Genomic DNA, 136,071 nt, shown 5'->3' on the forward strand with positions numbered 1-136,071 from the left:
TTTAACGTATTGAGCTTCACCTATTAAAAATGTGGTTTGAGTCCAAACGTGAAGGAAAGTGTTAAAATATTGATTAAATGATTAAATTTACATCTTCCTATCAACTAAAGCTTTTGGGACAAGTGGTAATTTAACAACTCCGACGGAGAGTTTCACAGAGAGAGAGAGAGAGAGAGAGAGAGAGAGAGAGAGTAGACATTTGCCTTTTGGAGAGTGTTCCTTTTATAATGAGGCTTTGATGCTTGATACGTGTCCTTTAGACTATTGCCATGTAGTGGGTTGCTTAATGGGTCTTTTATATTAAATGGGCTTTAAGCTTGTGCCCTATGCTGAGTGGGCCGGATATTCAGGTTGCTACAACGGGCCAGTCAGGTTGGACAAAAGGGATTTGAAGTCTTCGGCTTAGGAACCACCTTGGAAATGAGCTGGGTTATTATCCCAACAGAAATGGTCCTGAAAAGCTAGACATGAGCGAGAAATTTGGTGTAACCTTGCAGAAAGAGCAACCAGTCTTCTGCTAATAAAAACCTACAGTCTATGTCACAAAGTTATCATTTGATTGCATCTTTATAAAGCTGGTTTATTTTCTTTCCTGTGCTCAAAACTTAGTTTCTGGTTTCAATGAAATTGCCTATGGCTATTTGCATCATCACCTCATGAGCTGCTTGATATTCGTAATCTGAAACACAAACCCAGTCATGCAATGCAATGATCCGCTGAACTTATAACAAGATTGTGTTGATAATTCCAGAAGCACCCATAATGGTTATAATAACTTGCAAAGACTGCCATTGGTTACTCTTTTTTTGCCTAGTTTAGTTCTAACTTCTGAGGCAATTTAATTAGGGGTGACAATTTGTGTCCGCGTGTCAGGTTTGGATCGTATAGAGTTAGATCAATCATAATCCGACTCATTGAATTAGTTAACTTCATTAGTTGGTCTCTGCCTTTGGAAACTGTTAGAGCAGTTTTTGGATGGCCGGACTACTAATGGAGTTCCTGCAAAACAAAGAAATAAGTCATTAGAGTCAGTCGGTTACTAAGAGAACTGAGAAAACTCTTGTTAAAGTATTGATTAAGTGATTAAATTTATTTCTTCCTATTAACTTAAGATTTTGAGATAAGTGGTGATTTAACATGATATCAGAGCTAAAGATTTTAAGTTCAAACTTTGACTTTGTCATTTACCTCCCATTTTAATTAAATATTTAACGTATTGAGCTTCACCTATTAAAAATGTGGTTTGAGTCCAAACGTGAAGGAAAGTGTTAAAATATTGATTAAATGATTAAATTTACATCTTCCTATCAACTAAAGCTTTTGGGACAAGTGGTAATTTAACAACTCCGACGGAGAGTTTCACAGAGAGAGAGAGAGAGAGAGAGAGAGAGAGAGAGAGAGTAGACATTTGCCTTTTGGAGAGTGTTCCTTTTATAATGAGGCTTTGATGCTTGATACGTGTCCTTTAGACTATTGCCATGTAGTGGGTTGCTTAATGGGTCTTTTATATTAAATGGGCTTTAAGCTTGTGCCCTATGCTGAGTGGGCCGGATATTCAGGTTGCTACAACGGGCCAGTCAGGTTGGACAAAAGGGATTTGAAGTCTTCGGCTTAGGAACCACCTTGGAAATGAGCTGGGTTATTATCCCAACAGAAATGGTCCTGAAAAGCTAGACATGAGCGAGAAATTTGGTGTAACCTTGCAGAAAGAGCAACCAGTCTTCTGCTAATAAAAACCTACAGTCTATGTCACAAAGTTATCATTTGATTGCATCTTTATAAAGCTGGTTTATTTTCTTTCCTGTGCTCAAAACTTAGTTTCTGGTTTCAATGAAATTGCCTATGGCTATTTGCATCATCACCTCATGAGCTGCTTGATATTCGTAATCTGAAACACAAACCCAGTCATGCAATGCAATGATCCGCTGAACTTATAACAAGATTGTGTTGATAATTCCAGAAGCACCCATAATGGTTATAATAACTTGCAAAGACTGCCATTGGTTACTCTTTTTTTGCCTAGTTTAGTTCTAACTTCTGAGGCAATTTAATTAGGGGTGACAATTTGTGTCCGCGTGTCAGGTTTGGATCGTATAGAGTTAGATCAATCATAATCCGACTCATTGAATTAAACGGGTTAAACCCTTTAACCATAACTCACTAATTTCGTGTCGGATTCACAGGTCGTGTAAAAATTGTTAACCCTAATGTAATGACTCTAAGCTTGAGAACCATTCATATGTAAAAGTTAAACTGACTCAAGCACAGATCAAACTGACTCGATCACAAATCAATGAAATCATTTCATATATAACAATCGAGTTTCCAACTACATGGTTTAACGAGGAACCCTCCCCAACAAAGACAATATAGGATGAAAACTGACTAACAAAGAATTTCAGCATACATATAAAGAATTAAAGAATAAACACAAAATGACTCCAAATACTAGTGTCTGAAATCTAGGAAATCTGGCCTGTAACCGCTGAAACCAGTATCGACCCTACTGCTGTATCCATACAAATAATTCTGACACTATTTGACTGACAATCTTATCTGCAATAAAAGAATGAAAGAATGACCATAGCTTTCCTACCTACAAAGAATTGTGTATCCCTTTCTGAGTTTCTGTATGCGAGAATAGAAAATGCATGAAGAAAACAAAACCCGAAGACTTCAACTTGGGTGAGAATAAGAGGATGAACTGCCTGCAACATCAACCGGCGCCCATGCTGAGACTGTGTAAAGAGGCTGATCTAGCCAACTTAAAGAAAGAGCAGCTCCATCTTGCCCTTGCTTCTTAACACTAAAGTTCTCACAAGAGTACATCTTCAACAGTAATTGGCTCTGAACCATTTCCCTCTCCTCAATTCCTATGCATCGGAACCCGCCTTGCTCTATCAACTTCCTCCACTTCTCAAAACTCTCATGCCTCTCCAACCTGTCCCTTCCTTCACAAGCAACAATGTTCCTAATTTCGCGTGCAAACATCTCCTCCACCGTTAGCCTCACCGAGCTGTCCAAGGGAAGGGAAGAATCAATGGAGTCAAATATGGCAGAGTAGTGTTTCAGTGAATTGGAAACTCTTGTTTCCAATCTGGGGTCATTGTGTTCAGCCTCCTGCTCTGCCATAAGAACAATTGTCGGGTTTGTGCTTCGGATGAGTCCCAGAAAGTCCCTTAAAGCTCCTCCACTCCCATCATAAAGAGTCTTGTGCATTTGGAAAATACAATTCACAGCCACACTCTCTTGGTCCTTCACATGAAGCATCCACAGCCTCACATCTTCCAACCTGTCCACAACAGGATGAAACTCGAAAGGAAGGTTCAATGCGTCAGCAAATCCAGCAAGCCTATCTCCAGTTTCATTGAGTTCTTGCTTAGATTCACCAATGCCTGTGATTCTAACATGGCTTGGAGGATTAATCCTAGAAGCTAGACTCTGGAAAAAGCTAGGCCATTGAAGCCCTTGCTTAATGTCAAAATCTATAATGTGAACCCTGTCCTTCCCTTCAAAAGCTCTCAGCAATATCTCATTTGATGTAAAATGAAGAAACTTTGGAATTGGGCTCACCTGGTTCAAAAGCCTCAATGCAGTGCCAGAGTCATCATCTACCCGATCAAGCTCCCGCGGGGTGTTAATATGAAAAATATGAGGCCAAAGCCTTGTGACTCGTATAGCCAAAGCTTCTGCATAATAAGCTGATAAACGGCTAATAGGGCTTCCTTTTGGCGAAGCAAGCTCACCCAACTTAGCTATAAAATGGTTGATTGCTGCGATATTCCTCAATCCAACTGCTTCAACACAGGCTGAAAGTAAGCTGACAAGCTCAAACCCCTGATTCTCCCCTTGGTTGTTGTCTTCCTCCCCAGCCTCCTCTTCAGTACCTTCATGTGAATAAGGATTCCCAGAACCATTTCCAACTTCTTGCTCAGAGACATTCTCAGTTAGCCCAAGTTCCAAGCTTTGGCTCTCTGATGAAGCACTCGACCCTGAGGCTTCCTTCACCAGCTTGTGGCTTGTCTCACCGTCCTTCTCGCCAAGGTCTGTGATCTCAGTCACAACGGAATCCAACCACGGATTGTTTGACAAAGGCAAAGGCGGAGAAATCACTTCACCAGGCACATAACAAATCCTCTCTTCATCCCCTGAACATGTCAGAGAGAATGGAACTTGAGGAGGGTTAAGGCCTGTGAAACTTGGCTGAAACCAAAAGTTCCCAGTACCCAACTGGCCTAAACTCAAACCATCACCGCCACCGCGTAGGAGAATGTCATCGGAATTCCCATTGTCACTGCCGCCCTTTTTCCTCTTGGCTCTTCTAAAGCATGACTCATCGACCGAGCCCTGTTCCGCTAACCTCTTCAAGCTCTTTCCTTTCTCCCAAAATTCACCTTTGATCTCTCTCTTCGCTTCGATAAATGCAGTCTGAGCACTCGTCGTTTGAGCGGTTGTCGCCAAAGGCGGAAGCCGGATGTTCTGCTTGAGAGAACAACTGTTGGTCTTCGATTCAATCGCCTTCTCCACCGAAAGGCCCACCGGCCTAATGGGCTGCGAGCGCGAGGTGTCTTTGCGTGAGAAGCTACATGGCATGTCCAATCTCTGTGTGCTCATTGGAGGCAGCTGGAAATGGCAGGCTTGCAACTGTGCAGGTGCTTCACTCCTCAATCTATGTCTCGGTGACAGCAATGTAGAACTAGAACACCCAGCCAACATCCTCTATGACCTTCCGATTTTCTTTCTTGGTTTGATTAACTATCAATTCACTCACCCTATGTTTGTTCTCTCTCCCCCTAATCTCTCTTTGTTTTTATAAATGTTTTTGAAGTATGAAATGTATGGTTTTTTTTTTCCCGTATGAATTATATGGATCTATATGAAACACTGAATGTAATATTTGAACTGAGAAATCCGGAGAGGACAGACTATATGTGAGTGTGTGAGTTTTTCAGAAACCACAAGAATAAAAACAAAATATAGGAATCCGATGAAAAACAAACAAAAGCTTTCACAAATTTTGAGTGTTCCTATATGATGTATTTGGTATGAAATAAATAACAGAATATACCAAGCCCACCCCAAAAGAATGAAAGAATCGAAAACTAATTTAAAGACCTACCAGAAAACGATCATCGGATTCCGTAATGTTCAGAGAGAACTCATTGGAAAAAGCTGTGGTTTTTCTGATCACTGGAACTTACACCATGAACGGAAATGTAGAAACACACTAGGTGATCCTGAGAAATTTTCAAACCCAGATCAGCATTTGGAAAATCCATGAAGTCCACCATAGCTGAAGCTGAATCAGAAGCAAAACCCAGAAATCCCAGCTCCGAGAACCCCTCAAACATGCATGAACATTTTTATGAACAAAGAAAAAAATACTTGTCAAAATCTCCTACCCAAAAAAACCATAAACCATAAGAGACTCGTGCTTTTATATACTGGGAGTGTTTTCTTCTACTTACGCTTACTCTACAGCTATACTATATTACTTGTACCACTACAGCAGCCGTCCCTATCATTGCTTTCTTTCTTTTTTTTTCTGGGTTCTACGAATGATTTGATTTACCGGTCGCATTGAGGAAAAAATGTATGGCTGCGTGAAAAAAGGCTGATGGAGGAAACTTCGTTATCTGGCCGTTGGATGGACAATCGGGCGGTGGAAGAGTAATAGTCTATATGACCGTTGGAGGTTGTCGGTGAAATATGACCGTTGGGGAGGGAGAGGGGGTTGGTGTACGGAGGGTGTAATTGAGGAATTTATATTCTCGCTTTTGGGGTAAATGTTGGTGTTCGGGGTGTCCGGTGTCAGTCACGCAGGCCTCACGTGCTTGTCCCCCCTGGGTGTCCGTTCATTTGACCGTTGGGTTTACATCATCATATTATTGCTTTCTTTTTTTGTATCATTTTTTTACTCCGCAGACGAGGCAAGAGAATTTACACGTGTTGGTCCTGTTGGACAACAAACCGCTATTAAAGTGATCTTCCACCAAATTAGGTGACAGGTGTTGTGGTTTTTTCTTTTTTCTTTTTCTTTTTTCTTTAATTGAGCTTTTTTGTACTTTGCTGCAGGCAACGATAAAAGGAGTAGAACCCATTTACTTAATTAATTATGTGTGATCGTACTTTTCTTTTTCTTTTTTTCCACTAATATGATTGAGATTAATGTTAAATATTATATTTTTATAAGACAATTGGCTAAATATTGTTGACGTGGAACTCAAAAATAATCATTAGTTTTTTTTTAATATAAAAAAAGAGTGTTACATATGATTCAAAGTGTTCTCTCACTTCTTGACGTGACAGTAAAAAAACATAATTTTTATTGTCACGATAAAGAGTGAACACTTAAGAATGAGCACTTGGTACGTGTACCATTTTTTTTTTAATTATTTTAACAATGATTAATTCAAGTATTAATTTACAGTGCCACGTCAATCTTATTAGATAAAATTATAGTATCTAGCATTTTTTAGTGAGTAATACTACTCTTTACACCCATTATAACAATCATTTCATACCGATTCACGTGACGTGTTTTAAGTGACTATCATTTATTGCATTTATCATTAATACTTATATTAAAACGGCTATGCTTGTTTAATACAAGGGACATAAGAATTAACTCATTCCATGTCAGCTATATATATATATATTAGGCACTTAAAAACATTTCATGTGAAATGAGTGTTATAATGGGTGTGAAAGATAGCATTACTCTTAGTCTTTTTAGAGATATATTTGATCAAAACTGATCGAGATACAAAGTCTTTAACAAATTAGATTAGAAGAAATTATTCTAATTTAGTCTACGGCTTTACTAAATTGACATTTGTTCTAAGAACATATTTTAAGAAAAAATGTAAATTTAATAAATTAAAATAATTTCTTTTAACGCAATTTAAAGGGGAGAGTTTATGCTTGCCCGAGAGGTGTGTGGGCTCATATAATACATTGCCAAAATTACATGAATATATTTATATATATATATATATATATATAAAAAGAAGACATATCTCAATACTCTTTTAACCTTTATAGTGGGATGGGATCTTCCAAGATAAGCCTAGGTCATTAGACTAGCTATAACGTTATTTGACGAGGCAACTTTTAGAATCCAATTTAGACGAGCATGAGCATGCAAGGATAGAATGAGTGGTCATCCATTGAGATCGGGCCCACATGGGCTTGAAGAATTGCCACACGATGCGCTGTTGGCTGAGAAAGTCTACCACGAACGGCTAAACAAGGACTAAGCCTTTTTGCCCATCTCAATTGGAAGCCATTGCACCAAAGCTTCCGGAAGATTCTAGAAGTTTAGAGACAAAACCATATGCAACCAGAATATAATAAATCTCTCTAATTTAGTTCACATCTTCCGCATATACATTACATATTAAAATCACTTGATCTATTAATTACTTAATTCTATTAAAAATGCACATAAAAATATCATATATATATTTAATAAACTGAAATGAAAGAATTCATTCCAATACAGTATTAAAAAATAAAAAAAAAATTTGTCCATGCAACAATCATAAGAACATTTTCATGCAACTAGCCAAATGCTATTTTGGCTAGCTAAAATGTTAAAATGGAAGCAAAATGAGCCATATCTAACTTAGCAATTTGAAAATATATTTGGTAAAAAACTGCTACAGCACTTCACTTACCAAACATAGAAACAACCCATTTTTTTTAATTTTTTACATTATCTCTCGTCTCGATAAAGAATAAATAAATTATTAAAAAATAATGTTTAAATAAAATAATAAAAATATATAGCATAGAGAGCCACAAATAAGAACTTTGAAAAAATAAATAACTAAAATAATAATAATAATAATAAATACTTACTTTTTTGCCTAGAATAAAGGGCATTTTAACTGAGCCCTTTATTACTCTGGGAGAAAGCCCATAGTGTTACATGCGGCGTAGTTTTAATATTTTTCTATTTAAAAGTATTTTTCTTTTCCAATTAGTTTTTATTTTCCCCCGATTTTAGCTAAGGGATAATTGCATTGTTGGTCCTTGTGATATGCCATAATTATTTTTCACTCCCTATGGTTTAAAAAGTTTATGGGAAGTCCCTGTGGTATGCAATAATTACGTTTTACTCCCTGGGTCGATTTTTCGTCCACTATTTTGACAGAATCTGTTAACCCTACACGTCAGCGCCTAAGATGGCGACACATGTCCATCTTAATAAAAAAAATATAAATTTATTAAAAAATAAATAAATAAACTTATTTTTTTTTAAAACAAAAAAAGAAAAGAAAAAGAAAAAGGCATGCCAAAGGGTGGCCGCGCGTCACCCCCCCGCGGCCACTCTCATTGGGCCACCCCTTAGCCTGCCTTTTTTCTTTTTCTTTTTTTGTTTTTTTTTGTTTCTTTGTTTTTAAAAAAATAAGTTTATTTATTTATTTTTTAATAAATTTATATTTTTTTTATTAAGATGGACACGTATCGCTATCTTATTGGTGACACGATGCACTTTTTAAAACATAAGGAGTAAAAAATAATTATGACATACCACAAGGACCAACGGTGCAATTATCCCTTTAACTAATGCAGGTGGTTTCTTCGTTACAATCCAACGATGAGCTCTGGCCCATGAACCCATTCGATCCTCCTTTATTTCTGACATCTAAAGCTCACTAAGGATCCGTTTGGGTTTGCGAATTCAAAAAGTGCAATTTAAAATCATGATTTTAAAATGTGCAATTTGAAAAAAAGTAATTTTTAAAAATGCAATTAAACGTTTGGCAAAATCTCAGTTTAGCATTTAAAATATTAAATTAGCCTTCTGCATTTTTAAAAAAACATCATCTTACGTGCGATTTGAAAAAGCGAATTTTCTGCGTTTTCAAATCACAATTCTTAAAAACGCAGTTCCCAAACGATTTATATTCTACGATTTGGTTTAAAATCGCACTTATTGTCTACAAAATCGCAATCCCAAACGCACCCTAAAAACAAGTTAACATTACCGACAAACAATTAAATAGGAAACAAATACTGATAATGATTGTTCTAATCTGCCCAGCAAGGTCAGGAATAATTTGTGTTCATCTCCTCAAATATTCACGTATCTCCCCAAACACGACAAACCGTATCACTTCATATTTTTAATAAGGTAGAACATTCAAGTGACTAATTTTCTACAGTGTCGGAGTATGTTTACTTAATCGACTCCAAAAACAAGGCTTCTTGTTTGCTGGTCAGCCCAAGTTCGTTCAGCGTCAAACCACTCTCTCCGTCACTGAAAGCACGCCTTGGGTATGGCCTTACCTGTACCTCTCAGTCAGTCACATTAGAACAGGTGATATTTCTAGCACATAAATAAATAGTTCCCATTTTTTTTTTTTTTTTTAATTTTTGGCTCTACCAACTATTTTCCTATAATTTTTTTCAGCCTTTTGATTCGGGTCAACAGGTGATTGGAAGGTATTAAATTTTTTTTAATGACTAACATGGCTTCAATCACATGCTGACATGTGTCAACAAGCCTTATACCCAAGTGACATTAGAATAGGGGATATTTCTAGGCATGCATAAATAAGTAGCACAGATAACAAATTAAGAAACTATACGTTTACAACTTCTGTACATCCTTATACAACTTTAACTTTTTTTTTTTTTTTTGTTCAAACTAATCATTAGTTCTATTTTCTATAACTTTTTTTTTTTTTTTTTGTTCAAACTAATCATTAGTTCTATTTTCTACATGTAAGTATCTACATATCCAATGGTTGATTTTTTTTAAAAAAAAATAAAAAAAAAATTGTTGAGAATTGTATAAGAGTTGTACGTAAGTTGTAAAAGTATCATATCTCTAACAAATTAGAGAAATGCTAGGGTGTACACTCCTATACCCCCCTTGTCCCACCCTTACATGTGTTTTATTTTTTAAACAAATAAAAAAGATTCTAACATGTAAGGGTGTGCAACCCAGCATTTCTCAACATATTAACCTTACATTCGGCTATACCTACATTCTTTTATAATTTGCTAACATGTGTCAACAAATGATTGAGGCCACGTCAGCCACTGAAAATTTTGGAATCTGTTATTCCTACATTATATTACCTTACATCAATCTTATACCAAGACACATTGGGTGTGGAAACCATGTATATGAAACCCACATACATGGATCTCACACCCTATATGTATTGGTGTAAGATTGATGTAGGGTAATGTGATGTAAAAAACATCATTTCCCGAAAAAATTTTATCACCTTTCAATTCACATGCTGAGGTGTAGTAGCCCAACTGTAAAAGAATGGCATGTCTAACTTTTTCCTAAATCGCAATTACTAGAAGCATGGGGTTATATTATAACTTACAGAACCAGAGGAATATATTACAGGGTGTACTTACCAATCTGTAAGTTCCAGGTTTGACCCCTCTACCAATATCTATGAAATCAAAAAGAAGCTGCAAAGCAAATAACAGCGCACGTTTAGGATAACAGCTACGTAATGGAGCAAAACAATCATTCCTTCATAGAATTTACCTGCAGCTTGTCCGACTTGAGAAATCGGCGCCCGCGGCGGCTACCATCTGGCATCCGAACTAGAAGGGTTACAGCATTTTCATCATCAGAAGCTGGTTCCTGAGGCAGAGAAGCTTCTTTTGCAGCTAATTGTCTCTCCAATTCCTGCCAATAAGAGAGGCATACAGACTGCAGCAGTAAACAACTTGGAACACAATATTCACTCCAAGTCCTTGTTGTTCAGGAAGCAGCATAAACCAAGTCGGGTGCAACTCGTGTCAAAAAAATATTGAGGGAAATTTGCTGATATGCAAAACAAGCAGGGTATGCACATACTCCATTTTAAAGAGATTATTGCAAGCAAAATTTTACGAAGCAAAACCTTAAACCATCTGGAACCAAAAAAGAATATATGGGTATTAAAGATCATTTCAGGTCACGTATTAAATACAATCCTCATACCTAACATACTCGCGATCAAATTCATAAAATTTTAGAAACAAGAATTAACTCTCAAAGTTCAAACCAAACTTAAACAGAGAACTTCCTAACTCATCAAAAGTTTTTGCTTCCAGGTGCTCACTTATACAAAAAGTATTAATTTCACTGTAATACAATACCCAAGTAAAATTATTTAAGTCCCAGATTACCCATTAAATAATAAAAGAATAGTTCGTCAGTTATCATGAAAAACATTTTTCATTTGCAAAACATGAAAGAAAGTATTTAAAATTTGTGAAAAGATGTAAATGGCCATGTTTCCAGGTTAGTTCTCCAAATATACAGGATACTGCTCATTCCAGTATTCAGAAGAAATGAAGTGCATGTACTCTGTCTCTACCTAAGAGCACTCACAATGGTTTATGCATCTTCTCCCAATCACCACCACCAAAACCTGCTCTCTACCTCTCCACCCACCACCGCTCCACCACGACTTGCCCGCTCAGCTCCCTCCAATCTGCAGCCGAGGACCAAGCAGGAGGACGAGGGAAAGAGTGGTTGGGAGAGGAGGGTGAAAGGTTTTTGGAGAGCGATGGTGAAGAAGAGGAGAGGCCCAACGGAGGAGGAGCTCTAGAGCAGCGAGGTTGGGGAGCCAGGGGAGGATGATTAGATACATGGATGTCGGGGCCAGCGTTGGCAATGCAGTGTAAAGCCTTGAGCCCCCACTGGTAGCCAGGGATACCAAGCCGGGGGATCAGAGGCGTTGAGTTAACGAGCTGAGACATCTTCTCGTCCAATGTGAGGCGAGATACAAGGTCCCAAACTCGTTTCTTGATGGGTAGTAGGTTTTCCATAAAGGAAAGGATTTTGTTGATGCCTAGATGGGTTGGAGAAGACAGTGCCTTGGCCATTTCGACGGAAGAGCCGACAACAACAGGGAAGAAAGATAAAAGGAGCTGCATGATGGGGCCATATTTTTGGGATAGTGCGTGGATGGATAGGTGGGGGAGTGAGCCTATGAGGTTTAGGTTTCCGACAATGGGCCATGTTTGGACGATTCAAGAAGATGTTGCTGAGTACAAGAAGATGTTGGATGAGCTGTTCTTCTGAACAAAAAAATTTAAAAAATGATTATTTCAATTAAATAGAAAAGGAAGATAGATAAGCCGTTGGATAGATGTTTTGAAAATGGTTAGTTAAACTAGCAAAAGGCAATTTTGATTAGCCATTTTGCATTGAAAAATGGCTAAGCCATTGGGAATGCTCTAACTTAGATTGCTAGATAGATCTATGCTACCAATAAATGGGGAAGTAGGGGAAATTATGGGGGAGGGAGCTAACATAACCATGTCATATGGCACGAGTCTAACCAAACATATATCAATTAACAGCACCTGCTTTTCCTCCAATTTTCTACGAGATTCTTCCTCTCTTCGTCTCTCTTCTTCATGAGCAGCTTCTCTAGCTGCTTCCTCTTGTAAACGCTGAGCTTCGGCCTCCTCCACGGCCTTCAATTCTTTTTCTCTGTCAGCTTGCAAAGATGCAAGATATTCATCATCCTGCAAGCATCAGACAAAACATAAAGTTAAATAGCGCCAATTTTAGCGGCCCAAAAGTTCAAACCTTTATTTCTGAAGCCCAAAAGTAAAACCTGTTGTTCCCGTATCATGCGTTGAGCAGCCAGGGTGGGTGATGGCGGGCGAGGCATTCGCTGGGGATAATGGTCCTCAGCTTGCATGAACTGATGAGGTGCATATGCAAAACGATATCCAGTCCCTTCAGGAATTCCACCGAACATGGCAGCCTCCAGCATGACCGCTTCATCATGCTCCTCAGAAGAAATCCCTCCCCACTTGAATTTGGATAAAAGAAAAGGTGAAAAAATAGTTGATGAAGAACATTTTAGTAACTAAAATTGATCAACTGCAACCAAAATTCTAATGAGAACTAGTGTTACATAAGTAAGATACCTCATCAGAAGGGAAGGCATTTCCACTGTGCTGTGGAGGATTACCAATATCATGCTGTCCAGGACTTGATGGTGAGCCAGCCTCAACAACTTCAACACCTTTGGCAGAGTCCAAAGATCCAGAAGACATGCGTCGGGACCTATGCCTGACAAGAGGCTGCTCCTCCACATCTTCAACTTCCTCTTGGATGGATGAGCTTCCGGGCTCCAACCTAGATTTATCAGAATGCCCTTATCATATCTCCTCCTCCCAACAGTAGAAATCACATATTACCAAATAAAGAAACACAGGTACACCACCCTTGGGGTTGGTAGAAAAACAATAGCGACACTGAGTCATAGCAAGAAACCATAAAATATGTGAAAAACTACTACGCGGGAAAGGACATATACCTCCCATTTGATGCAGCTAATTCTTGTAGCTCCACCTCAGCTGGCTTAAGTCCTACTTTTGATGCCCCAGCACCTTCCCCTTGCGCACGCAATGCTTTCTCTTTCTCTGCTGTCTGAATTTATTCTATGTTAAACAGGACCAAGATTTCGTTTTAAATTCAAACACACACAACGTCATAGAACAGACCTTCAGGGACAATGAAACTGCATGTGCAAGTTCAGGATCTTCCAAGTGAGATTTCCTTGGCAGAGGCTCTGGGTCAGCTAAATCCTGCGTCAAGATATGCATGCATTCAGTACCGACAGAGAACACAGAGGTCATGCTCACAGGCACTGAAGGTTAGTGTCACATACATTTTGTGCAGCCTCAAGCTCCCATTTTGAAGCCTCAATGGCAGCTCGAACCATTTCTTCTTCTATGTCATTGCTATAGTCTGGCAAACTCTCAAATTCAGGAGCATTGGGTCTAACATTTCCGCCATGAGAACCATCACCCAAAATATGATCTTTTCCTCCATCCCACAGTCTAGCCTGCGCAGTTGAGGCAGCTGAAATATCCTCATCTTCATCATCATCAATTAAAACAGTCCCATGAATATCTGGACCACCTGCATGGACAGTTCCAGTGACATCCTCAATAGCAGGAGCCTGTCCAGAATGACTGGATGGCTGATTGCCATCCTTTACCTCTATGGGAATCTCCCTAACTTCTCTTGGATGTGTAACAAAGGGACCACGGTTTGTAAGATCAGAACTACCATCGAGAAATCTTCTACGGAAGTTTGGATCAAGAATAGATAATGGATTCATAATCCCAGCTGCAGAGAGAAGCGATGAAGGAGGTACTTGTGGTTCAACTGGATCAATATCCATTAAATCATCTTGTGGAACAGCCACAGAGGTCTCATGCATGCTGAACATGAAATAATGAATTAAAGACATCAACACTAAAGCAGGAAGCATGATACGTCGCAGAATGCAGTGTAATTATTGAAGAATCGGAGTAAGATACTTTAAAAGGATAAATATGACAACATAAAATAGCATACTTTGCTGATGTGTTTCTATCTCCTTCACTAAAATGTACATTCACAGCTTCATTGAGATCGCCGCCATGCGCCTGATTGCAAGCAAGATGACAGATGAAGTGGAGGTATAAAAATGAACTCAATTTCAGAGCTAAATACATAAAGTAGGTCAAGCAATCGGTTCAATGAAAACAGCAAAGAAACCTGCGTAGAGGATCCAGAAATCAAGCAGATATAAAGTACTCTTGTTACAAGCTCATTACTGGATACATATTAAATATCTCATTACTGGAAGTAAGTTTTCTTTCTTACTTTGATACTTATTCAAGCACGGTATAAACTAATTAAGTTGCTGTATAAAGGATAGCTAGAGGAGATGCCCACTTATGCCCCGTCATCTATCGAGTATCGTACACTCACTACTTCTAAATGCAGTCCCTTGATTGCTATTCCCTGTAAATTTAATCCTTGAGGTATTTGTTGGCAAATTCAAAAGTCATACAAAAAATCCAATAATTCATTCATCTTTGACAATGCGATATGTTCGGTCCCCATTATCTTAATAGCACTAAATGCATAAATCACTATTCGAAGGAAATTCATCAAGGACAACTAGGTCAGTCCAAGACCAAAAATTTATCCAAAAAAATATTTCTGGACCTTCCACACGCTAAATTGACCGCATTACCTCAAGTCAATTATCATCATAAGAGTATAATAACAACCCAACCATCTGAAACTTTAATCCAATAAACCATACAGACTCACAAAATAAAACATCTAAATAATCAACTCAAACATCATCGAGCAACAAACAGCACCGAATTACCCGACTCTGAACCCTAATCCAATACCAGAACTCAACATTACCGATTTTTCCACATTCAGAACCGCAAAATTTAGCATTAATTTTCAAAAAAAATACTCAATCTGACAAATAAATCCCAAAATTTTGATCGGCAATTACTGTTCAGAAAAGAAAAAACTACCTCGAGTTTTTCAACGGCGACTGCCTCCGTCGCGCCGGTGATGTTCATGAAGGTCTCGATAGCTTCCTGATTAGGCCTCGCCATTAAAGAAATTTTTAGGGACCCAGATTTTCACAGTTTCGTGTGTCTCCGCTCTCTTTTTCTTTTGGTTTCTGGGAGAAGAAATAGATATTTGTGTGGAATGATATAAAAAGAGGGGATTTATATATATAGTTTGGGAGTAAAAGATATGCTCTTAAGAACTCTACCTGATGATACGGTGAGGTGGAAGCGCGAGCGCGAGCGTGAGCGTGGCTTGTTGTACGTTCTCCAATCTTCTACGCCTCTAGGAGGTTACTTAAAAATGGGCTCTCTTGCTATATTTTGTGTGTTTCATTGGATGGGCATAAATAAATGTTATTCTTTTTCCCCTTTTCCAAGTAAAGTTTTTTAGTATGCTTTTTTTCTTGTTTAATTTTCTTGAGAGAAAGGGATGAAGTAAAATGGTAAAACATTTCTTTGGAAGGAAGAAAAACTTTACGAGATGGGCTAGACATCCTCCGCATGTCATTCTCTCATTTTTTTTATTTTTTTTTAATAGGTAATCAAATAAATTTATAAAAAGCATAAAGAGGCTCTCTTTTTTTTTAGTGAAAGATCCATTTCAATAAATCGAAACGAGACCAAATCGGTCTAATGTCCAGGGTTACAAAGAATTCCTAATAAACTAAGTCAGAGGCACAGGGTTAGAGTATCCTCCACCCAAGCAAGGTCAGACTTAGACCACCATAGCAGACCACAGCTGCTACAAGATAACTTAGACAACAGAAGATGCCTCTACGTATACATAAGCCTCTACAAGATCGAGGAGAGGACACGCAAACTGTGTTATACACTAGCTTTTACAGACCAGGTTTGATCTAAAAATACAAAGCAACTGCCTTACAAAACAACAAACACAACAGGGAACAAACGACAAATCCGGAACAAAACTCGGCCACGCCATCAGACCGACCAGAAGAAACCGGAACCAACACCTGGCAAACATGCCCCCATGAGCACGCCCGAAAAGACCCTTGTACACAAAGAAAAGCCCCTCTTGCAGGGGAACGGTTCCCCCTAGAAGATAACCGTCACCCGAGCCAACGGTCCAAACCTATAAGACCATCGAAAAAACAAACATGGGCATCAACAGACAAAACCGCCGAAGTGGAAAATACGCCAGATCCGGCACCGGTGTCCACCAATCAAACTGAAAATCCAAGGTGTAAAGCCCTTCCCGTTAACAAAGCCCCCAAAGCACGCCCGAAAAAATGCCATGTACACACAAAAAACCCATTTAACAAGAAAACGATAAATCAGATAAGGAAAACCATCACCTGAACCACCAATCCGTCGCCGACGAGTCCAATTAGACCAATAGGGCAAACTTCAGATAGTGCCGCCGATGTGGAAAAACTCCATAACTCATACCCAAAATCAGCATCGGTGGCCACGAAACAAGTCCCCAACGACCGTCGTTAACCCCAACAAACCAACACTACAACAAACTTCTCAAACCAAAAAAGGCCGAGAAAAACAAACCATTTCTCCTCTAGGGTGCCGACGACTCCCAAAGAGATAAAACTTTTATTGAGAAAACAAAACCTAAACAAGCAAATGGGGGAGGAGGGAAGCGTAGCACTTCCCTCCTCCAAAACACACTCCACATAAAGACGATTCCCTCAGAGGCCGAAAAATTGCGAAATCGCCATAGTAGTTTTTTTTTAGCGTAAAGAGGCTCTTAAGCCTACTAGAAGTATACAGAAATAACACCAAAATAAGAAAAAATAGATAAGAGAGGAAAAACACTCGTAAAACCCGAATACAAGAGGAAATCCAAACACCCCAACATAACCAGCCCACAAAACCCATAGATCATTACATCACAGCAAGAGCCCTCTTGTCTTGTTTTGGCTAGAACTAAAACCCTTGGCATCATAATTAATCGAGCATTTTAAGTTATTCACTTCACGATTCCCTTTAAACTTAGAAGAGGAGACTGCAGCCTCTTGTCGCTGCTCTACATCAACTTAAGTCATTAAGTCTAAAAAGTCATTCACATTCCCCTCGTGGGAGACCCCTAGAGTTTGAAAACATATGCTAAGATCAATCATTGCCCCAGAAGAACCACCAACCCCTTAAAAAACGCCTCCCCTTGAAGATTCACCCACCTTTGAGAAAGACAAAAGAGCAGAGCACTCGAACACAAACTGTACCAAGTGAGAGGAGACCCACGCACTTTTGACAAAGGAAAGACCGCATCGATTGGAATAAGAAAGCCACGCTGAAGAAGAGGTTGATTGACCTCGTCTCGAAATGGTCCAAGCATAGACACTACCCCATCCCTCGCGAGTGCTGACATGGGCTTGGCAACAACCCCAATCAACGACATAGAAGGAGCTAGAGGAGTACTAATTGCCGCCAAAGCCTCGGAAAGCAAATGCTCATCCAATTTGCCAACCTTAGGCTTCCGAGAGCATCTAAAAACCGACTTGAATTATGGCGAATAAATAGATGCTCCGAACTTTGACATCATAAGGAGAGAACAACGTATCCTTTCACCTAACACATTCGCACCTGAAGATAAGTCGCCAAAAACATCCAAGAAACTGGACCACACCGAAGGAAAGTCGGAGACGGAGCTAGCTCCTGTGAGGCAGGTTGACCAGCTCTGGCATACTTCCAGACAACACCCAAATCTAGCAACGCGAAGCTGGCCTCAGATGCAGACGGCAAAGGAGGCTCACCCCCACCAACAGGCCTCACTGAGGAAGAGGCTACTATCACTACTGAAATTGGCACTTGCCCACCAACGTCGATATCTAAGCATGCCGACGAATCAAAGACTGTGAGATCTAGACCCACTGCCAGAACCGGAGCAGAAAAAACAATTGTTGAACCCAAAGCATAACCACCGTCGGCAAGAGACGGAGAGGTCAAAGCCACGGGCAAGACAACAAACTGACCTGAGGAACCTGAATGTCCTTCTTCAAACCCCAGATCTCCATCTGACTCGGAAGCTAGGTCAAAATGCTTAGAAGAGGCCTTGGAGCCCAAACGCTTGAACCCACCCCGACACTGGGCCCTTCTTAAGACTGACACGGCTCGCAGCTAAGCAACTCGCCTTGCGTTTAAGCCCAAAACGCTTGAGGCCCAAACTTGGCAAAAAGCAATCCACTCCCCAAAGAGCTTGAGAAGCTTCTTGAAAACACTTGCTTGCTCCTTTTCTAGATGGTCACCATCACCCTCTATAACCCTGCAACATGCTGAAGCACGTATTGAACCATTAGAAGCACAAAGGGTATTACCTAAAGGATAAAGAAAATTATTCTCCATGGCATAACAATCCACTAGTTGCCGTTCCACCACAAAGTATTCCAAACCCACCGAAAGATACTTCTCCAAACCACCGCCTGTCACGCTTCTGCCAACTCTGACACAACGAATGCAACATTACGCTGCTTCCCAGCACCCTTGACATAGACTGTAACTGCAAGCACACACCACCTTTGCGAACGACAGAGACCCAGCAGCCTTACCCAACGTGTTCAAAAAATGTTAAGACTTTTGACAACTCGCCTGAAGCACGGCTCCAACCTTGCCCATCACGGCCTTCGGGAAACAAAACTAAACCTTTCCGGCCAACCACAATTTAGACCGCCACCTCAAAGAAATGGTTGGAACTAATCTCACCTCTCCGCACGATGGTCACCTTTGACTCCTCCTTATATGACTTGCCGAAATCTTCAAGCCCAGGAATATGCAAAGCTTCTTCCAGCATTGAAAACAACCACGCAATGTATCGTAATCCCAAAAGGACCACCCCAACGAAAGCTTTCCTCTTCTCCACTACCCTGAGCTCATCCTTTCACTTTTGAAAATCATCATTAGATCTGTGAGGCCCATATGAGAGACTCACACAGACACCACTGATCCAATTGTGATTTTTAAAAGTGGGAGGATGGGAGAAGGACATGAGGAGGAAATGAATAATTTCTCAAAGTTTAAGTAATGCTAGAGACCACACTTTTATTCCGCCACGATCCTTGATATAGCAATAAATATTACCATTGAATCTAAACTCTAATAGTGATTCATTCAAAATTTAATTATGATTTTCATTGTCATGTCAGAAAAGCTTGCACTTTGAATTGTGGGAGTGGGAATGTATATAGCATTTCTCCTCAAAATTTATGAACCCTCAATTGGGAGTTCAAGTATTTTATTTTATTTAATTTTTCACTTTTTATTAGGGGGAAAAATTCAGGCGAATAACAACTACTCCGTATCCGCCATCAGCATCTGCCCACTATACACTATCCATTATCTGCATATACGTATGTGGATAGCTGTTTAGGCTATGCGAGTGCAGTTATTAACCGTAGTGGCATTCCCTTTATATATAATATATATTTAATTAAATTCACTAAAACAACATCGTTCTGAATTTGGTAAGTTTAGGACATTTAGCTTATGTTATGTTTTTATTACTATCATCTCAAAGTCATACTTCACTACATTTACTTTTTATATTTTATTTTCATAATCCAAATCTCGATTTCTTTGTGAGACAAGGATTCTCTATAGTTGATAATCGTGAATTGTGTAACAAGTGAAATCTTAATTTATTTAAGCTTGCATATATAGTAATAACTACATTATTTAATCTTGCATATAGATTTAGAAAATAATCCAAAATGTCAATTACTTCATATGCAGATAATTACTGTATTTAATAACCGTACATATGCGGATATTAATCACATGATGTGAATGCGGATGGATATACATAAAAGCGATAATTGCATAATGAAGATGCAGATATTGCTAATAGCTGCATTTGCATTTTCACCCGCATCTTAGTTTTCGTTCCCAATTAAGTTAAGACACACATATAACTTCTTAACAAAAAAAATTAGATATGTTTTCAAGCGGGTTTTGCCCACTCCCCATGTGAATTATATTTGATATTTTGCACATAACAGATTCATAAAAACAATGGTATCTTTTTCTTACTGCATTTATCTATGAGGACTTTATATTTAAAATGAAATTTGTTTTATGGGCTTTTTAAATTATCAATATATCACCTACTATTCACACAAGAGTTTTCTAAGCGTTTAAAATAAGGAAAACCGTTAAATTTGTCCTCATAATTTAACGGTCTAAGGGGATAACTTACCACCTTCAGAATCGACCGATGGGGTGGCCGACCAACCCTAAAATCGACTGTTGCAATTGGCCAAACCATCAATAAGGACGATAGGGGTGGTTCCTAGAACCAACTGCTAAAGGTGGTCGAACTACGTCCAAAGGTGATTGGGGTGATTTGGTTACCCCTCATAACCGAGCTCTGAGGGTGGTTGAATTATTATTATTATTTTTTTATATATATAAAATTCCCAGGATAAAATTATAATTTTATAAAAGGCTCCATTGCAAAAATGGTCATACAGATTAATCATTTGAAATGTATTATTTGTGCGTACATTGTGTGTAAAAATATTATTTGCCTAATCATTTTGTTACAAAGGCATACCGCGTTAGATTTATAAGTTTATTTTGAAATCATGGAGATTTATTTGTTATAAGGTCAAATTATAGAGACCAATTTAACAATTGTTTTTTTTTAAATAATTTCAAATTATCTAGTAAAAATTATGCTCCTTCCATTCGTTATCTGCATTCTAATTATCATCCAGTAGTAGAAACAACTTTTCAAGTTAAACCATAGAAATCAAATTAACAAAATTTCTTTAAAATAATTTCAAATGTGTTTCATGTAAATTTATGTCACTTTTTAGTTAATGGAGACTCCTTAAAGGTTGAATTTAATTAGGGCCGTAAACGAGCGAAACTTGAGCGAATAGTGCTTATACAAGTTCGGCTCATTTAAATTTATCATGAGCCCGAGCCGAGCTCAAGCTCATCTATCACGAGCCCTTGCCGAGCTTGAGCTTATTTATCACGAGCCTGAGCCGAGTTCGAACTCATAACGAGTTTTAAAAATTAAACTCAAGTCGGCTAAATGAGCTCGAGCTCATGACAAATTTTAAAAATTAAACTCGACTCAATCGATTTTGTTGTAAGTTATATAGTTTATTTAACATAAAAAAAAGAGGGGTGAACTCATTTTGACAATCTTATCAGAGTCTACTAAATTTCATTATTCATTTTGAAATTATATTATAAATATTAATATGGTTGATATTTAAAAGTTTAATTAATATGGACATTATTCTCTATAGAGTATTAGATAATTAGTTATAAAATTTATATATAATAGAATAATTTATCATTTATTCACAATTACCGTAAGGTTGGTTGATTCTTAAGTTCTGTAGTCCTTGACCGGATCATTCCTTCTATTTGATAGAATTCAGTGTTTGACTGACCCAACTTAATATTCGCATCTTTTACTTACGTGGGGATTGGGGAAGTGGGTGACCACATGGTCACCAACCCACCATTGAATTTGGCTTTATTGTTGGATTTTTTTATTTTTTATTTTTTATTTTTTTTTTAACATATCCTCACAAGAGCTTAGAGAAATTCGAACTAATGACCTTCGTTTTATGAGACATGATCTCCAACCGATTGAGTTACCCATTGAAAACGTTAAAAAATATTTAAGGTATACATATTCGCTTATAACTCTCTTACATAAATTTACTTAAAAAATAAATAAAAAAAATCTCTTACATAAATTTATATGACAATTTAAATTCTATAGAAATAAATGCTATGAGATAATCTATATTTAGTGACATGTAGATTGTCATTGTCACGATAATTTATAAACATAATAAGTATCATGTAAACTGTTACTTGATAATACATATTTTTTGACCGACAAAAAAAGTTTTATATGAATTGTCACTCAAATTTATAAAAAATTTATATTGAAAGCTATATTAAAGAGTCAAAGACTATAGTACTTCTATCAACATTCTTTATTGTTCTCGTTCTTATCCAGAAAGTTCATCATTTTTTTTTTTTTTTTTTTATATTGTCTCTTTTGAGTGTTTTGCTTAATATATCTTTATAAGTTCGCTCAATTCCCTTTTCTTTTATTTATTATTATTATTTTTTAATTTTTTAATTTAAAAAAAAAAACGCTTTATTGTTCTACCTCTATGAAAATAATGCGAGATGGGTTTGTCCTATGTAATGCATTCTATCAATAATGTTTGGCACAGCAAATTTATGAAAAGACTTTCCGGATCTCATTCATTGTCCAAAACTCCAAATTGCACAAATTCTTTCTTTCTTTTTTCTGTTTTTTTTTTTTTAAAAAAATGTAAAATCGGTTATTATGATTGGCCTAATTTATAAATCGCTGATTGTCGTTCCAAAGTGAATTTAGAGGTCCCTGGGTATGCAAAATATAATAATAATAATAATAATTTAGTTTCTAGAATCAAATTCTATTAATACATTTAACTGATTCCGTTAGGTATCACACTAGCACTAATAAAATAACGACATGTGTCAATTTTTTAATGGTTTTTTTAAGTTTTTTATATATATATATATATATATATATATTTTATTAAGAATGACATGTGTCGTTATTTTATTAGTATTGATGTGGCACCTAACGGAATTCGTAAAATATTTTAACAGAATTTGATTCTAGGACTAAATTGTTTTTTTGGCATATCCCAGAGATCTCTCGACTTCGAATCGACAGGGAGGGATTTGTAATTTTGGTCAACCACATTAACTGATTTTACATTTTTTTTTTTCTTCACAAAAATGACTTTACAAGGTGAAAGACTAGAATTGCTAAAGACCATTTTTTTATTATTTCAAATTGATTTGGCTCTTAAAATCATCATTAGATTTGACATAAATTATTATTGAATTTTGATCCAATGGTAATTTTAAAAAGCACGTTACCTTTAATAAGATAATCTCTAGCATTATTTGTGAAAGATTGAGACTGAATATGTAATATTCTTTTGTAAGCCTGAATTTATAATAATTACCAAGTATATATATATATATATATATATATATATATATATATATATATATATATATATATATATATATATATATATATATATATATATATATATATATATATATATATATATATATATATTTAAAGGAATTACCAAGTATACTTATTCAAATAGGTTAGATAAATTTTAGCGCATTAATATTTATTATTTTTAAAATATAATGTAATAAGATACTAAAAACTAAGTTCATAAAAGCGATAAATGTTGACATAGCAAAGTTTTACTATCTAATTTAAAAATACTAATATAATATGTAGAATAATAAATAACATTTCCCCCTCAAATTATTAATGTGTTTTGGGGTATTTTTTGCTTTTAATTTCAAAAAATTTTCATAGGTGACATAAATGTTAATTTTTTTTTTTCTTGTGTTTTTATGAATATTTTGTGCTTTGGATTGTTTGTTAATATTTGTGTTCCGATAACAGAAAACAAAAGGCCAAAAATAAAAAGTTTAACAAATTTTTTCTTATATTGCTCCCACAATTTTTAACTCAATGCAATTCAAACCTTATTTTGAAGTTTTAATGTTAATTTGTCCCTTTATCAAAATCATGAAATAGTTTTAAGTTTACAAATCAAATAGGAAATATACTGCCACGTCATTTAACATTTTTAAAATTATGTGGCATCGTATTTAATGCAACAAAATAAAAGATGTACAAGTGATGTGTATATAACATGACTCGTTGTGAAACGATTCATTTCCATTTCAAATTCTTTTCCCTAATAAGCTATTAAGAATATATGAAATAACTAATTTGTCCTTAATGTCATAATGAACTTTGGTTTTTACATAGGACAGTTTAGTTATTTTTTCATCAAACTTAACGGTTAAATTTTGACAAAGGGAAATTTTTTTTAAAGTAGAGTCCAAATTATTTGAGGACAATTTAGGGTCCGTTTGGGTTTGCGATTTTAAAAAGTGCAATTTAAAATCACGATTTTAAAATGTGCGATATGAAAAAATTGGTTTTTAAAAATGCAGTTAAGAGTTTGGCAAAATCGCAATTTAGCATTTAAAATTGTAAATTAGCCTTTAAAATTATGCGGTTTAAAAAAAGCACAATTTCACCTGTGATTTAAAAAAACAGATTTTTCTGCGTTTTCAAATCGCAATTTTTAAAAACACAGTTTTCAAACAATTTATGTTATGCGATTTGGTTTAAAATCGTACTTATTATTTACGAAATCGCAATCCCAAACGCACCCTTACTTATTTTTCATCAAATTTAATGCTTAATCTCTAAACGGCGACGTTTTGTAGCTAAGCTAGATCCCCTGAAACTTCAAATTCAGCTCTCTGGTCCGACAAAGAAACACAGGGAAAAAATGGAGGCTAAAGAGCAGAGCAGGAAGAAGAAGAAGCAGCCATGGTTTTGGCATTGGGTAATAGCCTCAGCCATTTTCAGACTCATCCTTATATACTTTCCCAAAAACTTCAACATCGCTTCTCGCCCCGAAGTCTCCACGCCTCTCACCAGCCTTCGCCGCCGTACTCTCTCGCTTGCTCTCTTCACACACAGTTAATTCCATTCATAGATCTTTACCTTAATGCAATTCGTTTTTCTGTTTGCTAATTTTGCAGTGGCCGAGGGTTACTGGTTGAAACAGTCATCGATGTCTCCCTACGCAGGTCCATTGCTTTTCCTCTTTTTGTTTGTTTGAAATTGTGCGAAATTTTGAGTCTGATTTTGTGTATTTTTGTTGTTAAGGATCTATGTACCATGGCTCTCCATTGCTACTGTCACTTCTCGGGCCACTCACAGTCCAAAGGTACCACAAATTAGCCTAAACTACAGTCCAATCATAGCAAAATGAATGTATGCGGTTCTTTATGCTTCCATGCGATTTAAATAGGCCTTCATTTCAAATCCGGTTCAACTTCGAATTAGAGTTCTGAATTTAAGGTGAAATTGTATAAAGCTAGATTCTATGAATTTGACAGAGCGTAATATGATCTAGGTAAACGGGTATCGAGTATCGACGCTGCCAAACAGAGCCATAGATAATTTTGAAATCTGGTGCTTTAGTTGAATAGAATGTGTTGAAGAAATCGGTTTTTATTTGTGTGGTAATTTTATTGAACTATTTATCGGATGGTGCAGAATCGAAGGGCAACCTGATCATCTTCTGTGCAGGTAACATGTATCTCTTACCTCTTTTTCCTATAACTATGTATATATTTTTTCAGCTGGATGTTTATCTCGTATGCTAAATCGTAATTGTCCAATCTTTAGTGATAATTGTCGCACGATTGGAACAAATATATTATGTGTTCCATTTTTGTGCACTTGTGTATTAGATTGATACTTCGGATATGCTTTGATAGCGTCATATCATAATGTGAAACAACTTTTTATACATGATCTCTGTGGTAACACCACTTCGCCAACATTATTTCATTTTTGTTAGTTAGTAAGCTCTATAAGAATGAAAAAAATTGATAAACGCGTTTTCGTTTTATTGATAAGATCTTTGGGTTTGGTGCTCTTGTTTTGCTGGGTGGCGTTTTGTTTTGTGTTTGTGTCATTTTTGAATAAGAGCCATTTGAACATGTTCAGTTGCAAGAATACAACGTCTATTGGGTGGCTTGCCTATCAAGTTGCCAGGCTACAACATCTCTGACATTGCTCTCGGTGTTTTTGTATTTTTAACCATGTTAGTGACAGTATGGTAATTCTATTATGATTGTTAATTGCGAACTTGTGCCTTCATATTCGTACTCGAAATTGGCGAAACAAAAATTCACTTCTATCTTGTGTGTTTGACAGCTCAAAATCTTGTGTGTTTGTTCCATCTCCTTTTTCCAAGTGACTTGGATGTTACTCATTTTTCTTTGTTCCTTATTTAACTTATATTGCATATTTGGTGAGGCAGTAAATATCAACACACTCTTGGATACAGTTTGGTTTTTGTGATTGCAGATATTATCAATGCCATGCTCATTCGTGCTAGTGGCCAGAAACTTCAGATGGCATATGGTCAGAGTTTGAAACTTCTAGGCCTTTTTAAATTACCGGAAAAGTCAGGTAATTGTAATAGTTAATGAGGATACTTCTTTTAGGCTCTGATGTGATTAGAATTTTCCAGTAAAGTTTTTAATTTATTTTTAGATAATGAGAATGTTGGTACAAGAAAGATGCTAGAGAATAATGAACAATTGAATCAAGCTTTTCAACTTGCAGAGTCGCAGATTGTTGGACAGCCAAAAAAAAAAAGGTGTTCTTAGATTTAGTGTGTAGCTGATTTGTTGATGGAGATGGAAGATTAAAAAGATTTATGCTTTTGATAGATATAATAGTTGCCCTATTAAGCCATAAATAAGTTTGAACAGTGTTGGTGGTTTAGACGTGTACGCGAGGAAAATTACCTCTGGGGCTGTTGCATTATATGACTCTTGGATCAGCTGAGATGGTACTGGAATATTCAAGCTAGCGAAGTATTTTGAGTAGGGTATTGTGAATTTTCATCATGGCACAGTGTTTATGCCACTAAATTCCCCTCCCATTGAGATCTCTTTTAAATGGTTTGAGGGCAGAGGAAAATAAAGAAAATTTGGAATCTTTACAGGCAGATGGATTGACTGTTGGAAGTGACTGTTATAAGAGTCCGAGTCCGTGTTCCCCACCCCTTCCCTTCCAAATAAACCTATTCGCATATGGTACTTCTACTAGAAACTTGTGTTTTGATTGATCTACATAAATTACTTGTGTTTTGATTCATCTTTCAAAAGCTGATGAACTGCAGTGTTTGTGTTGTTTGTAGAGATCATTCCTTCTGGAGATATTGCTGCTCTTGTGTACTTATGGAATCCTTTCACGATAGTCGCATGTGTGGGTTTGTCCACATCCCCAGTTGAAAATCTGGCCATCATTTTGTCCCTTTATGGAGCATGTACAGGTAAGATGCTAACAATTGTTGCATTGCACTTAAGTCTTCATTGTCTGCTTGGGTTTCTGAGATTAACTTAGTAATTTTTGCTTTCAAGTACGGGTGTACATGCGGGCGGATATTAATTGCCCGCATCCGTTATCTACAACTATCCGCTATCCGCACATGCGAATGTTGTTATTAAAAACCAATATCCGCATATGCGGATGCATATAGCAGTTTTAGGGGTATGCAGACGCGAATAATAACCGCATCCACATACCTTTTATATAATAATATGTATATTATATTTAATAAATTTATCAAAACGACGTCGTTTTGGATTAGGTATAGGTTATGCTTACATTGTTTGAAGTTTTTTTCTTCATAGTTCACTCATTCACTTGACCAGTTCACTGTGACGCCACCAAAGCCCAAAGCCACCATCTTTTACTTGGAAAAGGTTTCCTAATGGCCTTTTCTCAAAAAACTTGAAACTTTTCATTGGGAGTGAGAAGTGTAGACATATGACCAAAGTGTGTAACTGTGTATGTGCATGTTTGATAAGAGATTTATCATCTTTTGGAGTATCTCTGATTTTGTTCTTTTAGATAAATAGCTATGTTTTGTGTTATTTGCTGCCAATATATTTTCAACAGATTAGTTCTTTAAAAAATAAAATAAAATAAAAACAAGTCCAAAACACTAAAAATCGGCCCAAATTATTTTTAAAATCGTTTAAAATAAGCCATAATAGAGACCCAAATAGGCTCAAAAGACTAAAATACGCGGTTAGTAGAAACATGATGTGGTTGCTGATGCGGATATCTAAAAGTGATATCCGCATTTTGCGTATGCGGTTACGGATATTGCAAATAACTGTACCCGCATGTACATCCCTACTTTCAAGTTTGTTTATGAGAACCATATTTTCCTCAAATGATCATACTAGTGACCTCTGTCCTCCAAACCACAAACCAAAAAACAGGGAAAGGTATTAGAAAAGAGAAACCTAATATTCTATTTTTCTCTCATGTTTGTATTCTCTTCATAGTAGCTGATATATTTTGATTTCAGGCTTGTGTTAAACTCGAAACATTTTGAGTTTGGTCTTTGCATAACTTTTTCCAAAACTTCTTTCGATGTTTGTCTGGCATATTTGTTCATAATTGCTAATTGGACACTGGCTTGCTGAAGTTAGGTTGCGTAGCAATCAACATTAAACTGGTTGAAATTTCATTCACTTAAATCACATAGACACTCAAATGGTAGACATTTCCTACGCATGAGGCCAGGGCGTAGGTACTGTTTCTGCGACATAGTTATGAAAAGATTTTAATCTTATTATAAAAAATGTGTCTCTACTGCCTAGTAGTGTATAAAATATGAGGATCTTGTGTTTATGCTTTGTGCTGCCTTACCAAATGTTGGTAGAGGCTGTTTGTATATATAGAGAAACTAGAACATAGTTACATGAGTTTAGGAGACTACAGTTCTGATAGGAATGAAACACTACAATCTAATCTGAGTATTTGAATTCAAAATATTATCTTATCACTAGTTCCTATAATCTAGGTTTTATCTTCATCTTGAGATCGCATAGAATTAGGAACTTTATCTCGAGAAGACATATCTAGCTGAGGGGTAGATATGTCTTTAACATGCCCTTGCAATCTCAACGGTATAGGGAGAACGTTGAGATTGGTACGAAGGAAAGCAAAACGGGCGGAGGAGAGAGGCTTGGTGAGAACATCCGCTAGTTGATCCTTGCTGGAGATGAATTGAATGCGGATGGTCTTCTTAGCAACCATGTCTCGAACAAAATGAAAGTCAATTTCGACATGTTTTGTTCGTGCATGGAAAACTGGATTTGAAGATAGGTAAGTAGCTCCGATGTTGTCACACCATAGTGTAGGAGGACGTGTAAAGCTGAGCCCAAGTTTAGAACAGAGAGACATAATCCAGGAGAGTTCAGCTGCAGTGTTTGCTAGGGATTTGTATTCGGCCTCGGTGCTGGAGCGTGCAAAAGTGTGTTGCTTTCGACAGCTCCATGAAATAAGATTTTTTCCAAGGAAAATACAATATCCACCCGTAGAGCGACGATCATCTTGGTCTCCAGCCCAATCTGCGTCGGAGTAGGCCTCAATGGAGGCTGTTGGTGCACGGTAGAAGTGAAGACCATACTGAACTGTTTCCTTGAGATACCTTAAGAGTCTCTTTACAGCCTGCCAGTGTAGATCCGTGGGATTATGCATGAATTGAGCAAGTTTGTTCACACAGAATGAGATGTCCGGTCTTGTGATGCAGAGGTACTGCAATGCACCTACTGTGCTGCGGAATAAAGTTGGATCAGAGAATAAATCACCTTCAAAAGCCGAGAGGTGAGTGGAAGATGCCATTGGACAGTTGATCGGTTTGGCCTCAATCATTTTGGTCCTTTTGAGAATGTCCAAAATGTACTGATGCTGAGACAGGATAAAACCAGTGGAGCTTGGAAGAACTTCAATTCCTAGGAAAAAATGGAGTTTCCCGAGGTCTTTGACAGCAAATTCCTGTTTCAATGTCTGTAAAAGTGTAGAAACTGCAGATGGTTTGGATGATGTGATTAGAATGTCATATACATAAATGAGTACTAGAGTAGTGTAAGCAGCCGACTTATAGATGAAGAGAGATGTGTCTGATTTGGATCCATGAAAACCAAGCTCCAATAGTTTACCACTAAGTCTGGAGAACCAAGCTCTTGGGGCTTGTTTGAGGCCAGATAAAGCCTTTTTGAGTTTACAAATATGATATGGAAACTGAGGATGAGGAAAACTGGGAGGCTAAGACATGTATACCACTTCAGAAATATTTCCATGAAGGAAGGCATTTTGTATGTCAATTTGATGAATCGGCCAGCCATTGGATAGAGCAATTGATAGAACAATGCGTACCGTAGTAGGTTTGATCACAGGGCTGTAGGTTTCACCATAGTCAATGCCTGGTTGTTGATGAAATCCCTTAGCAACTAGCCTTGCTTTGTACCTTTCAATCGAGCCATCAGCCTTCCGTTTGATCCGAAAAACCCATTTGCAGCCAATTATATTAGAAGCTGATTCAGGAGGAACCAGGGTCCAAGTCTGGTTCTGTAGTAAAGCATCAAATTCGGTGTTCATGGTAGCTCTCCAATGTTTATCCTTCACGGCTGTAGAGTGACAAGTAGGCTCTATCTCAACAGGAGAGGACTCGGCAAGCAGGGCTCTCGGGAGGGGGTACCGAACTCGACCATCTGTAAACTCTCTAGGCTTGGAGATGTTATTTCTAGCACGAGTAACCATGGGATGTGAAGAAGCAGGTGGAACTAAAGGAGGAGTTGAAGAAGCTGAAAAATCAGCTGGAAGTGGGGAATCGGCAGAGCTAGAAGATGCTGAAGAGAGGGACTGCAGTGATGGAGAGTGCAGAGAGTGAGAGGAATTTGGAGAGGAGGGCTCTAGGACAGGTTGGGGGAGTTGTGCTGCTGACTGTGGTAGGAGAATGGGCAGGGAGAGCTGTTGCCGAGTATTGCAAGAGTTAGACTCAAGGGAGGATGAGGGAGAGAGTATATGGAAAAGTAGATTCATTGAAAATAACATCTCTTGAGATGTAGAGGCGATTTGTGGGCAAGTGGAGGCATTTGTAGCCTTTGTGAAGAGGACTATAGCCGAGGAATAAACAAGGGACAGAACGTGGCTGAAACTTGTTTGAATTATATGGACGTAAGTTGGGCCAACATAGACAACCAAAGGTGCGTAAGAAGGGATAATCCGGAGAACATTTGAAAAGTGTTTCAAATGGAGAATGATTTTGTAGAACTGTGGTAGGCATGCGATTGATTAGATAGCATGCAGTGGAAAAAGCATCATCCCAAAATTTTAAGGGTAAATGAGCATGAGAGAGTAGTGCTAGACCGGTTTCGACGATGTGTCGATGTTTCCGTTCGATAGCACCATTTTGTTGGTGAGTATGTGGGCAAGACACACGATGCTGAATGCCAAGATGCTTGAGGAGGTTGTTGACATGGCGGTATTCACCACCCCAATCGGATTGAAGTGCTTTCATTTTGGTATTGAAAAACCGTTCAACATAAGATTTAAAGGTGCAGAAAACTGAAAGAACATCACTCTTTAAGGAAATTGGATAAAGCCAAGTATATTTGCTGTAAGCATCAAGAAAAGAAACATAATACTTGGCACCAGATCTAGAGCTAACAGGGGCTGGTCCCCATACATCAGTATAGATTAAATCAAGAGGACAATTGGCAGATCCGGAAGCTGAAGAAAAAGGGAGTTGCTTGCTCTTTGCACTAAGGCAGGCAGTGCAAACAATGTAGTCTTTTGGAGAAGCAACTGGAAGCTGAAAACGAGAAAGCACACGGCGGACAATCTTCAAGGTGGGATGGCCCAACCGTGAGTGCCATTGAAAAGCAGAAACACGTTCACCCACCATGGCACGACGGGGATGTTTATTTGCGGAAGGAAAAAATTGATAGAGTCCATGTTTTTTCAGCCCGTGGAGGAGGAGTTTCCCCGTGCGTCGGTCCTTTAAGAAAAAATGGGATGGATGGAATTCAAAAAACGTATTAGTATCTTTGGTTAATTTCTGAACAGAGATGAGATTCTTGGATATTTGAGGAACATGCAGAATATCAAGGAGATCAAAATGAGAATTAGGAGTAGAGAGTCGAGTTGTACCAATGTGTTTGATTGAGAGCCCCTTACCGTTGCCAATACGGATTTGATCTGAGCCCAAGTAGTCTTCAGCCTTGATATTTAAATTGGCCAGATCAGATGTCAGATGGTGTGTAGCTCCAGAATCCGGGTACCAGTTCTGATCAGTGCTGCTGGATGGAGTAGAGAGATAGGCCTGAGCCTGAGAAGGCTGTTCTCGAGTGTAGGCCTCATTGAACCTATTGTAACAATCCAGGGCAACGTGACCATAACGGTTGCATACCTGACATAATGGGCGGTTGGAGGAGGAACTACGACCAGAGGAGTGTCCACGGCCTCTGCCACGAAATGGCCTGGAAGTGCCAGAGAAGCCACGGCCAGAAGAGTGATTACCGCGGGAACCACGCATGCCACAATTTGAGTGTGGAGAAGAGTTGCCTCGGGAAGCAAAGTTTGCACCAGCAACAGAGAGATCAAGAGAGGCTTGATGCTGCTCTAAGCGCGTCTCGTGAGAGAGGAGATGACCGTAGATTTCGTCCACAGAGAGTGGTTCGGCTCTGGTTGTAACAGAAGTTACAAAGGGATCAAATTCAGAGCCTAGGCCAGCTAGAGGGAAGGACACCTTCTCAAAGCCATTGAGAGGTTGGCCTACGACAGCAAGGGCATCACACAACGTCTGAAATGTGTGGTAGTAGTCGGCGATGGAGGAAGATCCTTTCTTAAGAGTCGCCAATTGATAATGCACTTGCATGGTGCGCGCCTTCGTCTGAGACGTGAAAAGAGTCTCCAAGGTTGTCCATGCATCTCGGGAGGTGGCACAGCGAGTGACATGGGTCAGCATCTTTTCGGAAAGAGCTGAGTTAATAGCTCCGAGCAGCAGTTGATCTTGCATGCTCCAATGGAGGAAGGCCGGATTGGGAGACGTGGTGGAAACACCATCTTTGGTGGATGTCACAGTGGGAGGAGGGCAGGGCGTGGAACCATCAACATAACCAAATATGTTGCCGCCTTTGAGGTGAGGAACGATCTGAGGCAGCCAAACCGGGTAGTTAACGTTGGTGAGTTTGGTAGGATTAAAATTGGTGAAGGTCACCAACAGAGGTGTTTGGTAGTGGGTGGAGACAACAACAGGAGGAGGGTTGGTGTCAGGTGGTGGTTGTGAGGCTGGGTTTGAGGAAAACATGACTGAAACGTGGGAAGGAAAAAAAAAGAAAAAAGAAGGAGGAGGACGTGAGTCACTGTTGTGGCTCTGATACCATATAAAATATGAGGATCTTGTGTTTATGCTTTGTGCTGCCTTACCAAATGTTGGTAGAGGCTGTTTGTATATATAGAGAAACTAGAACATAGTTACATGAGTTTAGGAGACTACAGTTCTGATAGGAATGAAACACTACAATCTAATCTGAGTATTTGAATTCAAAATATTATCTTATCACTAGTTCCTATAATCTAGGTTTTATCTTCATCTTGAGATCGCATAGAATTAGGAACTTTATCTCGAGAAGACATATCTAGCTGAGGGGTAGATATGTCTTTAACATAGTGCAACAGTGAATGCCTATAAAGATGGAAACATGCACACACATATGCATTGGATCACAGTCATCTTATGACTACATGGAGTTCTCAACTGTCTCTAGTGTTGTAATCCTAACTTAGGCAATGATCAATTGATTCCTTGAGACAAAGTTGACGTCTCATATCATGTGGTGATTGTACCATGCAAGAACATCCAAATCCCATGAACCAAGTGCAGTTTTTTGTGATAGTATTAATTTCTGATTGCCCTTTCATCAAACTTCTTCTCCATGATATATATTTTTCTTGGTGGGATTATTGGCAATTGACATAGAGATGGATGAAGATGTATTTGAGGCTTGTTTATTTGTAGCTTTTTGCTAGCTTTTAAATTTTTATTTATTTATTTATTTATTTTTTTCTGGTGGAATTCAGGACTAGCTCCCTTGGCTGCTTTTGGATGGGTCATGGCAACACATCTTTCCCTGTATCCTGTAATTCTGATTATTCCGGTATGCCTTTATTTTCCTTATTGTGTTTGATTAAAATAGTAATCCTTTATAAAAACACGCACAAGTTCTTTAAATTTACAATTTATGTATATTTGGGTCTTTATCATCATTTTTGTTCCAGGCGATTCTTTTATTAGGATATGGTCCAGATACTCCTCCTAGGAAATTGTTCATGCCACGAAGATACATTGAAGTTGGAGATAATCCTTCTGAAGATAGAGAGGAATGGATGGATCGACCAGAAATACCACATGTTTTCTCCTGGAGACCAATCATACATTTCTTATTCTGGACTTCTTTGTGGTCAGTCTATGTGTTAGTTCTATGTGGAGTATCTGTTAAACAGTATGGTGGTCTCTGGGAGTTGTTTAAAAGGTATATGTTGATATAATAAAAATCTGCACTGGTGCTCTGCATTGAGATATTGCAGTAGTTCAGAACAGTATCTCTATGATTTGTTTGCCTGTGTTTATAAAAGAAGTGCAAAATAGGATATATCGATGTCTACTTATCAAAAAAAAAAAAGGATATATCGATGTCACTTGAGGAGTTGGACTTGTTTGCTGGGTCAAGGAACAAATAGTAGGCTGATTGCTAGAGTGGCTGGCTAATCTGAGTATAATAACAAGTCAAGCACTTAACTTGGCTGATAAAGATATCTCAAAAAAATTTCTGGTGTATAAGAATACGAGTAGTTTGAATAAACTTAGTAAAGATCATACAATGTTGAGGCTATAGCTACTGCATGTAAAAATAAACTCATGCACAAGGGTCCTTATATTTTATGTTGCTCTAAAATTGAAGCCCAAAGTTTGGTGGATAGCTCACCGAATAACAGGAGGATTTTGCTACTGCAAAGTTTAGTTCTTTTGTATAGATTGGGGTTTTATTTACTACATTGATACCCCAAGCAATCTCTATGGTCTTATTTCCTAAACAAATCTTGTGCTTGAGATTTGAGATTCAGTGTCCCACCAATACAAGTTCTTCTCTAATGGACCTTTTTTCATGCATATAGACATTATATATACCATAATTGTTTTTCTTGAATTGGATTTCTTGCTTTAAAAAATGTTACCATATGGTCTAATAAGCTATCTTAATTTTTCCTATATGCATGGGTGGTTTTGCAGAACATACGGCTTCATGCTTACTGTGCAAGATCTGTCTCCTAATATCGGTGTCCTATGGTGAGTCCTAAAAATAACACTGCTGTAATGTAGCAAAATCCTGCGTTTTTAAGTTGTTGGACTTATATAGTCATCTGTCTGATGTTCTACTGCAGGTATTTCTTTGCGGAAGTTTTTGATTTCTTCAGAAATTTCTTTCTGATAGTTTTCCATGGGAATATTCTGTTTATGATACTGCCATTAGCCATACGGCTGAAACACCGCCCCTACTTTCTGGCTTTTGTGTACATTGCAATCTCTTCAATGCTTAAGTCTTATCCTTCCGTAAGTTCTCTTTTACTTGATTTAAGTTTGATTTTTACCAGGCTTAGAGGTTTTCTTGTGCAGTTTGATCCATAGATATTGCAAAAGTTGTCCTTTTATTTTTATTGCTCACTTAACAAAAAATGAGGTCAGCTTACGATCTTAGGTATGGTAAATAATTATTACTTATATATAGTACTAGCTAAATACTAAAACACTAGAAAAGAACATTAAGGTCTGTTGGCCAGCAGAGCTCCTTCACAATTTGGAAAGCTAAGTTTTACCGTAGTTTGGAATCTGGTGCATTTATGAGTTCCTTTAAATTAGGTCAAGAATTTGAAATTAGGAGAGAAGATTCTGGCCTAGAAATTTGAAAAGAGAAGTTTTACTGTCAGTTGATATTGATTCAGTCAATGAGATAGCAACTTTTTCGGTATGTTATGCGAGTTCTCCTGAAATATCATTTTTTTTTGTTCGAAAAATTTCATACATGCAATATAGGTTCATAAAATCTCTCTTAGTAAAGACTCATCACTAATAGGAGTCGGTAATTCCTCCCTTGTTATCTACTTCTACTCATATGACATATCTTCACGGTATCTTAATACAAATACAGGAAAAAAACAGCTACTTATAAATTATAAGATAAAACTGCAAGCTTCCAAAAGGGTTCACAGAGAGATTTCAATTTTTCTTATCTCAAGTCTGGTCTTGTCGTTTTGACAACCCCCCTTAGCCTCCAGAACTGATACTTAATTGGGTTTCTTTTTTTTAAACATTTTTATTGTTCATGTTTCTGAATTTATGTTATGTTAAGAAGCTAACTGGTTCTTCCCTGGCTTCTCATGTTTGAATTTCAATTAGGTTGGAGATTCAGCTCTATACTTGGGTTTGCTGGGGTTGTTTGTTAACGAACTCGCAGGCAAGTTAGCAGGTTCTCTTTTGTTACCTACTTATTTAGACTCGGTTTGATATCTAAACTTTGTCTTCCATGACGTGCAGATATGCAATTCTCTTTCTTCCTGTTCTGTGGTTACATTGGGGTTTCTCTCCTTAGCCCTGTGATGCACAACCTATGGATATGGAGGGTATGGCTCTTTGAAGCTGATCTCAATGGTCAGATGTGTAAAGATGTTCCTTTTCTAGATGGTGACTTATTTAATTAAACTTGCAGGGTACTGGCAATGCAAACTTCTATTTTGCAACTGCAATGGCTTATGCTTGCTTGCAGGTTTGTTATTTGTAGTCAATTATACACTTTCCTTGATGTGAATTTGATAGTATCAGATGATTCAGAACTGCAGTTGCTAAGGAGGGAAAAACATGAATTCTAGTCTTTGTCATAACAATCATTTACGGTGGAGTCAAGCATTAACAGGAAGTTAATCATCACCATCATGATTCCATATAACGTAACAAGCTTTAAGAAATTAGTCTTGTCAGTATGATAATGTCCTAGAATTTTTTTTTTTTTAGATACGTGAAAAAGAAATTACATCAACTAGGGCTGGGCGACCCAAAATTAAACGCTAAGATGCAGGCCTATTGATTCATGGCACGGATGCCAAGAATTCAAGCCACCAGTAAAGGTAGTTAAAGGTGTATATAGAGTCCAGAGGACCCAAGCCATCAAGTTTTGTTATTGCTACTTTCTGGCTGATTTTTGACCATTTAATTTTTCATCTATGTTATAGTGAGTTTTAGCTAAAATTTTGAATTATAATTTATTTAAGGTTTAACAGAATTAATTTTAAATAAATTGAAATTGTTGCTTTTTATTTTCAAAAGTGGGAGTTCATTATGCTTGTCAGTCCAAAATTTTAAAAGTTGAGGATTGTCGATCAAAAGATAGAGCTCTAGTAAAATGCACTACTCCTGTTGAAAACCGGAATATCTGCTCAAAATATGAAATTTCAGTAAAATATCAAATGATTCCCAAGAAGTTATCAGCTGTTATATCCTTCGAAAACATTGGATTGACCTTCTCTAATAATGAGTGTTCTGGAGTTCTCTGCAGATTATTTTGGTGGTTGAGAGTGTAAGTGCCATGCTCAATCATGACAGAAAGCTGAGAAAGCTATCTCTACCAGAGCTTCAAGCTGGCAAAACTTAAGTACTTCTTTGCAAGTGTATGCATATTTCTGATCACTCAGGCTTGGAGCATTAGAGTCACACCAGCATCAGAAATTGCAGTGGTATAGCAGCAATTGCCTTCCATTTTTTCAACCTTGCATAGGCGCAATTTCAAAGCACCCTTCCGGATCGGCTGCTGGTATAAACATTCTCTTGAAATTCTTTTTAATCAGTTTCTGGATATAGAACTACTGCAATGAAGTAACAGTGCTTAATTCATGGTATTTTTCCACTGTAAATCAGTACTGCTTTGTTTTGTTTATAAGAGAGAAGCAGATAGTTGATGCGCCTTCAATCCTCCTCCTGGCCTTTACTTGTGGATGGTTATGTTGTTCAATTCTCGTTCAAATAAGGCCGATGTGGATCAATGATAAGTCGAGAGTCTGTGAATGTGTAGATGACAATGACCAGAAAGAATGCTATTTCTTCTATTTTAGTTTAGGGAAAAGTATATTTATCCTCCCGTCTAACGATGAAGCAATTTGCAATGGGACAATGGCCACTCGAACTTTCAGTTTGTGGCATGTTCTCTCTAAATTACCATTAGACAACGTTGCAATGTTGTTTTTTGTGCAAAAAAATAACAAAAATATCTATAATAAAAAATGAAAAAAAAAAAAAAAAACATTTTCCCGAACTCTTTTTTTTTAGTCGTATGTACTTCTGTCATTTTCTGTGCAACAGAGGGACATTGCAACCAGGGGATGGAGGTTGGTGTATTGCCCAAATTGAAAGTTCGGGATGGGGAGGGGGTGTTGGCCGGCCCTAGTAATGGTGGTGGTGGGAGACTCGTAGTCACATGGCAGTAGTAATTGCTGTGGTCATGGTGAAGGTAGTAGGAGTGTAAATTCGGACCGATATCCAGGCACTAACGGGGCCCGAAAAATCGGAAAACTGGGTAGGTACCCTGGCCCAGGTATTGGTTTTGAAAAACCCGGTTATACCCGGGACCGAGTTTGTTAATTTATTAAAAAAAAAAAAAAAAAAAAAACCCTACCCTTATACCCTAAGGATACATGGCTAATCCAAGGATATTTCCGCCATTTTCGATCTTTTGCCCTAATTTCTTTCTTCCTTCTTTCACTTTTGCTTTGCCCAGCCGATTTGTGCCGCTGCCCTTGACTTCTTCGCGCTTGCCATCGTCATTGATAGCTCATGACAACAAACCCCCCCCCCCCCCCCCCCCCCCCCTAATCATCTCTGCGTGATTCTTCAATATGATCATCTTGAACTGATTTGCAACCTTTAATTTAGCATCAGAAAGAGGCAATGAAATGAGGCCCTTCAAATAGATGATAACTTCTAGCACACAGTAAATAATGGAGCTCCAAATCTGGATGGGCAAACTAATGAAGCACCTGGTACTACTGGAAGTTGAAATGCTTAAGTCAGGATGCTCAAAAGTCATTATCTTGGCCATTGTCATCTTCCCGCAAATCGGCCTCCTTGCAATTAAGACTGTGCCTTGGCTTTGATTCACCATTGAACCAATCGCCACTTCCCAAGACAACAAGATCAAGAAGTTTTTTTCTAGCATCATAGACAGGATTTGGTTCAATCAAACATCCCTTCTCATAAGCTTATCAGATGATTGGTTTTTTTTTTTTTTTTAACCCGGTCTGGATAACCAGGTAAAAACCGGTTAACTGGGGTACCTAGTTCCGGTTACTGAAATCCAATAACCGGTGACCCCGGTTCCATTTCTCGTTTTTGGCCAATAACCGAAAACCGGGACCAAATTTACACTCCCAAAAGGTAGAGATTAGCGTCTTTTAACTTGCAGTATGATAGATAGAATTTGAGTTGTTCCTTTAGAATGAACAACCTAGATTAGAGTTATTGTACAACTTGCAATATTGCAGGTATTGCATGCGATCTCAATCCCCGGTTCACTTGTTGAGTGTTGAAATCATGGTTGGTTATCTTTCCATTACTTTAGTTAAGTATTCTTGAAGAGGTCAATACATTACTCAACCCTCCAAAAAACTAAATAGAAGAAGAAGATAAAAATGACGCAATGACCATAAAAGAAAAGGACGCAATGAAAATGCTACCACTTTGATTAGTACTAGTACCATACAATTGTATAGTCAAACAAGTATGCCTAATCACGTGTGTCGAGCAATGTAAATTTGGTATATTTGATAGAATATACTTGGTCAAACAAATGTAGCATCTGTGATGAATTGAACCTCGTACTTTCTCTTCCAGAAAGGAAAGTTAAAATGGTTGTCCCATTTAGTTTTGGACCCTTAAAAGTTACGAAATGGCTATTCTTAGATTAGGTTATTTGTATCATGTGCCCTTTAGTGCGACCAAGAGAACAATACTTGGGAATTATAATTGAATTTGGTTGTTTAACAAGGCAGGCTTTTGTATATAATAATATATGAATAGGGTATCCAGGGGGGGGTCATGTTTCCGAGGCCCAAGAATTTATGATGGTCCTATGTCATGGATGACCACATCTACAGCTTGCTTAGCTCATTACCTTTTATTTATTTATTCATTTGTTCACAACATGATATAATTAAATTAAAGTTATCATAGCTATTGACTATTGTGGGAAATCAAGGGGAAATAAGGTAATTAAATCTTCCACTTCATGATGGCTAGGACCTAGAAAGTAAACAAAAGAAAAATGAAAAAACAAGGCAAAGAAAAGGAGAGGAGAGGGATTAATGTCACTAATATGCACCACAACGGCAAGTTGGGGACAAAATGGGAATGCTCCCATTAGAATAAGTAGAGGCGGCTTATTTGGCTAGGCTATGCGCAAACCAATTGACATTACAGTGAGGGTTTGTTTGAGTTTGCGATTTCAAAAAGTGCGATTTAAAATAACGATTTTAAAATGTGCGATTTGAAAAAAGTGATTTTTAAAAACGCAGTTAAGTGTTTGGTAAAATCGCATTTTAACCTTTAAAATCGCGAATTTATCTTTAAAATTATGCGTTTTCAAAAAAGCATCATCTTTTCTGCGATTTGAAAAAATAGATTTTCTGTGTTTTCAAATCGCAATTTTTAATAACTCAGTTCCCAAATGATTTATGTTCTGCGATTTGGTTTAAAATCGCACTTATTGTCTACGAAATCGCAATCCCAAACGCACCCTAAGCTTTACAAAAAGACCAAACTGAAATGAGATTTAGCAGTACTGATTTTTCAGAGATAAAAGGTTCTACTTGCCACTCGAAAGGTAGATACTGGTTGAGAAAAGCAGACACAACAACTTGCAAATCACCGTTTGGGATGGTGTTGTTGAGGCCTTCCGCCACAGCCAATTTGATGGCTAGTAACGTAGCTCTAGCCTCTCCCACTGAAGAATCACTTTGGGGGCTTCTCTATCTAAGCAAAAAGGAGTTTTTCATATGAATCCAACAGGTAGCAGTTGCCATAGAGAACTGCAAAACCTCTAAAATTGGTATTAAGTAAACTCTTTAAGTAAATTTGTAGGGGGAAAAAATGGCTCTTATCCAATTCGCCATATCAATGTGGATTGACTCTCTAGCTAGCATTTTTCTTTATGCTAGACAAAATGGTGAAAACAAAAATCAACTAAATATCAAGGAGAAAGAAGAAAGGAAAAGTTTAAAGCAAGAATTTGTCTTAATAATATGTTTTAAAATGCCAACTAAATGATTCCTTAAGATGAACCTGTTTAATAGGCTAATCAATTGAGTCATCAGTTTGCATGAACAAACGTGGCCTTCAGTAACATTGATCTAGTCCAAGTCTCCCAACCGGTTTAGAAGTCGAAATTGAGGTTGGAAGAAAGCGTGTGCTGATAAGTGATAAATTGAACCTTTTTGTTTTGTTTTGTTTTGTTTTGTTTTATTTTTGGAGGGGGGGGGGGGGGAGGGGGAGGAAATGACTGGATTTTATTGATTCAGCTACTGTACTCTAGGCATCGAAAGATGGCTGAAAAGAGAACGAATAGTTAGAGAGATCCATCGGATATTTGGTAAAACCAACTCCGATACTTAAGTTAGAACGGGTAGAAAGAAAGACAACTTGATAAAATAAGGATGCATATGAATGTGTACATGATGGAGGCTCTTACTCTCCTTATATAGGCTTGTCATTCCCATAGGGTTTGGGGGCCTCCCGCTCAAATACCGTTAAGGGAATAAAATGTTGTTGGGGTTATACAATTGAGGTGTCAATGATTCACTTTTGCGAATATCGGAGGAGGTTTCTAATGTAAGAAAGCTGTTATCTGACCTAGCGAAAGTACATATACATCTTAGTTATGGAATATGATTGATCGTGGGCTTGACCGACAAGCCTCTTCTTGGCTCGTTGATCCTAGTTTATTTTGATAGATCGACAGATCTTTTGGCAGACAAGCCCTTCAGCAAGAAAGCATTATGGGCTCGTCGGTGTAGAGGATTTTGGTAGTGTTTGGGCCGATGTGTCCTGGGGTAGAGGGACCTTATTGGCCAGCGTGATTGGGTACACTAATAACTGATAGGCCACAATTTCTTGGGCCAACTTAGATATGGGTCAGCCCATAATTTTTTTTTTTTTTTTGCTAGTGGGTGATTTCTTGATATATGGGCCTTAAGGGCCTTTCGGATTAGGGTACACCAGATTTGAACATTGTTAATTAAACACTACCTATTTTTTTGTCAAAGATAATTTGAAAATGGGAGAAAGAAAATATGAGACCTTTAAACGTAATCATAAAATAATAATCAAATCAAACGTCGACGTGGAGGCTCGGTCGCCTAGCCTCTAACACGAACATTACGACCCTTTTCTTTTCAAATTGTCTTTTTGTTGAATATATATATATATAGAGAGAGAGAGAGAGAGAGAGAGAGAGAGAGAGAGAGAAATTTTCCATAAACTTTTGAGGGACTTGCTTGTATTGCAAGTAAAGGTCAACCATTATACTGAAGATAACATGACGGAAGCTATCTCAATGTTGTAATATACAAATCAGGAAAAGAAAAAAAGAAAAAGAAAAAAGAAGAAGAAGAAGAAGAAGAAGCTCGCTTTGACTACCTGAAGGTCCCGCGAGAGACTTAAGAAACTTTAACTTGTAATTAGGAACAAAACATCGTAATTATCTACTATAATATATGGTGGTTTATTATAGGATTCTTTTATTTAAACGTTATTTCTCCACTCATGTGGGAGAGAGTCTTAAGAATCACCGCCCTATACGGCCAGTTGAGAAAATATTTTCTCTCACTAAAATTACCTCAAGTGGAGCTGGAGGGCAATTTTGAGTGAGTAATGCTACACATTATCCCCTTGTCCTTTTTTTGTCCTCCCAAATTTGATGTGGCTCTTAAAATCACCATTGAATTTATGATAGATCATTATTGAATTTTGATCCAATGGTAATTTTAAGAGCCACATCAATTTTGGAAGGATAAAAGTTGGACAAGAGGATGATGTGTAGCATTATTCATTTTGAGTAATTGTCTGCTCGTAACCGCTTATACATGCCTTTTTTTTTTTTTTTTTTTTAAACCATGGACTTATTTTATATGGGCCTAATTAAGATGTATGCAAGTTTTCTTCACTTTTATGATGTACAATAATCACCGGTTAAACGTCACTTATTCTAAAAACTGAAGCTGATAAAAAATTGTGAATTTAATATTTTAATTAATATTCTAGTACTCAGTCTCACGTGTGGGCTCAAACTCCTCGTCAATAAATGGGATCTAACACGTAAACTATTTTAATTGACAATGGAGAATAAAAACTCAATATCTCTACTCTAATACCATGTTAAATCACCAATTATTTCAAAAGCTTAAGCTGATATGAAATATTAAATTTAATCTTTAATTAATATTCTAACATCACCTAATTATCAAGTTTGTAGTTGTGACGCTAACAAACCATCTATAAACACTATAAGGAGCATTTCATGATTTAAGTTTTGTTTTTATATATAAAGCCTATATATTAATTATGGAAGTTTCTTGCCTACCAAAAGAATACTGAGTGGGTGGATTATCCACATTGAGTGAACAGATAATAAAAGGTGTTCAGAGGTACGCAGTACTGCATTGGTTCCTATCAGGCGAAACCGGACTTTATATATAAGTGATTCTAAGAACTTCAATTGTAACTTACAAGTCATTTTGAAGTGATAGTTTATACGTTGTTAGTGTTTTCCCTCGTTTAATTTCCTCCAAAAAATTTGCCACTTAATTAATTTAAATGGTTTGATTCCCTATACAAACAAGCATCTTCATTAATTAGGGTAATTATATTCACATAACATATTTTATTGCCATTTGCACCATATATAGCATATAGTTGGGTTCACCACATAAGGAATCATGCTGACACGTGTCACAAAATGCACCACAAGATAATGAGTTATTCTTAATCAAGTATGTAGTAGATGGTCCCCCCCCCCAGCTGGCAGACATTCATAATAAAAATTAGGAGGGTTGGCAATATTTATGTCAACTAAATATTAAATTAGTAAATTAATATATTTATATGAATGAATTCTTTAAAAATAGGTGCATGAATCTGTTGAAGTTCTACTTAATACTAGATTTACACAATCAATGTATGCCACGTGCTTAAGTAGTGACTTTATTGCACTTGGTTTCCATTTCTGTAATTTAATTTCAGGATTCTTAAATTTTAAGAGAAATAGGGAAAAATTATTTCTACTTTAATTTTTTCAGATATAATGACGTGACATCACGTACACCCTTCTTTTTTTTTTTCTTTTTTTTTTTTTAATTTTTTTTATTTCTTTCCTAATTGAATAAAGGAAATGGTTACGAGAGAGGATTCTTCTTACTTCTGATTCAAAATAAAGAATGGACAATCCTAAGAATGAAAAAGGGGTGGACACCACGTACACTATTAGATGCAACAAAGTTTAATATGACCCGTGAAATGGAGAGTTCAAATTCAACTTTGTTGGGGTTGTGAAGATGCAATATGCATTACCCTTTTGAAGTGAAACCAAAATACTAAATTTAGAAGTTATTTATATAGTTAGTATTTGTAATGGTAAAATGAATTTTACATACTCGTGTGGCAGTTCATATTTTTAAAATTGAGTGCTATGTGAATTGTCATATAGCAAAATCCTTATTTTTATAACTAATATAGTAAGTATCACGTGAACTGCCGTAAAAGATAACTCAAAACAAGAACATACACTACAAAATAGCCAGGGTTTAGTGTCGCTTGAATAATGTCGTTTTTGGACAAAAAAACAACAGCAAACAACGCTAAACATAAGGACGAGACTCAAAATAAGCATCGTTTACTGTTCAAACAGCGCTAATTAAAAGTGTTTGACCTTAAATGTCTCTAACAGGTTAGAAGCGTTTGAACAGCTACATAGCTCAATAAGAACTTTAGAACATGGAGTGACAAAAGGCATCTTATGAAAAGTCAAAGTGACAATTATTAACATTGCAAAATAATCTGGCCATTTGTCTAGTACAATTATTGTTTTGGCAAGTCAATGCAACCAAAGGAATAAGAATTTTCTCTTCAAATCTCTCGTTCTTGGGCTTGGGCAGCTAAACCCCCCCCCCCCCCCTCTCCAGTATCATAGATATGAGAATTACTATTACTAACAATACCTGTCTAATAGGACCAACTATTTCTAACCATCAAGCAAGAATTTTTTTTTTTGCTTCCCACTTTAAGATTGTTTGCCCCTGAATTCGCAAACCGAAAGCATTGTTTTAAACAAAATCACTGAAAGTGTCCTTTTTTGAGTGTTCTTAAAAAGAAAAACGAAGGTTTGAAACGCAACGGATGAGAGAATACATAATCTTAGAGACTTAATTGATTGAAACAACACTTTTTTTTTAGCTTTTACTAAACACTTAATTACATTTTTTAAAATCGTCATTTTCATTAATTACATTTTAGAATTACTATTTTTTCAAACTACGTATTTTGAAGCTGTTAAACCAAATGGCCAATAGTTCGATATCAATAATATTGTTACTCTTCACACCGACACTGACGTAAACACCTACATGTAATACACGCAGGCAATGCCACCTTCTAATTATGATTAATACAGTCGCTTAAGAGTGCAGTTTGATGGGGAACACGTGTAATTATTTCCAAAGCTATTCCAAGTCAACTGTATCATCGATCAACCTTAAGCCGTCCGATCAGATGACAAAGACGAGAGGGATGAAGTCATCCCATCCAATGGAAACTATATCTGAGATCTCCTGATGTAGGCCATAAGATTTGCAGCACTATATAACTAAGACACCAGGGAGTCAGGGACCCCCATTTTCCAGCAAACCCCCACCAGACATGAAAATTTTAAATGTTATTGTAGAAACCTTAAATTATTTTTTAAAAAAAGGAGAAAAAATTAATAAAAAAAGGGTAAAACCTTAACTTAAGGGTTTAGAGAACTGAAAACTTTATATTTTAGCAACAACTTTTGTAATATATATATATATTTTTTATAGATACTTTTGTAATATATTGGTTGTATATAAAATGGGATAATATTTATAATTCCAATGCAGGAACTAATTGAGCTGTCACTAGTGTGTACCCACTAAAGGAGACCTTTCCAAGCCCATGCCAAGCAGATAAGCAATCTTTGTCATCCTCTCAAACAACCCATTCAAACCCTTGAACTTTCTACATTTAAAGAAACCTGGCATGTATAAATAATCATCCAATCAATACTTTAAGCTAATACTTTAATTAAAAATGAGAGGTAAATAACGAAAGTAAAATTTGAATTCATGACATTTGTTCTAAGAGTGATGCATGGGAAACGACAGATTCAATTATTTGATTGAAACGAGAGGTAAGTTGTAGAGTTAGGGTTTAAATTTAAAATTCAGAACTCAAAACTGTTTATTCTAACAAGAAACACGTCTGAATGAAATTTAGCTAAATGGGTCGGATCCAGATCTTCAGCACTATGTTGTCGAGATTACTAACAATTGGGATAACAAATATGAGAGAACTTTTATAAGACCCCAAAAATAAATTGTTAGAAACCCAACAAAATTATTGGTATCTATATCCAATATTATCCATATAAGGTAGAAAATATCTAATCTTAAACAGTAGATGTCCAAAGAATTCACGGAACTCATAGTGAGACAAACTTTTAGGATTCCAATGTGTTCATAATAGGCAGCCTTAAAAAGGAAAAAAGAAAGAAAAAAAAAGGTCTCATCCTCTTAGGCCTTCACGTGAAACTTCCTCCACTATGTGGCAAAAATTGTACCGAGTATATAATCTAATTGGTAGGTGCACATAATGGAGGGTCATTATTCACATTGATGGAGTGATGACCTACCTGGCTACATTTTAGTACTTCTCACCCGGGAATTGAGTCCGTGGCCGGTGGCTCAATGGGGGCGGTGCTCTATGTGTTGAAATGGACAAAAGCATATACAATGTTTGCATGTCTAATCATCCATAGAGAAAATAGAGAAAGTATTTCAAAAGGAATGGTTTATAGGGATAAGAGTTACAAAAACTAAAGAGATAAGAGTTATAAGATGATAAATTAGATTTATTGTTGTTCATATAAAAATAGAAGAAGATTGTAATGTTCAGACTCTTTCTCTATAAATAAAATCTTGTATACAATCAAATGAAAGATGTAACCAAAGAAAATGTTTTGATATGTGGATGTAAGCAATAGACCGAACCACCTAAAATCTATGTTCTCTCTAATTTCCTTTATCTCTCTTTAAATTATTACTAGTTCTTACATGGAATCAGAGCTATAGGCTAAGGATGCGTTTGAGATTACGATTTCGTAGACAATAAGTGCGATTTTAAACAAAATCGCAGAATATAAATCGTTTGGGAACTGCGTTTTTAAAAAATTGCGATTTGAAAACACAAAAAATTTGCTTTTTCAAATCGCAGGTAATATGGTACTTTTTTGAAAACGCCGAATTTTAAAGGCTAATTTGCGATTTTAAAGACAAAACTGTGATTTTGCTAAACGCATAACTGCGTTTTTAAAAATCATTTTTTTTTCAAATCGCATATTTTAAAATCGTTATTTTAAATCGCAAACTCAAACGAATCCTAACCCAGTCAGTATTCTACCCTGTGCCAATATTTTTTTTTTGTTCACTTATCCTTTTGCATCTTATATCATAACCAAAATCAAAATGCCAACAAATATACATCTTGTGCCATTTTTTTTTTCATGGGTTTTCTTATCCTTCCACATTTTCTCATCCTGTGCCGAAGCTATTTCTCTTCCCACACCCATGTGAATCTCTCTTTGTTAAGATTACATGTCGCACTGCCATTGTTTCCTCTACCAACAAATACCACCCACCCAATTCTCTCTTGTTAAAAAAAAAACCCAAAATGGTTTTGTGCCCATAGTTGGCCTAATTCCGGCCATAGTAGCCGCTTCCGGACAAAGTTGTCGATGTCCAAATTTCGGTCATAGTAGTTGATGCTAGCCAAAGTCATCGATGTTCAAGTCTCGACTATAGTAGCCAATATCGACAAAAGTCGCCACAGTCCAAGTTTCGGTCATAGAAATCGATGTTCTAATTCAGGCTATAGTAGCCATTTGTTTTTCTAGCCCTTTGACGTTCAAGATCAAACCTCAACGTCTATGATCTACCATTGAGTTTGCAGGGGCGAATTGGGACAAGAGTTACAAAAACTAAAGAGACAAAAGTTATAAGCATTCAAGAAACAAGAGTTATAAGATGATAAATTAGATTTATTGTCATTAATATAGAAGTAAAAGAGATTTGTAACGTTCATATTTTTTTTTTCTATAAATAGAGTCTTGTATAAAATCAAATGAATAAAGGAAAGATGTAACAAAAAAAAAATGCTTTGATGTGTGAATGTAGCCAATAGGCCCAACCACCTAAAAAATCTATGTTTTTTTCTCTTTCCTTTGTCTCTCTTTAAATTATTATTAGTTCTTACATGGTTAAGTTATAATTGAAGCTCTTTAGGGTGTCACAATCTTCTACTCAAATTATTGACATCCTCGTCGGGTTCTATATCATGTGGTGCTTAAACGCCACATAGTGTAAAGCTCAATTGAAACTTCTTAAAATAACTTGTAAAGGAAACAACGTGAGACTTATGCACTTCTGGAACACCCTTGAAATCAGTTGTGATGTGTGCATTTAGATTTATGGTCTGGCATTTGAGAATATCAGATAATGCTTACAGCTAAAAGAAGATCTAGGAAGAGATACGATTCTGAAGAACAAAGAAATAGAAGAATGAAACACAAGAAAGAATAAGTGTGGCATCTTTAATGGAATCATCTTCATCACATAGATACTATAGTATTCAGCATGGATATTGGGAAGATTTCCTAAGTTGGTGAAACCCATTAGATTTTAGACTTTCTAGTATTTTATGGTCCATTGACGATTGATTTTCATACTTCATTTTGGTCAGTAAGCTCTTCCCAAAATCACCTTAAAAAAATGCCATTTGGCTGCCTCGTGCTCCTTTGGTTTAGTGTTAGATGTACGTTAAACCATAACCAAACAAATCATCCACGCGCACAGAGAGAGAGAGAGAGAGAGAGGAAGCATCCTGTAACTTTCATCATAGTCATGCAAGGCTCTTAACACAAACTTTCATAGCTTTCCGTTGACAAAGGATAGTGGGTGTTCTAGACAGAGTCTACCATAATCTATTCTATATATAGATCCCCAACAACTAGGAAAACTTTATATTATTTTTCTAAATAGTTGTAAAAGTTCTGGCCTGACTATTTAAGAAGATCTCCTGGTTTCTAAGATACATGCCAGCACTTTCTGCTCCTCCCTGTCTATACTTCTTCTTCTTCCCACGTTTCCAACCTCAAAATCCTTCTCATTTCTGGCAATCTTAGCCTCTCCCATTTCTTTTTCTGTAAAAACCCTTCACACCATTGTGCTTATTTCTTCCATTCAAGATCGTTTATTTTTTCTTCTGAGCTTCATTCAGTAACTCATTAACTAAGCAAGATGTGGGCTTTCTGCATTGGAGCTCTGCTAATCATAAGCATCACAAATTGGGTTTACAGCTGGAGAAATCCCCGATGCAAAGGAAAACTCCCACCAGGCTCAATGGGCCTGCCACTCCTTGGAGAGACCCTCCAGTTCTTCTCTCCCAACACTTCTTCTGGCGTTCCTCCGTTTATCAAAGAAAGGATGGATAGGTAAACTTTCTGATAACTCACCATTTTTTCCTATCAAAGGATATTGCATTTAGGGGCAACAATTCGTGATGGCATGTCAGGTTTGGGTCTCGTCCAGTTACAGTATAAAACTATATATGTTAATATTGACCCGACTCATTTAATCAAACGTGTAAGACCCCACAACTCTACCCCACTAATTTTGTGTTGAGTTCGTGGTGTCAAAAAAATTGTCAGCTCTAACTGCATTTTCGCATTTTCTTGTTGCTGTTATCCTTCTGATAACGCATTTTACATTCCAGGTATGGGCCGATATTCAGGACAAATTTGGTCGGACGACCGGTGGTGATATCAACGGACCCGGATCTCAATCACTTCGTCTTCCAACAAGAGGGGAACTTGTTCCAAAGCTGGTACCCGGAAACATTCACAGAGATTTTTGGACGACAGAATGTGGGTTCCTTACATGGGTTCATGTACAAGTACCTGAAGAACATGGTGCTGAATCTCTTTGGTCCTGAAAGCCTGAAAAAGATGCTCCCTGAAGTTGAACAGGCGGCTACCAGAAGATTACACCGGTGGTCATGTCAGGACGCCGTTGAATTAAAAGACGCAACTGCAAGTGTAATTTCAGGCTAACCATTATTTCTTTTCCATTAAAGAATCAGCAGATAATTTGTTGTTAATCCAGGCCTAATAATAATAATACTTTGATCTTTTCAGATGATTTTTGATCTGACTGCAAAGAAACTAATCAGTTATGAAGCAGATAAATCCTCAGAGAATCTAAGGGAGAACTTCGTTGCATTCATACGGGGATTAATTTCCTTCCCTTTGGACATTCCTGGCACGGCTTATCACAAATGTTTACAGGTAAAATCATGAACAAATCAGGCTAACCAAGGTCCAAGTTTTTTTTCCTAACTGTTAAAAGCTTTTGGGATTTAACATGGTATCATCGTAGTTGAAGTTCCGAGTTCTAATCTTGACTTTATAGTTTATCCTACATTTTAATTAAAATAGTCCATGTGTACGTGAGGGAGAATATTAGAATATTAATGAGTAATGTTATTTAGTAGACTCTTATATAACTACTGCCATAAAACTTGATAATGTGGCAGTAAAAATCAGTCTTTGAATCAGGCTCCTTTAAAAAAATAAAAATAAAAATTAAGGGCTGATGTTCCCTGCTACGTCATTCCAGTTGTATGACAGTCGTATAACAATCTAGTAAATAGAATTACTCAATATGAATAAAGTAACTAAATTCCCCATTTCCTATCGGCTTAATGTTTTTTGATGAGTGGTGCTGTATGCCCAATAGACCTTTAATTATAGATTGATTTTCCTAAACAACCTTTTGTTATGTTTCTTGGTCTTGACTATTGAATTTTTTCTCAGGGTAGGAAAAGGGCAATGGGAATGCTGAAGAGCATGCTACAGAAAAGACGGGCAATGCCCAGGAAGCAGCAAAGTGATTTTTTTGACTATGTTGTTGAAGAGGTTAAAAAAGAGGGAACAATTCTCACAGAAGAAATCGCTCTGGATTTGATGTTTGTGCTACTGTTTGCCAGCTTTGAAACAACCTCCCTGGCTCTAACTTTAGCAATCAAGTTTCTTTCAGACCATCCTCTAGTGCTGAAGCAATTAACAGTCAGTGAAGTAGTCTGAATTATTGCTTTCACAACCTTCATTGTCACCCCACCAACTAACAATGCTCTCTACATGTTTCTACCTTCTGATAGGAAGAGCATGAGACAATTCTTAACAAACGGGAAAATGCTGATTCTGGGCTTACATGGAAAGAATACAAATCAATGACATTTACATTCCAGGTAGGTCAAGCACTTTCAGTTTTTGTCTTAGAAAATACTAAAAGATCATTCCAAACCCGTCAGGGTGCAGCCTAGTGGTCAAAAGATGGGCTTGGGATGAGCCGTAGAGTTAGACATCCTAAGTTCGATTCCGCACTAGAGTTTTTTTGGATTACTTGATACACGGTTCTTGTGAGTGGGGTTGTGTATCCGGAGTTTACTCCTCAGGGGTGAGTCCGAAGGGCCCTGCCTTAGTGAGGTTCCATGTCATAAAAAAATACTAAAAATCATTCCTATATGTATGTAGCTCTGTTCTATGAATTGACAAAGTTCAACTTGCAGTTCATAAATGAAACAGTGAGATTAGCAAATATAGTTCCAGGGATCTTCCGCAAAGTACTGAGAGATATTCAGTTTAAAGGTATGAGTTCACAGAATACAAGTCATATCAGTTGAAAAGTACACCCAATATGACATATTTATGCAAATATTGATGCAGGATATACCATTCCAGCAGGTTGGGCCATTATGGTCTGTCCCCCAGCTGTACACTTGAACCCTGCAAAATATGAAGATCCCCTAACTTTCAATCCATGGAGATGGGAGGTGGGTCATCAATTTTTCGAGAACATTCAATTGCTGCAATTAGACATGTTAGATCACCAATTGTCCCAAAAGCTTAAACTGATAAGAAATTGTGGCAAATAGGGAGTGGAATTAAATGGTGCATCCAAGCATTTCATGGCTTTCGGTGGTGGCATTAGGTTCTGTGTTGGAACCGAGTTCACTAAGGTGCAAATGGCAGTGTTTCTCCATTGTCTGGTAACAAAGTACAGGTAACTGTCCTAAAATCTGTGTGTGTGTGTTTGAGAGACGGAGTTATTAACCTATTTACATATGAACTTCCAGGTGGCAAACAATCAAAGGAGGAAATATTGTTCGAACTCCTGGTTTACAATTTCCAAATGGTTTTCACATTCAGCTCCGGAAGAAGGATACAAGGAAACAGGACACAACTCTACATAATCGAAGCTGAGCAATGCACAGGCAAGTCATTTGTGTGGCTAAAGACAATACTAAAGCTTCCAGCTTGGCGCCATACCCACCAGGATCACTGGGCTCAAGCTGCAGAGGACATTAATCAACAATACATTCAGAGGAGAACCATTATAATGGTCTCTCCACTGACAATGATCATGCTATGCTTTTGCACTAGATCTCATACATAGTTTGTATTTAACGTATCTCGACATATAATTGTGGAAGAGAGAAAAAAAAAAAAGGTTAATCCAATATACAAAAACTCGTTAGACTTAATTTCCTTGTAAGAATTAGTGTAAATGTTTCGTTGTCATCTTCTTTTTTCTTCCCCCCCACCCTGTGAAAAAAAAAAAGGGAAGAATGAAAATTTGTATTATACGGCTTTAACATTACCGAAATATCAATTTGAAATTCGACTATTCTCCCCGCTTAGCATGAAGATTAAACTGGGTGTCATTCAGCAGCCCCCGTTTGCGCTTGTGAAATTCATCTTGTCTTCCCTTTTTCCATCGCTGAGTGGTACTTAAATTCTTACTGTGGCCATGCTTGTGTTTGTCCTTATGAACATGATGGAGATAGTGATAATAATCAGTGTCTCTGTTGGAATGGTTGTGCCTTCTTTCATGGTAAATGCTTCTTCGCTTATATTGAGGACCATGCTTGTGGTGCCTTGGCTGCTGCTCATGATGTTTATTAACATGAATGTGAGGGTGGTCAAAATCAACTCTGTGCCTCCGGATTCCCCTGCTACTCTGGTAATCAGCCCCAAAATGATCTTCCCACCAGTCATAAAGAGGATCAAAGAGTCCCTTTTGATGCAAAAGCCATAGTAGCACAAGCACTGCAACTCGAGCAGAGTCTATAATGTATAATTTGCTTTTTCTATGGAACATTTACTTCTCTGGTTAAAAAATTGAAAAACAAAACAAAAAAACAAAAGAGAAGAAGAAGGTTTACCAGTTGGGAAAATTGCCAAAAGTAGACCAAACATTACTATCCAACTCATACATATATACTGTATGTGACACCTGAAGTCAAAAAATCCATAGCATTTCCTTCTGCGCTCCAAAAAATCATGGAATATCAGTAACTGAACTTCCAGAACATAATGCATACATACAAATATGCATTAGTACAAGCGCGCGCGTGGACACAGGTGAAATTAATATAACAGCTGCAGTATGTAACAAACAAAATAAACCCCCCCCCCCCCCCCCCCCTTCTTCTTTTTTCTTTTTAAAGTTTTTCTGGAATGAACCTCAAAACTTCAAAAAATTTGGGAGGGAAATTGGTCCCACCATGCATAATAGAAAATTATTCTATACCTCTGAAACAATACTCCTACCTCTCGCATGAATGAGGGATCCAACTATGAAATTTATCGATAGAATCCACTAAGATGTAAGAGGAGGGAATATTGTTCTCAGAATACTAAATAATTAGTAAGTATAATATGGATCTCCAATTTTTGTCTTCAAGGAAGCCTTTCTTGGTGCGTTTAAAATAGCTTCCAAATAAGAAAAGAAAGTAAACTTCCAAACTTATTAAAAGAAAAAGGTGAACCTATATATGGTGCCAGGGCCGGCTCGTCCATAAGGCGAGTTAGGCAGTCGCCTAAGGCCCCTCGAAAATAGGTTTGTTCAAGAAAAGAAAAAAAAAAAAAAAACCTAATCTTAATCTGAAACAATTTTTTCTAGTGGAATAGGCCCCAAAGATAAGTTTGTTTGAAAAAAAAAAAAGAAGCCCAATCATAATCTGAATGGTTTTGAAAAAAATAAAAGAAGCATGATCTCTTATTTAGAAACCCTTTAACTTCAATAGAAAAATAAATAGTTAGAGGCTCAAGAACACAACAATTAATACCAACAAAAAAAAAAAAAACTTTTTCTCTCCTATTTAGAAGACTCAACTAAAAACATGTGGACTACAAGGAAGCCAATGAAGAGAGTGGGCCCACTAAAAGAGACTTATTGAAATAAAATCATAACTCTACAAAAATAACCATCATTGAGAGGGCCCATGTAAAAAGGCCTTGTTTAAAATTATCACCTTAGGCCCCAAATTATATCGAGCCGGCCCTGTATGGTGCATCTAATTGTGTCAAAAACTCTACATTCTCATTCTAAATTCAATTTTTAGGTTTATCATTTTTACACCTCGCATTAATATTACCATGTACAAATTTCCATACCATCAATATCATGCTCTAAAAATAAGATCATGAATAAAACAGTCACCCATAAAATTCTGTTGGTAAGATTTCCATACCATCAATACCATGAATAGATTGATCATATACATATTAATTATCACGATGTCATAGCATATAGAATTTCAAAAATTATGTAACTCAACAAAGCCTGGAAAGTAAAATTACATGGATTTCAAACTCTGTGGTTTTCAACTGTTCAGGATTTTCTGCGCACATTTTTTTCTTGTTGCCATTTAGCTATATCTAGGCTTTTTATCCTCTACTCATAATCAGCACTAAGAGAGCTCAACAAAGCCTGGAAATTCAAACTACTTGGGACTTTCTACACATGACATTTAGCCATATCTAGGCCCTTATCTCCTACTTAAAAATAGACTTTTGACCAAGCATACCCCAAAATAAGTAGAAAATTTCTATCCCTCAAATATCCAGATATATTGAAAGATCTGATTCCAAATCCTTAAATCTGAATGACTTAAACTCATTAGTACATAGGTATAAGAAAAGATAAACTCACGAATCCGACACTGTTAACAGTCTATATAGGCTTCTTTCAACTCACTAAATTTGACAAGTACGAGTTTGTTATTTCACAAAAGGATATAAGAAGTAACCTCATTCTTACCAAATGAAGCTTTCTTTTGCCTAAAAACTATGCGACTTATTACATATATCAGCAGAGACTGAAATTCACAAGTAATAAAAATCCCACAGAACAATCCTTCATTGCCATTAATGCAAATACATATATGGAAAAGAAGCTCGAAGACGAGGAGCAATATTCAGGAAACGGAGAAGAATTCTAAGATATTTTTATTTCTGTTTTCCTTCTAGAACAAGTGCCTGCAAGACATATATATATCTATATATATATATATATAGAAAAATAAAATAAAAGGTACCTGCAAGTTTTTCCTGTGATAAAGTCTACCAAACTTTTCCATAGTTTATTCCAAATGCTTTCAATAGACTCAAAGAAACCATTTATACTACTCTTTGGTGGTTGAAAAGGAGTACTCTGCAACAAAATAATGATTAACGTCACTCTTGATATCACATAATCTGCCACAAAAGTACGTGGGGACTCCTAAGCATCACTTGATTTTTTTTATTGTCTGATTTTCCACCTAAACAAATTCCAAATTTACTAAATTTAGTGTCTTAATAGAAACTTTAGGCACATAACAATTTGTAACACAAGTGTTCTACTTAAAAAAAAAAAAAAAAAACTACTTGCAATTCTACGCACAATCGAAAAATATACAATCTTCGGTCTACATGTATTTTCACAATAAAAAAATACATATAGCCCTCTCCTAAGCAAGAATTGGATGGTTTGTGTGTAGCATTGGATGGTTTCCCCAACGTTGTCATTAACAACAGTACCTTATTTATCACTACTTACAAAAACACTCTATGATGTGTTTCCCCCAAATCTGAAAAGGTGTGGAAAAACTGGTAAAATTTCTCCTGGCACATTTGCATATGACATGGAATTCAGGGGCCCTCCTGTTTTCCTTTTTCTTCCCCCTTTTTCTCTGCTAGGGAAGATGGAACATGATAGTCCTCTCTAAATTTTATTTTATTATTATTATTTTTTTTTTTTACTTTTCTTGAGGCCAAGACAACAGTCCTGAATAGATTTTGAAAGCAGAGAAGAGAATGAGTTGCTTCTTGTTTATCTGCCATAAATTTAGTGGAAAGCATCTTTTCTTTGGCGTGTCTCTTCCAAGTCCATAAAGCTTATATCCATCACATCCATAGACAAATAGATTAAGCGGTAAATAGGGGGTAAAGGAGTCAGTGGTATTGCAATCAACTAAATCTTCTGACCTAGCATAAAAAAACCATATTTGGTCTGACTATATTACCAATGTAGTCAAGAACATAAATTGAAACCGGTGCTTTTGTCAGTCTCTTCCTTGTTGCGTTAACAATTTAGAGTTGCCTTAACACTTCCTCACTTTTTTTTTTCAATCAAAGATTACTTTGAGGAATTCACAAACAATTCTGTAGTTTTGAACCAAATGCAGCGTATTCTATAACGTTCGTGAACTCTGTAATTTTTTTTTTTTGTTTGTATATTAGTTTTTTAGTGAACAAAACTCCATTCTCAAAGATGAATATCCAGCCAAACTTTTCCAGGTTAACAACATCCTAGAATATCCTTTCTATACTGAACAACTACTAGAGCCACATAATCTTTTTTAATTCTCAAGCTTTATTTACAGTATAAATCAAATAAGTTGGACAAAAGGCTTCGTTAAAAAAAGAAAAAAATCTACTATCATGTTACAGCAACATGCAACAATAATCCAAAGACACCTATATTAATTCTTACATCCTCAAGCTGTAAATAGATATTTCTTTCCTCTCATACTTTGATCAATTTTAAGGTCCCTTCTTCATGATACTTTTTTTAATTTTTTTGCATAGTTTTCCTATCTCAAGGAAAGGAAGATGTACTAAACAAATCATATTCTCGAGACTACCACCAAACCTGTGATCCGTTGTCAAGAACAGTAGATGTAGTAGTAAATTGGCACTCAGCTCTATCAACTTCGTTAAAATTAGAATCCTTTAGTATAGCTGCATTAAAGCATGATAATTGACCAATATTTAGTTTATGCCGCCACCTTACTGATCATTACCAAAAAGAGCAGCCCATGATTCCACCAAAATTCTAGCATTTATCATACCTGCACATACATATTTTGCAGCTTGATCGGTAGTTGGGTAGAGTTTAAATGATCGATTTGTAATTTCTTTCGGCTTCATAATAAAGAATTGTTCCTGAAACCGTCTAAACTTTCAAAAACAGTATCCTTCATGACTGATAATAATAATAATGCTGAGAAACTTGGATTGAAAAAAGAAAAAGAAAAAGGTACCTCCATGATTGTGACGTCTCTTGTGCAATCAAACTGAAAAAAGGAAAACTTCATCACAAATGAAATAACAGGTTGCATTCTCCAAGGCCATAGTTACAATACAGCTCCACAAAATTTATAATTATTTTCATAGAAATTTTCCATCCATTGTTGTAGTTCATTTTTATATAATTTCTTCAAGCTACCTTACTGTATTGCTACTCAACAAGAAATGTATATAGTTGATACATAGTGTAAATTGCTAATCACATTCAAGCAAATGTCCATGAGGTTTCTTTATTTTTCTTCTTGAGATCATGAACATTCTAGTTCAGAAAACTTCAATTTCTTCTTCTTACAGTAGTCAAAACCACAAGCAAGCAGTGAAGGAACTGCATAGCAGATAAAACCAATTCAGTCTATTTGAAATTTCATCAATGAACCAAGATGTCAAAACAATTTTAGAGAATGTAATGTGACCATTTCCATTTATGGAAGGGACACAAAGAATTCAACATAAAATCTTTCATGATAACATCAATCTCGTGCTCCACAAAACTATAAGCACATATTACATAATACTAAACTTCTAGTAGCTGATAATCCCAACATTGTCAATTGGATTGAATGACCCTCTTCTATGCTAATCAATAAAATAACTATCACCAGTCAAGGCTAAATCTAAGGCACCAATCAAGGCTCAATCTATGCTAACATCCCCCCTCAAATTGATGTTGGTTGATCAAGAAGCATCAATTTGCCCACAAGAAACTGATGGCGCTGGCGTGTCAAGGCCTTGGTGAAGACGTCAGCGATCTGGAGATTAGTAGAAACATGAGGGAGAGATATAACACAAGTGTCCACGGCTTCTCGAATAGAATGACAGTCTACTTCAATATGCTTGGTACGCTCATGATAAACAGGATTAGCAGCGATTCGAATGGCACTAGTATTATCAGCATGAAGAGGAGTAGAATCAGCTTGAGGAAAACCAAGTTCAGCCAGAAGCCCACGAAGCCAAACAATCTCAGAACAAGCAGCAGACATTGCTCGGTATTCGGATTCAGTAGAGGATTTAGAGATGCGAGCTTGTTTCTTACTCTTCCAAGAGATCAAAGAGTCACCAAGAAACATACACCAACCTGTGACAGACCTCCTAGTATCAGGACATCCGGCCCAATCAGCATCACTATATGCAACCAGGCGAAGCGGAGAGTCAGTCGGAAAGAACAACCCACGACCAAGTGATCCCCGAAGATATCTGATAATGCGGCGAACAGCAGCTAAATGAAGATGGCGTGGAGTTTGCAGAAACTGGCTAACCTGCTGAACAGCAAAGGAAATATCAGGCCTAGTAATAGTCAAATAGTTCAAGCTTCCTACCAATTGTCGGAACATAGTGGGATCAGCAAGGAGATCACCCTCCTCACTTCGATATTTCACATTGACCTCCATAGGTGTATCTACCGAAGGTGAATCCTGAAGACCCGCTAGCTCAATCAAATCCTGGGTATATTTGTGCTAATTCAAGAATATACCTGAAGAATCCCTGTGTACTTCCAAACCCAAAAAATACTTAAGAGAACCAAGATCTTTCATATGAAAAGAAGTCTGAAGATTTTGCTTGAGATGTCCAATCAAGGTGGAGTCAGTGCCAGTAATGACAATATCATCTACATATACAAGTAAGTTAACAAGACCAGTCGGAGTCTTGCACAGAAACAAAGAAGAGTCATATTGGCTTTGAACAAAAGATAGGCGAAGCAAAGTAGACTTGAATTTTTCAAACCATGCCCGAGGAGCTTGTTTCAAGCCATAGAGGGACCGCTTTAGCTTACACACAGCGGAAGATGGGGAAGAAAATAAGCCCGGAGGAGGATGCATGTAAATGTCCTCCTTGAGATCACCATGAAGAAAAGCATTTTTGACATCCATCTGGTGAAGGAGCCAGCCTTGAGAGGAGGCAATAGACAGAATAGTGCGCACTGTAGTCATCTTTGCCACCGGAGCAAATGTCTCCTCACAGTCCACCCCATATTCTTGCCGATTCCCAAGAGCAACTAAGCGTGCCTTATACCTGTTCAGAGTCCCATCAGAGCGTAGCTTAACTGAGAAAACCCATTTACAATCAATGGCTTTAACAGTAGCGGGGCAAGGTACCACTTCCCATGTATGATTGTCCTGGAGAGCCTGGAGTTCTTCATCCATCGCTTTCCGCCAACACTCATGTTTAACAGCCTCCGAAAAGGATGTAGGTATGGAAATAGACGACAAAGTAGTGTTAAAGGAAGTGTCATAATCACCATACCTCTCAGGAGGACGTACGAAACGGGTAGATCGTCGAAGACCAGGGTCAGGAGGCATGGAAGAACTGATCGGATCTGTCTCGGATGTCATTTCCATCTCAGGAGAAGTTGTCAGAGGAGTGTCAGATGAAGGATCAGCCTCAGGAAGGGGCAAAGTTGGTCGACGTCGAGTATACACAAGTCCGGGTTTAAACCGGTCAGGAACTGGAGGCAAATCATCAAAACAAGGTAGACTACTAATCTTAGGCAACGACTCAACAGGTGTAGGAAAGAAAAATTGATTCTCAAAGAAAACAACATTACGGGATATACGAAATTTGTTAGCGCATGAATCATAGCAAACATAACCTTTGTGAGAAATACTATAACCCATAAAGGCACATTTAACAGACTGAGCCGAGAGTTTGTGACGTTCATGAGAAGGTAAATGAACAAAACAAACACATCCAAAAGTATGCATATTAAGATAGCTAGGATGCTGATGATATAAACGGTAATATGGAGAATCAAAGTTCAATACCTGAGAAGGCAGTCTATTAATTAAGTAAACTGCAGTAGATAATGCCTCAACCCAGAATTTAGAAGGGACAGATGATTCAAGCAATAAAGTGCGAACAACATCTAAGAGGTGTCGGTTCTTTCGTTCCGCCATCCCATTTTGTTGAGGAGTGTAAGGACAAGAACGCTGAGAGACAATGCCCTTGTGATGTAAGAAATCATGAAATGCGCGGGACATGTATTCTCCACCAGAATCAGACCTCAATATTTTAATACATGTAGAGAATTGATTCTCAATATATGCAACAAAGTTCTGAAAAACAGATAGGACCTCAGATTTGGCCCGAAGAAAATAGACCCAAGTATACCGACTGAAATCATCTATAAATGTCACAAAATATTTATATCGAGCATGAGAAATTACGGGAGAAATGCCCCACACATCACTATGCACAATGTCAAAGCATTTAGAAGCACGACTACCATGGGAAGGAAACAAAAGAGCCTTACTCTTACCAAGTTTGCATACAGAACAATCTAAAGACAACAATTTAGAAACATGATCTTTATTGTCAATCAAACCAGAGTTGAACAGATGAGACAAAATAACAGAGTTAGGATGGCCCAAACGTTTGTGCCATACTGCACTCGGATTATTAATGGTCATACAAGCCAAAGATAAATTACGAGGAATAGAAAATTGCAGTGGAAAGAGTCTGCCAACTTTAGGCCCCTTCGCGAGTATTTTCCCCGACACCTGATCCTGCACAAGACAACCATCACGAGAGAAATGGACATCACAGTTTTTTTCAACTAACTGGCCAACTGAAATAAGATTATTAGACAATCCAGGAGAGACATAAACATCTTGAAATGAAGGATTGATATCCCCTATTTCATCTATAGCTAAGTGACTCCCATTAGCTATCTGTATTTGAGATGAACCAAGATATGGACGAACATTGCACAATGCATCAGAAGATTTGGTCATATGATTGGATGCAGCGGAATCAATAAGCCAAGACTTATGCGAAGTATTACCTTGAAGCCCTAAGGCGGAAAAGGCTGACATAATCATCTGCTGGACCTTCTCAGGTGTAAGACTAGAAGATCCGGCTACAGAAGAAGCCGAGGTCATCCCTGAATCAGAAGTAGTGTGCACTGTAGCCTGATAGGCAGTAGCATGACGAGGTGGAGGTCGAATGGGACATTCTCTGATAAAGTGGCCTGGTTTCTTACAATAGTTGCAAACTTTCTTTACACAATTGGCAGCAATATGACCATACGCCTTGCAGCCATAGCACTGGACATTACGCATATCCTTACCCTTCCCTCTCCCGTAGGCTGCATAGGCAACTGGATTCGGATTGGCATCTTGTTGAAACACAGTCTGCGTGTGAAGACGCTGCTCCTCTCGAAGTAATTCTCCAAAGCAAACATCCAAAGATGGTGATGGATCCCGGTTCATTAAACTGGAGCGAGTAGCCTCAAATTCAGGGCGCAATTTCATCAGAAATTGATCTCTTTTGCTTTGTTCGTGAACATCCTGAACCGCAGGAATAGATGCCGCAGGCACCTTTGCATAAACCACATCAGAGAAATACTCTTGAATTGAGAGATTGCCTTGAGTGAAATTAGCAATCTCATATTCCAATTGAAATCGGCGTGCGGAATTATCCTGGTGATAAACCTTCAGCAGGTATTCCCACATAGTCTTCGCAGTCTTATATGCCCTTAAATTAAGCACAATAAGAGGATCGAGAGACCCTAAAATCCAAGACATTACACGGGCATCCTTAACCTTCCACTTGGCCAACTCCTTGGGCTCTGTAGGTTCGGGCTCACTTCCATCAATTTGGCCCCACAATTCTTTTCCCATAACAAATAGACGAAACTGAAATTCCCAAGTAGAGTAATTTTTTCCAGTAAAACGGACCCCAAAGGAATCACTAGACGACATGATGAAATCCAATCAAAGTGAATAAAAATAAATTCTGATTTACCCACGTGTCAATGGCCTGCTCTCCAACCTCCAAGAAATATTAGTCAAATACTCTCCTGATCAGAACCAGGACCACACGTAGCCAGAGCAAAACCCACTGCCCTTCTCCTTTTACTCTCCTTGTCTTTCCTCTTCTCTGGCCGAAACACAGAGAGACCGAGAGAGTGAGATCAGAGATGAGAAAGAGTGATCGGTTGAGGGATCGGAACCGGTTTTTCGATGGGTCGCCGGTGGTTGATGATGTCGACGCCCGCAGAGACCGTGACTTGTAACACGTCAAACCCGGAGAAGTCCAGATGACCCGAGAGCAGACGGTGGAACCCGAAGCAGATCCGACCAAACCGAAGGTGCGATTTCCGGTTGGACTTGAGTGGGCCGAAACAGGGAGGGAGAGCCGGAGACGACCCGATGAACCCCGTGACCGTCGACGCCGAGGGAACCAGATCGCCGGATCCACGCTCACCACACCAATCGAACACCACTGATATGATCGCACCCCACGAGATTTCTCAATGAACGGTACAACACGCCGAACAGGTCCGGAATCACGGCGAACAGGACCGGAAGCTCAGTCACAACTTCGCAAAAAACTGCCGAAGAACAGTTTTAGAACCCACCGGAAATCACCCTAGAACAGAACCTCCTAGAAACACCCAGAATCACCCGGAAATTGCCGATAATCACCAGAAATTCCAGACCCGCACCAGAAAACACAACTCAGAATATTTTCAGGGCAACAGACAAGATCTGTTCACCGAAACCACCAGGAAAAGAGCACAGCTGAAACACCTAACCCCAGAAACGTAATCAAACAGAACACCAACGAAATATTTTGATACCCACAAACCCAGAGAATTGAAAAACTAAGAAAATCTAATTTAGATGATTTGTGGCTCTGATACCATGTCAATTGGATTGAATGACCCTCTTCTATGCTAATCAATAAAGTAACTATCACCAATCAAGGCTAAATCTAAGGCACCAATCAAGGCTCAATCTATGCTAACAAACATCAGTAGACCATCCTTGTACCAAAATAATGCACTCTATATTTAAATAACATCAATCTTGTGCTCCACAAAACTATAAGCACATATTACATAATACTAAACTTCTAGTAGCTGATAATCCCAACATCAGTAGACCATCCTTGTACCAAAATAATGCACTCTATATTTAAAAAAACCAAGAAGATTCAAAACCAGTATAGAACAACATTGTAGTTATCAAAATATGAAAAGAGGCATTTGAAATTTCATGGTTACATCCTATGTGATTTAATCAACCTAGTGACTATCCAAAAGTAGAAGAACACATCAAAACCTTCCTTAATCCAACTTGGGGAAACCCCCTAGCTAACAAGAAGCTCCATTCTCTCAGCATAAATGAGATAATTGACATTATTACAGGACATGATGAGGAAAACTTCAATAGCAATACCGTTAAACTATATGATGCTTCCACTTCACCAGTATTCTTAGTTGTGATTGTAGCCACTCCGAATTGAGTAAGTGCTTCAAATGTTGGTATGCTGACGCTTAATATTTTTCCAGGACTCCTAAAAAAATATGGAAATATAAAAGGCAGCATAAATGAAGCTTCTTAACATGTCAAAGAATGAAGATCTGCTGAGCTATCAAAAAAAAAAAAAAGGAAAAGACCATTTGGCTTGATTTCTAAACAAATATGGTAATGTTTACAACTACCGGAACAAAAAGTCACACATGTACGCACAAACCCAGGCAAATAAATATGTTAGAATCATGAAGTCTTTGAAGTCATAATAGATAATTAAAACTTGCTCAGTGCTAAATCCAAGTTCTCTCCCATAATCTTCTTCAAAATTGACTCAATGTAACATCTTCAGAGGTATTGACAACTAGTTTGCATGTTCTAAATCTATTATTGTTTCACTCATACAATATATTTAGATTTTAGTCTTAGTGCTGCTAGATTCAAGTCTCTCCCCAATGTTCTTCAGAATACTCAATCTATCATCTCTAGAGATATTGAAAACGAGTTTGGATGTTCTAAATCTTGTACTATATCAGCCATACTTGAAAGGTAAAACTTTCTCAAAGATAAATTCAAGTTCTCTTCCATAATTGTTAAAGTATTGATTAAATAATTAAATTTTCCTCTTCTTATAAGCTTAAGCTTTTAGGATAAGTGGTGATTTAACATAGTATCAAAGCTAAGGTCCTGAGTTTAAAATGGAGTTCTAGCCCATACGTGAGGGGGAGTATTAAAGTATTTATTAAATGATTAAATTTACCTCTTTCTATAAGCTTAACCTTTTGAGATAAGTGGTGAATTAACAATAATCTTCTTCAAAATTTACTCAATGTAACATCTCCAGAAATATTGTAAATGATTTTGGATGTTCTAAATCTCACATTATATCTCTGTTTAAAATCCATAAACCTAAGAAGCTCAAAGGTATTAGAAATAACATTTTCAGGTTCCAATTTAATTCAAAACTTACAAACTAATTTTTGGAAATCAAATAAGCTAAATTGTACTTATATATTATAGTTGACTACTTAGGTTTCATACCAGTTAATAGGATCAAGTGCTTAATAAACTAACAATCCATGAAAAACAGTTTATCTCTGAATCGATACTTCAACTTATAGTAGGCAATGATGTTAGAAAGTAATATTCACCTTTGGTAAACATATTCTATGTCATCTGCACTTAGCTCTATTAGAAGATTTGTATTGAGTACTTCGGTTACTCCTATGGAGAACGAATGAGTCCCTGCATTCTGCACCCAAATCAAAATGATAAATAAAAAGAAATAGCAGACATTCAAAGGTATATGATGTTAGAATATGAATTAAATGATTAAAGTTACCATTTCCTTCAACTAAGTTTTTTGGACAAATGGTGATTAACATGGTATCATAGCAGATGTGTTAAATTTAAACCCTGACTCTACAGTTTACCCTTTATTTTTAATTAAATATTCCATATTTTGTCTAATCCCATATGTGAGGGGAAGTGTTAGAGGATTAATTAAATGATTAAATTTACCCTTTCCAATAAGCTTTAACTTTTAAGACAACTAGTAATTTAATATATAATTCAGAAATTGCTGAAACATAACTGGATGTTGGTTTATCCTTTCAAACCTTCCTTCAACACCATATAGTGGCAACTGATTCCTCTTAATTCGGTTCTGGTCAGCCTGTCAAAAAAAAGGTCTATTCTTAATTTAACTTAATTGTAAGAAAACAACATGTTGACTCAAAAGGAATCACAATCCTCTAAAGTACTTCATTCTAAAAAAATAAAGAGAAAATGACACAATTACAAAACATAAGAAGAATGTCAATGTAGTCTAATAACCTAAATCAGTGTACAGAACAAAATCATATTACCAATACCAGTATCAATGTTTTTAGGATTTGAGTTTGTTCCATTCACAAACATGATAACGCATTCATAATTTGCATAGAAGAAAGATGGAACCCCAACAAATGACTATCATGCTAGACAAGAAAAGGCAAAAAGAAATTGTTTGTGATGCATAGAGAAAGACATTGGCAATAAATTATTAATAGATAATTCATCTTACAAGAATTCTACAATTGTAAAAAAAAAAGTGGCTAATATGAGGAACATAAATTAGAGAAGGTGCTACTTCAATTTGACTAACCTCACGGAAATTCCACAACTGATTATGCAAGCAACTCCAAAATGGTGAAGCGCAAAAGCTTGGCTGCCCATTGAATGCTTCATAACTGACACCAATTTTGTTACATTCAAGGCCATCTAAGGTAAACCTTACTCTCTCAAGCAGCATCCACATAGAAAAATTCCTCCCCAAATCCTGTGGTTGATCACCATCACCCTTCAACAAAAGAAAGAAGCAGCTCTCAGCAATATATAAAACTTTAAACAACTATTCAAGTCCTCACTCAATTAACGTTCAAAAACAATAAACAAATGATAAACTAGTATCATATCTGCCAGCAATTCAACTCAAATGTTCTAGGAGGCATAACCACAGAGAAGTGCCATAGACAGTAAAATTTGTCAACCATGTTATATATGCCACAACTGGTACCTGGGGTAGGTAGTTAAGCTCAATGTTCAAAGAGATATGACAAAAATTTGTATCCTAGAGACTAAAATTTTTCAACCATGTAATGTATGCCACACTTAGGATTTTGGATAAGTAACGACTTTCTAAGAAACTAAAGAAGAAAGGCTCAAAATTAGACCTAGAGGTGAATCTTGCGATCTTGTAACTCAATTTTCAATTTTGTAAAAACTTCCGAAGCATATGTACATTTGGCACTATTTTCTTCCGATCCAGTCATGTCCCATCATGCAGATTCCAACATAAAATTCGGTTGTCTTCCTACAAATAGCATATAAGGTCTTAACCTTATTCCACAATCCAACCAATACCGCAGCTAACTCAGGGACCAGCAAAATAGGTCCTGCTTCTTCAATGCATTCTACCTAGGGCCTTTTCTTTTTTGGGGGGTGGAGTTTAGTAAAGCACTGTAAAATTCCAAGTAAAGCTTACTTCACGCCATATTCCATTCTTTAATCCTATAAGAATATCAGACAATACAACTTGAAAGACACCCTAAATTATACCCCTCACCCTTGAAACATAATGCACATTCTATGCACTATGTCAATATTTACGTAATACATACATTAGTCAGGAGATAATAAAATCAGTTGTAATGTCTAATAATCAGTATAAGAGTTTAACTGGAATAATGCAATATCTGTTCATGGCATCGAATTCTAATTCAAGCTCTAAACCTAATCTGCCAATTTACCAGTTTAACTGGAACGGCACTTTTTTTTTTTTTTTGACTAACTACATTTTATACATTCTTCAGGCGTGTGCTGACTTTCCAACATCTACTTCACTGGAGCTGTAACTTCAAAAGAATGTGCAAAAGCCAACAATACAAATAACAACAATAGCTACAAACAAAGCAAATCGGATATCCCATTTCATAAGATCCTTGTTCAAACTCAGTCCATCTTGGCCCACTTAAAGAGCTAACTACTATTTTTTTTTTATTTTTTTTTATAGTAATTAGCTGAATACAACAATTTTGTTTTATGAAGATGCCAAAAATAAGAAAGAACAACTAGGAAGAACAATAAGGATGTTTTGATCAATATTTTTTTTTCTATCACTTGAAGTCAATGGATATTAATCATATATATATCCATAAGTATACCTGCCTCGGCATTACAAGGTAAAAGTCCTCAAATGTCGGTATATTTGTATATCCAACAAAATCACCAATAAGATTAACCCTTAGGAAATCATCGGTGGATGTTGCTGTTCTGTTTTCAGGACCCACAATCACTTCCTGCTAGCCAAAAAAGGTCAACAAAGTCTCAGTCAATAAAAAAAGTTATAACGTGGACTTTTTGCTCTGATAAAATGAAACACGAAGCAGTAAACTGAAGCTTGAAAATTACATGACTTAACAGTCATTCATCGTTCGTGCATTTACTTCTTAAATTCATTTAAAGGGCGTCAATGTATGTGAAATATTTCCATTTTCAGTCCAGCAAGAATATAAATACAGAAGAAAGATAAAAACATAACAAATAAGGTGAACTGGTGTGATGGGGCGCCAGTTAGTACCACACAGCATTCTCTCTCTGGAAGCCAAAACTAATAGATAGAATGAATGAAATCGTGAGCTGGCCACTCCAATTCAGCTGCCTTTTTTTTTTGGAAGGGTTTATCCAGAAATGTCAGACTTGGAATTTTTCCTAATTTCTATACTAGCTAAGCAACAAATATTTCGTAGTTAATGCCTCCTAGTTTGTTATAAGGCTTTGAATAATTTTCCTTGCCTTACCTCTAATCCTTAATCCATATAAAAATTGAGTTCTTCTCCTCTTCCTATTCACTGCTACTTCACTATACTGGCACTTCTCCAATTAATTTGGGTCTAGGATCAGATATACTGCCCAGCCAGAAAATAGTTGTTTTTCAGCATCATGTTTCCCAATTTAGTCAATATTTGAACCAGATCATGTGGTGTGAAGTCTATTGCAGAAGATGAGCACAAAAAGCTAATTGATATATCTTCTTTGTTAATGGGAGATGAGGAGTGGCTTCAACATTCACCAAGCAATCATTAATTATTATTTTTTTATAAGTATATTTCAAAAAGCACAAAGGGGTGCAAACCCATAGTACACAGGATGTATACATGAAATCCCCAATTCAAAGAGAAAAGAGAGCACATATCTAAAAAATCATATTAAGAATACTCAAGCATAGACTGTATCTTCACTCTAAACATAAACAAGGTTTGTATCACCAACTTTTTCAAGGTAATCTCGTGCATTCCGTTCCCTCAACTTTTTCAAGTCAATCTCGTACATACCAGTCTCACAATCTTCAAAATTGCATGCATTCTGTTCCCTCCATATACACCACATCAAACACAACGGAGCCATTCGCCAGATCGACATCAACGTCCAGTTGCCCTTTTGCCCCCTCCAACTCCCCAACATCTCTTTCACCGATCTCGGCATTACCCACACAACACCAAATAACTACAAGATTGTACTCCACAATTCTGTAGCAACCATACAATGCAGGAACAAATAATCAATGAACTCTCCAGAAATCTTACACATATAGCACCACTCCATCACAATAATATTCTTATTTCGTAAATTGTTCAAAGTTAGAATTTTTCCTAAAGTCGCCGTCCACACAAATGAAGCCACTCTCAAGGGAACCTTGACTACCCAAATACTTTCCGCGGAAAAGAAGATTGTATAGGATTAAATAAAACCTTATAGTAAGACTTTACTTCAGAGGATTTTCTTCACGCTGGAATCCAACAAATTTTATCCTCTCCTTCACACCTTACTTTAAGAGAATACAACATCTCAAAAAATCTAGTAACCACTTCCACCTCCCAATCATGTACAGGTCTAGTAAACAAAATATTCTGCAGAATTGTGCCGTTTTGCCTCTGCATATTCTCCTCCACCCATGCATCCTTGCCACATGCAATAAGAAACAGCTCTGGAAAAAGAGTCTTCAAAGGTAATTCCCCACACAAAACATCATGCCAAAACAAGACTTTAGAACCATCCCAGACCGCATATCTCACATGAGCTGCAAAAGCATCACATCCCCTCCTAATACATTTCCATACTCCTACTCCAAAAGAACCCCCAACCTCCTTAGAGCACCAACCACCCCTCATACTCATATTTAATAGCCACCAACTTTCTCCAAGAGCATCCCTTTCCATAGCAAACCTCCATAGCCATTTACCCATCAAAGCTCTATTACACCAAATCAAATTTTTCACTCCTAACCCCCCCGAGACCTTCGATGAATAAATCATAGACCAATTAACCAAATGAAATTTAAACTCATCTTCAATACCACCCCAAAGGAAATCCCTCTAAAGTTTTTCCAAACAATTAGCCACTCCCACTCTGGAATAGGGAAGAGAGACAAAAAAAAAATATGTAGGTAAACTCAAAAGAGTACTAAGAATCAATGTTAACCTCCCACCCTTAGATAAATACAATCTCTTCCACCCCGCTAATCTATTTTCCATCTTCTCAATAATGCTTTTCCAAATAATAGAATCCTTATACTTAGCACCCAACGGAAGACCCAAATATTTTATAGGAAGTGAAGCTACACCGCACCCAAGGATGCTAGCCAACTCCCCCACATCCCCTACCTCACCTATAGGAACAGTCTCAAATTTAGACATATTGATTTTCAGCCCTGAAACCGCTTCAAAACATAGCAGCAAATATCTCAGATCTCGGAATTGGTCAACATTAGGGTCACAAAAAATCAATGTATCATCTACAAATAATAAATGAGACACCATCATAGCCTCTTGAGATCTCCATCCCATTGAGAGCCCAAAAAGTCACCCACTTTCCACCGTTGCAGATATCATCCAACTTAACGCCTCCATCACGAACACAAACAGTAGCGGAGACAAAGGATCCCCTTGTCATAGACCTCGTGAACTACTAAAAAAACCCTGTAGCGGAGACAAAGGATCCCCTTGTCATAGACCTCGTGAACTACTAAAAAAACCCTGAAGGCGACCCATTGATAATGATAGAGAAACAAACAGTAGAAATACAATGAGCAATCCAACCTCACCATTTCTCCCCAAAACCACATCTCTCCAATAAATAAAGCAGAAACTCCCAATTCCCTCTACATTTGAATTATCCTTATCGAAAAATAAATGTTGCTTTGCCATTCACTGAAGAATCATTGAATTTTCATGTATCTACCATTGTAGATCTCCCTATATGAATTATCTACTTATATCAATGCTTTAGTTTTATCTGCATTGCACGCGATTGTTACTAGCTTAGATAAAGTACAAGGATATTAAGAAACAGCATACCGAAATTTTAGATCCAGTCTTGACCTGAATACGAACACTGAATCCCAATGATCGCTGTCCAATACCAAACACATGGAACCTAAGTACATAAAAAAAATATATATATCTATTAATTCTGCCATAATGCAAAATGGTTTGTGAAATTTAGAATATGACTTAACAAAAAAAATAAAAGAACAAATAATATAAAAACATACGCAGTAGCATGATAATGCAAAATTTTCTATAAGCTGAACCTTCAATCAATAATCCAGGTGTAAGAACTGATAATTATGAGGAGAATAGATAATACCAGACTCACTATGATCTCAATTAGGAGCTTCATCACAAACCATTTTAATTTGGTAAGTCATACACCGACTAAATGTATCATGTTTGATTCTTTATCAAGAGTGTAGCATTATGGGAAAAAAAAAACTGTAACTCAGAAACTATTCTAAGAAACTTCAATTTTTTTTTTTTATAATGGACAATTTATTAAAAAAACACAAGGCTCCCCAAAATACACAGACAGTATACAAAAGAAACTCCTAACTAAAACGAGCAAAAGAAAAACCCAAACAAAACAGCAAAAAAACCCATCCTTCAAACCCAAACACTCAAAACACCAAAAGCCCTCAAACCCGAACCCACACTAGACAGCGTAAGCCTTGCCTTTCCAGTGCCCTAGAGGACGTGCCATAAGCATCATAGTTGATGGAGCATTCTAAATTCAAAAGCTTCCTTCTACCTCTAGACTTAAGGCAAACACCCCTCACCTTCTAAGGGTGATCCTCTTCAATGTCCTCTATCCTCTCACACAAATCCACCACCAAAGCCCAATCCAAGAAAGTTGCAGGGGGTAAAACACCCAACTGAGAGGGAAAATCTCCCAAAAGTTCTCTTCAGTGTCCTCCCCAACCCAAATATCGCCTCCCCAATCCCTCACCACCAACTCCAAAGAAGAGCAACACCAAAACCAACCAGCCACTTCTGGGATTGGACCAATCATGCCTCCTTTTCAGCAGCAAGAGGAGGCTGAACAGACGGCGAGGCCTGGGGGCAATCCAAGCCCAGCACTACCGGGGACAACTGAAAATGGACCACAACAGAAGAGCTTGGCTTGACAACTAAGAAACTTTAAAAATAAGTTGTTAATACAAAATGAAACTTTAAACAATCATATAACCACTAAAAAAAATTATTATTTGACTAAATGCTGATAGATAGACATGTGTTGCCAAAAACAATCAAATATGGCATCCATTTGCTGCTGTAAACATCCAATCCATCATGTCATCAAGAAATTTTCATAGACTGACGAAAAAGGCAACAAAATGGCCATACCAATCACCTGGAAATCGGAGACAATGTGCAGTGTTTGGCTTTCCTTTCATCAACTTGTCAACTAATGAAAACAAAATTTATAATCAATTACCACATAACCATAAGAAGCATCCTGCATAGAAAATTGGAGAATGATGAACAAAAAGAAGCACTTACAAAAGTTTCCACATGATGAAGGCACCCGCCTCTGGGGCCCACAAGGACAACATATTGGCTACGCAGAAAGGGAAAAGAATAAAACACAAACTGGTTAAATACAAATGTGAAAGAAAAATGTAAAAGATGCATAATCAAGAATCAATATCGTAAATAAATGTCTCAATGTAATCCACAGTATTCCTCAAGTGTGGGATATGCAAGTACGATAAAGAGACTTAGAGACAAAAGCTGTAGAGCAAGCAACAGAAATATCACTAACGGAACAATAAAATCAGATATAACTATTATAAATATAATTTAAACCTATCAAGATCACTGTTGCAAAGGTAACTTAAACAGTTCTATTACCTATCAAAATCTTGATCATCAAGGTTAGGAAGATTCTTCAAATCCTCAAGTTTCTAAACATAACATACATGACTATTTTCTACAAAAATACTTCTAGTTCCAAGCATCAACATGATACATACAGCTATTGTCAACAACTGAAGTTTATTAAGAGAATATTTGATTCAAAATTAAGTGAGTATGTGAGGCTATGACTCTAAGGTTCAAACTGCAAAGGATATTGTAAAATGTAAAAAATTATTTTTTCATAACTCCATAGAAATCTCAAGTAAACTTTACTAAGTAGGATAATCATAAAAATTGCTATCAGAAGTATTGTAGATACTAGAAAAGAAAAATGACAACTCCAAAAGCAAATTTAATCCAATATGGTAGAAATGCACCTGGGTATGCTCAATAATGTGACCTTTTTCATCTCGTAACCTAAAAAAAGGCACAGAAACCAGTTAGCTGGCCTTCTGTGAATTTGTAAAGAAACTCATAAATTTGCATGTAGCTTTCTTCACCAAATATATGAACTGAAATTTGGCAAGCACGATCTCAACGGTTAAAAGAAAACAAGCAAGTTAAAATGAAATAGGCTATATAGTTATTCCAAAATCTAACCTTGATAGGAAGATGGCATATTCAATAATTTGTGCATAAAATACCATTGGTACATTGTTAGAGTATAAGGGCAACCGTTTAATATTTCTTATTTAGCAACATATGAAAGATATATAGAAGTCAACCACTTTGGGGTTAATCTCTCTCAAAACACCACATGACAATAGAGACAAGGTAGTGGAGGTCCTTGGTTCAAGTCATGGTGACCCCCATTTTGTTAGTTACCTTTGTTGTGCATGTGTGAGGCCCACAGTTGGGTGGACTTACAAGTGAATGGGAGAGTTAGTTTTTAATTTATTTTTTTTTCAAGTAAAGCATATCATTAAAAGCGCAAATGGGTGCAACCTTAGTACGCATGACTAATCTTCTATGTATGACATTTCAATTTTATCTGATCTCTCGAACGCGTTCGTCTTAATGTATTTATGAGCCTGGCATAAATTGTTGGCCTCCCTCTAGCCAGCAACACCACATACAAATTATTCACCACAATAAGCTAGGACTTAATTGAAATTGATCTGCAATTAAATAAAGATTAAAACATATATTATGGATATTGAATTGTCAAAGCATTTATCAAATACATAGATTCTGGTGATAAAACTTTACACCTGAGTTTAAATATCCTTCACGCTTGCTAAGCAGTATATTGTAACAGATTCTCAATATAACAAACTGATTGCTGAAGCAGACGTCTCAGGCAGAAATTCATGAGCATAAATGCGTGATAATGAAGGAATTATAGCGAAAACTGAAGATGAAAGTTAAGAGTCCATGTCCGAGGTTTGCATATCTAATGACCTTCCAGGCATATGATCTCCAAGCAGACCAGGATAATGTCACTAAACTGCTGAGAGAGATGTACTAATCTAGTCAGAAGCAACGTTTCTACCTTAAGGAAATTTAACATTTGGCCCAAGATAGTGTAAGGTAGTGTATAAGCAGAGTTTGTATACAAGATTGTAAAATCAATTAATATGACTATCAAGCAATAAAAAAAAAAAAAAAAAAAAAAAAGTAGTTAGTTATTTAAAGAAAACTAAATATGACCAAAACTGTCTTTCTTTTTATTTTTTAATTGCGATTAGTAACTTACACACACAAAACTTACGACCTAACCCTTCACCTTTTCTTACAAAGGGAGGACTCGTCAATCGTGCTTGCACTCATTGGCTTTTCTTTTCTTTTCTTTTTTACAACCGAATATATTTTTATATGTTCGCCCAATTATCTATCAAAGCTCTTCCACGTCATGGTTGTGTTTTATCGGTATATGCGAATGAGAATTGATCCCTACACTCATTTCTCACAACAGTCCCACAACAAGCTGATGTGGCTGGTAATATTTTATTATTTTTTTTGTTTTGTTTTCTTTTATTTTTGTAAAAAAATAATAAAATATTATCAGCCACGTCAGCTTGTTGTGGAGCTGTTGTAAGAAATGAGTGTAGGGATCATTTTTCTATGCGAATAAACTGCTAAAATCAAAAGTCCAAAATAGAAGTGCAAACATCAGAATAGCACAATTATTATTTAAACCAACAAATTTTGCACAATAGTTAAAAGATAGACATGGAAAAATCATATTGAGAATGAAAATTAGAATGAAATATCAGGAATAATTTGAAGATTCCTTACCTCTCACATATCTTCACAACTTTTGCATCAGCATTTGCCTCACATTTGCGTGTCTTAACATAAAACTCTTGGGGTTTATAAGAAACATCCTGGAAAAATGCAAATGTTATAACAATTAGAAATCAGGGTATGTAACAAGTAGAAGGTTTACTTAATCAAACCATCTAGCGTGGGCAAAGGTTTAAATTACGGACAACCATATCTCCTAATAACTTTCTCTACTTATCAGATTCACGTAGCAAAACTTTTTGCAGAAGATTTTTATTGTTTTGGACTGCCACAGTTAAAATTAAAATTTCTTGCTCTATATAAAATAAAAAAATCTTTTTGGGATAGAAGAAAATAGATTTAACACTTGGAATATAACAAGTAGTTCTTATAAAATATAGAAAAATGTTCTCAAGCACCACAAACATATATTCACACAGCAACACAACATAAATTAACAAAATCTTTCCCATACTCGTATATATGTTAGCTGATATATGGCGTATGCAGCAGATTTGTTGACCGTTAGCACTGGTGGTATTCGCAGAGTTTGCATCTTGTTAGAAGTTGAGTTCTCCTCCACCTCCACTACTTCCGCCACAATTGAGGCCTCTCCACCACTCTGTACAATCAAAAGACAATTTACATGGAATTTATATATTATTTTTAAGCAATAATACACAGAATAATCTATATTAAATTTCAAGTCTATACAGGCTGACATTTCCGAACGCTACCTCCCTACACTTCACAAATCACTATTCTCAAATTAATTTCAAAAGTATGCTTTATACAGTTTCTATAAAGTGTACAACAACGTTATTAAGAGCTACGAATCAACATCCTCTAGATTTTCTAGGAAAATCCATAATAGAGATCTTAAAATCCTAACCATTATCTTTAAGAACACTGTCAGATTTACCACTAATCTTGAATTAATCTTAAAAGTACCCTTACAACAATTTCAATAAAGTGTAATGCTTAAGACAATGATAGAGATCGCAAATCTTCCGCTTCATTAGATATCCAAAAGACCGTCATTTGTTTCCTTTGATTTCACCCATATATTCGTGATTTACTCTCACCTAGGAATTTACTGGAACTTTGGAATTTTCCTAAATAAATGTAATTTCTCAGTTCTTCTTAGTTGTGAAAATCGCAACGTAGATTTTACCAATCACAACACCAAATGAGCAAAAAAAAAAAATCCACTATTAAATTGGAGTAAAACAATTATAAAAAACTCATAATTAAATTAAACACGAAGTACACAAAATATTACGTTAGGAAAAAAGAAAATAGAAGATTTACAGAGCCACTGGGAACCGCCATGTTCAAGACGATCTTCTTGGTGCAGTTGAGATTATCGGAGTCGGAATTCTTCTCGCACTTCTCGAGCTTCGACTTGGAGAGAATCTGGACTCCGTCAACACCTTCAGGGCCAAGAAAACCGAGAACGAAGATGAGAAACAAAATCCTATGCCCCATTCTCTTAGGGTTTGGGTTCTCGATTACTGGATAGGGTTCGGTTTTCAGTGACTCCTTTTGGTTTGGGATTTCGGAAACTGAATGTGTGAGAGTGAGTGTGAGAGTGAGAGGGAAACGAAAAGAGGGAAACGGTTTTTTGAAACTGCAAATAACGGATTGTTTGGATTATTTGGATTCAAAATTGTTCTTTTCTTGAATTAAAAAAAAAATAAAAAAAATTGTTCTTCTTTTTTTTTTCTTTTTTTTTTAAAAAAAAATATTTTTTCCTCCTTTTTATCCTTTTGGTTGAGGTGGAGTCCGTTCTGGTGATCGTTCTTATATATGAATTTTTGTATTTTATAACCGTCAACCGGAAAAATTAAATTTTTATCTTACAATTATATTGCAATGCTAACCCATCAATTTCATTAATTTTTATCCAATGTACTTCCTTTTGCCTTTTCACTCGCCCCTTGCTTGGACTTGATCCTACTAAATCGAGGCATGACACGTGTTTAGGAATTTAACATTTGTTTTCTGTTTTTTAAACGATGATCGATTTAAAAATTAATTGGAACTGTTATATCAATATTGTAAAATAATTATATGATCAAAATATGATTTCTAGTATTATTTTTTTCTATTTTGCAACAATTAGTATGTTTGGCCGCATCATTTTACAGGCTAAAAATATGTTTTTAAACAAAATTAAAAAATATTCATTTTAAAAGTGCGTTTAAAAAAAAATGTCAATTACACATTTTCAAACAATAGGTAATGAGGTTAAAAAAAAAAAGGACCATAAAAGTTAAAACAGACTTTTATTCATGATTTAATTCCAACTTGATGTGTCACAATCCTATGAGATTATAATACATTTTCCAAAATGATAGATCTCATGGGATTGTGACACATCAGGTTGAAATCAAATTCTGAAAAAAAAAATGTTTTGATGTCTAGCATTCCTCATATTATAATTTTATTAAACGTTTAACTACTTATTTTAAAATTATATTTTTATTAGCTATGTTTTAAATTTTTTATTTTTTTAAAAAAAATTGCATAATTAGAAAGTTGAAACCGTTAAATCAAACGAATACAAAATAAAACAAAAACAAAATGGAATTTACGGTAAAAACTAAAAACTCACAAAAGTATTGCAAGCCAAGGGAAACCAACTTCTTGGTGTTAAATCCCAAAAGGAAAGCTCAGATGCATTTTTTTCGTCCGAAGAATCAGACGTTTGTGATGGACCCTACCATCACATCAAACGCAAAGTTTCTTCACTGCTAACCGATAGTGCACCAGCCGGGAATCGAACCCGGGTCTGTACCGTGGCAGGGTACTATTCTACCACTAGACCACTGGTGCTTGTTGTAACGGTGTGAGTCTTTAGAATTAAATAGTGATTGTTTGTGCCATACAGCAACTGCTTTTTCAATGCAGCCAGCAATGAGTTATGCTATTTATCTTTCGTTTATCTCCTACAAAAAAATATTGCTTTTAAAATTTTATTGGATTTAAGATAAATCATTATTAAATTTTGATCTAATAAAAATTTTAAAAATCACGTCAACTTTAAATAATGATAATAATAATAATAAAATGGTATATAACATTACCGGCCAACAACTCACTAGTAGCACCCTTTCACATTTTTTTATAATTTCACCCAAATATTCGCAAGGCGAGGAGAAAAATACAAGAACTTCTGAGTTATTATCCATGTTAAAAAATTGTTATAAGGATTTAACATAGAAGGATTTAAACCCGTTAGAATAGACATTCGATGGAGGACCTAAGAAAAAGAAAAACAGAATGATAGATTATGTTGGCATAATCTATCATTTTATTTTTCATTCTCTTTAGCCCTTTATCAAAAATTAAATTTTTATTCCATAGTTATATTACAATGCTAACCTATCAATTCCATTAATTTTTAAATTATCCCATATACTTCCCTTTGCCTTTCCACCCACACCTTGCTTGGACTTGATCCCACCAAATCGAGGCATGACCCATGCTTAGGAATGTAACCTTCGTTTTCTTTTTCTTTTTTTAAAATGATCAATTTAAGAATTAGTTGAAACTATTATATCAGCATTAAAAATAATTGTAGGATTAAAATATAATTTTTAGCATTACTCTTTTCTATTTTATAATAATTAGTGTGTTTCGCCACAGCATTTTGCAGACTAAAAATGTAATTTTAATGAAAATACAAAAGTGTCACTTTTAAGAGTGCGCTTAAAAAAAGAAAATCTCAGTTCACGTTTTCAAACAATAGTCATTGGGGTGTTTATATATATATATATATAAATAAAGGTTAAACCACAATTTTAACTTGTAAATATTATATTTTTATTAGCTATGTTTTAAATTTTGTATTTTTTTTATTAAATTGCATATGATTTGAAATAGTTAAACCAACTTACGGTAAAAGGACAAAAAGTATTGCAAGCCATAGGGAAACCAACTTCATGGTGTTAAAACCCAAAAGGAAAGCTCAGATGCATTTTTTTCGTCCGAAGAATCAGACGTTTGTGATGGACCCTACCATCACATCAAACGCATAGTTTCTTCACTGCTAACCGACAGTGCACCAGCCGGGAATCGAACCCGGGTCTGTACCGTGGCAGGGTACTATTCTACCACTAGACCACTGGTGCTTGTTGTTCTGATGTGAGTCTTTAGAGTTAAATAATTATTTTTTGTGTCATACAGCAAAAGCTTTCTCAATGCAGCCAGCAACATTATCTATTTATTTTATTTTATCTTCTAAAAATGATATCACTTTTAAAATTTTATTAGATTTATGATAAATCATTATTAAATTTTGATCCAATGGTAATTTTAAAAATCACATCAACTTTAAATAATAATAATAATAACAATAATAAAGATGGATGACCAAATATTCGCTAGGCAAGGAGAAAAATACAAGAACTTTTGAGTTATTATTCATGTTGAAAATTTGTCTTAAGGATCTAACGTAGAAGGATTTTGTCCCGTTATGATAGAAATTCAATGGACGACCAAAGAGAAAGAAAAACAGAATGATAGCATTATGTTTTTCTTTCTCTTTGGCCCTCTATAGGATTTCTATCCTAACTAGACAAAATAAATGTGGATGTAGAGGTGATCGCATCATAATTAGTGTGGTCATCCCCACACCCAATCATCCCCAAGAAAGGTTGTAACTTCCATGAAAATTATAGAAAAGCAATACAAATCTTCATGAATAGTTGTATTGCACTCCCATATATGTGTGAACAAACAGAACAGAACATAATTCCAACATAATATATCATTATATTTTTCTTTCTCTTTGGTCCTCCATCATATTTATACTCTAACGGGACAAAATCCTTCTACATAAGATCCTTGTAACAATCTTCCAACAATTCATAAGTTATATATTGCTCAATTTATTTATATATTTAATGATTTAATAGTAAGATTTTCAATATGAATGTGAGTCGTGACATTGTTTAATCCGTTTATTTTTTAATTTACATAAAATACTTTTTTAATTTTTAATATATTTTAACAAATTTTGAAGTTATCAACGAAATATAACTTTCACGAGACGTTTAATAGTTTATGTTTCTCATCTACATAACCTATTTTATGCCGCTCTCCTACACCCTAGACATGCAATTATGAGGTGGCTCTTTATGAGGCCTATCTACTTGACTACTTGATCATGTTTTGGGTTATCCGAGTAAATGGGTCTCGCAAGGGACTTCTCACAATTGATTGCTCAAATTGCATGCAATTGTGCTACATCTCAATTTTACATTCAAAGACCTTTTATTCTCACTCACTTTCTTCTCCCACAATTCCTTTTCGTTGTCTCTTTTTCTCTTCCTTGCAATTTCTTAGATTATATGAAAATATAAGAAATATTTGGTGATTTTTCATACAAGCCAAATGCCAAAAAATGTTTCTAGAACCATTTTTAAGGTTGCAAAAAACCAGCGAAAAATAGCCACTTTTTCCCAAAATATGTTTTACGCGAAAACAAACTAGGTCTAAAATTTGATCCACATTACAATTTTGTTCATTAGTTGAAAAGGTCTTAACTTCATCTTTTAATAATTAAAAATGGAGAAAATGAAAATAGGAAACAAGATGAAAATTGTACCCAAGTAAAGGTCTTAACTTCATCTGGTTTGTAACCAAGTAAATAGGAAACAAGATGAAAATTGTACCAATGCATCTTTTAGATACTTAGGAAGTATAATTGTTAAGGTGATTATCAAAATTACATGTGCCCTTGGATTAGTAAAAAATTGAACTAAAACAACCAAGTGAGAGGCATACATATTTAAATACAGGAAAAATTTTACTTATCCCCTAAATTGTCACTCTTTTTGCAATGTTCCCCAAAGTTCAATTTCTTTCAATTTAGTATATTGAACTTTTACATTTTTGCAACGTCTCCCCTCCATTAAGGTTTGAGAATAAATCAGACGGTAGAAGTGGTAAAATAACCTTTATACCCCTCAAAATTTTTGAAAATTCCAAATTTACCCTTGCTTACAAATAATTTTTTATTTTTTTTATTTTTTATTTTTTTAAAAAAAAAAAAGAAAAAGAAAAAGAAAAAGAAAAAACGTGACCCGCTGTGGGTCTAGTGACAGATGGTGGGTCACTTGGGACCCATCCAATTTATTACTATATTATTATTATTTTTAATAAAAATCAGGACATTTTGAAAATTTCTATGCTAAGCTGGTAGCAAGTATGAACAAATGATCTTCAAATAAATCCAATGGTTCTTTGAATAGTACTTACAGTTTGGAGTTTTAGGAAGACAAAACATGTGAAAAACAAAAAAAAAGTCTCTAAATTAATATAAAATATTAAGACACACCTCAATAGAGCTTATATATATATATATATATATATATATATATATATATATATATATATATGAGCTAAATTATTAGTTCAATAAAAGAGTGAAAAAAACATTCTTCCTCTAATTATACTTTATGTAAGACTTAACTATTCATATTTCCCCTTGTATACAGAGGTGTGCAAAAAAATACACAATTGACTTTCGACCCGAGCGGGTCAGCTTCCAATTAAAGTATAGCAGAAAGTCGAAAGTTCAAATTCATTTATGACAACAATCAGGTTGGAAGTCAAAAATAAGTAAAAAAATTCAATTGATTATAACTCGATTCGACTCGATTAAAATAAGTTACTAAAACAATGCCGTTTTGTACATGAGTTACGAAATCAATTAAGATAAAAATAACATCGTTTTGGTGGGCATATATATTCATTTCATCCAGCCAAAAGGCCCAAAATCCTACCCCATGTCCCCGTGACCCCACTTAACTACTCTCTTAAATCTTTTGTTCTTATCATCTCCGTCAAAAGAAGGGTCGGAGGTTTTCTAACTCCACTTACTCAAACGGAGTTAGAAAGTGAAAAATAATCCGAATTCTCAGTAATTTATTGTTCAAATTTAATATATATATTAACAAAGCTCTTTGTCGAAAGAAAACAGTGTTTCTCACTCCAATGAAATCGATGCAAACCCTACGTGTAAACCATATCATGATCAGCTACTTGACTTCAAATAAATAAATAAATAAAAGGATAAAAAAAAAAATAAAGAAAAAAAGAAGAAGAGGAAAATACACGTACCATATTTATTTTTGTAAAATAAGAAAAAGGAGATACCATAAAAGTACCTAGTGGAAGCACAGTTTGCGTGATTATGAACCTTTATGAAATGGAAAGCATCAAAAGTTCTAAACTTGCTTCATAATCCTGAGGGTCCAGCGTGCAACTCTGCCGCCATGTTCTCCCTGGCCATCCGATACCTAGCATCGTGATCATCCTGATGCATCGACGGTCCAGCCCTAATCATTAACGTAAATCCTACGGCCTAAAATAGAGTAACCGCATGTCTATTACTGCTATCACTTGCAACGAATAATTTCCCCTGACTTTTGAGCAAGCGCCACGTATGCAAGTTGTAAAATAATTGAATACCGTTGAGTGTAAAGCAACCTAAAAGTTTGCTCAAAGTTTCAAACCAATCGCAGCAAGGGCATCCCGGAAATTCACAATCAAACCAGGGGCAAATCCGAAACAAAACCGGACAAAAGCAATCCCAGTTTCGACAACCAATCAGACCGCCGCAAAATCTTGTGTCCCCATTCGCTCTTGTCTCCGCGCACGCAACAACTGTCCGCACGCGATTGCTTCCCGTGGACGGCCACTTACACGTGGCGAGTACGCTTTAGTCGTACACAAAATATTACATATTTACAATACAAGGCCATCGAGACCACCTAGACAATAATAGTAATAAACTAATATATTGTAGAACACAACCAGTATGCGCATTGCGCACTACTATTCCGGCGAGGCTCCGGGAACATCGATGGCCGGCGAAAAGTATCAGAAGGGCCTGTACCAAGCTCTGTTGGATCGGTGTCAGAGTTTGGAGGCGAGTCACGCGAGGCTGAGAGAGCAGTTGGACGAGTTGGTGAAACAGAAGAAGATAAAGAAGGAAGAAATGGAGGCGGTGGCTTCGGATTACGACTGGGGTCGCCTGCCGGGACTGTTCACGACGGGGAGTCCTTACAGGAAAGTTTTGGAGTGCATGGGCCCCTCTGTTTACGTGTGCAGAGCTTCTTCTGGGGAGATCATATACTGGTATGCGTGTGTGGCAAAGAGAAATTTCATGAAAAGTTAGACACTCCTTAATTTGTTTGCCTGTTTGTGAGCTTTTTTGGTTACCCATGTTGCTTTCTCGGAGTTACTGTGAGTGTGAGTCGTGTTACTGTAGCTGTTTTGATGGAACAGTTGTGTGGAATGCAGAATCAAGATTTGAGATGAGGGGACGAAACTTAAAAAATGAACATCTTTAAAGGTAAAAAATTAATTTTGGGAGTCGAACTCATTAAAAAAAAAAGGGTTACGAGAATTTTAAAAAAATTTAGGCAACTTATATCCCAAGCCCAAGGATAGTTCCGCCCATGTGGAATTAAGGTCGAGCATGTTTGATGTAGTGGCGACGGTTGAGATGTTAAATCACCACTAATTATAAAAGTGGATTAAATGGAAGATAAATTGACGGATATAAAGTTCGAACTAAAATTTTTGTATATTATGATAAATCGTCACTTATCTAAAAAATTTAAATTAATTGAAATAAATAAATTTAATCATTTAATTTATATTTTAACAAGAAATATCTTCACTTTTCAAGTAAGTTTTATGTTAATTTGAATGGAATTGAACTTGAAGAATTTGGTGAATGAATTAATAAAAGTGAGTCTTTGAATAGAGAGGTAGTACAATTTGGTAGGAGATATAATATATTGATCTTTCAGTCAAAGTTCGAAGATGCTTAATCAACAGAAGTTCACATTCAAAGTTAATAATCTGGAAGATGTGAAGTTCGATAACTTTAACTCGTTAATTTCGTAAAAAATTACAAGCCCTACTGAGAATATAGTTCAAGGTCTAACCAGGCTCAAGTCTCAAGGCAAGGATTAAATAACTTAGGCATAATGCCTAGGGGCAGAGCTCTCTGTTTTTGGGGCGCCACCAATGTTAGGTCAATTTTATTCCCATCAAGACTTTTTTTTTGAATTGGTTAAGTCACACACGCATGGATCCATTGGGTATCCAAGTTAAAATTCTGGCTCCACCCTGCTAATGCTTAATGCTTAATGCTTAAGACCTTATTGTATGGCTTATATGCTTAATGCTCAAATTTCAGCAAAAGGTATAGGTCTTTATCTCATTAATGAGATTTAACTTGGCTCTCCTCCTGCCTAATGTGCTGAGGCTTGTTGTATGTCATCTTCATATGCTTATCTCATATGTCAGCAAAGGCAAAGATTCTTAATCACAATACAGAGTAAATACTAATCTTTACATATTTTAACATTTTCAAGCTTACTTTATTCAAACTTTCACTGACCAATCTCACTTAGGACTGTATGGTAACTGATCAGTTAAAAACATTTACCTTTTTTTTTTAAAAAAAAAAAAAACAAATTTGATATGATAATCGAAGATGCTTGAAGTGTATGGTGCGTTTGGTTCGTAACATTATTCAATATTCGAACCGGGTTTTTATTCAAAAACCCATACCCGGATCCAAGTTGAATAAAACCCATGGGTCACTTGAATAAAGTTTGAATAGTTTGAATAAACCCATCATATATTTATTATTATTATTCTTTACCATATCAATCATTATACACAACTTTTCATACAATCCAATCATTTTCAATCATTTTATACTATTATAAAAAACTTTTTTAAAACCCATCATTTATTTTTTATTATTATTTTTTACCATACCAATCATTATACACAACTTTTCATACAATCCAATCATTTCCAATTACTTTATACTATTATAAAACACTTTTTTCCAATCTTTCAAATTCAACACCCAAACACATATTCAAAAGAATCTAAAATTATATTCAACATCCAAACACATTTTTATTGCCTTGAAATTCGTGATCAGATTCAGAATATTATTCATATTCAAAATATTCGATACCCAAACGCACCATACAATTTTTACTATAACCCCTTACAAATTCACGTGACAGTCCACATTTTATAAAAATGAGTGTCACGTGACAATTAACATGTTAGTATATGACATAATAAGTGTCACGTGGACTGTTATTTTGTTCCCATTTTCTTAACATATTTGAAGATATGCTTAGATAACTACGTATATTTACTTTTTAGACTGGTTTTAAAGCTATACTTTTTGAAATAAGAGCAGAGGCCTCGAAACTCTCTAATTTGTTGAGATCTTTTCTGCATGCTCTGGATCAGAAAAAAATGCATGTTACATCTCATCATTAGCTATGTGATTCTTGTAAAACTATCTTAGTGTCAACAGGTTCCACTTAAGACTAAGAAAGAAAGAGGAACGCTATTCTTCACACTCATTTATCACACTAATTTTATACTAGTTCACGTAACGTGTTTTAAATGTTTTTTCATGTTAGCCGCTAAAACAACAAAGTGAAATGCAATTCAACATTCTGGTATGACCATCTCTTAGCATTCTCTTTGTTCTCTTGTTTTCTATTTATTTTATTTATTATTAATTTTTTAAATAGACTAGAATGCTGAATAGCATTTCTCAAAAGTAAAAGGAAAGCCACTTAAAATATATATGTTCGGCCGATGTAAAATAAGCGTGATAAATGGGTGTGAATAATAAGAAAGAAATAATTATTTTCTTTGTGCATGTTAGCAATATCACATCTCGCTTTTATCTCAAAAAAAAAATCTATTTTCAGGAATCGTTCTGCTGAAAATCTCTTTGGATGGAAGGAATATGAAGTCCTTGGACAACAAGTTGCTAAAATCCTAATAGCTGAAGAAAATTATGCACCTCTAAAGAACATCATGGGTGGGTTGAGCATTGGGCAATCATGGTCAGGTCGATTTCCTTTCAAGAAGAGGTCCGGTGAAATATTCGTGGCGATTGTGACAAAAACCCCATTATACGAGGATGGTGAGCTTGCTGGTTTTATCACTGTTTCAAGTGATGCAACATTATATAACAGCAAAGGCTCAGACAACCTGAGAACATGTCAGGATCATGCAGGGGGGTCAAACTTGAAAAGGATTCAGTGGCACCCACGTCCACCAATTGTGCCAGTGCCACAGATTGCATCCTCTGTTTCCAATCTGGTGCACTACTACAATTCCTTCAATTCTCTTTCCTCCTATTTTTGTAGTAACTACAGTGTAATTATAATTATCAAATTAAATTATTGTTTCTAAGAGTGTGTGATCTTTTAGGCCTCAAAACTTTTATTGAGGAGACGTGGAGATGATACATGCAGTGCATGTTATGCATCGATGGACAGGGAGGATACTGCAATAGACTCTGAAGATGTTAAATTAGAGAAACCCAGTACACTAGTAAGTCTCTTTTCAAATGGGTTACAGATCAAATTTGTGTATGTACTTTTGATGAGGAGATTCTGAAGATTGTAGCATTCACACAAATTGGCTAGCCGGGATGCAAATTTAGGTGAAAATGTAACTGCATGTGGCTAGCTACTTTTGCCTGATAATTGGTTTTTTACTCTTGATAAGACACGCATATGACTTTAGAATGTAGGTGTTTTGAAAAAGAAATAATATTTAAATGAGATAGTGAAAGTTTATAGCTAAAATAGAGAGCTGGACGTATGTGCTTTGAAAAAATAAGTAGTTAAAATAGAAAAAAAAAAAAAAAAAAAAAAAAAAAAAAAAAAAAGAAGAAGAAGAAGAAGAAGAAGAAGAAGAAAGAAAGAAGATTTTTTTAGCTAAAATGGAGAATAAATTTGTTGAGCCGGATGAATGCTCATTTGTTATTGTTGACTCTTTAAAGGTACTTTCACTGCCTATCACAATCACAAATATTTATTATTGGGACTCTAGATTTTTATTTGTCCAATAGGATCATGTGTTCATTATTGGGATGAGAATAATGAGTTCTTAATATTTTTTCCAAGCTATTTGTTGGAGTGAGCCTTTCCACTTTCCTTGCTTCTTTCAAAATTAATTGTGTTGGAGTGAGCCTTTTGATACTTTGATCTTATTATGTAGCCTGTCTATCTCTATCCATCATCTGTATGTGAACTTCTGCTAAATGGTATGCTGCCATTGGTGTATGCTTCATTACATTTGAATTTGTTTCAGTAGTTATTAAAATTATTGGGAAACTCTTTCATTGTTCAACCTACTACAAATAATATTAATCTGAAAAATTCTCCCATCTCAATAGGAATAGCCTCTCCTTTTGATTAACATTTGTGCTATATTAATTGGTTGGGATGGATGACTGTAGGCAGCAAAGGTCTTGGCAAAGCTCCACATTAAGGGAACTCACAACTCTGGAAAAGAAGATGATGGAAGTATTCAAGAAAATAGTGCTAATGATTCTTCAGCAAGAAAAGTGATAAGCAATCCTTATTCTTCTAGAGAGGCATCAACTTCAGACCTATGCACAACTGATACAAAGGATAAGGGAGAGATCCCCCTCAATAATGTATATGAGCATAGAGCTCCAAATGACTTTGAGGAGACTTCTTTTGTAGCCTCTTCAAGGGAGTGTACCGAGTGTTGTGGATTACCCAGAACTGGAAATCCGTTGCCAAGATTAGGCTGCAAAGTCGAAGCGCATGAGTTGGAACCAGAAGTATCAAACTTGAAAGCTTTAGATATAGAAGATGAAAGGCAAAGACAAGAAGACAGTAAACAGTTCACAAGTTCAGGGGAGAGCCTCGGCAGCAATGAGAGTCCATCAAGCAAAGGGGAAAATGAATTGGACTATATAGTAGATTGTGAGATTCACTGGGAAGACCTAGATTTTGGGGATGAGATTGGGCAAGGTAAACTTGAGTTTGATAACTTTTTTAGCTGCAGTAGTTCGTTTGTCAAGTGCACTTTTTTTTAATAATACTATTATTTAACCACTCACTATTATGACTATTAGTCAATATAGGACTTAACATTATCACATGAAATTGAAATAAATCTTCCCCTCATGTGTGAGTTTGTATCACATTGACATAAGTTCTTATTGTAAGTGAGTCTTCTATAAATCCAAAAGTGTCCCACATATAAGAGTAAGAGTTGTACACTTATCTAAAAGAAATTTGAATCATCAACTTTAATATCACTTGTTAAGAAAAATAATGCATGTCAGATCTCCAAGTGAGGCTTTGATATAAGATGTTGGGCATCACTAAACTCAAAATCAATACTCTAACAATATCTTAAATATATGTAGAACTGTCAATTAATCTCACAATCTTATGTTAAAGGCATACGGATAATATTATATAACAACAATAGTAGGTCTATTAACTATTTGAAACATTTTCAATTTCCTTTTATGAGAAGATTTAGGCTCAAAGTAAGGAAATAGGAATTTAAAATATGCTATAAATATATTCAGAGCCAGCAACTGGCTGCCTGATTTCTTATATCATGAATTGGTTCTTGCCTTACAGGTTCCTATGCTATTGTTTATCGTGGACTTTGGAATGGATCAGTAAATTTTCATACTTGCAAGTTCCTCTATTTCCTGTTCCAAGTAAGAGTATTAATTCAATGACTTGACCTTAAGAATTGTTGTTCCTAATCAGGATGTTGCCATTAAGGTTTACTTCGGGAATGAATATAGTGAAGGAACTTTATGTGACTACAAAAAAGAGGTACAGGAAGCTCAGCTAATTTATAACTGCTTATCTATGTTGTTTGGGGAAAGGAAGCACCTGATCCTGGGACCCTATGATTTGCATGTGTACGTTTCAGATTGATATAATGAAGAGATTAAGACATCCAAATGTATTGCTGTTTATGGGAGCAGTATATACACAGCAGCGACTTGCAATTGTCACAGAGTACCTACCCAGGCAAGAAGTGTTTTTCTTTTTAAGAGTGGTTAATGTTAAAATGTTAATCAAATGATTAAATTTACATCTTCCTATCAGTTCAAGTTTTTGGGAAAAGTGGTGATTGAACATGGTATTTGAGTTGATGTCTTGAGTTCGAACATTTCTTGTTTTTTTCTTTTGTAGAAGTCACTGATTGGCCCTGCTAGTGTGAGAATCTCTTATTAATTGGGATACTTCATGCTATTAAAGTATTGATTAAATGATTAAATTTACCATTTCCTATTATTTTAAATTTTTGGAATGAGTAGTGATTTTAACATGGTTTTAGAGCAAATATCATAAGTTCGAACCTAAAGCTTAAACTTTTGAAATAAGTAGTGATTTAACAACTTTTTTTTTTTTTTTTCATAATTAAAAGGGCAGGAGGGGGCAACCAACTGTGACTATCCTATCTAGGCGCTAACATGGTAGCACCTACCCGCTGTGAATTGCTCATGGGGGGCTTAGACGGCAAATAACTGCAGGCATTCTTTCAAAACCGATTGAGCCATAGCTTGACTCAACCCCACTAGGGAATCAGTGGCACCCAAGGTGGCTAACACTAATCAAGAGTGAGTGATTCCCATTGCAGGATTCAAACTCGCTCCCTAGTGCATGCCTAACCACATGGGGATTGCTTTGAGACCACTGAACCACCACCACCGGTGATTTAACAACTTGACTCAACCCCACTAGGGAATCAATGGCACCCAAGGTGGCTAACACTAATCAAGAGTGAGTGATTCCCATTGCAGGATTCGAACTCGCTCCCTAGTGCATGCCTAACCACATGGGGATTGCCTTGAGACCATTGAACCACCACCACTGGTGATTTAACAACTTGATGTGTGCATATACTAGCTAGGGCTCAATCTAATGAGCTCAACTCTGTGCATATTCATATTCTGCTCTGTTTTTTTCTCTTTTTGAGAAGTAAATGCCAGTATATTAATTGTTTTGCATGGTCAGAGGAAGCCTTTTCAAAACACTTCACAGGAACAATCAGGCATTAGACATTAGACGGCGTCTGAGGATGGCCCTTGACGTTGTATGTTCTTTCTCCCTCTCTCTATCCCTCTGTGTGTGTCTACTTTTAGAACATGAGGGAAAGCACAACAAAATCCATTTTTTTACTGCAGGCTAGAGGTATGAATTATTTGCATCACAGAAATCCGCCAATAGTACATAGAGACCTGAAGTCTTCAAACCTGCTTGTTGCTAAAAACTGGACTGTCAAGGTAATATGTGGTGGTTAATTGCTTTAAATGATTCAAGGAGATTGAGCAATGAGCATATAGCAGCTGCTTAGAAGTCATTCAATTGTTTTTCAGGTTGGAGACTTCGGTCTGTCAAGATTAAAGAACTCAACCTTTATAACAGCAAAATCAGGGAGAGGAACAGTAATGATCTGTATTAATCCCTCTTTTCATTGTTTTTTCTTGTAAAATCTCTTTTTAACTCTTATATTCATATGCAATGGCTACTTTTTGTCGGTGAACATCCTTGAATTGTTTGTCTTCTACATGCAGCCTCAGTGGATGGCCCCTGAAGTCCTTCGAAATGAACCTTCAAATGAAAAGTAAGTTACATTGATTAAGCTTTAAAAGTTTCATTTCCCTTAAATCATCATTTATCTCAAAAGCTTAAGCTGAAAGGAATGGTGGATTGAATTTAATCATTTCATTAATATTCTAATATTCTTTAGGGGCCGGCGGTTGAGTGATATTCATGTGAAACATTTTACTGTAATAATAAAATTCCTTCTTTTTAATCAGATCTGATGTGTTCAGTTTTGGTGTCATCCTGTGGGAATTGATGACAGAATCCATTCCTTGGAAGAACCTAAACTCCTTACAGGTCTCTCTCTCTCTCTCTCTTGCACACACAAACACACACATGACACATTCAAGCTCTCTAGTCTTTGAAGCTCCTGTGTGACCATTGTCTTCCATTTCAAAAGGTTGTTGGAGTGGTAGGGTTCATGGACAGAAGATTAGACCTACCAGAAGGCCTTGATCCCCAAGTAACATCCATTATCCAAGACTGTTGGCAAAGGTACTTCCATTTTCACTACTTCCTTTTCTGTGTTTTACATTAAACTTGTAAGTTGAACTAAACCTTTGTTTGCTTGAAAACAAGCAGTGATCCAGAACAGCGCCCATCATTTGAAGGCATAATCCAGATAATGATGGCCCTACTCCAAAAAGCTCCAGCAGTGCCAACCCCGAGGAGCTCAGAACCATAAAATTGCAATCAAATATACAGTTGCCTACAGTTTAGAAAAGCTCAAACAGACTAACTGAATAACATATACAGTTGTTTTTTAGAAAAGGAAACTGTTATTTCCTTTTGAAGAGGATAGTTTTAAGGTGTGTGAAGGATGGGACAGGATGAGCATTAGATTTTAGAAGAACTTGCTGGAATGAGTCGTGAGTTTTGGTGGGCTAAAGTGATAAGGGTCTTCGTCTATGTGGTAGTCCAAAAGTTTACCTAAATAAGTGTAGATACACGAAGTGACCCTGCTTTGATTCAACTTCAGATAAAAATAATAATAAATAATAAAAAAATTAGCTTGACACTTATATGAACCGACACTATAAGGATAATGGGGTTGGTGGCCAAGCATGGACCCCAAGGTGTTGATTTTTTATTTTTTGTTTTTTGTTTTACTCAAAAAATTCTTATAATTGAATCCTCCATTACCCCATGCAATCGTTCCTTTGCATATTCCAGTTTTATTTCAGTTTATTGAAAGACCTTGATGCTGGGCAAAAATAAAGTAGCTTTGAGTTCTTATGCAGTCATGGGATTCATTCTAGTGGTGTATATTCTATTATTCTGTGAGGAAATAATGGAGCTTTGGTTTGCATATGGGTGAAACATCAAAGACAAATAAATAGTGTGGACTTCTGTCAAACACTTTTACTAAATAAAAAAAATAAAAATTGCTAAATGCTACAGTGCTAGCCAATTTTGACTAGCACTATAGCTAATCAATGAATAAATAAACTAATTAAAAAATTAAGTTTGATTCTCTCTCCTATTAGGGATAAAGAAATAATATAGCTCAACAATGAACAATAGCTCACTATAGAAGTCAAGTTGATGAATGGGACATTGCTATTTATTATTTAAATTCATGGCTCAATTTAAGAGCATCTCTAATATTCGTAAATGGCTCATAATAGTCAATTTATGAGCCATTTTTTGTCTCCGGTGAATAAGCATAATAAAATTTTTCCTTCTAATGTGAATAGTAAATAGACAAAAAGGCATATTCACTATTCACAATACAAATATATTTTTATTATTTTCTCTCTATACCTTTCCTTCTTTTACACTCTCTCTCCCTATTTCTTTCACAATACTCTCTTCCACTTAAAATAATATTTAAAAAAAAATAAAAAGTAGAATAGATAATATGTTGGAGACAGTATAAAAAAAAGTAGCTAAAGTTGAGAGTTGTATTTTTTCAATAATTACTTTGATTATTATTGTTAGAGATGCTCTAAGATGATGAATTTATACCTTCAAATCCTTTGTCACACATAACTTAATTGCATTCTAACCTTAGATCTAACCTATAATAGATGCACCCCAAGAGGTAATTCAATCGGCTGGGAATCACGCCTTTTGAAGCGAAGGCCATTAGTTCAAATCCCCCCTCCCCCTCTTGTGTGGACATGTCAAAAAAAAAAAAAAAAAAAAAAAAAAAAAACCTATAATAGATGCACAAAATATAATTTCGTGGAATTGTAAGTTTGTAATACCATCACATGTAAAATCAATGCAAATCAATTGGAATTTATTTCATTATTACTTACATACCCATCTTTATAACCATAAGACTGATTTTTTTTATTTTTTTTTTTAATGTCTTTATTTTCCTTTTTTCACAGGGGTCTTGCCCATAATTTTCCATATGGAAGCCATTTTTCTTATGTGTTCTTAAGGCTGAGCACTGCCTTGTACAAATAGATTTCAATCTTTTTCTGGCCCATCTCCGCCCAGCAAGGGCTGGTTTTATGAATTGTTTGCCTATCCATAGGGCGGAGACTAGTCGTATCTACCCTTAATATATATATATATATATATATATATATATATATATATATATATATATATATATATATATTTTGAGGTTTCCATTTAACCCGTGGACTTAAGGGGTATTCATGAAGAAATTAAATTCTAGTGTTCCTTTCAAGAGCTCCTAAAAATTTGTTTTTAAAAAATTTTTGCAATCAAACCTAAATTTTTAGGGGAAAGTTTACTTAATCTTCTGAATTTTTATCCTTTTTGTAATCTCCCCCAAGTTAAAACCAAAAAACTCTTAATTTAGTGTATTTAGCTTGCAATTTTTTTTCAATCTCACCCTTCAGTTAGGATTTTCTATTAAATCCTAACAGTAGATGTGGAAGTCACCAAATACCCCTTTTATTTTAAAAATAATAATACTTGTAATTTAAGGGTAATTTTGTAATTTCATAAAATTTACATGAGTATAATAGTCATTTCACCATTTGACCCATTCAATTTAACCTCAAATTATAATAGGGAAAATTAATATTGCAAAAAATTATAAACTAGATACACTAAATTGAGAATTTTTAAACTTTAAGAGAAAATTTTCAAAAATGATAAAAGTTGAGGAGTTAAGTAAAGTCTTTTCAATTTTTTTAATTCCGCCACATGCTACATTTAATTAAATAAATATACTTTGTCAGTTTTGAAATAAAAATCTTCAAATAAGGATATTTTGTCAGTTTTGAATGTTATATGCCAAAATTCTTAAAATAGCACTGTATTTATTTTTTAAAAAAAAAAAATTATAAATTTTTTCAAAAATTTAGGTATAGGTATTTTTGCAAATTCCGTTAAATTCTGACCAACACCTAAATCTTAGCATTTTTTTTTTCTAGAAAAATAAGAGAGCTATTTTGAGTATTCCATCAGGATTTAACGCCAAAAGCTGACAGAATACCCTTATTTGAGGGTTTTTGATAGTTTAATACATCGGTTCAAGATAAATGATAATTCGGTACCCTTCCGTCAAAACATTGGATAGTTCGGTACCATTCTGTGAAGTTAACCCATAAAATTATCCATAAAAATATAAAAATACAATTTTACCCATTACATTATACCTACTGAATAGTCCCCCGTTCATTTAAACGGGAGAGGATCTTGTCCTTGTCAAACAACCGGGAGAGGATTTCGGCTACTATTGCCGAAATTCAGGATAAAGGTCATAATTCAGACAATTTCATCGGAATCTGAGTTGATCGAATTTTGGCCTGTAGGCATCCCGATGGTGGTCCACTACTTAAACGTGAAGGTCAACTACATTGTTTAAAATAGCGTCGAATGCGTTTGACGTCTGGAAAAAATGATTTGCATTTTTAAAAAGTATAAATAATTTTTTGAGATTTATTAAACATTTTTTGTCAAACGAAAATCATTTTAAGTTGACTATTATTTTCGCTCTCACCAAACACCTAAAAATATCAAAATTATTTTTCAAAAACTATTTTGCACCGAAACAAAAGAAACATAACCGAATAGTCTCCCTTGCATTTAAGTTGAAGTCGATCTTGTCCTTGTCAAACAGCCGCACCATGGAAACAGGTTTAACAGTAGCAGTAGCTCATTGATCATGGCTTCCGTTGACCCGGGGGCCGGGACACTTACCAAACCCGTATGCGGCCAACCATATGCGTGGACCCAAACAACCAATCCTCTACCTAATGGAGAGGATTTGTCTTGTCAAACAGCCACACCATGGAAACAGGTCTAAACAGTAGCAGTAGCTCATTGATTATATGGCTTCCGTTGACCCCGGACTCTTACCAAACCCGTATCCGCCCAACCATACGCGTGGACCCAAACAACCCAATCCGCCACCTAATCATAAACCCCACTATCTTGATATCTTCCTGCTCCTCTTGTCATATTAACAATCGGGGGGGGGGGGGGGGGGGCGGCTGGCAGGGGCCATGGCCCCCCTCCCCACAATTTTCTAAAAAAAAAAAAAATTTTTAGATAGAAAAAAAAAAAAACACTCTAAAAAATTAAAAAAATATAAGGTAAAAATTAAAATTTAGCTTATTTGGCCCCTACCAAAATTTTTTTTTTTGCCATCGGCCCCTGCCCATAAAAACTTCTGGCTCCGTCCCTGTTAACAATAGTTTTGTATTTGTATCAACAAAATTTTTTACATCGTTAATGTTAGAATAATAAAATTCATCAATTTCTCTTCTCTTTTTTTTTTTTTTTTTTTTTTTTTTTTTTTAATAATATCAGAGAATATGATTATGGAATTATGTCATAGCTGCCCGTTAGATTTTGAAGCCTAAAACGACAAATTTAAATAAAATGTTTATATATATATATATATATATATATATTTGAATATTAATTGTATAACATTCATTTTAATTTTTAGTTTATATTTTTATTTAAAAATCATTTTTGTTGCTTATTGCTCTTAATTTTTTCAAAACAACATGTATAATTCATCTATGCTCCTCCAAGACATTTCAATGAATGACATATTTGTGTTGAGCTACATAATTTTATTTTTATGTAAAATTTAATTTGCACAAAATGAAGTTTAATTTATTCTAAATATTATTTATTATTTTAATGACCGAACTTAATTAATTTGTTAGTTTTGCCTTCAGGCAAAATTTCTTATTGTTTTAGGGTACCAACAATGTAACCACATTATCATAAGTTAGGCCTTCAAACATTTTTTTGCCTAATTATGCTATTCGTAACTGGGGCTTATTTCATTGGGGTCTTAATCGGTCGCCTAATTAATCTAGCCAATGAACTAGCCATGACTTACGTTAGAATCTGATCATTATCATAGAATTTATATTCTTTATATTGTACATCTATATAGTTTATAAATAATGGGATAAATTGGCGGCATATAGTTTTTTTTTTTTTTTTTAACAAATTTAAACTATCTTTATTGAGAAACTCAATCAAATCGGGAGTCATTGCTCCTGGGTTACAATACCATAAATACATGTTAGAATTTCTTCAATCTAAACCCTATCTATGATACAAGAAATTGCCTCTCAGGTAAGAAAATTAACTGCATAATTTGCACCTCGCTTCATATGTTTAACACTCCAAGATCTGAGCTTACCCAGACCTTCTTTAATTCCATCTATGATATAACCCATTTTGCTCCAATTTTGTCCCTTCGCATTTATTGAATTGACAACCTGTAAGGCATCTCCTTCTAAGATGATGTCAAAAAAACACATCATCCTACAAAAACCCTTTTAACATAGGCTCTTGTAGTTGAAGCTTTAACAGCTTTACATGCATATAATATTACTCTATGCATTATTATTATTATTATTATTATAATAAGTAACCTTTTTATTGCATTGTTAAACAAATCGACACAATCAAACCGTAGATATATTAAACATTAAAATTAAACCATGCATGCAAATATGTGGAACCACCTTAAATCTTTTATCTACTTTTTTTTTTTTTTTTAATAGTTAATATTATAATGAAAAGTTTATAATAATTATTTTCTTGTGTCAGGGTTTTCCTTGTGTACGTATTTTGGTAGATTCTGTAGAATAGCTTTTCAGAAAAAGCCATGATGTTACGTTTTTGTTCTTTCTCTAACCTCTGATTTTCTTTTTGGCCCCGTTTACTAACTCCCTCCCCTTCCCCTTCCCTTCCCTCTCCTTACTTTTACCTTTTCTAAAAAATATCAAATTCAAAACATTCTTTTCTTTTTTACTTTTTATATCACATCAATAATTTTTTATTATTATTTAAATAAAAAAAATCTACTACAATACAAATTTTTTCCACTTTTTCATATAAATTTTTTCTACTTTATATCACATCAATCACTTTCTATTTTCACACAACAAAAAAATTCTCACAAAGAGAAGGGGAGGGGATTACTAAACAGGGCCTTTGTCAAATTTTGACCATATTTTTCACATTTCCCCAGTCTCACCTGCCTCTCTGCCTCACTGGTTTGGATCCCCTGCAATCCACTATTTGCTGGGAACTATTCATTTAAAAAATTAATGGTTCATATAATGACAACAATATTTAAAAGAAAAATTAAAATATAATTTGGATGTTTGGTAGAGTGGCCGGATCACGGAGAAATAATTTTTCTACATTATATTGGTGTATATTAACTTTACACTAAGACACATAGGATGTGAAATTTATGCATATGGGTCTCATATACATGGATCTCACACTCAATGTGTCTTGGTGTAGAATTAATGTAAGTAAATGTAATGTACAAATAATACATTCCCGAATCACCTCCAAACAAGTGGCTACGGCCATCATTGATAGTGCATCAAGGGTAGTTGCAGCTACCCCTAAACATATCGGAGCCTTTAGAGGGCATGGGTTTACTTCCTCTCAATATTTTTTTTAAAAAAAATATTCTAAATCTTTTTTCTTTTTATTTTGCCCCCACTTAAAATTCTATTTTTTCCATTGGTCGAGTAGTCTCGAACCATTGTTTGGAGGTGACCGTTGGTGGCCGAACCATACCCAAAAAACACCCAAATCACCTTTCAAAACTTTTTTTTTTTTTTTCGTTGTTGTCATCATCTGGACCATTTATTTTAGGGAAAATTCAACATGCCCTCATCAAACTACCATCTATTTGATAATGCCCCTCCAATTAATAAAAATTGTCAATGTCCTATCCAATGACAAAAATAATTTTAATAAAAATACAAATACAATTTTCTAAAAAAAAAACTGAAAAATTAAAAAAACTAAACAAAAAAACTAATTTCTAAAACAAGAGGGTCTTTTTTTTCTTTTTTTTTTTTAAATATATATAGTATTTAGTTTTTTCTTTAAAAAAAAAATAGGGCTATTTTTGACTTATTGAAAAAAATTAAGATTATTTTTGTCTTTTTGTTGGCCTTGAAAAAACATTAAAATTTTTTAATAGTTTGTGAGACATTGTCACAATCTAAAGTTTAGAACATACATTATCAATTGAGTGACCTCTATTTTAAAGAGAAATTAATGGTTAAAAAAGAAAATATAAGAGTCGTTGCATATTCATCTTTTGTCTATTTCTTTAAAAAATTTACTGTTGAGTCAGTAAAACTTACATATAGATTTTACGTACTCACGATAGATTTCCACATTTTTTATATATTTATAAATAATAATAAAAAAGCAAAAAATAAAATAAAATCAAACACCCCATTTTTTTAACAAATTCAGCATTTATACGAAAGCGAAGGCAAAAGATGAAAGATTTGTGATAGCTAATATCGGATCCAAGGACAAAGATATGTACAGAATAGAGTAGTAGGTTGTTAATTTTGAAATTAATAAAAAGTGATGATGCGATATAAAGTAAAAAAAAATTGTATTGTAGTGAATTTTTTTTATTTAAATAGTAATAAAAAATTATTGATATGATATTAAAAAAAAAAAAAAACATAAACAGCATCGGACACAGCTGTGTTCCGTTCCTGTGCTTGGGAAACAAGGCCCAAATCCGTGGGACAGCACCAGAGATTGGCTGGAGAGAGGTACTGAGTTGACACAACATTAGAGGGCAGATAGGGGCACAGGGGTTTAGGTTGGGATCAGAAAATTTAGGCTACGAATCTTAAGGATGCGTGATGAAGATCTCTCGGAGATCCCACGGTGTACGTTGCTTCCAATCTTTTTCAGTGCTCCGTTTTCTGTTTTCCCAACAAACTTTGACGCCCGTGAAAATCTCAACCAATGCCTCCAACAACGCACGTGACTTTCCCCGGCAAAGAAAATACTATACATGCTTTTATTTCTACAATTTTTTTTTTAATTATTATTAAAAAAAAGTTAATTATTATTAAAAAAATAAAGAGTAAAAATATGTGTAACATTTCTCTTTATATATTAAATACTATACATTTTTTCTGATCGATGCAATTGTGTTGTAAAATATTTGTGTGTTGTATAGTAAGAAATGATTGATGTGATATAAAATTTGAGAATATTCTATAGAAAAGTGAAAAAATTTTGTTTCGTGAAAAAATTTTGTTTCGTAGTGAATTTTTTTATTTAAATAGTAATAAAATATGATTGATATGATATAAAAAGTGTAAAAAAGTTAAAATATTTTTTATTTGATTTTTTTGAAATAAGTAAAAAGAAAAATAAGGAAAGTTGAAAATAATTTGCCAAACAAGCCCCTAATCTCTCGAGAAATAATTTTTGCACATCACTTATACATCTTTTGTACATCAATTTTCTAAATCTACTATTGGATTTGTAGGTGAGGAGTGATTGTTACACTCACACTCCACAACTCCAGCACTCACACTAGACACAAGGAAGTGAGACCCACTGTGTGAGTCCCACTTCTTTATATGTACATAAAGATTTACATATAGGTCCTACAGATCCAATAATTAATTTAAAAAATTGATGTATAAAAAATGTACGTATGATGTACATGTACCCTGGAAAGACCCTGTGCTGTACGTTGGTAGCCACTGGTTGGATCGCGAGCTATCATTATCACGGAGGATTTGTACTCTACCGCGAGATCTGATCAACTAAAGTGGTGGCCCACGGCTTATTGTTCTATACAATAGTTTCAAGGGTGGGACCAAAATTCGCTGGGAAAATACAAGGGGTGCTAAGGTAATTTCAATCAATCCACTCGTGTGAACTACGCTAGTGAACAATGGCAACTTCACACATTTTGTCCCCATGTTTAGAATTAGGGGATTTCTGTCCTTAGGGTTCCAATGGCTAGAAATTAAAGTAAGTTTTATAGACATCAGTCGGTGGTCAGTAGTTTTTTTTTTAAATAAAAAATTAAGTGGTTGGATATTATTAGAGGGAGAGTTTGACTTTTTAAATTAGAATTTTAATATTATTTTTTTTTAGTATTAGGCCAAAGTCCTATTAATGTATTGATGAAGCTAAGTTAGCTATGGCTCAATCGAATTTGAGGGAATACGTGTGGTTTCTACTGTCTAGGCCTTTTTTATGCTACTCCCAATGAGACAGGTGCTATTATAGTCACACCCAGATAAAATAACTACAGTTAATCTCACCCTTTTGTCTTTCTAATTTTTAAAAAAGAAAAAAAAAAAAAGAAAAAAAAAAAAAAAAGACCCATTTTGCTTTAATATTGAGACATCTAAGTAGAGAAGATTTGATCCTAATATTGATCAAATTTCTAGCAATAGAGACATCTAAGTACAAAGCATCTGATCCTAATTCTTAACTGCAAGTATTCATAGAGTCATTTTTATTGGATTATGCTTTGAAAGTTCGCACATGGAGTTGACTCCTTTTTACAAAAACATGTGTTTAAGATGTATATGTCACTTCTAACATGTCATGGTGTTATTGACTCATGTAGACGTGCATGATGCATGTGTACCTTTTTTTTTTAAAAAAAAAAATGGGAATTGAGCACATATATAAATAAACAAATTAATTACGGTGCTCAACAAAAATAATATCTAAAATACATAGAGGGTTTCTTCAAGAAAATATTGCTCTTCATTGAGGTATAAAGCTTCTTTCGCAAGCCCGTGAGCCACACCATTTAAGTTACTATTCTCCAACGTGGGATTCAAGTTTTTATAGTTTTCTAATGAAATTTAATATGGTATTTGATTAATTTTGATTATTATACCAAAATAACTACTCTAACGAGAACTGAGATCCCGAATAATAAATCTAGGGGGACAATACATGTAATATAGACAGCTAAATCACTCTTATGGACCTATGGTCATAATTATAAGTAGTTCAGACACTCCAGACTTGATTTTTAAAGATAGAAGAGCAGCCAAGTCGCCTTTTCTGTATCTCATATGTGTCGTCGCATTTTGGATTGTTCAATTTGCACTAGTCTCAAGACTATCTAATTTACAATAATTTGGTACACCATTTTTTGATGACATGATATGCACGAGCCAAAATTGATCAAACTGGTGTAGGCCAACATTTACCTATATTTTCGGTGATTTATGAATTAAGAAACATAACAAATAACATATTGGGAAAGCACCGTTTGAAGAGATGTTTATACAACTTCAGACAATGAAAATACACAAGGAAAAACGTTGTCACGACCCCAATTGATTTACAACCTATTTGGTTGAAAAGAAAGTCAATTTCATTGATTTCTATTTCTATTTTAGATTAGGATTTTACAGTTTATTTGAATTTTTCATCTTTAGGTTTTATTTGCTATCAAAGGGAAAAGCAAATACAAATGTAAAGGAAAGCAAGTAGAAAGACTATCTAAGGGGATGCTTTCAAAAAAATTTGTGATTAGCAATCCATTTGGCTAGATTATGTGTGGATCATTAATGCTATTGAAACCTTGAATCTTAACCAAAATTTGACTGACAAACCATTAATATCTAAAACAAGAAATGACTTCCAATCTATGTGGTATGGGATAAGAATTTCTTATAATTGAGGATTTTTGTTATTATATTTGTCTTTTTTTTTTTTTTTTTTCCTTTTTTCTTTTTTAGGGACAAAGGATTGTAAGATGGAGCTACCCGTCGGAGCAAGTTGCCATAGGGCAAGGATTCCTTTCACCACTCTTTCAATTTTTTGCTTACTATTTAGATTTGGATCTCAGTAATTTATTGTTCTAGCAATCTAAATAACAAATAAGAGAGACGAGCTGCCTAAAACTAAGGTTGGCAAGATGGGTTCATGTCAACCCGGCTAACCCGTCAGCCCATTTAGGCCAACCAAAACCTGACATGATTAGCTAAACAGGTTGAAGCATAAAACCTGAATACGACACATTTATAAGGATCATAAACGAGTTGACAGATCATAAACGCGTCGTAAACAGGTCAATATATTTATAACCCGAACTCGTTTAGCATAAACCTAAACCTTATAACTACGTGTAAGATTCGCGAGCCAGATCAAAATTTACCTACCTCTACCTAAAACCAACTCGTGAATCTCGTAAAAGCTTTTCAACATTTACCTACTAATTAGGAACGAGAAAAACTGCCAAGGTAATTTGCTTTTGCTAATGTCATAATTAATTAACTTTGAAAAAACAAGTTACAAACGTGACATTTTCGATATGACAACATCAAAGGTCGACATAAAGTAAATATGCAGTATTCAAAAAAAAAATAAAATAAAATAAAAGAAGTAAATATGCAAAGCTACATGTCCTGTTCCAAAAGTTGGAAGCTATCAGATTAACCCGCGTGAAACGCACGCGCAATCCAAATGACTTTTTATTTAATAGTTTTTTACCCTCGCAATTTGGACCGTCTACCTTCTCTGTATTTTATATAGACATCAACGGCAACAGCATTTTGCTCTCACACAGCTACACAAGTAGTCAATCCTCCGCTTCCAATGAAACTTCCAAACCCACTTGCTCTTGTTCTTCACTCTCACTGACCAGATGGGCAAAGCATCACAGTGGTTTCGGGGTCTCCTCGGCCTGAAAAGGCACGACGCGCGCTCTCCAGCCTCCGCAGCTCCGACGAAGCCTCCAAAAGAGAAACGAAGATGGAGCTTCGTGAAGTCGTACAGAGAAAAAGACCACCACGCCACCAAACACGCCCACGGAGCAACTACGACGCCGACGCCGACGACGACGAAGACGACGACCTCGTACGGGCACGAGGAGGGCGCGGCGGGGGATCCGACCAAGCATGCCATTGCGGTGGCCGCGGCTACGGCGGCGGTTGCGGAGGCTGCGCATGCGGCGGCTCAGGCGGCTGCCGCGGTGGTCAGGTTGACCAGCAGCGGGAGGTGCGCCGGACACCCCGCCGCGCCGGACGTTAGCCGCAGCCTCGTCGTTGCAGCGCGTGAAGAGTGGGCAGCGTTGAGGATTCAGTCCGCTTTTCGAGGCTGCTTGGTAGCTTCTCTCTCTCTCTCTCTCTCTCTCTCTCTCTCTCTCTCTCATTCCCATACTATTCCGTTATTCTCTCTATAATTCAATTAAGATTTCCTGGTAATCTCGATGAAATTACGGGATTAGCACTCCGGATTTTACAGCTGTGCTTGCCCGAGCCTTGCCGTGGTTTAGAAGATAACACGTGTCACTCTTCGTCCTCGTTCGGGCTCCTGGTTTTTGCTTCCGACGAATCGTGTCGTGTTTGTTCTTCATTTTTTCCGTTTTTAAGCCAAAAAAAACGCGTTTTTCGCTGGAAGTTCGAGTTTCCTAAAAAAGGAACTGACGATTCCTGCGACGTCGTTCAATGGATCAGAGGTCAGTTACCTTCCAGGGTAAAATGTCACTTCCAAACGCTGTCGTAATGCTCTGTGTCCCTGCAAAGCCCAATATTCCAAAAAAAAAAAAAAAAACCCACTTCCAATTTGCTTCGTCCGAGCTGTTTTCTCGTGTCGTTTTGCTCAAAACCTTTAATCCCCACAAAGCCCTGCACTTTGTAAACGAAGCTTTTACTTTTTCCTTATGAATAAAAGTATAAAACCTTGTTGGATGGACCGACACGTGACCCTTCACATCCCCCCCCTCTTATCTTATCATAATTTTGAGTTAATGTTTGTTGGCCATGGGGTCATTTAATTCCATTTGTTGCTTCTTTAATTTTGCATAACTGTTTCCTACTTATTTGTCAAAGTTAAGAATAAATGTGGGTCACATTGTTGAATAATGTTAATAATTGACGTGATAAGTGTCACGTAGACCATAATCTAACGTGTAAATAGTGGCACATGAAATGTTAAATGTAAGTTGGATTAGGAGAGATGAAGTAAATAGGAATGATGATTGGTGGTATGATTTTTGCACATATATTTTTAGCCTTGTAGGGCAAGGGTGGCCGTGGGTGGGTGACATGGGTCCCAACCACCAAAAGGTCTTGGTTTTAGAATGTTTTTTTCCTTAAGAGGATTACACTGCTTAGTTATGACTTTTCCAACCTAAAGTTGGTTGGTTGGGTGCTTTAATATTGTGGTAAAGGTATAGGCACCATGGTCAGAACATGCATAAACTTTATGACCCTTTGTTATGCGGCTAGTGAGATGTCCTTGTCCTCTCCATGTCATGTCAGACTTTCGTTCCACACCTTGGATTTGAATATTGGTTTCTTTTTAGGCGCCTGTAGCATTTAAATGTTCATGCGGTTCATCGCCAAAGCTTTTACTTGGCGCCATAATTTTGAAGAGTGCCTTTAAATTTGAAGTTCTGCAGTAAATGAAAGTGTGGTCCTCATGTTACCATATCTCATAACTGGTTACTGGTACTTGATTGTGATAACTCTTTGATGGTTGCCTGTTGCCAGTGATTGTTTTATGGATATTTTTGGGGGCACAATGATGATGTAATTAAATCCTTGATTTTAATTATGTCGTTGATTGGTTGATTGCTCTATAATCATTAAGTTTGCCGTGTAACTTACCCTGATGTTTTAAAGGCGAGGAGAGCATTGCGGGCATTGAAAGGATTGGTGAAGCTTCAGGCACTGGTTAGAGGTCACATTGAAAGGAAGAGGACAACAGAGTGGTTGCAGAGGATGCAAGCTTTGTTACGGGCCCAGGCACGAGCGCGTGCTGGACGGGCCCAAATTTCGGAGTCTTCGTATTCGAGTAGTAGCAAGTCTTCTCACTTCCACCACACTGTAAGCAACATTCACCTTTTACTCTAATATATGACTTTCTTTTCACAGCCTCTTTGTGGGGTTCCTTGATAAAGGTTTCACACTTTAGGGACTGAGGGCACTTAATGCAACTTTTCTTTAACATAATTCACTTCCAAAAGTTACTTGTAATTATGGGCTTGTTTGGCAAGTGACTTGCCATGCCACGATAATGCCAGCCAATCATTTTCTCACTTTTTCACATTTTTCAATAATAATCAACATCAAAACATTCCTATTTTTTTCAATTTAATTTATCACATCAATAATTTTTTATTACTATTCAAATAAAAAAAATTCACTACAATACAAAACTTTTTCACTTTTCTATACAATTTTTTTTTTACTTTATATCACATTATCACTTTTTACTAACTCTAAAAAATAACAACCCACTATTCTGGCATGGTAAGTCATATGTGTTGCTTTAAAGATTGTGGTGTCAAGGTTTATTTACAATAAAGCACTTCAAAGACTATAAAGCACTTCAAACATTTACGTTTTCTAATAATTCGGTCCTAAGATCGGCAGGTTTTTGCCTCCTTTGGTCGTGCTGCTGCCTACTTTGGTACCAGTCATCGATTGAAAAACATTAATATAAGGTTTCTTTATTGTAATAAGTTAATTGCTAGGTAGTCATTGGCCTGTCGAAATTTTTCTTATACCAATCATTAGTGCAACTGTGCAAGCTAAAAGTTCACACGTACTTTTTAATATTCTTTCTGGATTGAGAACAAAATGTACCAGATCTTCCTGTGATTGCTTTCTCCTAAAGTATCTTACATTACTTGCATCAGTTGTTCATGTTTAATGCATCATTCCATATACAGGGTCCAGCAACCCCAGAAAAATTTGAGCATGTCATCAGATCCAAGAGTATAAAACATGATCAGTCACCAGTGCTCAAGGTGTGTTTTAGATCCCTCTTTTTGTGTTATTCTTTCACAATTCCACATGCTATTAGATTTGATGTCCCTTTGGCTCACATGACATCCCTACAAATGCAGAGAAATGGCTCAAAATCAAACGCAAGGCTCATTGGCGATCTTGACAAAGCACACTTAGGTTGGAATAGGTCCGACAGTCGGAGGGATGAACGATCATCAGATCAAAGGGGGTGTTCAACGAGGACTGGCACCACAGACGATGAAAAAAATGATAAGATCCTTGAGGTCGATTCTGGAAAACCCCACTTCACTAAACGCAAAAACCTCTTCAACTCTTCTCTTCATGTTCTGGCCTCTGATCAGTATAGTCATAGCTTTACCACTTCAAAGGATTCAACCACCCATCACACAGTTCCAAGTCCATCTTCTTGTGAAGTCCAATCTTTAAGCCCGTTGAAATTCTCCCACGAAGTCGAGGACGGCGCTTTCTACACCGCCGATAATAGCCCACAGGTCTTTTCCGCTTCGTCGAGAGGTGGCGGCGGTTCGAAAAGAAGTCCCTTCACTCCTACAAAGAGTGATGGCTCAAGAAGCTTCTTGAGCGGTTACTCTGACCACCCAAACTACATGGCTTTCACTGAATCTTCAAGGGCTAAGGCGAGATCTCTCAGTGCTCCTAAACAAAGGCCGCAATATGAGAGATCTAGTTCAGCAAAGAGGTATTCTGAATCAAGATCAAGTGCACAAAAGCTCTCTCATTTGCATGCTAACTTTGCAAGTAAAGCCTACCCAGGATCTGGTCGCTTGGACAAGCTTGGGATGCCAGTGGGTTAATTAAAAAGCTAATATGTTTATAGAGATCCACTTTTTTGGTCAATCATCTAATCTGGCTAACCGTTGTATTTAGTTATAATCTAATTTACATAATATGAATGTTAAAGTACTTTTTAAGTCTTCATGTTTAGGTTATTTTTATTTTAACTGCTCACTGAGATGTCTCTGAGCAGTTTACATTTAGTTTGCATGTAACTTTAATTATCGTCTAATTTAGTAGATATAATGTTAAGTTGGCCTAATCAGTTCCTTTTCCCCTTGAGCCCCTTTTTCCTTGAGCTTATCTTCTGTAGAAGGGAGAGAAAATAATAATAATAAATTAGGAGACTTTGTGTTTTTGTTTTCTGATTTTAAGATAAATGCATTAACAAATAATTCAAAGGACAAATCACTCCAAAAAAAATATATATATATATAAAAAAATTTTAGGGGCACTAATTTTTTTACCACCAAGATAACACGGAGATTATTCATTGGTATTCTATCATTTATTTTTATTAATTGTTTTGATTCTATCCAATGAATAAGCTCCACATCATTACACATTATCTTGGTATCTATCTCTTAGTAAAAAAAATTGGTACCTTTAGCATTTTTTAACAAGATACTCGAAAAATTGCGCTTCCCTTGTATCACTTAGAAAAAAATACGTAGTTATTAAATTGACATTTGTTTTTAAAGTATGTAATTTTTATGTGTATTTTTAATAAAGCATTTAATTTTCATATGTGAGAATCACATGTTCTAATAATAAATATCAGTTTAATATATTAGTTTGAAGAAATTTCCTTCATCTCAATTTGAAGAAAAACTTTGATCGTATCAAAGTAAAATTGTAATTGCACTTAGTTATGCAAGCTCACTAGTAGAGTGTGACAATAAAAGGTTTTAAGTGACGGATGAGGATTTACTATATTTAGCTGTCTAAATTGTTAGTAATTTGAACAATTTCATAGAGTAAAGGGTTGTAAGATCAATTTGCCCAGCCCTAGCCTCTGCCCTAGGCAAGTGGGGATTGTTAAGGACAAGTGGCTTTCACAACATCTCTCTCTATGAGGTTGCTCAAATTGCAAGCAATTGGGACACCCCAAATAATTAGGCTACTAGCAACATACTTTTTAAATAAATTTCATTCAATTTATAGGGAAAACTCTTTATTAAAAAATAATAATAAAAAAAAAACTCTACAAAAGTGCTGCCCTAACTTTTGCTTTCGTATCAATTATTTTAATTTTTTTTTTTTTAAAAAAAAAATCCTCTTTTCTCTTTCTTTTTCCTATTATTTATTTAAAAAAATATATTTAAATGGTATAAAAAAAATTATCGTGGAGTTTATTTAAAGAAATAAATTTAATTTTTAAAAAAAAAATCTAAAGAAAATTGGTGCAACTGTTTGAGGGACGAAAACTTATCCAAACCTTGCTATATATATATATATAGAGAAATGATCTCTACACTCATTTTTCACAACAGCCCCACAACAAGCTAATGTGGCTAGTAATATTTTATTATTTTTTTGTTTTATTTTATTTTCTTTTTGTAAAAATATAATAAAATATTACCAGCCACGTCAGCTTGTTGTGAGGCTGTTGTTAGAAATGAGTGTAGGGATCCTTTCTCATATATATATATATATATATATATATATATATATATATATATATATATATATATATATTCAAAGAAGGCGGCCGATCTTGTGATTGAGTTGTACAATTATTATGTGATATGGTGTGGAAGGATAGCCCCACATGAAGGAGTAGGACCAGATTAGAAGCAAAAAAAATTGATGAAATTTTGCACGTGGACTGGGGTAAAGACTCTGTGTCGGTGGTTAAGGTGAATAGTGGACAACCATGGGTCTCTCACCAATGCCGGTCAAACTAGAGTCAATCTGTACATTTATGAACAGGCCCTTTTTACAGAATACAATAGAGACACTGTCACTAGGTGGGGGAGCCTGATATATGGGCGCAGACATTTGAGACTAATAATAGGTACATATAAAATAACCAGACCAGAGAGGTCAGTCCTCCTTACAGATGAAACTCTCTCTTCAAAAAAATAATAATAATAGGTACATAAAAGTAATACTAACAAGCTTTAAATACAATAAGACTGAAAATAATTACTCACTACTCATAATAGAGGATAATTTTTACGGTTAATTCCCGGTAACGCTTAACGTTTTCTAAGACAATTCTCGACTAACAATAACTGACCATAAACGATCAACCCCAATTACGTAACTCACAACTACTAAATACATTGATTTTACAACTACTAATTAAATACATTAACAATGATTAGGCCCCATAGTAGAGCCTATGCTTTGCTTTGAATATTCTCTTATTAATTACCTTGAATCACAATTCATGAGACTTCTACTCTACAAACACATCTTACTAATCACTTGCTCACTATTAGGCCAAACAACATAGAAATTTAGACCGTTTAAGAAAAGGAGATGTGGATTTTGTCTATTTTCAAGAATCTGCGGCTCCTCCTTTTAGATTGTTTGAATTTTTGTATTATTCAGATAGCCTAAAAACATGAAGTATTTATCCCTACTTACTAGGGGTTGATGGTGTTAATATATATACATTTTTTTTTTTATTTGGGCTTCTATTTATCATGGGTTTTAGTTTGTTAAAACATGTTGAGCATATAATTTATAATGATATACATGTTGGCCCAAATATTATTGACGGGTCATTTTATTATTGGTTTTTATGCACATTAACTGTGTAGGAATTGAGAGTAATGATAGGTAGGAGCATTTTGCCCAGCTCCTGACCACCTCTTTTTATTAAAAGGGTATTTTTTTTAATCAAAAGCAATTTTTAATATTACATCAAAAATTGCTTTTATTAAAAAAGTCGGGCAGGAGCCGGACAAAATGCTCCTGCCTATCATTACTCAGGAATTGGATTCATATTTGATGTGATAAACAGTATGCAGGCATGTAGCTCCATTAAGTTTTTTTATATATAAGCCAAGTCTTCCTTTTTTTCTCCACAAGTTTTTACAAACCCTATTTTCAATTTTATTTTTATTTTTATTTTTTTAAAAAAGAAAAAGAAAAAGAAAAAGAAAAAATAAGGTATATATATATATATATATATATATATACATGTTGTTAAGCCAAGAGGAGAAATATACCGACTTTGATCTTTGTTTCGATCTAATATTCGAATTCTACCTGAAATTGAAATGAAATGTCATTTTTAGTCCTCTTTTTATAAAAAGAAAAAAATAAAATGGAGTGTAAAATTACCAAATTATTAACTCGGTTTTTTGTTAATGTGTTTTGGAAGGTGATTTTTTGTTTTTGAATTTCTGACGTGGCATAAAAATAAAAACTTTTTTTTGTACTTTTACAAGTGTTTAAATTATATATTAATATTTTTTATTTTGAGAAGATAAAACAAGAGAATTAATATGAATATCTTTCCTTCCCATTCTCCTCTCTTTAATTGTTTTGTTCTTTTTCATTCTTCTCAAAAAAACACTTCTACTAAATAAACAGAATGTGGGATTTTGGTTTTTATTAAAGATGAATAACTCTCATTGGTCATATAGGAATCGTGCAAAACACAGGACACAACAAGGTGTCGTGGTGTAGTTGGTTATCACGTCAGTCTAACACACTGAAGGTCTCCGGTTCGAACCCGGGCGACGCCAAAGCTTAGCTATGGTTTTTATATATTTTTAACACCCATTATTTTGGATCTAATCACACACTTTTTTTTTTGCGTTGTATGCAACAATATATACGTCCTTATGCTGTGATTGGATGGAAAGGAGTTCTTTTTTAAAACTTTTTTTTTTTTTTTTTTTTTTAGCTTTTATTATTTTTTTTTTTTAAGTAATGTTGATTACCATTTCTCTTTTTTCTTTTTTCTTTTTTTTTTTTAATTATTATTTTTAAGTAATGTGGATCAATTTTTGGACGAAATATACATTGATCAAAAAAGACAATGGAAAAATTGTAGGTACTATATTCTGACCGAGGTAGTCATTTGATAAAAATCCAAATCACATGGACCAAAATGGTATTTAACCCCCCACCCAAAACAAATATAACCTCATTATCGCCTATTTTTATCAAATTTGTAAGCTAAAAGCTACATAAGTAAACCTCATATGAGTAATGAGTGTTGTTATTTGTTAATGATACTACAACTTAAGAAACGGTTGTTGTAAGGTCCACCTGCCCCGTAAGTCTAGCATCATGCGTTAAATATTGCTCCAAACAAGTAAGCCTTGCATCCTCCTCTCTAAAACTACCTGAATTTTTGTATATTATTCAAGCAGCCTAATAACGAGAGATCTTGATTTCGTGAGTTTGTAAGAAGTCGTAGTAGAAATTATTTTCGGACAACCTAATAATTTGATTATGTTAGTTTGTAAGAGGTTGTAGTTAATCCAAGCATTATAAAGAATTGAGAGAGAGAGAGAGAGAGAGGGGTCGCCAACCAACAGGACATAAAAACAAATGAAAAAATACAATGTCTAAATCGATAGTTTGTGTACAATGGAAACTCTCTGTATGAACTGTACCTAATATCACTCTCTTTATGTCCACAGTAAACTACGAAAATGCATGCATGTACATGAGCAAAATCAACTCAAGTGAAATAACAAATAGTTGGAGGAGGAAAACGTATAGAAAGTTAACAGCAGCAGCAAACTTCGATCAGTTCGAACAGTGCCATTTCGAGGTAGGCACACAGCTAAGATAATGGCACCAGCTGCAGTGTTTGTTTGCATTCTCTCCTTTGAACAGCATCACCAATCCCACAGTAAATCTGCAATTGTCAACAATATAGTGGGGATTAGTTTTCTCATAGAAGGGCATCTATATATATATATATATATATATATATATGTTGTTCTTCACCATGAAACTCCCAATTCAATACAATACAAGAAAAAGAAAGTACTACTACGCCCGTATATGAATAGGTTTGCTCCCATTAACACAACTAAATAGGCATGGTGGGGTGATAAAGCTTACCCAGCAATCAGCAACACCAGGGAAACCACCCAGAGAATATATTGGTAAGACTTGTACTTAGAACGGCGGCGGGCATCAGCTGGAAGATACTGGCTTTCCACCCATCCAAACTGGGGTCGAAGTAGCAAAACAAAGCCGAGGAGAACACCTGTAAAGAATCCTCCGATGTGGGCGAAGTTATCGACATGAGGAAGAATTCCAACTGCCAAGTTAATGGCAATGATGACTATAAGGGTGAATAGAGCAGCAGCCTACAATGGCAAAAGAAGAGGCAAAGTTAAAAATGCAGAGCACACAACACACACAGAAACAACCCATTAAAAAGAGTAGAGCATTTCTCCAACAATCAACTTCATAATTTTTCCAGTTTTCCTTTTTTGCCCAATAATTTATTTGTCTCTTGATCTAAGTATCAAGAATAAGGAAGACCCCTACTATAGCTACTGTTAGAATCCCAAAAGGTTTAAAAGTTATAAGGATTAAACATCATCCTCTTTGCACTTTCCCATCATATTATTCGGAGGTGTAAAGCTTCATTACTATATGTAAGACATGAGGCAATCGATCATAATGCAAGATAAACATATAATAATAATAATAACAACGTCGTCGACAACAACAACCAAGAATTAGTAGCAAACCTTATTGGTATAAATGGTCCAATTAGTTATAAGCTCTGATAACATTGCTCCAAGAAGGCCAAATAAAGCGCCAGAGGCACCAACAGAGATATTGTTTCGAAGAAAGAGGGAAGATAATATGCTCCCACCAAATCCTGACAATAGATAGAGTATACCAATTCGCACTGCAAGATAATAATCCAAAATATACGTTAGAATGCTTGAAAATCACAAAAAAAATGGTCAAAAGTATAAACTGCATGAATAAGAATATAAGGGGGCCAACTATCTCATACCAACAATGAAGATCTAAATTGAATATATTATATATTCATATATTCATCTCTTGACATCTTATAAATGACCCAACACAAAATATGTGAATAATTTTAGTTCTTACAGCAAACAAAATGGACAGATTTTTATACACGAAACAGGCTTACAAAATTTCCAACTCTTACTTATCTTGAAAAAAAACCCCATTTTAATGAACCTAATCACAAATGTATAAATTAACCTCTTTTTCCTTATTACGCTTTTTTATGTAGGCATAGGTTTAAATTCAAGACATGACATACCAAAACCAAATTGCTGTTCTAGCCGGATCCCAATAAAGACCAAGCTCAACATGTTTGCAAGCAGGTGAATAACACCAGCATGCAACCAGATGCAACTAATAAGTCTCCATCCTTGATGTTGGTGCACTACCTTGTACCATTCCAGAGCTCCTAATTTTTCCAATCTGCAAAGTTGGAGTGGAATAAAAGTTAAGATATTACCATAACCATAATTCTTGATGTTATCACCTAAGAGAAAGAGACAGAGAGAGGAATGAAATGAATTGCACTTCGACAAGCCATTCAAATCCATCCCACACTGGCATACTGCAGAAATATGAGTTAATATGACCATACTAATTCTAAGTATAAATAATAAAGCTAAGACTTACTTAAAATAAGTCTTTCCAATATGATAGTTAATCAAAATAATATATATATTTTTCTCAAAAGTACCTAGTTGAAATTGTTTCCCACTTTTCTCAAGACAAACCAAAGCACACTGTGACTAATTACTGCTAGGATTCACTGATGTATTGTGACTTTTATCAGAGTGACTCACTATAATGAACATAAAACTAAAAAGAATAACAGATTAAATTAATCATATGAACATAAAGCTAACCATTAAAATCCGTAGACAAAACTAGAAAGAGAACAAACACCCCCAGCTAATGACTCGTGGGATTCACAATAATCTTTTATTTTTAGATGGGATGTCACGTCCATAGGGTGTCTTAAATCTGCTAAAGATAATAATAACGTTGACCCACCAACTACGATGAAATTTTGACAAACAGGAATCATGTATCTAAAGCAACTTGCAACCTTGAACTCCAATTTCTTAGCAAATGACGTAGACAATACGAAATCATCAATTAAATGCACACCATAGGGATTTAATTAAAATAGATTATGAATTGAACTCCAATTTCTTCCCAAATGACTTAGATAATATGAAAACACCAATTAAATGCACACCAAAGGGATTTAATTAAAATAGATTAGGAATTGGTGATCTAGATAACTTCAGAAACCCATTCACTGAAACCAGGTCAAAATAAGAGAAAGCAGACGTTGAGAATTGGTAATCAGTTAAAAATTGAACGATAAGGAATTATTCCAGTCCACATAAACATCTCACAACTGAATCATAAGCAAACCACAGATGTATAATACCACAAGCCTAAACTCAAGAACAGGATCTCTAATCAACGAATAAATAACATAGGCCTAACCAAAAACGAAAACTTTCCAGTCAATTAAGCAACCAATTGAAATTTCATTAACTCCCAAACCACGGACTGATATTTGACGAAACCCAACCTCCCAAACTCAAAACTAGCAAATAAAACCGAAAAATCACAGAAACCCACCAGCCAAAATCCAAACCAATAACTCAAAACGCGAAATTTCACAAACCCAAAATCCCAAAACCCAAATAAAACACGCCAACCAACATATCAAATAAAACCCACATCAAAACAAAAGCAAAAGAACCAAACTTGAGAATTGGGTACGGCAGAAAACTCACGTAGAAGAAGAGGGGCCGAAGAGAGGGTTGTCATGGAGAGGCTCGAACGAGAGCCTGCCAAGAAACCTGGCTACGCAAGTTCCATCAAAACCCGGGTTGTTTTTTGGGCAGTTGTTGACGTACATGGCCACTATGAAGACGGCAACATTGGCAACCACAAACATCGGAATCAACCACGAAGTCCACTCGCGATCCGTGCTATCAACATAGTAATTGCCGGAGGGGCCATTGGCCCTTCTGCCCTTTCCCCCTCCTCCCTCCAGATCAGTGCTAGCCATTGTCTCTCTCTCTCTGAAACTCTTTTTCTCGACGTGGGATGTTATGCAATATTGTGGGAATCGAAGGTTTCAGAATGTTTGTATATATTCTGGAGAGAACAAGTATTAATAATAAGTAATGACAATGAATAAAGAAATAAGAAGTGGGAACAGAGAGAGATTGAGAAGTGGCTTGGAAGGAAGTGAGACGCGGTTTTTAGGAATCAGAAAGAAGAAAGGAGTTCGAGTTTGTAGGGACTTTGGCAGATTTAACCGTTGTTTAGCATTTATCCCTCTCTCTCTCTCTCTCTCTCTCTCTGTTCCTTTCTTGGTTAGGCGGTGGCATTGAGGTTTGATAGAATCACCCTGTGCAATTACAAGTATAGCCCTGAATCTAAGCAAAATATTTTATTTTTAGGATTGGGGTTCCGGGTGCAGGGATGTTTATAATTGCAAAAATAGTTTAGTTTAAAATTTTGTAAAAAAGATTAAAAAAAAAAATCATTATATATGAAACCAAATTGTATATTAATAATGATTTCATTGTACGCTTACTTGGGAGTTGATTATTTACACTAAAATTAAATTGAGCAAGAATAAGATATTTGATTAATACAAGTTCTAAAATGCTTTTAAACCTAATCCCCAACCAATATTAGCCCACCTCAACCCTTGCAGTAGGGCTATATTGGTCAATTAACCCATGTAACCGCATCCATCACCGGCCGCTGCTTTTTATCAATCTTATAATTCATTTTCAGAATTACTTATGTGTTATGTGAATTTACTCACGTTATATATATAACTTTACCCCTATTTCAAAGATCATTTGTACTCGTGCCATAAACCTTTTTACCGTTATTATACGGGCAAGAATATACGTTTTAAGTATCCAAGGGCAAGATTCTCCACCTTCCTTCAAATACTATATGATAAAATCCGTGACATAATGATTGATTTGTGCTAAAAAAAAAAAATTGAATTAATTAATTAAATTATATCTTTCTGACAGTAAAAAAGCATTAGAAGAAAAGTTAGGCTTTTTTAAACTGGAGATCCTCCTGTGTACAAAGCACTAGAAAAACTTCCAAATATTAAGTTATTTAACAATGACCCTTTTCTCAAACAAACAAATAATATAACAAATCACTTAACAATCACAACTTGCAATTTACAGAACGTTTAACACTTCCAAAGAAAACGAGATTTGTTCCTAAATTCCTTCAAATTAAGGAGAACCAAGTCAATCTCAACCACGTTATAACAACACAAATCCATAGCCAAGTCCTACATTAATGCCCTTGAAAATGAAAGATTGCTGTAATATATGGTCCTAATCTAGGTACTCTCAAAGCTCAAAAACAAAAATGCTTAAATTGGACTAACAAAACAAATCATTTTTCCTGAACTTTTGTCCTTTTCCTGATATTTTATTTTATTTTTTCATATTTTTCTAAATATTTTATCAATGATTTTTTGTCATTATATATATACACACACACATAAAATGACAAAAATATCATTGATATATATATATAGCACAAAAAGGAACATTGCAACCCTAATGATTGTTTGGAAATTGGAAGATATTGTGTAACGACCCAAGAAAAAGCGCTAGCTATATCTGTGCTATTACTCCAAAAGGACTAGTCAATTTGAAACTTCTCTAGAATTCATTACAAAGTTCAGTTTCACCTAGTAACTAGGCAATGTGAGACTTAACACCCATGAGTATCTTTATAAATCACTCGCTCTATGTGAACTATCATCTCTTTTCAATATGGGACTGGGGTGTTACACATTGCAACAATCGAAAGTTCATAAAATATTACAACTTGTTTGATAATTAGAGCATTCTCATTGAGCTAGCCGTGTAGCAAAAATGTGCAAAAAATTAGCCCCAATTGGCTAGTCATTTTAGCTAAAAAAAAAAAAAATTGTTAGTTGCTATAATGCTTAGTAAATTTGCTGAACACATAGCTCAACAAATGCATAAATAAACTAATAAAAAAATTAATATAATTCTCTCTTCTTTGGAAATAGTGAAAGGATAAAGAAAAAATATTTTAATTAAAATCACGAAAGTTGATAACTGAAATAGAGAGTAAGTATCTAAAAAAATATTCTTTAACTAAAATAATGTGAATGTTTATTATTCTAAGAAAATAAATAAATGTGAGGGAGGGTAATTCGGTCATTTTGAGGCAAATATTCCAGCGGAGACAGGTGAGGTTAAAAACCTAGGAAACACGTTTCGAGGAGACACACCAAATGGTGTGAGCGTGTGAGAAATGGGGGGAACGTGAAAGAGACTTGTGACACTGATTTCACGCGCACACCGTCATACGTGTGGTGTGCAGAGCAACCGTCACAGCAGTGACCCCACCCACGCTCGCGAGTGGTGTGAGCTGGCACTTTTAGTTGTTGGGGTTGACTCGGGTTGAGCCAGTTGGAGTTGCCGAGTTGGGCTATGCTACGTTGCTTAGAAGCAACACCACGTTCGTTTGCCATGTGGATTATGCGTCCCTCTTGCTGTCATGTCACCCACCAATAGAAAAATGATTTTGACGCAGACAATGGACCATGCTTTCTCGATCGGTTGCCTATGAAAATGCCTGCTTGTTTAATTTAAATTTTCAGTAACTTTCTGTGAAAATTGTTAGCAATTTCCGATCATTTACGTGAGTAGGTTAGTACGATGCAAAACCTTTAACAATTAAAATTTGCATGTCTAAACAAGTTTTGTGTTGTTTAATCACCTTCATGAACATGTGGGTTTTATGCAAAACTTCTTGTAATTGAAAATTGTCGGTCCAATTAAGTTTTGAGTTATCTGATCATTTACTTGAACAGATGAGTCTTATATGAAATCTCTCCCAATTGAAATTTGTTTGTCTAAATAAATTTTAAGTTATCTGATCACCTATCAGTCCAATTAAGTTTAAGGTTGTCCGATCGCTTACTTGAGCAGGTGAGTCTTATATAAAACCTCTCAAAATTGAAATTTATCTATCTAAATAAGTTTTGAGCAGGTGGGTACTATACGAAACCTTTCGCAATTGAAATTTGTCTGTCCAAATAAGTTTTGAGTGTTCGATCACCAACCTGACCAAGTAGGTCCTATACAAAACTTCTCACAATTGAAATTTGTCTATCTAAATAAGTTTAAGGTTGTCCAATCACCTACCTAAGTAATTGGGAGCCTCTCTCAATTGTCGGCCGATTGTCATGCAATTTAAAAGACTCCCCAATTGCAAGGAATTCCTGTTTGAAGAGCTTGGATCAATTCAACAGGTTTTTTCTTTAAAAAAAAAAGAAAGAAATAGTTTGAGATTCTATTGTAGCTCCCATCCAATTGAATGTTTCAAAAATATTCTTTTAGCGGAGGTCTTTTAAAGTTTATGACAAGGTCAAGATTATTCCAATTTTATATTTGAAACAATTTAAGCTATTCCAGTTTGATCAAATGATTGATTCAAAATTGAAAACTCTTTTGTTATTGGATGGACCATCGTGCACTAGTGCCTGAGAAATTTTAGGGTTATTTTTATTAACGACTTTGTTTTCCGATTTTAAGTTGTAGACATTAACCAACCATTTAAAGTGCAATATATCCTCAAACACAAAATTTATTTTTAAGAGTCCCTACTATAAGGATGGGCTGTAAAACACTACTTTTACAGCCTCTAGTAAAAATTTGACACATCAAAAAAATAGTATACAAAATAATAGGATGAAAACACTATATCTTTTGGCCAAACCAACTCATCCATTACTTTTCTCACCCCCACTCCGACAAGGTTTCACTGAAAATTCTAGAAGCAATTCTTATGCTATGGGTAATGGTTGGGACAAGGTGTGAAAGTTAAACCAACAGAAGACAGGTATTCGACTCCTTCTCGAACTTCGACGCTGAGTTGGTCAAGGACTCGACAGCGAAGCCGAGGACATTGCTGATGGCCATGAAGAAGGAGAAGAGTGCATTGCCAATGTGCATCCTTTTCTAGTCGTCACCAAAGAGGTCGGCGAGGAGGGACCAGCATGGGCCTTGGAGCATGTTGTTGGCAACATCGAGGATCCAAAAGCCGAGGACGAAGATGGCGACGGCGTGGGTTTTCGTCGCCTTGTCGATGGGGTTGCTGAATACGTGCCCAATGTCGGCAGCGTAGCCGATGAAGAATACGGCGATGGCAACAAGCGATGAGCCGACGGCAATGAAGGGTTGGCGGCGACTCGTCTCTAATCTTCACCTCCAACCAATCGTACAGCGCCGGAAACTATGTCTTCTCCTCGAAGCCGGTGCTGGAGAACCCATCTTCGCCGCTAAAGGGTTTTTTGGTTTTTTGTTTTTTTTTTTTTCGTCGACATCTAGTTTAGGCTTAAAGATCATGTGTATTCCTCATCATTCTATTTAGTATTTTTAGCCTACGTATCAATGTTTTATTGGAGGCTACAAAATCGGTCCGGATTGCAGGTTTACTCTTTATTTTTATTTTTATATTACATAATTAATTTTTTAAATTAAAAATACTGTTTAAAATACATTAACAAAGGGCGGGAGAGGTTTTTTTCACTGTCGAAAAGTTCAACTACCAACTGCCATTTAAACTGTCGTGTCCCCTCTCCCGCCCATGTGCTAAGTCCTATCCACGAAGCCGTCCAAAGCACCCAACTGAGTCAACTCAGACCCAGTCCAACCAAAACTCTCTTAAACCTGTCTTCTTCTTCTTCTTCTTCTTCTTCTTTTTCTTTTATATGGATGGAGCGTAAATCATTTTCTCGTAAATCTTTGATTTATTTGAATTAATATTTTTTGTCAAAGGTGTTTATGATAGATCCAAAAACATACTTTTTGATGTATTATAATAGCATGGTCGTTGATGGCAGTTCAATATGTCAAATACTTATATGTCACCCAAATATTCTTTTAATTTTTTTTTTGTTTTTTTGGCATGTCTATACAAGAGGGGGAGAGGGATTCGAACTATAGATTTCCGCTTCATGAGGCGTGATCCCCAGCCGATTGAGCTACCCCTCGAGGACAATATTCTTTTAAAATTGATGCGACTTATAAAATTGCTACTTAATTAAAATTTAATGTAATTTAAAAGTCACATCAGTTTTGATAGACACAAAAATGGCATGGATGACATTTAAAAGGAAAATGATTTCTGAGGGACGGTTGACCGTCCCCTAGCACCCCCTTTATATTAAAAAATTTGATTACATCAAAGACAACTTTTTGATTAAAATCAATTTTTTTACTTAAAAAAGCCTGCTGGTGGACGGTAAACCGTCTCCAGTATATCAGGCCTCCATTTAAAATTGCACAGGTTTGCCCATTTACTTGTGTGGCATTAACCCATACCCATTAATACCATATAATAATTGTCACATTAGTTAAAAATAATATTTGTATATTGCTAAAAAATTAATATACAAAAAAAGAGGGGTAGTAGACGACTCCTGCAGAGGACATTTCATATGCATAATAAATTATATGGTTATCAATATAAAAATAAAATAAAAACAAATAAATTATATTTTGATGTCCTAAGCTTTTGGCAATCCTAGTATGTCTCTTTTATTATCTGCCATCAAAACACTAACGGATTGGTTGAAAAAGCACGAAAAGTAAAGAATAGAATGGATGGGAAAGACTTGATCTATTGGAGTTGAACGCTTCATGAGGCGTAATCCCCAGCTGATTGAATTATCCCTTGAGAACAATATTCTTTTAAAATTGATGCGACTTATAAAATTACTATTTAATTAAAATTTAATGTAATTTAAAGGTCACATCAGTTTTGATGAACACAAAAATGACATAGATGACATTTAAAATTACACGGGTTTGCCCATTTACTTGTGTGGCATTATCCCATACCCATTAATACCATATAATAATTGTCACAAGTTAAAAATAATTTGTATATTGTTAAAAAATTAATATATGAAAAAAGAGGGGTGGTAGACACTCCTGCATAGGACTTTCATATGCATAATAAATTATATGGTTATCAATATAAAAATAAGATAAAAACAAATAAATTATATTGTGATGTCCTAAGCTTTTGGCAATCCTAGTCTGTCTCTTCCATTATCTGCCATCAAAACACTAACAGATTGGTTGAGAAAGCACGAAAACTAATGAATAGAATGGATGGGAAGGACTTGATCTATTGGAATTGAACGCTTCATGAAGCGTAATCTCCTGCCGATTGAGTTACTTTTTGAGGACAATATTCTTTTAAACTTGATGCGACTTATAAAATTACTATTTAATTAAAATTTAATGTAATTTAAAGGTCACATCAGTTTTGATGAACACAAAAATGACGTGGAAGACATTTAAAATTACACAGGTTTGCCCATTTACTTGTGTGGCATTAACCCATACCCATTAATACCATATAATAATTGTCACAAGTTAAAAATAATTTGTATATTGTTAAAAAATTAATATATGAAAAAAGAGGGGTGGTAGACAACTCCTGTAGAGGACGTTTCATATGCATAATAAATTATATTGTTATCAATATTAAAAAAAAAAAAAAAAATTATATTATGATGTCCTAAGCTTTTGGCAATCCTAGTCTGTCTCTTCCATTATCTGCCATCAAAACACTAATGAATTGGTTGAGAAAGCACGAAAACTAATGAATAGAATGGATGGGAAGGACTTGATCTATTGGAGTTGAAAACTTTCAAGTTGAGAGTTTCAATAGATAATATCTATTTCAAATGAAATTGAGAGGTATCATCATGGTCATTATCAAGTACAGTAGTCATTCTGATCGCCCCTACTTACATTTTTGCTTATAAAAAAATGAAATTGAAAGGATTCTTGTCCATAAAAAAGAGGGATGTCACATAAATATCAAATTAACGGAAAATGTTTGGGCTACAATAAATTTTACTATAATTTTCTTACAAACTCTCACAGTAATCTATCATAAGTGATATGTGGTACAATATAGGTGAAAAAAATAAGTAATTAAATTTGATAAATAATTTTAATTATTTAGTGGCTGACGTGAAAAAATGTCACTTAAAGCATCACGTCAATTTGTAAAGAAGTTATAGTAAAAATTGCAATACATCTAAGAGCATCCCCCAATGAGCTTTCTATTATTTGGTTTTAGCCCAAATTTGAAGAAAGTCTTCAAAAACTAACATGTACCAAACTGCATCATTTCTCCAAATTAGTTTTTGTCAGATACACTCTCTAAATTTGGTACTCAATTTTCTTTACCCATTCTGACTCATGACAGTATTGTGAAATGGCAAACTCAGGTTTACTTTTTCACAAAATCAATAAAAACAATATTTAAATAAAGTAGAAAATATTTAAAGAGTTTAATATATAGTATTATGAGAAATGGCTAACTAAAATTGTAAAAATAGATTTTTGAGCTAAAATTTGAAAAAACAAATTAGAGAGCTAAGTGAGGATGCTCTAAGAATACTAAGAGATGGAAACCGCAGGCTTGTATAAAAAAAATAATTTTATTTAATAAACCATGTCATCTAGTTATATGGTAGTTGTATATGAGTCAACTAAATGAATTATTAAAAAATAAAATAAAAATAAAAATAATAATAATAATAATGAATGGTTTGAACCACGACTTCTGGGTGGGTTTCAATATGGCTTATAAAAAAAAAAATTGGCCTATACTACATTTATTGCTACCAAAGAACACTATTAATGAAGCTCAGTTCTGCTAAACTGGAACCTCTGCTAGCAAATCAAGAAGAAAACAAGAATCATCCAGGCAAGCTCACAAAAAAAGGCTAAAATCTAAGTCAACAACTGATGCTATGTGAATGCTAAACTTAAAAAGTGATACAAATCTGCCCATCTTCCAATTAAATGTCATGGGAAAAATACCAAAAGAAGCTTTCCATACATAAAACCCAGAAAGAAAAAACTTTTAATAGTTTTCATGCGTAGAAGATATCGAAGGAGATCAACGTTTTCCTCCAGCACCAAGCTTGGGGACCTTCGGTGCAGCACCCTTGGGAACATTACCCCTGGATTGTGTCTTCTGTGTCTTGGACGTCACCTCTGCTTTCTTCGCCTTCTTTTCATCCTTGGTCTTCTTGATTCTCTCTTTAATCTCCCTAAAATTTTCAAAAGTCATCGCAAATACAAGGAGAGAGATGAAAAACTAAACATCAAACAACTTGGCTAAGTGCCAAAATGAATGTACCCAACACCTGAAACTTGGCAAACCATAAAAGTTGTGGGTTCAAACCATACCGAAGAGCAGCTTCACGTGCAGCATCTCTGACTTCTGGCTTCTCAGCTCGTTTCTTTTGTATGACTTCCAAGGTGGCACCAACAATAGACCTTGAATAAGGCTTCTTGTTGGTGCGGCGCTTCTTCTTCGCAGCTTCGGCAGCAATGTCCTATGAAACAACAACATGCACCCAACTGAATCAATAACTAGCCCACCAAAAGCATAGCACTTCGATCGCGCCAAACTTGAAAATCAATTGGTACCCAATCCGTCGACACGAATTTCTAACATTAAAATCACCTTCTTATGTTGTTTCCTGTACATGGCTGTCCATGTGAGCTTCGACGGCTTCAGGCGGTTGTGAAAATACCTCTTGCATTTCGAATTGGCAAAGAGGAAAACCTAAAGCAATCAACCAAGTGAGCATGTTTTAGAATACAAATCAATATTATGATTGAAAACAAAGAGTTACAAAAACCAGCGTAAAAACCCAGTAACATAACTTACCTGAGAATCGGACCGCACAAATCGGATACCCCTACCGGGGTATATCTTGGCACCACTGAAGCGGCAAAGCTCAGTCCTGAATCATCAAAATCAAATACTGATTTAATTACGCCTCTTTGAACTGAAAATAAATGTATTTGATGCAATTCAAACTAGGTAACTCTCTCTCAACTTCACTATGATACAATCAGCATAGGACACCCAAATGAATACAATGCAGAACCAACCACCTAGTGCAAAAGCTTTCACACAAATCATGAGTTTCTTAGGGCAACACCATAAAAGTACAATTTTACAAGCCACTGTCTCAATATTTAAATCATAAACTGCAAGATTACTGGTACAATTTTGCAAATTATGAGGTTTTTTCCCCTAATTTTTTTTTGTTTTTGTAGTCAATTTTTTTAAAAAAAACAATAAAATGCACAGCTGTTTGTTAAAAGTCCTAAACGGTTCAATATTCTACAAAACTTACGCTCATGAATTTTCAGAGTTTCATGTAGTGCTCCTTCCAATATTTAAAGTTTCATTTTCAGATCTAGAAGGTTCAAGGAACATTGAATCCATGAATAAACCATACAAATAGAATCTTTCAAAGACAATGAGAGAGAGAGAGAGAGAGACGTACTTGAGAACCATGGCGGCCGAGGATGGTGCGCCGCTCCGCTTGTAAAACCCCTGTGAATTGCAGAAACCCTAGCACCAAGCACAAATTTAAAGTATTCTGAGGAATCAAAACGACACCGGTTTTATACGAAGCAATGTGTTTTTTTTGGGGGGATACTTTTCCATTGGAAAACCCAATTGGGCTTAGGGCCCCTTCTCGCTCATTGGACTCCGCAGCCTGGACTGGGTTTGCTTAATGGGTTGAATCTAATTTACTGTATAACACAAACAAGCAAAAAAATCACATATAATTTTTCTCCAAAATTTGGTCCTAAATGATGTGTCACAATCCCATGTGAAAAATGTGTTGGTATTTCATGGGATTGTGACACATCATATGGAGACAAATTTTGGAAAAAAAATTTGGGAACTCTAACATATCTCTCTCTCTCTCTCTCTCTCTCTCTCTCTCTATATGTGTGTGTGTGTGTGACTATATGAGTAATACTAGGAACCATTTTTTTGTCTTCTTTTTATCTTCTCAAAGTTGAAGCGGCTTTTAAAATCATCATTAAATCAAAATCAAATAGTGGTTATCTCAAAGCCAATGGTGATTTTAAAAAGCAACATCAACTTTAAGAGGATAAAAAGAAAACAAAAATGATTTCTAACATTGCTCATATATATATATATACTTTTGTAATAAATGAGATTTTTAAGTATGACAGATTAACAGTTCTATAAGAGAACTTGGAAAAACGTTTATAAGAGAGCATTTGGCTCCACGATTTTGCATGTCAAAAGCGTGTAAATAAAATTGAGAATAAATAAATAAATAAAAAAGGTCTTACTTTGGTGTACGTTTTCAAACTGTAGGCAATAAGGTGTGTTTTTTAAAATGGACGATTTTAAATGTCGAACCACAATTCTACCGGACACCTAACTATGTTTTCAAAAATCGCATTTTTTTCTTTTTTTAACTATGATTTGAAGTAGCCATGTCTTCACAAATTTTAAAACTACTAAACCAAACAAACACCAAGTCTGTGGCTTTCATATGTAAGGAAATTCAATCCAGGTACTTCTACTTTACAAGACATGATCTTCGATGGATTGTGCTATCATTTGGAGTTTATCTCGATCCTCTTACTTTTCCATCATCTTTAGAAGACTTGTTTGATCATGCAACTAAAATAAATATGATGTAATTTACTTCAAGATAACAATTAACAAGTGAGTTCACCAACGTATGATTACAGTTTCCTGTTATTGCATACCGTCTCGATGACTCTCCTGTTTACCATTCAGTTTTCCTTCTTTCTTCATCTCCATTTTCCATAATATTTCAATATTCAGTGCCACAGGCAACCCTTTTATTGTTCATACAAAATCCATAGTTTCCTAATATTAAGCATGTTGAAGGGATGAGCCCCACGTTGGTAGATCATTTTTAATGCTCCGTTACTTAAAGAGTCAGTTTCGCCTGTGATTTCACATATCTAAAATACAATTTTAAACAAAATTGCAAAAAGGCATATTGCTTGGGAGTGAGTTTTTTTCAAAAAAAATAAAAATAAAATAATAAATTGTTGTTTGAAAACGTAATTTTAAAGACTAAATCACAGTTTTACCAAACGCTTAATTATGTTTTTAAAAATTGCATTTTCAAATTGCACGTTTTCTTATCATAAATCCAAACAGACCCCTCATACTACAAAGCAGCTCAGAATGGAGTTGGAACTTGCCTTATAATGGTAACATTTTATACCTGCTTACAAAAAAAATCTAACCAAGAGCCAATTCTCATGTTTACAAAAACAACTTTCACCATAAAGAGGGCAAATTGTAGCTGGTTCAGGTTGTAACAACTAATACCTATGCTGCTTTAGCTGTTTCACGAACCACAGCAAGCTTAGCCAAAAGACCACAGAGCTGAAGATATGAACCAACTCCATCACAGATTCTCATATGGGCAAATCCAGTTTCCTGAAACTCAAAACAGGACAAGAATAAATATGGTGCCACAGATAAGGTAGTATTTGAGGAGATGAAAGAAATTATTGAGGCTGGCAAGGTATCTGTACCTTCATGAATTCCAGTTTCAGATACTCAGCCATGTCATAATTTTTAATGATACGGAATAGGGTTGTGATTATGTCAGTGGGAGAATAGCCCAAATCATAGAGCTGCTTGAGACCAGAACAAGCATCATCAAATTTCCCTTCCAGCACATGACGCACCATGTTCTTTACGTGCAACGGATGAGGCTGATCACAGACCTGAAAACCAACCATAGACGTTATAGCGTCCACAACCATATATCTAGCGAAAATGAATTACCAAACTGCCAAGGTACTCTGATTCATTAACCTTGAAAACATTTTCTTGGTTGACAAAACGGAACCCACTAAATGTAGCTTGCAAGTTATTCAATGCCTGCCTCATGTCACCATCAGCAGTGAAAATTATGGCTTCAAGACCTTCTGGAACATAAGGAACCTTCATTGTTTACAAACACAGATCAGTTACATGGCAAAAGGATGTCTAGGTTTAACAAACAATATGCTACTATAACTACCATATAAACTCATTTCTCATGTTCAACCAAAGGAACAATTGGTTCAAAGTTTACGGATGTCAACTAAAATGTTCTTTCTAAAGGATATACTATATAGAAATAGATTCATATATTGTTCTACAGTACTTAGAGGACTAGCAGCAATTTCCCTTAGATTTTCCCTAAATTTAAGGAACCAAGCTACTTTTTATTTCCCTATTCAAATAAACTCCACAATAGCTTCTCTTATCCTTTCTCTATACCATTTATATATTCTTTCAAATAAATGTTAGGAGAAAGAAAGAGGAAAGATAAGCTATTTTTTTTAAAAAAAATAATAATAATGGATAGAAAAGCAAAAGTGCTACCCTATATTTAGGGTAGCACTTTTGGTTCTCTTGGGTTTTCCTTATTTTATGGAACACCAAGGGAGTTTGTTGCAGGCGTGTTTTTAACAGTTTTATATATATATATATATATATATAAAGAAGGAAATGAGATTTAGGTAGTCTGTTGCTAGTGCTCTTAGTTGTTGATTCTCCCACCAAAATCAACCACATGAATTAGGTTCCATTCCAGTAGTTTAATCAGTTCATGATGATCAATCAAACATCTTACTGTAAGAAAGTAATTATTATGGAGCATGACAGGAAAAAATTGTGTTGATGCAATCCTGAAAAGTGCTCCTATATCAAGATCTTAATCCAAGACCACAAGGCTCTTCATTAAAAAGACCATAAAACAAACTGCAAATTGTGTAATGTTGAAAATTACATCTTGGTTTGTGTCTAACGTATAAACCAAAACAATTAAGGGAATGAAACCTCGCTGTAGCTATATCTATAGAGGTCATGCAGCTTGGTACAAGAGTTATGCATCCTGGAGGAAGGTTAAAATTGTTTGGGCAGGGGAACATAAGTGCTGGTTTCAACCATTGAGATGAAAGACAACAGCCCATCTACCCCAAGTCAATTTTTCAGGGTAATCTTTCAGTAACAGAATGCAATGATTGTAGTACAACACTGATACACTAAATCTCTGCTGTGTCTTATAATTAAGAGGGTCTTATTAAACCCCTAAAATATCATTCTCCCCTTGAGAAAATTTTAAGTGGGGTGAGACAGAAAGAAATATTTATTTTTTTTTTTTTTTGGGGGGGGGGGGGGGGGGGGCTGATGACAGTTCCAAAAAGATTTAAGGTGGAAAACAACAGCTTCCAAGCTGTGTTCCTAATAATTTCTTCACTTTGAAAGAGATAAACCAAAACAATCGCTCATCTATGTTACTTCCCAAGAAAGGTCAGCTTGGAACTATGAAATTTTCATCATGACCAACCATCACATGCACAAAATGAGCAAGCCACATTTACACAGAGAGAGAGAGATAACCACCTTTAAAATAGTGTCAATGTATAATATAATAGTAAAACTGAAGCTGTACTAGATCTAAACGATCAGGTGAATGGGATATCTTTCAGGCCACACTTTAAGCAGATACTCTTACCCATTAAACAATAAGCAATCAACATATGATTGAGTGGCTCAAAAAGTTAGTCTAAAGGAGGGAGACATACAGTTTACAATCTGATCAAGCACAAACTCAAACCTCAAAGACAAAGCCAAGAAATGTGTTAACTGAGTTCCACCTTCACGGCATGCAGATCAGACAAAATTTGGTATTTTGAGTCAATCTAAGAAGACTAATGTTATGTATTGATAGAAAGACCAGAAACTTACTTTGTGGGTATTCAAGTTTATTTTTTTATTTTTCCTTTTCTGACTTGGGAGGGAGTGATTAATAGAAACATGAACTTAAACATGCATATTCACACCGACATGCTGCAGAGAGGGGCAGAGAGAAATGCAAATTATTTCATTGAATACATGAACAAGATTTTGGGCTTGTTTAACAAACGATTCTCAACTCTCTCTCTTTTTCTTTTCATTTCTCCCAAAAAAATCAAATCAAAAACATTTTAACTTTTTTACGCTTTTATATCATATCAATCATATTTTATTACTATTCAAATAAAAAAACCCACTACAAAACAAAACTTTTTCACTTTTTTATAAAACATTCTCAAATTTTATATCTCATCAATCACTTTTTACTATACAACATACAAATATTTCACAACACAATTACTTACCAAACAGGCTCTTTATGTTTCCAACCATTGTGGGAAAAAAATTGAGCTTAATTAAGTCGACTGAATGATCATCAAAATATTTTACGAAATATTAATTGAATAAGTGATAAATGGTTTTTGACAAACTAGTCAAAGAGAACAATTCTATTTTCAAGCACCAAATAAATGTCCCTGTATGGACACTAGACTAATACCTGAAAGCATTTTTGCATAGATACAAAATGACAATATTGCTGACTACGCAGCACTTGTAAATTATTACTTAAGGAAACCAACTGTACCTTTTCAGCTTCGATCACCACCATGAGACGACCAAGTATCTCTTGATCAGATAATCTTGAAAATCGAACAAGAGCACATCTACTTTGTATGGGCTCAATAATTTTAGAAGACGTATTGCAAGCAAGAGCAAAACGAGTGGAGTTTGAAAATATTTCTATTGTCCTCCTCAAAGCTTGCTGTGCTCCTGATGTCATGCTGAATTTTGAAAAGGTTAATGACAAATACAGTATCCAATGCATGTGCCAGATGGAAGAAAATATACCACAGAGTGATCAATTTAATATCAGCAACAAACTGTAATACTATGGGATAGAACAATTTAAACACGCAAATTTTCAATGATTCAAGAGCGTCACCATTTTCAAGAGACATTTATTAGAAACTACCTGTCAGCTTCATCCAAAATTACTATCTTGTGGCGCCCAGGGGGCAGTGTTACTTTCTTTTGAGCAAACATCTTAATCTTGTTCCTCACAACGTCTATTCCCCTAAACAGCAAAGCAATGACAAAATATTTCAGAAGCCAACCAAAGAGATCCGGAAAAAAAGACTGAACACCATAAAGTCCATAAAATTTTACCCACCTGTCATCTGATGCATTTAGCTCCAAAACAGCCTCCTTATAATTTGGTCCCAGAAGCTCATGTGCAAGCGCCAGTATACTCGTGGTTTTACCAGTTCCAGGAGGACCCTGAAAAAAATAATGTGCAGAGAATCAGCAGCAGCATAGCTCTTTTAATTACAAACATAATTAAAGACAAATCATATTAAACTTCCCACCGAGACACGTAAAGTATCTTCTTCATTTGCTTGCAATTAAATGCAACTCAAACCAAGACACATAACACATCCCTCGGCCAAGTCCAATACAACTATTTCGCTTCCAAGTACAGTAACTATTTTTCTTTTTATGATGATGGTATCCGAGGCTTCGCCAGGACTAATCTCCAAGCACGTGCAATCTCCAGACCCACATGCACCGGACGATTATCAAGCCATGCCAAACCCTGGGGTAGCCCCAAAGGAGTTACTGCGCAAAGTGAGGTTTTGAACTCTCAACCCACACTGTATAAACCACTTATCAAGGCTCTGCTTGCCACTTTAATTCCCCAACGGGATTAAGTACAATAACTATTGAGAAATGTTACACATGTTCCCATTCCTACAATCCCAAGTCCACACTACCTGACGTGAAAGTGACAATCATTAGATTCAAAATTCAACTGTAATTCATCCAAAATGTAATAGAAATTTTCAATACCACGTCAAGGAGTGTGCACTTGGGAGTGTGAGAGTGAGAGAGTTTGTAGCACTTCTTATACTATTTATCTCCGCAAATTGCATCCCTGTTTAATGCTCACAAACCATGAAACTGCTAAGCAAACTTCATTTCCCAACTTTAACGGACATTACGGTTTAATTGACAGATAAAAACACAGCAAAAACAAAAAATTATCCATAGATTTCATATGCACACTGTAACATCTGTGACTCGGTGAGTGAGAGCTTAAGATAACGTACGGATAATATGAGGTTGGGCACGTTGCCGTCGCGAGCAATGACTTGGAGCCTGGACACGGCGTCCTCGTTGCCGACGATGTCGGCGACCCTGTTGGGCCGATACTTCTCTACCCACGGCATGTCGTAGCCATGGCTGGTGCTGCCAGACGAAGAAGAAGCAGCCATTGTTGCCGTGAGAGCAAGGTTCGCTAAAACCCTAAAAGCTAAAGCTAATCTAACAAATGGGTTGCTCTGAAAGAAACCCTCCGAGAAAACCCTTTCCTCCTCCAAACCCTTTAGATTTGGAGGGAAATTACAGAGAATCGGAGAGAGATATATATAGGGGGAATTTTCCATTTTATATATATATGGTATACTTTGAGGCCCTACAAAATGTTGAAATTATGATTTGTACCCGTTCTTGTTTGATTATTGACATGGCCCCATTTGTTGCTGACAAATGTTGATGCTATTCGTAAATTTGATATGAACTTTATATTAAATTAGTGAGTTAATGTTGAAAAATTTAATCGATTTAATTAAATAGGTCGGATTATTGTTGACTTGTATAGTTTTATATTCATGTATCGACATGACTTAAACTCGACATATGATATTTAAAAATGACAATTTTTTACCAAAATTATCAAATTTAATACGAAATTAACGAGTTAAGGTTAAATAATATTACCTATTTAATTAAATGAGTTTAGTTATAATTAACTTACATACTATATAATTTTAAACACAGGTTTCGACACGAACATGAATTGCTACTCCTAACACGTGTATTAGTTTTTGTTCCATAAAGTTTTTATGTTAAATTGGGTTTGATTTTTTAAAAAAAAAAAACAATTATTATAATTTTTTATTTGATATGTTAAATTATTTACTTGTTTGTGCGCATAGGTATTGTTTTTTATTGTTTGGCTTTAATAAAGTAGAGGGGAAAAAAAAAATAGAAGGAAAATATCATATTTAGTCCATAAGTTTTTATCTGATTTGGATTTAGTCTTTACATTTTCAATTTAAAAAATAAGGTCCTTAAGTTTTGCCTAAATTTTAAATTGATCCCTCTGTTAATTCAATATCAAAGTTAATGATTTTTCATTTATCATATGTGTTTCATTTATTACTTTATGGTTCATGTTTTTTTGGAAGAAATCCCTTTTGATATATTAAAAGAGACCAAACTGGTCAAATGCGTAGGGTTACAAAGAATCCCTAATACACCAAGTCAAAGACACCGCGATGAGAGTTTCCTCTACCCAGGCCATATAGACAAAGACCATTACAAAATACAGCTGCTAAAAAACCTAGACAAACAGAAAGATACATCTACGTTAACATATACTTCTGCTAGATCTAGGAGAGGGATTTTGCATACCAGGTTTTGATTTCAAACAAACAACACAGTAGCCGCATTAACAACAACCAGACATAAACAAATAAAAAGAAAAAACTACAAATGCACAAGCCGGACCATTTTCCCAACTTCCCCATTTTGCTCGACGGTTTACAGATGCCAGAAAATCTGGAAACCACTCCTGGAAGGCCCTGATTACCCCTAACGCCACACCAGAAAATAGCTCCTGAATCACCGTTACAATACCGCCGAAACCCCTTTCACCCTAAAACCGTCGTTCCAGTAGAAATCCCTAGACCGCACTGCTGCAAACAATCACGAAAAACAAACAGAGCGAGAGATTTCGTCTCCAGCGTGGCCATCCAAACTAGCAGCAGCAGATCAAAGCCTTATATTCAAAATCAAAACCGTTAGCCCGGAATATTCATGGAATAAACCAAAATCTAGGATCAATACGATTTCGTCACTGGTGTGGCCATTCAAAACCCTTCAACCCCTTCAGTTGCCGACGACCCCCAAAAGGAGAAGGAAAATTATTTATAAACAACAAAACTACCACAGCCTACTGGGGAGGAGGGAAATGGAAGGCTCCCCTCCTCCATTTTCACACTTAAAAGAGGTCTTTTATGAAAATAGGAAAAAAATGGCCTTGGGGAGATAAAGGGTTGGAAGCATATTTGTCTCTTTGTGATAAAAAAAATTTTAAGAATCTCTATGGTTCATGTTAGCATCCAATAGAATGTCAATGTTTATATTAGCATCAATTTTTATGGTTTTCCATCTAATGTTACAAATCTATAAGATTAAGATGATGAAAGAGATGGTTTTTCTAGAGTTGGGTCTTTTTTTTTTTTCTATTTTTTTTTTTTTCTATGGATAACTTAGTGCTTAATGATACAACATTGATATTAGGTACTGATATAAACGTTGATGTGTCAATTGAGACACACATGAAATATGACAAACTATTAATCTTGATGAAAAAAGTGACAAATGACCATATTCTTAAAATTAGAAACTCAATAACTAAATTCAAATAAGATAAAAACCTAAGGACTAAATATGATTTCCCCTAAAAAAAAAAAGAGAAAAGAAAACTTATAAAATGACGTTTTATACTTTTAGTAAACTTTAAAGAATAACTAAAAAAAAAACCATTTTTTTTTTTTTTAAAAAAAAAACAATTTAGTTTTGAAAAAAAAAAAAAAGAGGAAAAATTATAGTTTAGCCCCCCAAACTGCCAGTCGTTTTGGAAGTAACCTCTAAACTACCAATGTTTGAACTCTCGCCCCTTAAACTATCAAAAAGTTTCGAAAATACAATTTCTGTCGAAATAGGCATTTAATACTAGTGTCACGCGTCATTTTTCAATTAAAAATTAATAAAAATTAAAAACTAAAATTATTTTATTTAAAAAAGAAAATAGGTATTTGGACAATTGGACCCCCCCTTGGGAGTGGGGTGGCTCGCAGGTGGTCAACACCACCCCTTAGGGTAGAGGGGTGACTTTCGGGCCACCCCTAGATCCATTTTGAAGGCCACCATCAGGACTTGGCCCTCTCCTCAAGTGCCAGTCACCCCCCAAACACTTTTCTTTTTTTTAAAAAAAATTATTTTTTAATTGAAAAATGACTCGTGTCAGGATATTATAGGCGTATTTCAACACATAATGCTTTTTTGAAACTTTTTGGTAATTTTGGGGTCAAAGCCCGAGCGTTAGTGGTTCATTGGCTACTTCCAAAATGGCTGGTGGTTTGAAAGGCTAAACTGTAATTTTCAAAAAAAAAAAAAAAAAAAAAAGAACATCAAAGAATAAATGACGTTTTGCATTGCAAGTTATCTTTTTTTTTTTTAATCATTTGATTGTATTCGTGGATATAGTTTTTTAATGTTTGGCTTCTAAGAAATAGGAGGGGCAAAAAAAAAAACAAGAAGACAACTTAAAGTCCGTTTGGGTTTGTGATTTAAAAATAGTGATTTTTAAAAAAGCACTTAAATGTTTGGCAAAATCGTAGTTTGACCTTTAAAATCGCAGGTTAGCTTTTAAAATTATGCGTTTAAAAAAAAATATATATATATTGCCTGCAATTTGAAAATGCAGATTTCTGCGTTTTCAAATCGCAACATTTTAAAAATACAATTCTCAAACGATTTATTTTCTACAATTTAGTTTAAAATTGTACTTTTTGTCTACACAATCGCAATCCCAAACACATCCTTACAAAATGATGGTTATGTAAACTTAAAAGAATAGAAAAAGTACAATAATGCAACATGTGAAAAACTTGTATTTTTAATGGTATGTATTTAATTTAATTTTCTCTATCTAACTCTCATGAGAAACTTCAAATTAAATTTTAACAGTTGAAAAATTATTATTATTATTATTTTTACAACACTTAAACTAAATCCTGTCCTCTATATTTTTGGATTTAAAATTACTCTTTTGTTTCAAAAATTAGGAACAAAACAAACCAACTATTTTTCCCCACTAAAGTGAAAATCATTAAAGTGATAGATAATCATTTCACCTATTTCACTTGAAATGAGAATCATCGTGTTATGCCCGTTTGGTAAACTCAACCCCTCTCATTCTCTATCTCTCACTTTTTATATCATATCAATATTTTTATTATTATTATTCAAATAATAAAAAAAAAACACACTACAAAACAAAATTTTTTTCGCTTTCTTATAAAAAAATTACAATATTCTTTATATTTTATATCACATCAATCACATTTCATTTCTATTAAAAAAAAAAAACTCCCACGATGTTTACCAAACCGGGCCCATCTTTTAGGAAAATCTGTATTTCTTTGTGCAAGTTGAGAGTGTTAGATAATCATACCATAAAGTGAAGCTGAAATCACACATTTGATCAATTAGGTTTTATTGTTACACATTTAAAAATTTATTCTATTCTAATCATAATATAGTTTTATATTATAGATAATGTTTATTTTATTTGTAAATACTTTTAATTATAAATTTATACTATAAAATATGCATATGAATAGAAATAAAAATAAAAATATAATTAATATTCAAATATATGAAAATGCTTCACTTAAATTTGTCAACTAGACCTTAAAATATATTGAGTCATTTTTAAGATATTAGAATAATTGTTCAATAGTGGCAAGATTTGAGCCGTCATATCTATTTTAGAATACATTTCTTGCATCTAACAACCTTTATCTCATCAAAAATTGGGTGCTACTGGCTAGGGTTTGTAACTTTTTGAGATTTGGCAAACACTAAAGGCAGGTTCGACCATGGACAACAAAATAATGAACAGGAGTTGAAGGAAGAAAATAGGGGAGAAATAGAAGGATAGTTGCAGTGACGAAAATTCAAAAGCAAAAAGTGGGTATTTTGGTGTTGTGTTTCCCATGGCAGGTGTTTTTTTGTTTGAAAAAGTATTTTAACGTAATATAAAGGATATTGACTCACATTACTAAATTGAATGAAAAACACAAGGAATGACTCAATTGAAAATCACAAAAAAAAAAAAAACCCTTAAGGCATTAAGCGTACGACCCCGCTCGACCAAAAATCTTATTATCATCCCGTTGAATGGCGAATAATTAAAATCAGAGGATAAAAGAGGTTTTTTATTTTAATGGAAGGGAGTCGGACAAGTAGAGAAAGGCATTTACATGACACAAACAATATTGAGCTCATTTGATAACCCCTTTCAAGGTCGCTCCTGGTTTGAAATTTGAAATTTGAAATTATGGCTTTTTACAGTTTTTTCACACCTATGTTAATGGTTCAACCTGTACTTGCAAAATATTGACGGTCGACAATAGTCTAACATTAGCAAGCACAAATGCGTTTTGTTTTTCTAGTAAAAAGTACGCTCAAACGACGTTCTCAAACAAGCTCATTAATTTTATATAAATAATTAAACCAATATCATTTAAGAAATATATATTTTTTTTTCCAAAAAAAAAAGGAGGATAAAAGTCAATAAACACTTTTCAAGCTTGATGGTGGTTTGCTAGTTTTTTGATTTGATTTGTTTTTTCTTTTAAGTTTTAACTTATAGAGGACCATGATATAAATTAGGTTATTTGTGCCCCCATTCAGAGATAGACACATCATCATATAACACTAAAATGGCTTAAGATGAAAACAAAGGATTTGAACCTATTCTCTCCATAAGTCAGACAAAATTTCTTTTTAGTTGCTCTTCCTCCGACCGCTTTTTTTGGTGGCTCCTCCTCCGCCGTCTACTTTTCCCACCATACCTGCACCAGCCGCTTTCCCAGCTGGACCTCCTCCAATAGCTCTAAAGGACCTTGAGCTTTAAACAACAAATATACTAAAATGATGCGATGTTGCCAGAAGCAGTGACCTTAGTAAATCATGTGGGGTTGTAACAACCCCACCATCATCACATCATCCCCAAAGGTTAATTTTACTGTTTTATTTAAAAAAGGCATACATCTTCGGCTAGAGTATGTTTTGAGGATTGGGGCCGGGAGATACAATCAAACCAGCCACCCCCAAACCTTATTGGACCATAAATGCAATCATTGGACCAAAAAGCAACCGCAGGAGGTGGAGCCACCAGAAAAAAGCGGCAGAAGAAGAACAGTTGGAAAAGAGTCGGTTGGTGGAGAAGCCGAAGATAAATTTTGTTGATTATGGAGAGAATAGGTTGAGATCCATTGTTTTCATCTTATAATGTGTTTAA

General features: G+C 35.5%; 10 protein-coding genes and 6 non-coding genes across 19 annotated transcripts; 5 read left to right on the forward strand and 11 right to left on the reverse strand.

Moving 5' to 3' along the window:
• Positions 1 to 2,275: 2,275 nt before the first annotated feature.
• LOC133855080 (scarecrow-like protein 28) lies at positions 2,276 to 5,624 on the reverse strand. The gene has a single exon (XM_062291380.1). The coding sequence runs from the start codon at positions 4,714 to 4,716 to the stop codon at positions 2,677 to 2,679; it is 2,040 nt and encodes a 679-aa protein (XP_062147364.1). The 5' UTR covers positions 4,717 to 5,624; the 3' UTR covers positions 2,276 to 2,676.
• A 3,382-nt stretch (positions 5,625 to 9,006) lies between these two features.
• On the reverse strand, positions 9,007 to 15,678 carry LOC133854232 (plant UBX domain-containing protein 8). 3 transcript variants are annotated; one of them, XM_062290323.1, is made up of 12 exons: positions 15,573 to 15,678; positions 15,325 to 15,476; positions 14,357 to 14,427; positions 13,662 to 14,220; positions 13,495 to 13,578; positions 13,308 to 13,420; positions 12,916 to 13,126; positions 12,597 to 12,797; positions 12,340 to 12,504; positions 10,526 to 10,669; positions 10,390 to 10,446; positions 9,007 to 9,297 (listed from the first exon to the last, which is right to left on the reverse strand). In XM_062290323.1, the coding sequence occupies exons 2-12, from the start codon at positions 15,406 to 15,408 to the stop codon at positions 9,187 to 9,189; spliced, it is 1,800 nt and encodes a 599-aa protein (XP_062146307.1). In that variant the 5' UTR covers positions 15,409 to 15,476; positions 15,573 to 15,678; the 3' UTR covers positions 9,007 to 9,186. The 3 variants fall into 3 exon arrangements, 2 of the variants coding, with proteins under 2 accessions (XP_062146307.1, XP_062146306.1); XM_062290322.1 differs by lacking the exon at positions 15,573 to 15,678 and having other exon boundaries at positions 15,325 to 15,532; XR_009896794.1 differs by lacking the exons at positions 9,007 to 9,297; positions 10,390 to 10,446; positions 15,573 to 15,678 and adding an exon at positions 11,360 to 12,051 and having other exon boundaries at positions 10,530 to 10,669; positions 15,325 to 15,533.
• Positions 15,679 to 24,672: 8,994 nt separating this feature from the next.
• On the forward strand, positions 24,673 to 37,827 carry LOC133854689 (uncharacterized). Of its 2 annotated transcripts, none has more exons than XM_062290944.1 (14): positions 24,673 to 24,870; positions 24,964 to 25,011; positions 25,091 to 25,151; positions 25,484 to 25,516; positions 26,283 to 26,407; positions 27,144 to 27,278; positions 33,890 to 33,966; positions 34,088 to 34,341; positions 35,100 to 35,156; positions 35,252 to 35,420; positions 36,264 to 36,321; positions 36,402 to 36,487; positions 36,574 to 36,630; positions 37,417 to 37,827. In XM_062290944.1, the coding sequence occupies exons 1-14, from the start codon at positions 24,708 to 24,710 to the stop codon at positions 37,510 to 37,512; spliced, it is 1,419 nt and encodes a 472-aa protein (XP_062146928.1). In that variant the 5' UTR covers positions 24,673 to 24,707; the 3' UTR covers positions 37,513 to 37,827. The 2 variants fall into 2 exon arrangements, with proteins under 2 accessions (XP_062146928.1, XP_062146929.1); XM_062290945.1 differs by having other exon boundaries at positions 24,779 to 24,870; positions 26,303 to 26,407.
• Positions 37,828 to 49,099: 11,272 nt separating this feature from the next.
• On the reverse strand, positions 49,100 to 76,522 carry LOC133854115 (protein HAPLESS 2). Its single transcript, XM_062290159.1, has 20 exons — positions 76,193 to 76,522; positions 75,357 to 75,503; positions 74,894 to 74,982; positions 73,033 to 73,072; positions 72,299 to 72,356; positions 72,143 to 72,203; positions 70,817 to 70,895; positions 67,625 to 67,759; positions 66,067 to 66,261; positions 65,515 to 65,595; positions 65,072 to 65,172; positions 63,846 to 63,963; positions 57,621 to 57,653; positions 57,429 to 57,522; positions 57,230 to 57,318; positions 55,632 to 55,747; positions 53,475 to 53,575; positions 52,911 to 53,358; positions 51,983 to 52,115; positions 49,100 to 50,278 (listed from the first exon to the last, which is right to left on the reverse strand). Exons 1-18 carry the CDS (start codon positions 76,367 to 76,369, stop codon positions 52,934 to 52,936), a joined length of 2,139 nt encoding a protein of 712 aa, XP_062146143.1. The 5' UTR covers positions 76,370 to 76,522; the 3' UTR covers positions 49,100 to 50,278; positions 51,983 to 52,115; positions 52,911 to 52,933.
• On the forward strand, positions 49,490 to 52,826 carry LOC133854116 (cytochrome P450 87A3). The gene is made up of 9 exons (XM_062290160.1): positions 49,490 to 49,683; positions 49,965 to 50,286; positions 50,386 to 50,535; positions 51,064 to 51,315; positions 51,408 to 51,497; positions 51,819 to 51,897; positions 51,976 to 52,082; positions 52,185 to 52,312; positions 52,386 to 52,826. The coding sequence occupies exons 1-9, from the start codon at positions 49,490 to 49,492 to the stop codon at positions 52,510 to 52,512; spliced, it is 1,449 nt and encodes a 482-aa protein (XP_062146144.1). The 3' UTR covers positions 52,513 to 52,826.
• A 1,030-nt stretch (positions 76,523 to 77,552) lies between the features above and the next one.
• Positions 77,553 to 77,640, reverse strand: LOC133855109 (small nucleolar RNA snoR114). The gene has a single exon (XR_009896947.1). It is a non-coding gene; the product is annotated as a small nucleolar RNA snoR114 (small nucleolar RNA).
• An 8-nt stretch (positions 77,641 to 77,648) lies between these two features.
• TRNAG-GCC (transfer RNA glycine (anticodon GCC)) lies at positions 77,649 to 77,719 on the reverse strand. The gene has a single exon. It is a non-coding gene; the product is annotated as a tRNA-Gly (tRNA).
• Positions 77,720 to 78,850: 1,131 nt separating this feature from the next.
• LOC133855110 (small nucleolar RNA snoR114) lies at positions 78,851 to 78,938 on the reverse strand. Its single transcript, XR_009896948.1, has one exon. It is a non-coding gene; the product is annotated as a small nucleolar RNA snoR114 (small nucleolar RNA).
• Positions 78,939 to 78,946: 8 nt separating this feature from the next.
• TRNAG-GCC (transfer RNA glycine (anticodon GCC)) lies at positions 78,947 to 79,017 on the reverse strand. Its single transcript has one exon. It is a non-coding gene; the product is annotated as a tRNA-Gly (tRNA).
• A 3,665-nt stretch (positions 79,018 to 82,682) lies between these two features.
• On the forward strand, positions 82,683 to 91,378 carry LOC133855039 (uncharacterized). Its single transcript, XM_062291333.1, has 14 exons — positions 82,683 to 83,032; positions 85,663 to 86,059; positions 86,171 to 86,293; positions 87,207 to 87,750; positions 88,375 to 88,415; positions 88,510 to 88,578; positions 88,679 to 88,779; positions 89,770 to 89,848; positions 89,940 to 90,038; positions 90,132 to 90,200; positions 90,330 to 90,379; positions 90,576 to 90,657; positions 90,761 to 90,855; positions 90,943 to 91,378. The coding sequence occupies exons 1-14, from the start codon at positions 82,713 to 82,715 to the stop codon at positions 91,043 to 91,045; spliced, it is 2,172 nt and encodes a 723-aa protein (XP_062147317.1). The 5' UTR covers positions 82,683 to 82,712; the 3' UTR covers positions 91,046 to 91,378.
• Positions 91,379 to 102,128: 10,750 nt separating this feature from the next.
• LOC133854434 (protein IQ-DOMAIN 22) lies at positions 102,129 to 106,407 on the forward strand. Its single transcript, XM_062290641.1, has 4 exons — positions 102,129 to 102,700; positions 104,223 to 104,426; positions 105,275 to 105,352; positions 105,452 to 106,407. Exons 1-4 carry the CDS (start codon positions 102,242 to 102,244, stop codon positions 106,163 to 106,165), a joined length of 1,455 nt encoding a protein of 484 aa, XP_062146625.1. The 5' UTR covers positions 102,129 to 102,241; the 3' UTR covers positions 106,166 to 106,407.
• Positions 106,408 to 109,775: 3,368 nt separating this feature from the next.
• TRNAV-AAC (transfer RNA valine (anticodon AAC)) lies at positions 109,776 to 109,849 on the forward strand. The gene has a single exon. It is a non-coding gene; the product is annotated as a tRNA-Val (tRNA).
• Positions 109,850 to 110,664: 815 nt separating this feature from the next.
• On the reverse strand, positions 110,665 to 114,397 carry LOC133854203 (RHOMBOID-like protein 2). The gene is made up of 5 exons (XM_062290290.1): positions 113,897 to 114,397; positions 112,384 to 112,547; positions 111,827 to 111,990; positions 111,186 to 111,436; positions 110,665 to 110,976 (listed from the first exon to the last, which is right to left on the reverse strand). Exons 1-5 carry the CDS (start codon positions 114,172 to 114,174, stop codon positions 110,865 to 110,867), a joined length of 969 nt encoding a protein of 322 aa, XP_062146274.1. The 5' UTR covers positions 114,175 to 114,397; the 3' UTR covers positions 110,665 to 110,864.
• Positions 114,398 to 121,958: 7,561 nt separating this feature from the next.
• On the reverse strand, positions 121,959 to 123,645 carry LOC133854305 (large ribosomal subunit protein eL24-like). Its single transcript, XM_062290438.1, has 5 exons — positions 123,535 to 123,645; positions 122,907 to 122,982; positions 122,700 to 122,801; positions 122,420 to 122,568; positions 121,959 to 122,280 (listed from the first exon to the last, which is right to left on the reverse strand). The coding sequence occupies exons 1-5, from the start codon at positions 123,543 to 123,545 to the stop codon at positions 122,127 to 122,129; spliced, it is 492 nt and encodes a 163-aa protein (XP_062146422.1). The 5' UTR covers positions 123,546 to 123,645; the 3' UTR covers positions 121,959 to 122,126.
• Positions 123,646 to 125,235: 1,590 nt separating this feature from the next.
• LOC133853801 (replication factor C subunit 2) lies at positions 125,236 to 130,338 on the reverse strand. The gene is made up of 7 exons (XM_062289829.1): positions 130,022 to 130,338; positions 129,085 to 129,191; positions 128,887 to 128,988; positions 128,500 to 128,695; positions 125,883 to 126,011; positions 125,597 to 125,791; positions 125,236 to 125,498 (listed from the first exon to the last, which is right to left on the reverse strand). Exons 1-7 carry the CDS (start codon positions 130,184 to 130,186, stop codon positions 125,388 to 125,390), a joined length of 1,005 nt encoding a protein of 334 aa, XP_062145813.1. The 5' UTR covers positions 130,187 to 130,338; the 3' UTR covers positions 125,236 to 125,387.
• Positions 126,971 to 127,114, reverse strand: LOC133855111 (small nucleolar RNA snoR135). Its single transcript, XR_009896949.1, has one exon. It is a non-coding gene; the product is annotated as a small nucleolar RNA snoR135 (small nucleolar RNA).
• Positions 130,339 to 136,071: the final 5,733 nt, after the last annotated feature.

This window comes from Alnus glutinosa, chromosome 13 (genome assembly GCF_958979055.1).
Source record: "Alnus glutinosa chromosome 13, dhAlnGlut1.1, whole genome shotgun sequence".
NCBI lineage: Eukaryota > Viridiplantae > Streptophyta > Magnoliopsida > Fagales > Betulaceae > Alnus > Alnus glutinosa.

What these genes read in the sequence shown, in the direction of transcription:
- LOC133855080 (XM_062291380.1), bottom strand. Translation starts at nt 4,716, where the DNA reads ATGTTGGCTGGGTGTTCTAGTTCTACATTGCTGTCACCGAGACATAGA.
- LOC133854232 (XM_062290323.1), bottom strand. Translation starts at nt 15,408, where the DNA reads ATGGCGAGGCCTAATCAGGAAGCTATCGAGACCTTCATGAACATCACC. An exon ending in TCGCCGTTGAAAAACTCGAG is followed by an intron (nt 14,428 to 15,324) that starts GTAGTTTTTTCT and finishes GCTTGCAATCAG; the next exon opens with GCGCATGGCGGCGATCTCAA. An exon ending in GATAGAAACACATCAGCAAA is followed by an intron (nt 14,221 to 14,356) that starts GTATGCTATTTT and finishes TTTCATGTTCAG; the next exon opens with CATGCATGAGACCTCTGTGG.
- LOC133854689 (XM_062290944.1), top strand. Translation starts at nt 24,708, where the DNA reads ATGGAGGCTAAAGAGCAGAGCAGGAAGAAGAAGAAGCAGCCATGGTTT. An exon ending in ATCGATGTCTCCCTACGCAG is followed by an intron (nt 25,012 to 25,090) that starts GTCCATTGCTTT and finishes TTTGTTGTTAAG; the next exon opens with GATCTATGTACCATGGCTCT. An exon ending in TGCTTAAGTCTTATCCTTCC is followed by an intron (nt 35,421 to 36,263) that starts GTAAGTTCTCTT and finishes AATTTCAATTAG; the next exon opens with GTTGGAGATTCAGCTCTATA.
- LOC133854116 (XM_062290160.1), top strand. Translation starts at nt 49,490, where the DNA reads ATGTGGGCTTTCTGCATTGGAGCTCTGCTAATCATAAGCATCACAAAT. An exon ending in CTTATCACAAATGTTTACAG is followed by an intron (nt 50,536 to 51,063) that starts GTAAAATCATGA and finishes ATTTTTTCTCAG; the next exon opens with GGTAGGAAAAGGGCAATGGG. An exon ending in TCAATCCATGGAGATGGGAG is followed by an intron (nt 52,083 to 52,184) that starts GTGGGTCATCAA and finishes TGTGGCAAATAG; the next exon opens with GGAGTGGAATTAAATGGTGC.
- LOC133854115 (XM_062290159.1), bottom strand. Translation starts at nt 76,369, where the DNA reads ATGGGGCATAGGATTTTGTTTCTCATCTTCGTTCTCGGTTTTCTTGGC. An exon ending in GTTGTGAAGATATGTGAGAG is followed by an intron (nt 73,073 to 74,893) that starts GTAAGGAATCTT and finishes GCCTTTTTTTAG; the next exon opens with GTTACGAGATGAAAAAGGTC. An exon ending in TGCAAAATATGTATGTGCAG is followed by an intron (nt 57,319 to 57,428) that starts GTATGATAAATG and finishes GCTTTAATGCAG; the next exon opens with CTATACTAAAGGATTCTAAT.
- LOC133855039 (XM_062291333.1), top strand. Translation starts at nt 82,713, where the DNA reads ATGCGCATTGCGCACTACTATTCCGGCGAGGCTCCGGGAACATCGATG. An exon ending in CATCCTCTGTTTCCAATCTG is followed by an intron (nt 86,060 to 86,170) that starts GTGCACTACTAC and finishes GTGATCTTTTAG; the next exon opens with GCCTCAAAACTTTTATTGAG. An exon ending in TGAGGATGGCCCTTGACGTT is followed by an intron (nt 89,849 to 89,939) that starts GTATGTTCTTTC and finishes TTTTTACTGCAG; the next exon opens with GCTAGAGGTATGAATTATTT.
- LOC133854434 (XM_062290641.1), top strand. Translation starts at nt 102,242, where the DNA reads ATGGGCAAAGCATCACAGTGGTTTCGGGGTCTCCTCGGCCTGAAAAGG. An exon ending in CCGCTTTTCGAGGCTGCTTG is followed by an intron (nt 102,701 to 104,222) that starts GTAGCTTCTCTC and finishes GATGTTTTAAAG; the next exon opens with GCGAGGAGAGCATTGCGGGC. An exon ending in CTTCTCACTTCCACCACACT is followed by an intron (nt 104,427 to 105,274) that starts GTAAGCAACATT and finishes TTCCATATACAG; the next exon opens with GGTCCAGCAACCCCAGAAAA.
- LOC133854203 (XM_062290290.1), bottom strand. Translation starts at nt 114,174, where the DNA reads ATGGCTAGCACTGATCTGGAGGGAGGAGGGGGAAAGGGCAGAAGGGCC. An exon ending in AGAACAGCAATTTGGTTTTG is followed by an intron (nt 111,991 to 112,383) that starts GTATGTCATGTC and finishes ATTATCTTGCAG; the next exon opens with TGCGAATTGGTATACTCTAT. An exon ending in CTGGTGTTGCTGATTGCTGG is followed by an intron (nt 110,977 to 111,185) that starts GTAAGCTTTATC and finishes TGACAATTGCAG; the next exon opens with ATTTACTGTGGGATTGGTGA.
- LOC133854305 (XM_062290438.1), bottom strand. An exon ending in TTGTGCGGTCCGATTCTCAG is followed by an intron (nt 122,802 to 122,906) that starts GTAAGTTATGTT and finishes TGATTGCTTTAG; the next exon opens with GTTTTCCTCTTTGCCAATTC. An exon ending in ACAGGAAACAACATAAGAAG is followed by an intron (nt 122,569 to 122,699) that starts GTGATTTTAATG and finishes GTTGTTTCATAG; the next exon opens with GACATTGCTGCCGAAGCTGC.
- LOC133853801 (XM_062289829.1), bottom strand. Translation starts at nt 130,186, where the DNA reads ATGGCTGCTTCTTCTTCGTCTGGCAGCACCAGCCATGGCTACGACATG. An exon ending in TGCCCAACCTCATATTATCC is followed by an intron (nt 129,192 to 130,021) that starts GTACGTTATCTT and finishes TATTTTTTTCAG; the next exon opens with GGTCCTCCTGGAACTGGTAA. An exon ending in TGGTGATCGAAGCTGAAAAG is followed by an intron (nt 126,012 to 128,499) that starts GTACAGTTGGTT and finishes TAAACAATGAAG; the next exon opens with GTTCCTTATGTTCCAGAAGG.